The sequence below is a fragment of the Rhinopithecus roxellana genome, chromosome 4 (assembly GCF_007565055.1).
Source record: "Rhinopithecus roxellana isolate Shanxi Qingling chromosome 4, ASM756505v1, whole genome shotgun sequence".
NCBI classification, from domain to species: Eukaryota; Metazoa; Chordata; class Mammalia; order Primates; family Cercopithecidae; genus Rhinopithecus; species Rhinopithecus roxellana.
This window is the reverse complement of record NC_044552.1, coordinates 172,650,558-172,770,948: the sequence shown is the minus strand read 5'-3', so window position 1 is coordinate 172,770,948 and position 120,391 is coordinate 172,650,558. Positions and strand designations below refer to the sequence as shown.

Here is a 120,391-nt window from a genome sequence, read left to right as displayed (position 1 = left end):
GGGCAGTGTGGACAGAACAGTGGCAGGTACATAAGACCACCCCCAGGTCCAACATTTAGTCCAGTTCACTGGTAGGTAAGGCCACCCTGTGTCCCCACAGACCCATGAACTCCCGGGGGCACAAAGTCCATTGGGGCCCAACCTTGGTGGGGCTGCTTGTTCCAGCATACTTTCAATATGGTGACATGTGTTATGTTTACACAGGCCGTGATGGGTACCCATCCCACAGGAGTGTTAGCCCAATGTTGCTTTATGCACTGTGACACCTGGGCTGGGGGTACTACATGTTCCCCCACTAGCCAGCCCCAGCCATCATAAATGCTGTGGGCCAGTCAGGTAATGGGAGCACCATGGATCTTGCAGCATCCTTTGTCTAAAGCTTGCCGTGTTGCATTCCAGTTGTCAACCATGGGTCCCCAAATCTCCAACCAGGTCTAGTTCTCTGCAGTCACTGAATGTATATGCCAAGGCAAGTCATCTGCAGCTGCTGCTGGAAGGGCAGTGCAGACCCAAAAGTTAGAAACATTGGTCACCTCAGCATAGGTGTGGGTGCAGTTTACAATGCAGTTGGAGCATGTTAACCTATGGCCAAAATGGTAGAGCAGGCAGAGCTGCGAACAGGTAAATCATGTCCCTCAGGCAAAATACAGGTTAACTTTTCATCCATGGATAACAATGCAGCTGCCAAGAGCTTCTGCCCTGGGCGATTGTACTACACCTTCTCAGCTCCTCATGGTTCCTATGGGTCCAGTGTCTATGCCAAAGTCAAGCAAAGTCAAGGAGGAGCTCATAGTAGGCCATGCAGACAGTACTTATGTCTCCCAGAGGAGTGTTTCTTCCCTGGCCATTGCCCTAAGAACAGTCAACCAAGGATGACATGCATTGAACGCCCAAGGAGTGACATGCAAGTCATACTGTAGGCCCTCCCCACAGGGAGCTACAATGGTCAACCACCAGCAGGGGAGCCTGGAGGGTCCATGGCCACAGCCAGGTTTTCTGTTCCCCTCCCTTCAGGGACATTGGGGCAGCCAACAAAAGGTTACCACCGTTCGTCCCCATACCTGGTCGGGGGAGGTCATCCTTAGTGTGTATCTGCAACTGAATAGGGGTGGTGGCCCAGTATAACAAAGCCTCCGCAAGGGCTGGGCCATCTTTCCATGGCCATTCATTCAAGGTTTGAACCACCAGGTCCAGCTTGGAACTCCAGCTCTGCAAAGACAGGGGTGTGACATGCAAGCATAACCCATTCTTCAAGAGCCCTTTATATCACTCAATCATACCCACAGCTTGTGGATTGTATGGCACATGGAATCCCCACTTTATGTCCATTTGTTGTGCCCATTGTTGTACCCGTTGTCCAGTGAAGTGGGTTCCCCTATCACTCTCTACAGCCAGAGGGCAACCATACAGGGTACATAAGTGTTGCAAGACCTGGAGGATGTGCTGTTGATTGGCCACCCTGCAAGGGTAGATGTACAACAGGCAGGCCTGTGACCATGTCCACAGCTGTTAGCACATGTGTATATCCTTGCAATTTTGGCAGCAGCCCAACGTAGTCTACCTACCACCCGGTCAAGGTCACTCGCCCTATTGTCACTTGTGTAACAGTGGGCAGATGCCTCCATCTAGGGTATGACTGAGTACATGCTGGGCATTTCTGATGAGCCTCCCAAATATCTTGCATCGGCAGGGACAGACTCCAATGCTTATTGCCCTGTTACATCAGTTTGCCCCCAGCATGTCCCAGTTTCTGGTGTAGACACAAGGCCACATCTTGTGTAGGTGCCGACTAACCATTGGACCTTGGTCAAGACATCTGCCTCAACATTACCAAGAGGGGCCAAAGGCATATGACCTGACACATGATAAATAGTTACATCTTTCTGATGATCCATTTCCCAGTGGTCTTGCCACATCACTTGGCTCCACATAGGTGAGTAGCCGACTAGCCAATTTTGTATTTTCCAAGTAGTTAACCACAAGGTTAAGCCTAGAGAGACTGCCCAACTATTGGTACAGATTACCATAGATGTCTGCTCCTTAGTGATCACCATCTATACTGCTCTAAGTTCAGCCCATTGGCTACTTTGCCCATACCCGGTTTCAAATCATATGGTGTCTGTACTAGGTTGCACTGCAGCAGTGGTCCAGGCAGCATTAGATCCTTGACTAGATCCATCTGTGTACCATGCCCCATGGGGAATGGGGGTTACCCTTCCTTAAACAGTGATGGCTTGGGGTCTAGGGGTGCCTCCGGCCCTGCGGCCTCTTGCATTAGGTCTATGGGTTCCAAGACCTCTTGCAACTCTGCTGCTAAGGGTCTTGTACTCAGCAAACCTACTCCAAGTAGGTGCCCCACTTTGCCAAAGTGGATGTCTGCGCCATCCCAGTCCAGGGGGACATTACCCATGAATACACCCATCCTGCTATTGGGTAAGCCATCCATGTTACGACTGTAGCCCATTCTGTCACACTCTCACAAGACTGAAGTGCAGCATATACAACTGCTAGCTGTTTCTCTATCAAGGACTGTTGGAGCTCAGCTCCTTTCCACAGTTGGGACCAAAAGCCTACTAGTGTTCTCAGGCATTCTGTGTGCTGCCACAGGCCCCAACCAAAACCATCTGTGGTCACATGCGCATCCAACTCAAACAGGTGCCCCTGGTCAACTACCCATAGGGCTTGTGCCTGCTGAATAGCCTGCTTGGCTGCCAGGAAAGCAGTCTCAGCCATATCATCCCAATTCCAGGTAGCTCCCTTCTTTGTTAACCATGCAACGGTTTTATTATTTGAGCTAAATGGGGTAGAAATGCTCACCAATACCCCAGGAGGCCCATAAAAGTTTGCAACTGCTTCACTGTGGTGGGCCAGAGCTATGCCTGAGTTTTGTCAGTAATACCTTCTGGTATGGCCATCATCTAACCCAACCAGGTAACTCCCAAGAATTTGGCAGATAATCCAGACCCTAGGACCTTGGATTCATTGATGGCCCAACTGCATGCTGCCAAATGTTGTCACGAGAGGAGCACCGCCACATCTAAATCTACAAGAGAATCAGAGGTTAACATAATATCATCCATATAATGGAATAGGCGGACCCCTTTTGGACATTGCCAAGTGACTAAATCCGTGACAACAAGACCATGACACATGGTGAGGCTATGCACATAGCACTGTGGCAACATTGTAAAAGTCCATTGTTGCCCTTCCCACGTGCAGGCAAACTGTTCCTGGCTCTTGCAGCAATGTCGATGGAGAAAAATGCACTGACCAAGTCCACTGCATAGTGATACTGTCCCAGTTCCATTGTCAAGCATTCCATCAAATCCATGATTGATGGTACAGCTGCACGCAAAGGGGGTGTTACTTTATTCAGTTCCTGATAGTTTACCATCATCTGCCAAGTTCCATCAAGCTTTCTAACTGACCACACTGGAGAATTGTAGGAGCTGTCGATGCCACACACTATCTGCACCTCCTCCAGCTTTTTAATTGTCTCAGTTATCTTCGTATGCCTGCCCAGCAAATGGCATTGGTGGGTGGAAGTAACCAGTTAGGGTTGTGGCAGGACCTGAGGCTGGTGATGCTTATGTCTGTGCAGCACCAGCTTCACCAGATGCACTCGAAGTCTGAATTCCCTGGCCGGGGTTTGTAACGTCAGGCCATGTAAAATGTCCACCCCCAGGATGTATTCAGGTCTGAGGGAGACATACACAGTATATAAATAGAGAGCCAAGCGACCAGTGCCGAGGTACAGAGACACAGGTTTCACTTTCAGTGACCAGCCTCCACAACCATCAATGTAACAGCATTGCCCGGAAACTTACCTGATTCCCATACACAAGGCTACAATCTGTGCCAATATTTACCAGCACTGGCACCTGCTCTAAGTTAGTGGGGGACCGGTGAATTGCTAATTCTACATGTGGCCACCGGTCATCTGGTGTCCCCCCAAGCTGGGCACTTTGGCCAGTTCCCTGATCAAACAGGAAAGGCGCTACATTTCAACCTGGCTGCAGCAAGTAGTCCTTGAGTTGGAGCACTTGAGAGGGAATGGGTCATGCAGCAATGTCCTTCTTCCCCTTGGTGTTTTCCAGAATTGCTTCTCTGGAGACAACTGTCTCCACAAAGTTAAGACTACTTCATTGGGCAGCTTATTGATTTTTTTCTTAGTCAACCCTGGCCAAAATCAAATCCATCCACATCTGTGAGCGTGTCACTCACTGGGGCCCCCTCTTTGCCCATGGAGGAGCCCTCTGTGGACAGGGCACCTTCCTCTTCCTTATGATGTGGATCCCTCAGTACCACCGACAGCCTTCTGCTTCCCAGAGAGCAGCCATAGCAGTGGTCACTTCATTTATGTGGTGCCCTCCCTACAGGGTGAGGACAGCAGCTAGGAAGCCAAAGGCACTCTGAAGTGCAGAGGTAAACATTCATCATCTGGCCCCGGATATTCAGATCACACATAGCCTACCACATAACCACTGCCCAGATGACTTGCACCAAATCAGCACATGACTGCCATTTACTCACAGTTTCAGATATTTCACCAATGTCATTTCACACAGTCCATATGGCTGCCCAAAGCCACTCAATCAGGGTGTGGTCACTTTGCCCTGCCACTAACCACCTGCTCACTTGCAACCACTGAAGGAGGGAGAGGAGTTATGATGGAGGCGAGTCATGATGGAGGCCAGCTTTTCCATCCCAGAGGCAGAACAGGAGATACTATCTGCTCCCTCATCCCACAAGTGAAGCATCCAGGTAGGCAGGGGTTCCCCTGGAAGCTGGCAGCCCTACTTGCCTAATTCCTGCAACTCATTGGGGTATAGGCAATATATGAATTTTGTTGTGTTACCACTCTGGGAGGGGGTCCCTGAGCCCACCCTCGGGGCCCCAATGGCTGTTCATGATCTACCTTCTGATGGCCCACTGAGCAAGTCCACAACAGAGGTCCCTCTTCCACGGTATCAGACTGAGTGAGGATCTTCAGCCAAGACAACAGACCCAGGCCTCGAAGCCTCACTCCTTGTTGGTGCTCTGTGCTTCCAGCTGTTTCAGTGCCTTCTCTATGCGCTGAAGCATGACCCATCTAACACTGCCCAGGTTTCCAACAGAGCCCATCCGAGCAGTACAGCTGCCACTGGGTACCACAGCCCATGTTCTGGCCACATGGCCGACCCAGAATCAGCAGGGACCAAAGGCTCACTCACCTCATGATCCTGCTCACCGCATCAATTGTCAGGTTCTAGCCCAAGCTGAGGTCCGGAGGGAGCCAGTGGACAGGTGGTCGGTAGCTGGAAAAACACTCAAGGAATCATAGGCAGTTTCGACATGGCTTTATTCTTTCTCTGGGTGCGAGCTATATGTACAGCATCAGCAGGATTGTTGTACCTTTTACAGACAATAGTGGCTCCAAGCCAAGCACAAGCTCATGTGAGTGGTCACCTGATGTGCCTCATGTGGCAGGGTTACATAATGTCTGGAGTTGTGTGCCTGTGCTCCAAACCTGCTGGGTCATGGTGCACCAGAAGGCTACCTTGGCCTACTCCTGACTAAAGCACAACCATTTCCCTTACACTCTACACCCTAGGCCAAGGGGAATCTTTCAGGTAGGGATACATGCCCATAGGGCAGAGCCCTGGATCCATAACACACAACAATACAGAGAGCAACAGCTCACTACTAGGATCCCAGCTATACTACTTATGACTTTTAGGGCCCAGCATAGGCCAGAGCCCAGGAATGTCCACCATCTCTGCAAGGGGCCATCAACCACCTTAATTTCCCATGAGACTGCTTGCAGAGCTGCTGTTATGTTGTGCCAATTGTCAGGGATAAAGGTACAACATTGTGTTCCTAAAAGGATACAGGTGCCTCCTTGGGTAGCAGTTAGTATGTCTAAGGCCATTCAGTTTTGCAGCACCACCTCAGCTTACTCCTGATTAAAGTGCAGCCATTTTCCTTACACTGTTTTTCCCTTATGGATTGGTATTTTACCAGCTATTACATAATTCTCAATGCCCTTGTATTTGAAAATGTTGATTCACCTCAAAGCCTTGTGGTGGTGATACATGCTCTGGGGAAAATGACTGATGAAGCACTTTGTAAAAAAGCATCTCTGTACTCAGCATTTTCATTTAAGCAATTTGTCAGTATTCCCATTCAAAGGTGAAATGGGATGATTTCTGTGAAAGACATGATTTTGTTATTTTTGGTTTGCTTTAATTTATATATATATATATATTATATATATATGATGGATGGATATACGTATTATATATATTTTATATATAATGTGTGTGTACATAGTATACCCTCTGGTGTGAACTGAAAGTCAAGTAGAAATGTAGCATAAAGAATTTTACCATGCTTAGAGGTTATCAAAAGTAGCCATAAATAGCAAATATAACAATATTTGCCAAATATTATTATAGTTGGAAGTTACATTTGAATGCCAGGTTTGAAGAAGTTGTTTCATATTTCATGTTAAGTCACTTTTTAACCTTATCACCATCTTCCTTTATCACGCTACTTCTACTCAAATTGAATACTAAGTGAGAGGAGAGCGATGGGGTTGATGTTCAACAACTTTCAAGCTTACATGTAATTTTGGAACAGTTAACAGTGACAGAAGAGCCATGTAGATCCCTGGGTTCCCTCCACACACACTGGCCACTGTGAATGGCATGACATATCATGACATTACATCCTAAAGCATGCAGTTTGTTCTGTTTGCTATGATTCAAGAACAGATTTCTAACAAACATTGTAATTTAGAGTAAGATATGCAGATTGCATTGCTACAATGACCTGCCAATAGTTGTAATCTATTTTTTTTTTTTTTTTTTTTTTTTTGAGACAGCATCTCATCTCTCTGTCACCTGGGTTGGAATGCAGTGGCATGATCTCGGCTCACTGCAGCCTCTGCCTCCTTGGTTCAAGAGATTCTCTCATCTCAGCCTCCCAAGTAGTTGGGATTACAGGGATGTGCCACCATGCACAGCTAATTTTTGCATTTTTAGTAGAGACAGGGTTTCACTATGTTGGCCAGGCTGGTCTCGAACTCCTGATCTCAGTTGGTCCATCCACCTTGGACTCCAAAAGTTCTGGGAATACAGGCGTGAGCCACCATGCCCAGCCAATAGTCATAATCTTTATGTGATATGAGTTGTGAGATAAAGTTAGCATTATAAATTTACAAATATGTTCATCATACAACAGTATTTAAAATGTGGTAAATGGTTAAATTTCAGAATGGCTTACTTTTTTTTAAAAGCTAGTTTGTTTTGTAATCACAAAACATCAGAATTTTTGATAATTGAAAGAACTGACCCTTGTGCCATGTTGGTGTGCTGCACCCATCAACTCGTCAGCACCCATCAATTCATCATTTATATCATGTATAACTCCCCAATGCAATCCCTCCCTCCTCCCCCCTCCCCATGATAGGCCCCAGTGTGTGATGTTCCCCTTCCCGAGTCCAAGTGATCTCATTGTTCAGTTCCCACCTATGAGTGAGAACATGCGGTGTTTGGTTTTCTCTTCTTGTGATAGTTTGCTAAGAATGATGGTTTCCAGCTGCATCCATGTCCCTACAAAGGACGCAAACTCATCCTTTTTTATGGCTGCATAGTATTCCATGGTGTATATGTGCCACATTTTCTTAATCCAGTCTGTCACAGATGGACATTTGGGTTGATTCCAAGTCTTTGCTATTGTGAATAGTGCCGCAATAAACATACGTGTGCATGTGTCTTTGTAGTAGAATAATTTATAATCCTTTGGGTATATACCCAGTAGTGGGATGGCTGGGTCATATGGTACAAGAAAAAAAAAAACAAAACAAAACTGGGAAATATTTTGTTTATCGAATGTAGCCAGTCAGGGTATTCTACTATTCATCTATCTATCTGTCGATCTATCTATCTATCTATCTATCTATCTATCTATCTATCTATCTATCTATCTATCATCTATCCATCCATCTATCATCTATCTATCTTTCAATTCTTACACTTCAATAATAAATGTGCATAGTTTTCTGTATTCAAAGATTTCCCTTCTATGGTAGAAAGCCAAACTTCTGGCTTTTCCAACCTCCAGTCCTTTTCTAGGAATAATATAATCTGCAATGTCACCTTCAATTTTGATAAACCAAGATATAAATGGTAAAAGATGTGGCAATCAAAAAAAAAAAAAAAAAAAAAAGAACTGGCCCTTGAACAACGCGGGGGTTAGGCCTGCACTTCAAAAATCCGATTCTAGGCTGGGTGCAGTGGCTCACGCCAGTAATCCCAGCACTTTGGGAGGCCAAGGCAGGTGGATCACAAGGTCAGGAGTTCAAGACCAGCCTGGCCAAGATGGTGAAACTCTGTCTCTACTAAAAATACAAAAATTAGCTGGGCATGGTTGTAGGCACCTGTAATCCCAGGTACTTGGGAGGCTGAGGCAGAGAATTGCTTGAACCCAGGAGGCAGAGGTTGCAGTGAGCCAAGATTACGCCACTGTACTCCAGCCTGGGCGACAGGGCAAGACTCAGTCTCAAAAATAAATACATAAATAAAACAAAAATCCTATTCTAACTTTGGACTCCCCCCAAACTTAACTACCAACAGCTACTGTTGACCATAAGCCTTACTGATAACATAAATGGTCAATTAACACATATTTTTATGCTATATGCATTACATATGGTATTCTTACAATAAAGTAAGCTCTGGAAAGAAAATGTTAAAAAAAAAAAAAAAAAAAACAAAGAGATAATATATGTACTATTCATTAAGTGGAAGCAGATGATCATAAAGGTCTTTATCCTCATTGTCTTCGTGTTGAGTAGGCTGCAGAAGGGGAGAGGTTGGTATCACTGTCTCAGATGTGGCAGAGTCAGAAGAAGATCTGCACATAAGTGGACCCTCACAGTTCAAACTCCTGTTGTTCAAGGGTCAACTGTACATTTTCTGTGGAGGTATCCTTTCATACACACATGGTGTTGACCTGAAGTCATTTTGGTTTGTTAGTAAAAGGTTATGTTCATTGTGTGCAATTGCTTTTTAGGACTTGTGAAACATTTTAAACTACTGCTTGTGAATTGAGCCCCACTAGATGTCATTGAGAAGCTCAGCAATCAATTGCATCAGGATGAGCTTGCACACCCACGGTGAGGGAGAACCAGGCAGCTCTTAGTGATGCTCCTGAGGCTAAGAGTAGGCTCACTGCCTAAACTAGGCAAGACTGCCCACCTACCAACAAGTGTTTGATTCATCTAATCTGAGTTATTCACACACATTTTATGACAAAAAGAAAAAATGTTACTTATGCCATGACCATTATGAATATCACTTCTAGGTCAGAGTGAATAATGAAAAGCTTTTAGATGAATAGAGATGATGTGAGTAAGATTCTTTCCAAACTAATGAAATCAGAATTTTGATGAACGGAATAAAATAAATAGCTAAAATATGTTGGAGGCCTTAAGATATTACCACTAAGTTTTCTTGATTGTTTTTCTATCCAATTCTAATATTGTGTTTTCAGATTGTAGGGCTGAGACTAATGTGTGCAGAAACTGGTTGGTGAATGGAGATATTTGTTTAAAGTACCATAACTTTATCTAATACAATGTGGTATGCCGAGTATGGTAAAAAAAAAAAGAAGGTGGCAGGGAGTTTTCACAAGTTGGCCACTTCACATTCAACAGGCAACTACAGATTGGGCACAGAGATTGAGTACCTGCGTGCTGTGGTGGGCGGGCCAGCACGGCCTGTGAGTCAGCTGGGCAGGGTTGGCTTCCTGCCTCTACTTCAACCAACAGACTAGAAGCACAAGTAAGGGAGAATTCCAGCATTCCTGCTAGTGAGCCTTTTTTGTCTACATTCATCCACTGCGGTTCAAGTTTACAGCCCCATTCCCTGTGCTAAGATTCCAGGCCTCAGAGATGATGCTGATAGATGATGAGGCTATCAGAGATGATGATACAAACCACCTTGGTTTCCGGTTAGGTATACAGATTGTACAGATTGTCATGCTCCATTAATTTGAGTAGAATTTTTCAGATGTGCTTTACTTCAAAATGTCATATATATCTACTTCTATTTAATAAACACAAAAAATGAACAATTAGCACACTAACAAATATGTATATATAATATGGGCTTTCTAAAATAGTGATTTTTTTTTTAGGTTGGATGTCTGTTCAGTGTCCATTTTACAAATATATCTTAAGTCTATATCCCTGTTACCTAATAACAAATATATGTTCCTATTTAGAAATAGAAAAGAGATACATATGATATGGAAGATAAAAGTTAGTGCAGAAATCTGAGTGGATTGATAAATACCATTTTCATACATGTGAACAATTTACAAACTGAAAGGTGTTGCAGAACTCTGCTTCTCCCATTTTCTAGCTATCTCTTTTTTGGATATCCTTTAACTACTACTCTATGTAGATTGGAGAGATTTTTAAAATTGGAGATTGTTTTAACATCCTAGGATAGCTGAGGTAATATTTATTTTCATATCCTCTCTCACGTTCACCAAACCAGCGTAAAAGTTGACTACTTATTATTATTTTTGGAGACAATGTCTCACTCTGTCACCCAGGCTGGAGTAGTGCAATCATAGCTCAGTGCAGTTTCAAACTCCTAGGCTCAAGCAATCCTCCTGCCTCAGCCTCTATTGTAGCTGGGACTACAGGCAAGCAACACTATGTCTGGCTAATTTTTTTTCTTTTTTTTTGTAGAGACAGGGTCTGTGTTGCCCAAGCTGATCTTTAACTCCTGGCCTCAAGCAATCCTCTTACCTTGGCATCCAAAAGAGTTGGGATTACAGGTGTGAGCCACTGCACCTGGGTAAAAGTTGATTTAAAATTGTATCTGTAAAATCAAAACTAGCAACTTTAAAGACAAAGAAATTAAGAATTCAAAGTCATTAAAATCAATTATTTTAATTGCTGAAATTAACATACATAATTGATGTAGGTGAGAGAGATCACAAGTAGTTGGATGAAATTTATAGTAAATCATCCTATTGCTGGAGACAGTCATGAAGAGCTCCATCCTGTTGATCTGCTGAACCGAAAGGGACTGTTCATTCAGCCTTCAAGGACATGCACATCATAAAGGAGGCCAAGCAAAAATCAAAGCAAACAATAGCTACATGTTTGGAAAAATATACATCGAATTAAACAGACAAGAGTTATGACCAGTTGTGTACCTGCTCAAGTGGAAACATTTTAAAATGTGACAGTCATCTACGAATACTGAAATGTGATGGTCAAGTGGTCCATCATCAACACAAATACAAATGGAAATCATTAAACTTTCTTCAGGGGCCATTTGAATAACAATGTCAAAGCCTGGGTTTTTCCCAGCGGGATTTTGGTCTTCTTATCTGGATAAGCACGGGCAGAGATGGGCTGGGTAGTGGCGGGTTTCTGGATGCAGCCACACGCTGGCTGGACTTAGCACTGCAGCTCCTCCTCCTTGGTCCGCCGGGAGCCTCCTGCCAAGCTCTGGGCGCTGGCATGGGCCGTGGAGCTGAGGACCTCCTCAAAACTGCCTCCATTAGGGTTCGTCCCGCCTACTTTCGTCTGAAATGAGCAGATCCACAAAAATGCAGTGAGTTGTTACTATCATTTTTGTAATGTCTTTATAAGAATGCCAAAGGCTGGATTACTTTCAAATTCAGAAATACTTTCTATCTTTAGAGACAAAAGAATGTACAGAAGTTTGTTTCCTTTTGCAGAGTGCTAGAATGCTATTCATACTTGGGTTCTGGGATTGGATTCCAAACTTTAATTTTGTACAATTTTAGCAACCCTCTTTTTATCTCTTCTACATCTAAGATTTTAATTCCTTCAGGAGCATAATCGGATCCATGGACTTGGAACATCTATCCCCACTCACCCAGATAACTGATCTAATCAAAATGGAATTCGATTTTTTATTAATTCCTCCAATTTTACAATGTATAAACATCCTTACATGACATAAACCTAGATTTTTCTACTTGGGAGTTAGCAGGGCAAACTGGATTTCTGACAAATGTCTTTTGAAAAATCAGAGTGGCTCAATGGAAAATGATTTCTGGTTTCTGCTTTGAAAGTTGAAGATGGATCACGTTTTAATCACTGGTGATTTCACATCATCTTAGACAATTGCCTTTTGATACGGTTTGGCTGTGTCCTCACCCAAATCTCATCTTGAATTGTAGTTCCCATAGTCCTCATAATCCTACCAGGGAGGAACCTGGTAGGAGGTAATTGAATCATGGGGGCGGTGACCTCCATGCTGTTCTCATGATAGTGAGTGACTTCTCACAAGATCTGATGATTTTACAAGGGGCTTTCCACCATTTGTTCTGCACTTCTTCTTCTTGCCACCGTGTGAAGAAGGACATGTTTACTTCCCCTTCTGCCATGATTGTAAGTTTCCTGAGGTCCCCTCAGCCTTGTGGAACTATGAGTCAATTAAGTCTCTTTCCTTTATAAATTACCCAGTCTCAGGTATTTCTTCACAGCAGCGTGAAATGGAATTAATACAGCCTTGTAGTAGGAATATTCTTTACAATGCAGTTATGATGTTTTACAAGGCCTTTTGCTCATGTATTTGTTATTGACTAAGAATAGAAACCTAAAGGAATTAACTTACGATTTACAAATATGGCTAAGTATTTTGAAACATTCCTTATTAAAACTGCTGTATATTTGATGATGCAAAATGCTTAGTGCAAGTCTATTAATAGTCACATTTGCCTTCCCTCCCATTGTTTTTCATAATGTAGAAAAACACTTTGAAGGAAAAAAAAGATATAGAATAGATAATGTTGTTATTGCCAAACTGATGTTGATGCCTCACTGTCACCAAAGTGATCACTCACAGACATCAACAACACTGGGGAGTGTGTCCGTGCTGCCTGGCCCGCCCTTTTAAAAACATAACCAGGGTTCAAAAGCAGTTCCATCATTACAAAACACACTTTTCTCCAATTGTCACTAAAATCTCTCTCTGCATCTTAAATTTATTTATTATATTGAATTTTTGTACTCTGTTTGCTGTCAGAAAACTCTACCTGTAAAGGGCCAGACAGTAAATACTTTAGACTTGGGAACCACATTGTCACTCTCACAGATACTCAAATCAGTTCTTGTAGGAAGTAGCCACAGTCAATACCTAAGTGAATGAGCATGCCTTTTCTTTTCTTTCTCTTTCTTTCTCTTTCTTTCTTTCTTTCTTTCTTTCTTTTTCTTTGCTGTCTTCTTAGGCTGTCGGATCTTCTTCTTTTTGACTTTTTCTTTTTCTGCTTTATTCTTTTTTTCGTTATTTTGTGTCTTCTTTCGCTCTTCTCCATTTCTCTTTTCTTCTGCTATGGTCTTCTTCTTTCTTTCTTTCTTTCTGTGTCTTTCTCTCTTTTTTCTACTTTCTGCTCTGTTTTCGGCTTGTCTTTTTCTCTTTCTCCTCTCTCTATCTTCTTCCTTCCTTCCTTCCTCCTTCATCCCCTTCCTTCCTTCCTTCCTTCCTTCTTTCTCTTTCTCCTCCCTCCCTCCCTCTTTCTTTGGTTCATTCGTTCATTCGTTCTTCTTTCGTTCGTTCTTTCTTTCCTTATCTTTCTTTGAGACGGAGTCTTGCTCCATGGCCCAGGCTGGAGTACAGTGGTGCAATCTTGGCTTACTGCAACCTCTGCCTCTTGGGTTCAAGCAATTCTCTCTGTCTCATCCTCCTGAGTAGCTGATGTTATAGGCACCCACCACTATACCCAGCTAATTTTTGTATTTTTAGTAGAGATGGGGTTTCACCATGTTGGCCAGGCTGGTCTCAAACTCCTGACCTCTGGAGACCTGCCCACCTTGGCCTCCCAAAGTGCTGGGATTACAGGCATGAGCCACCAGGCTTGGCCAAGGCTGTGTTTCAGTAAGACTTAATGTATGGACACTGAAATGTGAATTTATGTAATTTAATTTTCAAATGTCACAAAAATTATTTTTGTTTTGATTTTTTTCAACCATTAAAAAATGTAAAGCCATTCTCAGCTTATGTACCATTCAAAAGAAAGGGGTCAGCTTAGTTTATGGACCTCTGGCAGAGCACTGATTCTTCCTTCCCTCTGTTATCTTAACACTGGGAACTGGTGGGGGAAAGGGATGGTTTCCACTGTGTGATTTTTCACTATGCTTATTTCTTCCCTGAGAGAAAAAAACAAGATTAATTCCATGTAATCTACTCTATTAATAGTTCCCTCTCTCTTTTTACTTCCATTCACATTCTCTTTTGCAATAGAAGTAACACACAATATTGAACTCAGTGAACAACAATTACTGATGTTTTCTTCTGTGCTTTGTTTCGTTATTCTTTCCTGTTTCTTGATTTCCTCAAAACAGAGTAGTAAAATGAAGAAGGAAGGAATGGCTTTGTAAGAAATCAATTCGGCAAAGAATGGATGGAATCAAAGATATTCCCAACCACGTAGGTTTAATGACTGCCTACCGCAATACCTTAGGTAAGGACCTCCTCAAGCAAAGATGTGAATGATAAAATTCTCCTGGACCCTTCTCTTCATAATTGTTTTTCATACAAGTATTTGTCACTTTTCCACCAAATTATAATCGTTCTTTGCATAGAATTTCATTTGAATCGCTGAGTTGGGCTTCCTAATCTCTCATAATACAAAAAGAAACAGAACATGTAATATAACTTGGCCCCCCCTCCTTTTTTTTTTAAGGTTTTGGTCCAGGCCGTGTGATGTATTTATCAAAAAATAGGTGCACTAAAAATATGGTCTGCTTGACATGGATGCAAAATGGTTGGAAGAGATGTAGTTACTCATGACTCATTGGGAGATGGTAGAAGATACCAAAAGTGGTTTCACAGAAGTTGGTTCTGCATTTGCTTGTTTGTTTTGGATGAAATAGGAAGCATGCTCAGTGACTATACAGGTGACACCAGCTGAGGTGTCAAGGAATACATTGTAAGGGCATAGGCAGAACTAAATTTTATAGGATTGGAAAAGTGTTTCACGGAAAAACAAACTACAGAATTGGGTAAAAAGAACCATGGATTTGGTACAAGTGCCACATGGTACATGACAGATTGTGTGAGAAGATGGCAGGAGTGGACCTTTACAGTGGAACCTATTTTCTCACAGAACATAAATATGACTATGATTCCTTATCAGCAGTGTCTTCAAAAATCAAATTGAAAACAGGGTATGTGAATAGAAATGCAGCTCACAGACCTGCAAGAAATTCCACTCATCTTTACCAATTCGTGAGTCATTCCCTCGGCAGAAAACTATCTAAGGATCCTTAATTAAAGAACAATATAGACATTTTGGAGAAGATTTAGAACACGAAAGTAAATTGCAAAAAATAAGCTATATAAAAAAAGGGTTATACATATCTATTATTTAGTCTAGTGGGAAAAAAAGGACTGAGAAATTTGTAATTATTGAGGAAGTGGGAGGTTTGACACAAAGCATAATTATCAGCTATTCTCCATTGCCTGGGTGGACAGAAAAAGAGGAATTAGGCTTTGGCCACGAGATAGGAGGTGTGTGGGATGTGCGTCTTGTTAAACCACAAACAATCATACAAGCATAGAATCACTTTCAGGAGGTCTTCACAAAGGCTAGTATCTGGTGGGCTGGGTTAGTTATGTGCATATCTGAAGGAGGTGGCAGGCTATACCTTCTATCCCAATGAGGTGAGAAAAGTGAGAAGCTGAGCATGTGGATCAAACACTTAAATCCTGTGGGAGCCATGAGCTTACCAGAGTTTCCTAAAAGCAAATGAAAATAGGTTTTTCTTTATTCTTCTTTTGCTTCTTCATAGCTCCTTCTTCTAAAGAAAACCTAAAAAGTACAACTTCTCCTCTGTCAGAACTTGTGTAAAAAGCAATGGAACCTGTCCTCACTGGGTCGTCTAAGGCTGAAAACCAAACGTTTAGAAACTGACTCCTGGGATTTTTGAGCCTTTCGTTTTGATCTTCTAGCAAGAGAAATGTTCATAACATTGGATGCTCCTCTCTTTAAAAAAAATTTTCCTACCCACGGGGCAGTTTAACAGCTCCCACTGGTTCCTGTACGCTCAATAAGGGATGATGTTGGCATGCAGAGCGGTGAAACTGCACAACTGGAAACTTCTGGTGAATGAAGCTGATGAAGGCATGGTAATGCTGAGTAATAATTTCATTCCTGGCCCTTAAACACCTAATTATGCGTCTAATAAAGTAGAAGTAGACGATGTGAAAGACGCTGTCCTAAGAAAAAGACTCTCCAGGTCAAAATCCACAAGAGCACCTGGAACCGCGAGTAAGGAATAACTTACAACCTCACATACACTTATCAGGCAGCACACGTGACAGCAGCGTGGAGACACAGGATTCAGAGGCAGCTAAATAATCAGCATGGGATACGAAGGTTTTTGATCTGGTTAAAGATCACATATATTCTTAATTTTCCCAGTTATGGTAAAATACAGAAATGGATTGTATATGAAATAGAGATAATGATAGCAAGATGTAATTAAGTCATTAAGTGATACCTTTAAAAAATAATCTTAGTAGTTTTAACGATTCTTCTTGTTTTAAAAGTTCAATTGTGAGACTAGACTCATTTCATTTTACACTTTTTATTCAAACTTACCTATGCTCAAACAATAATTCCAGTGAATTTTAAAAACACTTACCCTGTAATAGGCACATTTTCAATTTACACCCAGGGATGAAATGCATTATTGTGTTATTATAAAATGCATTTTGTGACTCAGTTGAATTTTCCCTCTATGATAGCCATACTGTGCTGTGCTCAGTACCTGAATTTATAAACAAGTCTAGGTAGCTGATGGGTAGTGGATACATAGTCCTGAGTTTGTTTTTGCTGGTCCATGTCCAAACCAGAGCAGCTATGTGCTGTTATTGAACTTTCACTCACACTCTAAATTCAGAATTCATATAGCCTTTATTCTATCCACAGTCATCTCACAAATCTACTTTTGGAGGGATAGCATTAAGAGATTAAGTGGTAAACACATACCCCAATTCACTTTAATGAACAATTCACCCCTGAATGGTTTATACAAACAACTCTAAGGATACAGTAACACTATTCAATAGTGGTTTTATTCATAGATTTATATGTGAAGGAAAAGGTCTGACTTGATGCAAGCCTGCCTTCTTGGCCCTGCCTCAACTTTAACCACAGCAATGGCTAAGCTGTCCTGAGTCAATGGACCCACTCACACAGAATTCACTTCATCTGTACCTTGAGGCTTGTGACAGTTGTCTCAACCCTCTCCTCAAATGATTTGAAAGTAGGAGAATTCCTAAAATAACAAAAAGAGAGAGGTCAGCTCCAAAGGCCTAGCTGTCTTAGCAACCATGCTGTTTGGTTTTCTGCTCATATTTGTAAACATGGCCTCTGCAACAGAGCTACCTGTCAGCTTGCCATCTACACCAACAACGTTTTAAAATGTATGTCACTCTTCCGTTAGGTTAGGTTCAGAAACCATAACCTGACATGGAGTTTTTCTAGGTAAAATGATCAGATACTCAACTATACAGTAAATAATATGATATTTGGCAATGACACAACTGTAATAATTCCATGGTACACTGTAAATCATTTCCAATGAGCCAGTGGAGCAATAGGTACCTTAAGTTTTCATTTAGCATTTATTGTTTCTATCACAACACTCCTCTTCCTGACTCAGGATTTTTAGTAAGCAATGGAAAATCCATATGAAGAATGTCATGTTTGAGTTTTGCCACTTGGCAGTATTTAAAGTTATTTATTTCAGCAAATGTGAGACAATTTCAGAAATAGTGCAAGGAAAAAAAAGTTCATATATTTTTTCTTTTCCACGCCTTAGAAAAATAATCATTTTGACAACTCACATGAAGTGGTGTTTTGGAAAGTTAATGCTTTCATTATTTTAAGATGAAACATACCCATTACCTACCTAACGCCCAATCAAAATGGTGTTATTAGCACGCGTTATTTTTCCTACCAAATAGGATATATCTATTTGTTCTCTTACCAAACAGAACCTTTGCAGCCTAATGGCTTTTTCTTTTTTCTTTTCTTTCTTTCTTTCTTTCTTTTTTTTTTTTTTTTTTTTTTTTTTTGATACAGAGTCTTGCTCGGTCGCCCAGACTGGAGTGCAGTGGTGTGATCTTGACTCATTGCAACCTCTGCCTCCAGGGTTCAAGCAATTCTCCTGCCTCAGCCTCCTGGGTAGCTGGGACTACAGGTGCCCACTACCACATCCAGCTATGTTTTTTGAATTTTTAGTAGAGACGGGGTTTCACCACGTTGGCCAGGCTGGTCTCGAAGTCTGACCTCAGGTAGTCCACCTGCCTCGGCCTCCAAATGTGCTGGGATTACAGGCGTGAGCCACCATGCCTGGCCGCTAATGGCATTTTATTTGTGAATCATTCATTGTGTTAAATAATCTATACATCATTTTGTTGCTTTAAGCTTAAAAACTTCATTTGGTGCTTCCTGGTGTTCTATATTGGATTTGGCTCCATAATATAATTTAATGATATCACTACCATTAAAAATATCATCAACTCCTACTAAAGAAACAGGAACTGAACTAACTGTATTTTAAATCTTGTATCCATGTCAGCTTTCAGCAGCAACAACTGCCATCATTTTCAGATCAAATAATTCAACTAAATGTTGAATTAATAAGGCACTCATTATTCTCTCTTGAGTGCAAAAAAAAAAAAGTAAAATAAGAGGAATGGCCTAGAAAAACTTTATAAAGGAGAATGACTATAGAATATAGGTTTCATTGTATAGTGCAGAATGAAGTATCACACTTATACTACTAAAAGGCAATGAGCATAGATGTTCATGAGTGAATTTGGGAATTGTCTCCTGGGTCTTTGGTGCTCCACAGGGTCAGAAATGTACTTGCATTCAGGCTGCACAGATTAACAATGGTGAGTTCAGAGGGTCCTGACATGGCATCACATTTTGTGTACGACTCAAACACGAGTCAAATTCCTATGGGTGATCCTCCATAATCCTGTTTCATGATGAAATATTAGTAAAATTATATTTGCACGACTCAAAAAGTATATAGTTATTGGCACTTCATTTCCATTGCAGATTTTACTTGACCAAGCCTGCACACATGACTGCCTGTCATCCATCAGTTACACAAACCCACAGTGAGGAAATGGTTCATGGGTATATGTTAGACAAGCAAAATAATTTTTTTTCAAGTTAGTTTCAGGCAAGCTCATGCATTTGACCCATAAGCCACTACCAGATGAATTCCTGGTCCACAGGGGAAAACCATGTTAATTTTTGCAAGTCTTCTTCTGACACCCAGATTCAAAACTTGACAGGTAAAGGGGAACAGAGCTTTAGGTTCCACTACCCGCCTTGGGTATTCTTATGCTAGGGAGAGCAAGCCATTCAAAGATGAACTAAGCAATCTTGAATCTGTACTCTCTGTTTACCACCAAATACAGAGAACTAAATACTGTGGTTAAATTTCCAAATCAACCAATTAACCACATAACCCCAGTGCAGAAGAGCCTTCCTTCATAAAATACAATAGAACAGATATTCATCTAATTAAATTATACTAGGATACATGCTGGAGAACAGGGAGAAACTCTTTAATCAGATTTAATCAGATGTACAACTTCAATCAGATTTGATCAGATGCACAAACTTTTAGCGCTGCAAATGACCCTAGGAAGAATTTGGCTTCATGTCAGTTAAAAAACAGAGGAAAAGATTATATATATAAAGAATCTGGCTTCAGCGGTCTCAAACTATTGAAAGTAACTGAACTCCTTCTATAATGCACTCAAACCACAATATTAATATAAAGCAGGTAGAAGAGGCATAGCTCTGACTGAAGTGGGGGAAGATCCCAAAGGCTTCATCTCTAGGCAGCCTTAGGGCTCAGTGGGTGGAGGGGAACCTTTGGCAAGCAGCTGATCCCGTTATAGCCTCTTATTCTAAACATGATGAAGCTGATACCATTGAGGTGATTTTCCAATGAGTGCAAAGTTAATCCTTGGCAGAACTGGGCTAGAGCCTGCATTTTCTGATTTTCAATTTAACACTCATTCCTGTCTTGCTATTAGTTTAATTTTATCTGACTGCATCACTATGCCATGCAAACTTGAAGTGAGGAATGTCTTTCTCACCAGTTTTTATCTGGTCAGTAATTATACTGGCATTTTATTATTTAAAAAACATCTCACCTTAATATCTACCTTAAAAAATCCTAATGATATCCTTTCTAGAACTTTAGCTTTCTTAGTCTTCAATCCTTTCATTTAAACTTTCCCCCAGGCTGGCATTTAATTCTGCTGAAATGAGAAACCCAAGTTTACCTTTGCAAGATTGCTTGGCATGTTCAGACACTGTGCTAAGTGCTTTATGTAGGTTCCTTTGTTTATGCCTCACAAACACCACATGAAGTAGGTCTTATTTCTTGTAATATATGGATAAAAGAATTGAGGTTAGGTCACTTGCCTTGAGTCACACAGGAAAGGCTAGATTTAAGCCAGGATGTCTGGTCAAAAGCCCAAGCTACACAATTCTTCTACAGAATTGTCAACCTTTTCTTCTGAAGACCATCAGCAATTTCCTTTCGCATAAAGCAGGGGAACCCCATAAGTAAATATAAATAAAGTAACACTTTAAACACATTCCATATTAATATTACATAAAATATTTTACACACATTACCTCATAGCAGGCATACTTATGGAATGGCGAATGGAGTAGCTTCAGAGCAAAAGCAGATTAAAGGGGAAAAAAGAAAAAAGAAGAGAGCACACATAAGTACATGAAAAACTCCCTATTTGTAGTTCTAAAACAGCAATTCCAAATATCTGAAATATTCCCTGCCCATCCAACCAAGATGATATTTGTTTTTGTTGGGTATAATAGGCATAGTCAGCTTTCAAGGGTATAAATGAAAAGTAGATGGTGGATCCACAGTTGCATATTATTTTACTTTCTGCAGCCTCCTTTTGCCAGGAAATCTGAGAATGTCTGGTTTCTCCCAGGTGAGCCCAGTAGCCCATGGACATCTTCTCCAGGCCCAGCTTAGGTCTCTACTCCCTTCTGCTCAGGAAGACAGTAAGGAGCAAAAGGCAGTACCCAGGAAATAGAGCCAGGCAGGTAGAAGCTAATCATTCCATGGTAGAGAAACTGGCCAGAGGAAAGCAAGAACTTAACATAAGACTTTCAAAGAAGCACATGGCAGGCAAACACAGTTCTCACAGGCCAATGTGAGGGCAGGGACTTCTGCATCCATTCTGGTTTGATTGTCAGGATGATTGATTTGTACCAGATGATAGTCAAGAACATCTGGTGCAAATACAAACATTCCTGAGAATTTTAAGAGATTTAGACTTCTCATCCTATTAATCCTAGTAGCTGATTCATCTTCCCTCTGGTTGACTGCCTGTTACTTTCTATTGAGTTCCACTCAGAAATCAGGCTGGGTAGGGTGAGGAGTACAATGGGTCCATTTTCCTGGCCTAGTGCTGGATCCCACCTCACACTTTTCAACAGCATCCCTGCTTTCTCTTCTCTCAAGAAGCTAATAGTTCAGGGACCAAATCTGTCACCCTTCCCTGATAATATCCATTAGTATGGTTAGCACTTTGCTAGAACACAGAAAGAAAAGGACAAAGAAATTCATGGGATACTTACGGTCTTACCCTAGACACTCGATTTAGAAACTATTAGGCAGATATTTCCTCAGAAATTACACTTAAAACGCATCACTAAAAGAGCCTAATCTGCATTACCAATTGGTGTATCTCTGTAAACATAGACCACTTTCTTAGGAAAAAATTTTTTTTAAAAAGTATATAATAAGATTCTAGCTAAAAGAAGGCTTAGTTCAGGGACTTGGGACTAACAATCGCAAACTTCTTAACATATGCGCTTTTCCAGTAACCTTTCTTCCCTTCAACTTCAGAAGGCACAGAAAGTTGAAGGTGAAACATCAACACAAATTACGGGTACAAGAAATTCACAGAAACATGACAATCTACAGAAAATCTGTTTTTGTTTCTCCACTTTACTTTCTAGAAGCTTTAGAAAACACATATAACTTTCAATCTCCACTTTGTTTTTTCTTCTTCTTCTTCTAATTCTATGAACCTCTGTCAACACCGGAAGAAATGGTGCAGAGAAAGAGACTCCTGAGAGATTGTTCAGCTAGTGAAATGGTGTAAATGATTCAGAAATGAGATACAGACGTACCCCAATAAGTTCAAATGTATTAAGTGCCCTATAAACTATCTTCCTGGTCACGGACACTCTCTGGAAAACAGAGTGTAGTTTTGTTGGTTCAGACATAGTGTGAAAGAAACAGGGAGCCCTGGGAAGCAAGGAGGCAGCAAGGCAGTGGGCAGAGCCCCACAAGCAGCCCCGTGGCGCTTACCCGATGGAGTGAGACCTGCAGCCAGGAAGCACAGGAGAGAAGAGCAGGAGCAGAGTTAGCAAACAGTAGGCGGGGAAACAGCGCACTGCCCTTGGTGGTCCCCTTTCAAGGGCCCCAGGGCAGAGACGGGGTAGCTTCATTTCCCGCTCTTGATTACACTTTTTAATGTCTCTGACAAATCATTTTACCAACTCAGGTTTTGCTTCTAACTGTTATTCCTATACGTATATAACATTGATTGGACTGTAATAAAATGACATGCCCTTCTCCAACCATTTTGTCTCCACTGGATCACAGTTTGAACAAATTAATTGAGAAGTTCCCAGAAGATGCCAGTGTTATTAGAAAAATGATTCCAACCACTTGGATTTCTTCAGAGTACATTCCTAAGTGTGACCTCATTTTAACTTTACAGGAAACATTTTGGTTAAGTGGGTATTAACAATGTTACTTTATGGATGGAGAAAGGGAGTGGAAAATTCCATGACAATCAGGTTAAAATGAGAATCTTACTTAGCCCAGAAAAATACAACTAATTTTTACAAAACATACGAATTAAATCCTAACATAATGCTTTTTTTTTTTTCCAGCGCTTAAAAGGCCCAAATTCTAGGTTTTACAAAATCTGTAAATATTAATTTGGAGTGATTTTAAAGAAAAACTGAGAGGTGCTGTTTTTCTTCCAAGGTATCTGAATTTTGCTGGTGATGTTTTTGAATAAATCCAGAAATTTGTTTTCAGAATGCACAAAAATGTTATAACATAACTAATAAAAATGTCGACTAATATGACACTTTTAACCAAAAAGAAGTTTAAAATAAAAGGTCTATGACCAAATTTTTTTTTTTTTTTTTGAGACGGAGTCTTGCTCTGCCGCCCAGGCTGGAGTGCAGTGGCCAGCTCTCAGCTCACTGCAAGCTCTGCCTCCCGGGTTCACGCCATTCTCCTGTCTCAGCCTCCCCAGTAGCTGGGACTACAGGCTCCCGCCTCGTCGCCCGGCTAGTTTTTTGTATTTTTTAGTAGAGACGGGGTTTCACCGTATTAGCCAGGATGGTCTCGATCTCCTGACCTCGTGATCCGCCCGTCTCGGCCTCCCAAAGTGCTGGGATTACAGGCTTGAGCCACCGCGCCCGGCCCCAAATTTTAACATATCCCCCATATTTACAAATTGGCACATCAGTTTTTGAACAAAAAATCAAAGCTTACTAATTTTTCTCATTTAAGGGTTTTTATCAAATTAAGCTTAAACACTTTTAAAATGACTTTTATGTATATTGCTTGTTTTGGCATAATTTTAAAAGTAAAAATCTTTGTAAAACTTGTTGCTTTCACAGAGAGTTATTCTCATTTATATACAAGTGTTAGATATAGTTTGAGAGAAATATACACATAAAATATTATGAAAATAAAGCTCGGAAATTTTCAAACTCTTCAAAATATTTCAGGATTGTATTTGATTAGCAACATAGACTATATTTTCCAATATTTTTAGCCACAGTGTATAATGAAAATTTTGTATCCTTTACATGGGGTATTAACAAATGGAAAGTTTGGAAGTCCTGGAAAACAGGCCATCCACTATACTAAACAAAGCCACATTGAAACAGGAGGAAAGGCAGTCAATACAGTCTTGACATTATACTCAATTAGTGTTTGAATATGAATGTCAACATATTGCATATGCTTCGTTCTTCACTGTTGGGAAAAACAATTTATGAAATACAGTGGGCTCCTGTTAATGTCCTCTCTCTAATTTTTACCATCTTGTAACCAAGCTGGTCACTTAAAGATAAAAAACTGCTATTTTTTGAGTGCATAATACATGTCAGGGTTTCTTCTGCTACTTTTGTAATAGTCCGATGACATTGTTATTCTTATCTCCATTTTATTAGTGAGAACCCACGTACAGGTGAACTAAGTTATGTCTGCCTTCCTCATAAATTGACCCTCTGAAGTCAGATTATTCGGAAGCTTGTTATAAATGCAGATTCCTAGACTCCACCCCAGACTTACTGAGCACAACCTCTGAGAGGTGCAACCTAAGAATACCTATTTTAAACAAGCTTCAGAGGTGTTTGTAAGGTCTCCTAAAGATGCAGAGGCACTATTCTAGTTAGCAGTATCATGCTGGAGTTCCCAGGGTTCAAGTGAAAGATTTCAACACAGTATGAAGAGAACCAGTTTTATAAACATGGGATAATATGTTTTCTTGGATATAACAGGTTATAGAGTGTTTCCTGTTTTAAAGGATTATTTAATCAGTTTAGATAAATGTTATAATGCCATTAAAATTATTACAAATTTTATCTGTAATAAAATTAGGGGTAATGAATAATCCAGAAGGTTTACCTGTTTATCACACCTGCTTCTGAAGAATTTCAATTACTTTTTATTATTGTGGCATTAGTAAAAATGAAGATAAAACAATGTACTCAGATTCATGCACGTGTCTTGTGAATGCCTAATTGTTAAAATAGTGAATGAATATTGTGGACAGTCCAGCAATTTTTGAAGTAAATAAAATTTAATAATATAATTTATAAAGATATATCTATAAATGTAAAGATAGATATTTGCTTCTCAGTGTCAAAGCTTTTCCTTTTTTGTATTTTTTGAGACAGAGTCTCAACATTTTTATCCATTATAATAAAAAAATACATATGTTGAGATGACCAGCTAATAGCTAGTGCTCCCTTCAAATGGAAAGCCAAGGGCTTAGCACTGTTCCCATGGTATTTTCCCACAGTACCTCATGTCTCCAAACTTCTTGCTGATGGCCGTTCCAACATTGCTGAAAGCTGCAGTTGCCTTCTGCCCTGCGTGACTCAGGGTTTCATGTGTTTTCTTGTAGCTAGAAGTAAAACAGAACAACATGGTTTTTATATCATGATCTCCCATAAACAATTCATCTTCCTTCTCACTCCTTACTTTGAAAACGTTCTTTCCTCAATAGATTTGGGAAGAAGATCCACAGAACCAACTGTTTCCATTCATTGTCTGGGGATGAAAGTCAGAAGGAAAGTCAGACCATTAAATCTGAATTTAGGAAGTATATACAGATACAAATACAAATACAGATCTGAATGTGCAGATCTTTCATGACAAATCACGGAACTGCCCAGAGAACAGAATGTTGTTCTTGAAATGTATTAGTTCTAAAACAGACACTTGTCAATGAAAGCTCTAGGCACCAAAGGTGGCACAGAAATTAGAGAATGCAGGTTTAGGTTTTGAAGGGACATCTAAGCTTATACTGTTAATTTGGGTAAAAGAAAACTCAGAAAAAGGCAAACTACAGCTAGTTATTTAGTTTACTTTTCTAGAATTTATACCTGGGAATAATAAAAGCACGTCATCTGAAGATGATATAGTGACTTTTTTTCCAAACAGTTTTAGGAATATAGTGCCGTGAATATTTGTTGATAAGCCGCAAGGAAGCCATTCATCTTTGTGTCCCTAGTCTCTGACAAAGGGATAAAGGAGAAGCTCAATAAATAGTAGATGAATGAGTGGGTGATATCAAAAGGGACAACCTTCTGTGACTCTGAACTGGGAGTAGTGGCACTAGGAAAAGAAAGACTTATGATGGATTACAGGGATAGAATGGATAGATTCAACAGGAGATGGTAAGTGACAAATCAGAGCAAGACAAAAGATCGTCCTGAGGATGTCAGCATCATGACAAGAAGAACAATGGTGCTACTTATAGGGCTGAGAAATTTGAAATTTCTGAGTTGGTTATTAAAGTGGGAAATAAAAGGTACATAACTTGAGGAATAATAGTACATCAGCAAAATTTTTATACACATTAAAAAAAAAACTCAAATCTTAAAATGCATATGCTGTCTTCTTCTGATTTATGCTGCTCCCAGGTAAGTTCTTCCAAAACCCTGTTATACTTGCATGCATATGGTACCTGTAAGAAAACATTATACCCTATGAAATCAGCTGTGTAGGAACTGCCCTTTTCCCTCTACCCCTTCCATCTCCCACAAGTCATCCAGTCCTAAGTATGATCTCAGGCTCCAGTGAATATTTTAAAATATGTGCCTTGGTCTTCCCTAGGACAGAAATAACTTTATTAATGTGGTATTCTTTTTTGTCAGCAGGATGGAATCTGTCTATAATATTGTTAGCATTATATGTTATTTATTAACACAATGCCTGTTTTCTTAGGAAGTATGAAAGACATACATTAACTAGATCATAAAACCAAATGTTCATTTACTAAACAGACATTTCCTATCAAAAACAAAAAGGCCGAGGGGAATAAGGTCAAAGAAGAATCTGGTGACTAGGGAGTAATTTGTGTCTCTGGAGAGGACTGTGTGAGGAGAACAAGGAATGTGGATGCCAGATGGCACTGGGTCAAACAGCAAATGAGACAAGATGAAAGAAATGAACAGCTTTGAGGAAGTTTGCTTAATTTATTTTTTTCTGTGAAGGTCCAAAAAATATCAGCTGATTCAAATTAAATTTCATTTTTACATTTTGCTACATGATTTTGGGTTTTAATTTTGGAAAAACATTTTTTAACTACATGAAACCATAGAATTTCAGGCAGTTTATACATGAAATCAAATAATATCATCAAGGAGACAAGAGGAAGATGGCAGATAGGAGGCAGACAGGCTAACATGCATCTTGCACTTGCTCAGACAGAACAGTGTGTGGAGACTCACATCATGAACTTTTGCTCCAAGAAGCACCACAGGAACTTAACAGGGACACCAAAAGAATTCACAGATCCTTTGAAAGGAGTGGCACACTGCTGCAAATTCTGAGAGACAGGTGAAAAACTGAGTTCCTAGAGTGTGAGAGGAGAAAACCTGCCTCTGAACCCACATCTCCACTAGGGAATCTGAAAATCCAGATCACAGGAGAAGGATTTAACCTAACTTAGAGCTGGCATGGATTTAGGTATCTGGGCGAAATATAGCAGTAGCAGCAATGGAAAAAGCCTTATAGGCACTCCAGTCTCTCTAACTTGAGCCCAGGGAATGTATATAACTGTATCTCACAGAGCGCCTCAAGGAAGGCAGCCAGTGGAATTAGGGAGGGGTCATGGCGGGAAAGGAGTTTCCAACTGAATTTTATAATAATTTCCACTGAGCATGAACTTTCTTAAGCAGAATCTGGGGGGTGAGTGGAAACTGCTGCAGATAAGAGCACAGGAGCTACCAACACTGTGGGCAGACAGGGAGGGGTGCAGCCTGAAAGCTGTGCTTGCTTTCTCAGCAGGGAAGCCTGTGGCCTGGGGCAGGTCTGAGTTCAGTGTGCGCAGGCTGCCTGGATGGAAACTCAGCTCTGTTAGCAGAGCGCTGCAGGAGTGAGACTGGCCTCGCCAACCGTGTGGGAGCTGGGTGAGGCCTTTTGCTACCAGGTATCCGCCACTTCCCTGATGAACTATATGAGGCAGCAGAGGCCGCCATAATCCCCTTTGGAACGTAACCTCATTGGCCTGAGAACCACACCTCCCACCCCACAACAGTGGCTGCAGCAAGCCCCACCCAAGGAGAGTCTGACCCGCCCAAGGAGAGTCTATCCCTGCCTCCACTTGGTGGTATTTCTCTACCTGCCCTGGTAGCAGAACACAGAAGACGTAAACTCTTGAGAGCTTTATGGACTCACCTATCTCCTGAGAAACCAGAATACTTCTCTTGGACAATTTAGGGCAAGCTTAAATCCCACTGTTACTACTGCAGCTGGTGCCTTCTTGAAAACACCACCTCCTGGCTGTAGGCGGACGGACTCAGGCCATTACTGCAACTCATGACAGAATAACCCTGATCCCAGGAAGAAGAAAAGAACAGCTAACACTGCTGACTGTAACATCCTGGCTAAGCAGAGGTCCTGAGTCTGTCCACATGACAACTTCACTGCTAGCATAACCAGCATCTAAGAAAGCCGGCACATTAAACCTATCTACAACCAAGGATTCTCGCAGAGTCTACTTCACTCCCTTGCCACCTCCACCAGAGCAAGTACTGGTATCCACAGCTGGGAGACCTGAAGACTGGTCATATCACAGGACTCTTTGCAGACATTTGCCAGCACCAGCCTGGAGCTTGGTAGTCCTGCTGGGTGGTTAGACTAAGAAGAGAAATAACAATCACTGCAGCCCAGCTCTCAGGATGTCCCATTTCTAAGGGAAGGGGGCGAGCACTACATCGAAGGATCACCCTATGGAACAAAAGAATGTGAACAATAGGCCTTGAGTTCCAGATCTTTCCACTGGTGGGAAGTTTCTCATAGCAGAGACACAATTGCAGTGCTGGGCGCAGGAGGGAAAGTCTGCACCTCTACCCCAAATATCAGGCAGCTTCTGTGATTGTAGGGAGTTGAAGAAGGCGTCCTTGTTCCCCCCAGCACTCTACTGTAGACACAGCTGGACTTCCCCCAGAGGAATGGAGGCACCTATAGACAGCCTTTCTGGAACAATCCAGGGTGAGTGCAACCCCACAGGAGGAACACACCCCAGATTCAGGCCTGCATGAGAGGCAAAGTCACAATTCCTCTCTACTTTGAACATCAACATTTCCATAGATGAAAAGAGGCGCCTGTCTGATCTGAAGAGCCAGAACACTGGGACAGGAATGAGGCTATGAGGTGAGTAGCTTTCCTGCTGACCTGGTAGGAGAGCTGAGGTAGCTCCCACTCTTCACCCTGATAAAACCTCAGCACATCTAATTGAGAGCTCCTCCAGCCACCTTCATCAAGGCTGGGACCTCAGTCCACCATCAGGTATTACATCTACCCACCTGCCTTAGCCACAACCGGTGCCTAACCAGGGATACCTCTCCTAGTGGCCTAAAGCCTGAATCATCAACTCAGTAAATAAAACAGTGGGAAAAAAGTTAAATAAATAAATAAAGGGTACACCATGAGAGAGCGAGATAAGCTTCAAGAGATACCTGCCATTCCAACTCCATAAGAGGCAGTGAACTCGCCCACACACCAAGAATGTAACGACTACAAACAGCATAAGGGAAAGCCAGCTCACAAAAAAACTTTTCTGTAACTAAGGATCTCAAACAGAGTCTTCACCCCTATAAGCACCAAGAATTAAATTAGGCTAAAATAAACATTAAAGTCTAATCCTTAAGAGGGAAAAAATTAATTTAAGTTTAAAAAAAAATTCAAGCAAAAATAAATTCAAGAACAGTTTTAAGAAATAGCCTATCCAAAATGAGAAGAAACTAGAAAAGTAATTCTAGTAATATAACAAACCAGGGTTCTACAACACCCATGAAAGGTCACACTATCTCCCAAGGAATGGATCCAAACCAAGAAGAAACCTCTGAATTGCCACATAAAGAATTCAGAAGGCTGATTACTGTGCTACTCAAGGACATACCAGAGAAAGGTAAGTTGGCTGAAAACTAATTTAAAGAAACATACAAAAAAAATACAGGACATCAACAAAAAATTTTTCATAAGGAAAAAACAATCATAACTTCCGGAAATGAAAGATTTGCTTAGGGAAATAAAAAATGCCGTGGAAAGTTTCAACAATAGACTAGAATAAGTAGAAAAAAGAACTTCAGAGGTCAAAGACAAGGCTTTCAAATTAACACAATCCAACAAAGACAAAGAAAAAAAAATGAACAAAGCCTCCAAGAAATTTGGGATTATGTTAAATGGCCAAACCTAAGAATAATTGCTGTTTCTGAGGAAGAAGAAAAATTTTAGTTTGGAAAACATATTTGAAGAAATAATTGGGGAAAACTTCCCTGGCCTTGCTAGAGATCTAGACAACCAAATACAAGAAGCTCAAAGAACTCCTGTGAAATTATTCACAAAAAGACCATCACCTAGGCACAGAGTCATCAGGTTATCTAAAATCAAGACCTCCTAGCTTAGGGCCTCTGCTCTAGCTGTTCAGCTTTGTGATGCCATAAAATATGGCATGAAAAGGGTTGTGCTATATTTTAAATGTCCCATTTTGAAGAATTAAAAAGATTTAAGCCTGCACCCTTGGGAAGACTCTAAAAGCAACCTCTTTCTGTCCAATCAAGGCCAGAGGTCCCTGAGGCCTTGGCCACTTGGTGCCTACAAAACGGACTGAGCCCTAGGGAGAAGGGAGTGATAAGGGTAAAAAGGAAACCGGGGAAGGGTGGAGGAAAGGAAGAAAGTCTATTGAGCAACCACCTGCCACTGACTCTGTGTGGCCTGAAAGGTGACTCAAGGGAAAAGTAAATAGTCTGCAATATCTGTGGCTTTTGCATGAAGTTGGGACTGGCTACTAGTTGGAGAATTCATTCTTGTGTTGGTTCCACATTTCTTCAATAATTCTTACAATTAGACCCAACATTTAATTTTCTTTTAAGCTTTTCCATGTAGTTTAATTTTATATATTTGAGAATGTTTTTAATTAAGATATGATTTTTAAAACACTTTTTTCTGTGTGTGTGACAATCTGAATTTAATGCATAATTTAAATATAGCTAGCTAGAGAGAAGTATATATTGAAAATAGGTGATAGCTACGTTGTGTTTTAAACACATTTCTATAGCAAAATGGGAGGTGAGCCTGTGCAGTGATCTGATTACTTTAGTGTGGATTAATATTATTTATGTCCCTACCATGAAAAATGCAATTCTATTTCTATGTGAAATTTTATAGTTAAAATTCAGCTATACAGGTAGTTTAATGCAGTGTTAAAGATTTTAGGACTCCTTATTTCCAATAATTATTTAATGTTAAATCTGAAGGGCATTGGAGCCGAATTCCTTCAGACTGCAGATGATGAAACTGAGGTCCAAAAGAGTTATGTGACTCTTAGTGACATAGGTAAGTCTAAGGCCTAGTCCAGGGTGCCTGCTTTCCATTAAAATATCTTGTTGCCTTGAAGATGATAGACATTTAAAGGTGAGTTAGGTCAGCTTTCTATAGCACCAGTGTTCAGAGAGAGAAACAATATTGCATTTCAAGAAAGCTAAAATGCACATTTTTCCTCACATTTTTACACCTCTTCCCTAAGCTAAACATCATATTCCTTTTATATATATGTATAGACTTGGAATCTCACTATGTTATCCAAGCTGACCTCAAATTCCTAGACTCTGGAAATCCTTCTTCCTCAGCCTCCCCAGCAGCTGGGATTATAGGCAAGCACCATTGAGCCCAGCTAACCATCACATTTCTTGAAAACAGTTAGTTGCTATTTTGTACACATTACTTGGAAATCAACAATTGAAAGAAATTTCAAAAGGGTAAACAGTGAGAAAGGGTTATATGTAGGGAAATGATTTCCAAGAACACGGTAACCAGAGACCCCAAGAGAAATAGCCCATTGGGCTCCAAGACTTAAAAGCACCGAGGAGCACCACTCACACTATAGCCTAAGCCAAGCTTGTCCAACCTGTGGCCTGTAGGTCACATGTGGCCCAGGACAGCTTTGAATGCAGCCCAACACAAATTCATAAACTTTCTTAAATCATTATGAGATTTTTTTTTGCAACTTTTTTTTCTTTTTAGTTCATCAGCTATCCTTAGTGTATTTTATGTGTGGCCCAAGGAAGCCCAGATATTGGACATGCCTGGTCTATGCAAATAGTGCCTCAGGAGTTATGTATTGCATAGACCCTGTAACATTATGCTGCATCCTGATTGAACTTGATCTTAAAATTGCCTGACTAATGTAGATCCCCATCCAGAAGCTAGGAGTCTGAGTCTTGGGAAAAAAAACAAAAAAACAAAAAAACAAAAAAACCCTCCTATCAGCCCAAAGAAGTTGGTGATTTATTCTTATTCTTATTATTTTATTTTTTTTTTTGTAGACAGGGTATCACTTGGTTACTCAGGCTGTAGTGCAGTGGTGTGAACCTGGCTCACTGCAGCCTCCATCTCCTGGGCTTAAGCAATCCTCCCACTTCAGCCCCCTAAGTAGCTGGGACTACAGGCACATGCCACCATACCTGGCTAATTTTTTGCATTTTTTATAATGACAGGGTTTCACCATGCTGCCCAGGCTGATCTTGAACTCGTGAGCTCAAGCAATTCTCTCACCTTGGCCTCCTGCAGGGCTAGGATTATAGGTGTGAGCCACAGCACTCGATGATGTATTGCATTTTATTATGCCATGGAATGTGGCACATTTTTAACACTTAAGATTGTTTTTCAACCCTATCATATAGAAGTATGTGCCATAATATTCAAATAATGAAAAACAACTTAAATACTAATACCCTGATTGACTTGACAATCTTGTAATTTAAATACAAATAGTATTTAGCATTTCAGATTGCTAGCTCTCTTACTTTAAGCTAAATATAGGTTCACCATTGTTGACTTACACAATTGATAAAGCAGAACAACAATACGTTTTCCTTAAGTAAAAGCATGAACGTGTAAGGTATCTTTGAGTTGCTGTCAGTTGTGCATTAGGTGGCAGAAACGTTGAAAGTATATGCTTCAAGTCTGTGTTGTGTGCCTGTCCTCACTTCAGCTACAAGAGCAGAATCAGGAGTTTCCAATGTGAAGCTTCTAACTCAAGAGAACAACTGAAACTTTCAGATGAGTGAAGAGAAATTTGCCCTTGTGTGTTCTAAAGCCATTCCAGCAAACAACACCGCTGTAGGGACCTGCACTTCTGAAAGGGTCAAATCTGGTCTAGGGCTGAACATTAGTTGCCATTACTTTCACAGTTAAACATTTGCCTTTCTTTGGCAGCAGTGGCAATAGCAGCTCATGTTTTTGAAAGCAATGGCAGCTAATGTTTATAGAGCACCTCATATGCATTAAGTCATTTAAGACTGTTTACTGAGAGATGTTTGGTTTTGAGTACACATAAACTTCCTGTTTTTCAAAGAAAGTCAACAGGAAAGTGGGCTTTACTTTTCAGAGACTCAATTTAGCTGAAATGGATAGCATTTATTGGTAAAGACAGGTTAGCTGTTTGGCCAGCACGCCAACCGGGGATCTTCAGTAGTGTGAGGTAAGGGTCTCTGCAAGCCAAATAAAAAGCATTCTGTTGACTTTTCATGCAAAATCCACTTGACATGTTTTACTAATTTGAACATCGGTGTTAATAATAAAAAGGAGAAAGTATGTTGTTTTCTAAACTGTTTTGACTTAAAGCATTTTTCTACATACAACTAGAAGAAATAAAAAGTTCATCTTTTTAGAAGAAAGTATTTTATACCACAAATATATTTCCTCTTATGAGATTTAAAAGAGAGTATTCCTTTAATGGTTGAATATGCACATTTCACCAAAGATACAAAAGAATTCATTTAGGATTATTTTATTCCAAAGGCTCCCTAAATATGTTATCAGAACATAAATTTACTACTTGAATCTAGAAAAAAAGAATCTACTTCCTGCCTTGTGTAATAAGATGAAAGCCTGAAGGTACAAAGAATGAACAACCGTGTGAGAGATTGGGTATGTACATCTTTTAAAATTAGGTCTTTAATCTTCACTGGCACTCCTGAACTCAATAGTGCTACAACCAGGCTCCCTCATAAAAAGAGATAATAAGAATTCTTGACCATAATGGCCTGGAAGTCTTAGAAGCACAAAATCAAAGAGTAAATAAATCATAAACTAACCTTCAATTTTTGAGCACTGTGCATTTTTAAAATGCTGAATGTGAGGTTTTTAGTCCTCTTTATATAAGATAAAGTTATTAAGCTTTCAAAAAGATAGAATAGTTTAAATTCCTTTCCAAAACCTCTGCCCTCTGTCGACTTACCATTTAGATTGTGGCACAATTCAGAGGGGTTTATTAGTGGGGGGATTTCATGGGTTAGAAAGCAGAACACTTGTTGAATAAATGAAGCCCACTGCTTTGAATAGCCCACCATAAAGTTGCATTTCCTGATTCTACTTCTGCCTACAGAAGAGATTGCATTTCTCCTCCTTTACCCCAAAGTCACCCACCTCTTCCATGTCTCCTTGAAGTCTAATGACAACATAAAAAGGCAGCAGAAAACCAAAAAATGGGGAGGACTTTTTTGTGTGTTCTTAGATACAAATCTAGGCAAGTAAAATCTATGACAAGAATGACAGCAACAAGAAACCCTGGATACCGATGAGCCCTTGACCTGTTCCTGTATTCCTGGAATCTTTCTGTAAAGGAGATAATTTCAGTCTGCTCTGTAATTATTCCTGCTTATCAAGGCCTATTTCAGTTTGAATCTTACTGCAGACTGAAATATGCCAAGATCTTTCATTAACATACCATAGATTTTCTTTTCATTATAAATCAAACTAAATAGGTCATGATTGCTTAATCAGTATGCAAAGTATTGCTTCTGGGAATCACACACATCCTCTGACAGCTAAATTTTTTTTTAGTGCTTTGAAATCTAATTCTACCCAACCTAACCTGATCATAGCTCATCATTTCTTCATGTCAAACTTTTCATCATATGAGGTGTAGATTTTGTCCTGGAATGGGTATCATGAACAGCACTAAGAGCAGGGGTTTAATTAATTCAGAAGGATACAGATTTTATCGCTCCTCCAAATATGTGATTAAGATCCACTGCCTTCCCCCAGCAACCAAGAAGAAAAGGTTGGAGACAAACCCTTTCTCCAAATTATAAGGTTGATAGACTTATGCCTCCTCCTAAAGACGGAGATTGGTTTTTCCCTATAAAGGGAAGTCACTTCACTCCTAAAGGTTAGTGAGTTCATGACCATTTGTATTTATTAAGTAATCCCCAAGGAAATCTCATCTAGTCATCTAGTTTTCGATATTATCTATATGCAGATGAGTCCCAAATGTCCATCTCTGCGTTAAACTTTTCCACTGAGTTGTCCTCTCAGTCTATAAATCTGTTTATCTATCGGGCATTTCAGACTTTATGGAGCCAAAACGAATTATTGGGCCTCTCCTCCAGACTTGTTTCTCAATCTTTCTCACAGCAGCAAATAATCACTGCATGCCTGCAAAAAGTCAGATGCTCTCCTGCAGGCTTCACAAACATTAACTTACTGAATCTTCACTACCTATGGGATCGGTATTAAGATGATCTCACTTCATGAATGCAGCAAGGCCTAGATTTCAACCCAAGCAACAATGAGCCTAACCACAATGCTCGTAAACAGTTCCGACACTCAGTAGCCCAAGTCAAAGGCCTAGACATCACACTTGGTCCTATTTCCTTCATCATCCACCTGCAAACCACTGTTGATCTGTTCTCCAAATCCTTTCTATCTCCCGTGCCAATGATTTTGTCGAATAAACAAAAAACAACAACAACAACAAAACTCAAACTCTGTCTTCCTAACTAGACTCTAAACTCCATAACCCCAGGGAATAAATCTGGGCTATTCATCCAACAAAATGCTTTACATTAAGTAGACTACCTGGCTATAAAACCTATTAGTTTTTCAAACATGGAAAACCACAAAGTAGACATTATCCCCTGTGGGAAGAGGCTAGAAGCCTTCCTTGAACTTGCCAGCTGTATTTCCAGTTCCAGGAGGGAATATGAGTCTCTCTCCTGCCTTCCCCTAGCAGACTTTGCACAAACTTGACACTCCCTCTGCTCAGACATTCCCACCTCCCTGCCAGGCACCTCTTTCCAGCAACAGAACTGCCAGCATTGCCCCGCCTTCCATTTGGGTAGTTTACCTGTGCAATGTGATTAGGAAGGCCATGCAGGAAGGTCTTCCTGGTACTTATACCCCACAGGGAAGTTCAGACCAATGTAATATGAAGCCCTTAGGCCAGAGTGCGAAACTACTGACAGATAAACTTATTTAATTTAATGTCTAAAATCCTGTTATCCTTTCAGGAGCTTGTTCATACGGTGTTGCAATTTATCTTTTAAATTGCTGCACATCAATGCGTGATTTCTTATTTTTTCCCGTAATTGTCATCATTAGGTTGGGGAAGGTTGGTTAACTTCTGGAGATAAACTGACAAGCTCCCTGGCTCCATCCTGCCTGACTCTGGGCTGTGCCCTGAACCTATCTGGTTGAGTCCTTAGGGTGCACAAGCATAGAGCCCAGTAGGACTGCTAGGCCATATTTAGAGGGAGAGAAACATTCTCATTCTTATGGAAACTAAGGAAGTTGGGAAGATGTCATGCTCGTTTTAGACCCAATTCCTCATACAAAGGACATCTTCACATAGGAACAAAAAGTCTTACACTTTAGTTCTTAGGAACCAGCAGGCAAAGTTGGCTGCTGGCAAAACTGAAATAATTGCTGTCAATCATTGGTACCTCTTCCTACCATCAGGTCTCTCTATGCCTAGGAGAAAGAGAGAAAAATTAACTCCAACTTAGTTATTAGGAATGCAATATCTTTAAAGTGTGATAGTAGAGAAGAAAATGCATAACCCGAAGACAATTTCTTTTTTTTTTTTTTTTATTATACTTTAAGTTCTAGGGTACATGTGCATAACGTGCAGGTTTGTTACATATGTATACTTATGCCATGTTGGTGTGCTGCACCCATCAACTCGTCAGCACCCATCAATTCATCATTTATATCATGTATAACTCCCCAATGCAATCCCTCCCTCCTCCCCCCTCCCCATGATAGGCCCCAGTGTGTGATGTTCCCCTTCCCGAGTCCAAGTGATCTCATTGTTCAGTTCCCACCTATGAGTGAGAACATGCGGTGTTTGGTTTTCTCTTCTTGTGATAGTTTGCTAAGAATGATGGTTTCCAGCTGCATCCATGTCCCTACAAAGGACGCAAACTCATCCTTTTTTATGGCTGCATAGTATTCCATGGTGTATATGTGCCACATTTTCTTAATCCAGTCTGTCACAGATGGACATTTGGGTTGATTCCAAGTCTTTGCTATTGTGAATAGTGCCGCAATAAACATACGTGTGCATGTGTCTTTGTAGTAGACTAATTTATAATCCTTTGGGTATATACCCAGTAGTGGGATGGCTGGGTCATATGGTACATCTAGTTCTAGATCCTTGAGGAATTGCCATACTGTTTTCCATAATGGTTGAACTAGTTTACAATCCCACCAACAGTGTAAAAGTGTTCCTATTTCTCCACATCCTCTCCAACAACTGTTGTTTCCTGACTTCTTAATGATTGCCATTCTAACTGGTGTGAGATGGTATCTCATTGTGGTTTTGATTTGCATTTCTCTGATGGCGAGTGATGATGAGCATTTTTTCATGTGTCTGTTGGCTGTATGAATGTCTTCTTTTGAGAAATGTCTGTTCATATCCTTTGCCCACTTTTTGATGGGGTTGTTTGTTTTTTTCTTGTATATTTGTTTGAGTTCTTTGTAGATTCTGGATATTAGCCCTTTGTCAGATGAGTAGGTTGCAAAAATTTTCTCCCATTCTGTAGGTTGCCTGTTCACTCTGATGGTAGTTTCTTTTGCTGTGCAAAAGCTCTTTAGTTTAATTAGATCCCATTTGTCAATTGTGGCTTTTGCTGCTGTTGCTTTTGGTGTTTTAGACATGAAGTCCTTGCCCATGCCTATGTCCTGAATGGTACTACCTAGATTTTCTTCTAGGGTTTTTATGGTATTAGGTCTAACATTTAAGTCTCTAATCCATCTTGAATTAATCTTCGTATAAGGGGTAAGGAAAGGATCCAGTTTCAGCTTTCTACTTATGGCTAGCCAATTTTCCCAGAACCATTTATTAAATAGGGAATCCTTTCCCCATTTCTTGTTTCTCTCAGGTTTGTCAAAGATCAGATGGCTGTAGATGTGTGGTATTATTTCTCAGGACTCTGTTCTGTTCCATTGGTCTATATCTCTGTTTTGGTACCAGTACCATGCTGTTTTGGTTACTGTAGCCTTGTAGTATAGTTTGAAGTCAGGTAGCGTGACGCCTCCAGCTTTGTCCTTTTGACTTAGGATTGTCTTGGCAATGCGGGCTCTTTTTTGGTTCCATATGAACTTTAAAGCAGTTTTTTCCAATTCTTTGAAGAAACTCATTGGTAGCTTGATGGGGATGGCATTGAATTTATAAATAACCTTGGGCAGTATGGCCATTTTCACGATATTGATTCTTCCTATCCATGAGCATGGTATGTTCTTCCATTTGTTTGTGTCCTCTTTTATTTCACTGAGCAGTGGTTTGTAGTTCTCCTTGAAGAGGTCCTTTACATCCCTTGTAAGCTGGATTCCTAGGTATTTTATTCTCTTTGAAGCAATTGTGAATGGAAGTTCATTCCTGATTTGGCTCTCTGCTTGTCTGTTACTGGTGTATAAGAATGCTTGTGATTTTTGAACATTAATTTTGTATCCTGAGACTTTGCTGAAGTTGCTTATCAGCTTAAGGAGATTTTGGGCTGAGACAATGGGGTTTTCTAAATATACAATCATGTCATCTGCAAACAGGGACAATTTGACTTCTTCTTTTCCTAACTGGATAACCTTGATTTCTTTCTCTTGCCTGATTGCCCTAGCCAGAACTTCTAAGACTATGTTGAATAGGAGTGGTGAGAGAGGGCATCCCTGTCTTGTGCCAGTTTTCAAAGGGAATTTTTCCAGTTTTTGCCCATTCAGAATGATATTAGCTGTGGGTTTGTCATAAATAGCTCTTATCATTTTGAGGTACGTTCCATCAATACCGAATTTATTGAGCGTTTTTAGCATGAAGGGCTGTTGAATTTTGTCAAAAGCCTTTTCTGCATCTATTGAGATAATCATGTGGTTCTTGTCTTTGTTTCTGTTTATATGCTGGATTACGTTTATTGATTTGCGAATGTTGAACCAGCCTTGCATCCCAGGGATGAAGCCCACTTGATCATGGTGGATAAGCTTTTTGATGTGCTGCTGAATCCGGTTTGCCAGTATTTTATTGAGAATTTTTGCATCGATGTTCATCAGGGATATTGGTCTAAAATTCTCTTTTTTTGTTGTGTGTTTTAACCTTAAATGTAAATGGACTAAATGCTCCAATTAAAAGACACAGACTGGCAAACTGGATAAAGAGTCAAGACCCATCAGTCTGCTGTATTCAGGAGACCCACCTCACATGCAGAGACATACATAGGCTCAAAATAAAGGGATGGAGGAAGATCTACCAAGCAAATGGAGAACAAAAAAAAGCAGGGGTTGCAATCCTAGTCTCTGATAAAACAGACTTTAAACCATCAAAGATCAAAAGAGACAAAGAAGGCCATTACATAATGGTAAACGGATCAATTCAACAGGAAGAGCTAACCCTCCTAAATATATATGCACCCAATACAGGAGCACCCAGATTCATAAAGCAAGTCCTTAGAGACTTACAAAGAGACTTAGACTCCCATACAATAATAATGGGAGACTTCAACACTCCACTGTCAACATTAGACAGATCAACGAGACAGAAAGTTAACAAGGATATCCAAGAATTGAACTCATCTCTGCACCAAGCGGACCTAATAGACATCTATAGAACTCTCCACCCCAAATCAACAGAACATACATTCTTCTCAGCACCACATCGCACTTATTCCAAAATTGACCACATAATTGGAAGTGAAGCACTCCTCAGCAAATGTAAAAGAACAGAAATTATAACAAACTGTCTCTCAGACCACAGTGCAATCAAACTAGAACTCAGGACTAAGAAACTCAATCAAAACCGCTCAACTACATGGAAACTGAACAACCTGCTCCTGAATGACTACTGGGTACATAACGAAATGAAAGCGGAAATAAAGATGTTCTTTGAAACCAATGAGAACAAAGATACAACATACCAGAATCTCTGGGACACATTTAAAGCAGTGTGTAGAGGGAAATTTATAGCACTAAATGCCCACAAGAGAAAGCAGGAAAGATCTAAAATTGACACTCTAACATCACAATTAAAAGAACTAGAGAGGCAAGAGCAAACACATTCAAAAGCTAGCAGAAGGCAAGAAATAACTAAGATCAGAGCAGAAATGAAGGAGATAGAGACACAAAAAACCCTCCAAAAAATCAATGAATCCAGGAGTTGGTTTTTTGAAAAGATCAACAAAATTGACAGACCGCTAGCAAGACTAATAAAGAAGAAAAGAGAGAGGAATCAAATAGACGCAATAAAAAATGATAAAGGTTATATCACCACCGACCCCACAGAAATACAAACAACCATCAGAGAATACTATAAACGCCTTTACGCAAATCAACTAGAAAATCTAGAAGAAATGGATAATTTCCTGGACACTTACACTTTCCCAAGACTAAACCAGGAAGAAGTTGAATCCCTGAATAGACCAATAGCAGGCTATGAAATTGAGGCAACAATTAATAGCCTACCCACCAAAAAAAGTCCAGGACCAGATGGATTCACAGCTGAATTCTACCAGAGGTACAAGGAGGAGCTGGTACCATTCCTTCTGAAACTATTCCAATCAATAGAAAAAGAGGGAATCCTCCCTAACTCATTTTATGAGGCCAACATCATCCTGATACCAAAGCCTGACAATTTCTTAATGGTGAAATTTGGGACTAAAGTTAGGGCTAGGGATAAAGCCTCTGTGATTTCCTCACCAGCCCCTAACCCCCAATACACAAAAAGAAGAAAAATTACATCACATATGTGGAGTATTCCTCTTTGGTACAAGACCCCCTGGCAAGTAAAATACTTTGCAACATTAGAAAAGTACCATCATCATTAAATGTTTCATGCAACTTAAGAATAATAAAAAAAAGTGTGATTGTAGAATAATCGAGATTATTCTGTACCTTGCCTAACACAAGACAGGATGATAATGGCAAAGCAAAATTCATTTCTTCTTCTTTTTTTTTTCTTTTGAGACAGAGTCTTCCTCTGTCACCAGGGTGGAGTGCAGTGGTGCCATCTCGGCTCACTGCAACCTCTGCCTCCTAGGTTCAAGCGATTCGCCTGCCTCAGCCTCCCGAGTAGCTGGGATTACAGGGGCATTCCACCACATCCAGCTATTTTTTTGTATTTTTTAGTAGAGGCAGGGTTTCACCATGTGGGCCAGGATGGTCTTGATCTCCTGATCTCGTGATCCACTCGCCTCAGCTTCCCAAAGTGCTGGGATTACAGGGCCAAAACCATGTCTACTGGTCTAAACCCAACTCTAAATACTCCCTAGAATAGTGAGAATGAAAAGTGCAAAACAAAAGACGAGAAGTACAAGGTTTTCTTTGTAAATCAATTGCCAACAAGTCAGTATTGAAACTGCCAACTAGTTTTGGAAGACATACGTAATGAGTGTCAAGTGTGCTGAGGAGAAAACACCTTCTCATTTATAGTTTTTACGAGAAAAAGTTTAAAAAAAGTATATTTGACAAATGTTTAAAAATACAAAGAGAAAAACATTCAAACAATAAAACCTAATGAAAGTAGTCTGAGTGAAAATAGAGTTTCAGTGAATAAAGTTTTATTTCATGAAGCTACTTCATAGAATCTGCTTCACATGCAACATACTTAATGATTATTCACATTTCTTTGCTTTGCTTTTAGAGAGAGTATTGTTTCATCCCTAGCTTCATGCACCAAATCAGCCTTGTAGGAAAAATGAAACAAAACACAACAGAGTGAGGAGCCAGCAGGCTGAGTTCATAAAACACTGTTCATATGATACTTACGCAGTGGTAGTCTGCATGTCATGCCAGCTTTTGCTGAAGTTCTGTTTTAATTCATTCATCAGGTTCATGCCGAGTTTTTGTTTTATCTCAACTAGATGCCTTTCTTTCGCTGACAAAACTTGTCGTAGTGTTGTAATTTCGTCTTCTAGCTATAAGGTGGAGGGGAAATGGTGGGGAAAAATGTCAGACCAGCAAAAAAGGATACTTACAGAAGCTCTGGGTGTTCCAAAGCAGCCTCTGACCCTCCTGTTTACACAACCCCACGTGTGGGTTTGCCAAACACACTCCCTACAGATGATAGTCTAATATCTCAAAGTAGAAACAGAATTTTTCATTTTAATGATGATAGAAGTAATCAATGCTGCTTGTTAAAAAACAAGTCAGATTGTACAGAAAAACATAAACAAGAAAATAAAAATCACCTGTATCCTACTAGGAAATAGTCACTGCTTATGTTTTGGTTTCTAAACTTCCAAATGTTCTTTCTGTAAGTTGTATATAGACATAATTTTTGAACAAAAATTGGTTCTCTACTGCACCCTTATTTTATATAACTTCTTCTCAAGCGTCACTTTATTTATTCATTTTAAAGAGACAGGGTCTCACTATGTTGACCAGGCTGGTCTCAAACTCTTGGCCTCAAGGGATTCTCCTCTCTTTGCCTCCGAAAGTTTTGGGATTACAGACGTGAGCCACCATGCCTGGCCTCAGTGTAGTTTATTTTTTGTCAACTACACACAGTTGCATTGGTGCAGGAATGGAATTGGCAGACAATGGGGTTTTGCCAAGCTAATGCCTTAAGAAAGGGAGGAACAAGGGAACAGAGGATGTAGGTAAAGGAGTGATTTGTGTTGATTTTTCTTTTTAACAGTTTTATTGACCTGTAACTGTCATACAATAAGCTGCAGACATTTAAAGCGTATATGTATAATTCGTAAGTTCTAACATATGTATCTACCCATGAAGCCATTATCACAATCAAAGTAGTGAATATATTCATCACCTTTTACTTGCTTTTTGTCATTCCTCCCTCCCTCTTCTTTCCTCTCCCCCAATTCACTCTCACCAGACAGCCACTGACTTACTTTCTTTCCCTAGGGTTTAGTTTGCAGATATTTCCTAGAATTTTACATAAATTGAATCATAGCATATGTACTCATTTTTGCTTGACTTTGCAGATAGTTATTTTACATTCATCTATGTTGCTGTATTATCAATGGTTCTTCCCCTTTTTTTGCAGAGTAGTATTCCATTGTATGGATATACCACAGTGTGTTGTTTATTTGCCTGTTGAAAGGGCATTTAGGTTTGGCTAATGCAAATAAAGCTGCTATGAACATTCATGTACAAGGCTTCGTATGGACATATTTCCTCTTTCCCCTGTGCTACAGAAAAGCAGATCTCTTCAGCACTATAAAATTGCTCTTGCAAATGCAATTTCTAACACAAGAGCTCTGTAAAGTACTTAGATTTTGGCAAGTGCTGTTCTACCCTGTGAAAATAAATCTGAATAAATCACAAAGTCTTTGATTTTAATTAGTTATCATACTCTATAATATATTGCTTTGGTAACAGTGCTTACATTTACATCTTTGTTTTCTGAAAAACAGAAAACAAATTTTATGACTATTCCTTGTTAAGCCAGAAAAGAATCATTAGAACTCCCTTAGTATCCCACATGCATGGAGGTAATAAAAGTCTGTCACTTTAGTAGATTTCTCACTGAATTTTTTAAAAAAGGAGCAACTGCGGCTCATTTACATGTAAAGTGTCACTCTACTTTGGACCACAAGATGCATCACACCAACCCTGTCAGCCTGTCAGTCATCTTGCAAATGCGTCCTTGGATCTCCAGAGTCAGAGCTCCTAGGAAAGGACCTCAAGAAGGGCATCTGCCTTTGCAAAAACAAAACATACAATAAAACCCCCAGTCTTTTACTAGCCCCAATAGTGAACAGACAGAAATCGTTCTGTGAACCTTTATATATACAAACAATCATGTAAGCAAAACAAGCAGAAATACTGAGGCACAAGCATCGTAAGCATCCACAGTAAGAAGTAGAAATATCTTGGGGTTTTTAATATCAGCAAAATGTCCTGGCAATTTAACATTATCCATTTCTTTATGTTCATGGAACATTTTTCATATGTACATGGACACCTTTCTAAAATCTAAAGTGAATTACATATTCTATAAACATAGTGTAATCAATAGAACCCTGTCTTTCCTTGATGAGCAAGAGTCTTCAGTGTGCACACATCCACTGATGACTGTAAAAGGAGTATATTTAGGAACCACCAAAGAGAATGATGCTTTTAGTCTCTCCGTTAAATGAGAATACACTGTTGTTTTAAAATTAAGCCCTTCTATTCTTTTGTTATCATGTCATATTTCTCTTTTTCATCTCTGTCAATGTGTCCTCCTGCATTTAATCTACTGCCCAATATTTCTCATGGTTGTATCTCTTGCTCTTTTACCACAGAAAATGTTTGGGGTTCATGTCAGCCTTTTATGCTCTATTAAAAAGGCCGTTTCTGCTTTCTTTCCTTTAGAGTGACTGAAGTTACTGAGAGTCTGTTTTTTGTTTGTTTGTTTTGTTTTTTGTTTGTTTGTTTTGGTATATTGAGTGTTACAGTATTTTCCACTGTGTAAAAAAAAAATGGGAAAACTTTTAACTTGCTGAAATAAATTACAGATGTACACAAGGAGAAAGAGACTTGAACACCTTAATATTCTCAACCTCATAGCCGTGGAGCCCTGTAAGTGTATTGAAAATCACGGGGGGCTGTGGATTGTTCATTTGTTATCTGGAGGTGGGGAGAGAGTAAAGGATTCAGAGCTACCATTAAATTTTTAATAAAATCTTGATCCCCAAAAAGTGATAGAAACATTAAAGCGAACAATTTAACAAAAATCATTCTAAAAAAGAAAAAAGAAATATAAAGTCCCACATTTAATAATTTAAAAATTCAGGCACACTTTGAAAGGCACACATGGGAAAGAGACCTCTAATAAGAAGACATGAAGTCAGCTATTAAAGTTGGGTGTATTCTCAGGTTCTATAATAAAATTCTAACCATTTCAGTGCAATATAAAGACTCACACTTCGCAAAACGTTCAGAATATTTATCAGAGATCTAAATATATGCCAAAAACTCTATTAAGCAAATCCCTAAAGTTGGAAAAACAGACACTCTTTAATTACATTAACTTGTAAGTTTCCAAAGGGCCAACCACCTCTCTTTGTACAGAGCCAAGAGTCCTGCCACAATGAGGTCTTTAATTACAAATACCTTAAAGGCTGCTGCTGATGAACTTCAATCCTTTATTTGACTGAGATCGTTCGGTCTAGTTATCTCAGTGGTTCTCAACTTCAGTTTAAATAAGAGAGCATAGTTAAAATGCAGATTCCCAGGCATCTGCTGCCTTTTAATGCCCTGAGAGTTCAAGACCTTAGATTTGGTGGAGCCAGACTACTTACGTTATTTAGCAAAAGCATCCTCAGATATTCTGAAACAAGTAGTATGGAAACTCTATATTGTAAGTGCTTCTGTAAGCCACATCCAATTTGGAATGAGATGAAGTGTAAGTAAATCATGTTAATGAATGGAAGTATTTAATATATCTTTTCCTTTTAATTTTGAATGATTATTTCTTCATTCCAAATTAATGGTCTAGTTCTTTGGTTTCTTGACTCCCTAGAAGATCTCCTTGTAGGATGAATATTTATGCCCAATATTAGATATTTAAGCTTGATTATTTAAATATGAATTAACAGGAAAATAACAAGTGTTGATGAAGATATGGAGGCATTGGAACCTCTGTACATTACTGGTAGGAATGTAAAATAGTTCCACCACTGTAGAAAACAGTCACGCAGTTTCTCAGAAAGTTAAACAGAGAACTAATATCCACTCTTAGGTATATACCCCAAAGAATTGACAACAGGCACTCAAACAAATACGTGAACACACATGTTCATAGCAGCACTATTCACAATAGACCAAAGGTGACTACAGCCCAAATGTCCATCAAGAGGTGAACGGATAAACAAATTGTAGTAGATAAATAAAATGGAATATTATTCAGCCATATAAAAACAATGAAGTACTAAAACATGCTACAATGGATGAACCTCAAAAACATCAGGCTAAGTGAAAGAAGTCAGACACAAAAGGTCACATATTGTATGATTTCATTTATATGAAATATCAAGAATAGATAAGCCCATAGAGACAGAATGAAGACTAGTGGCTGCCAGAGACTGGGGAGTGGGAAATGGAAGTAACTGCTTAATGAGTACCAGTTTCCTTTCAGATGTGGTGGTTACACAACACAACATTGTGAGTGTACTAAATGCCACTGAATTGGTTGCTTTAAAATGGGTAAGTTTACGTTATACAAATTTATCTAAAGAAAAATGCAAAAAAGTGAACTAACTAGTCTGAATTAGCTAATGAATTAGCTTCAGTATGAAATTTATAAAATTTGTTTTTCTGTTTTATCTGCTAGATTACATAACATTTCTAACTGCAACCCAGAAGGAAAAATACTTTCATAAACTAGGCATCATCAGTATGTTGCTTAGGAGTCACCACATTTGGTCTCATGTGCACGTAGCTTCAAGGCCTGCCTCTCTGGGCTACTCCTCCTGCCTTTGGCTAAGAGACCCAAGATTAAAATGTAGATACTGTCTGAGAGGGGCATAACAATAAGATATTATGGTTATGAACACATTAGTTGTCCACTAGCTCAGTCCAGAAAGAGTTAAGGTCTGTTAAGGTCTTCAGGAAGGAGCAGAGAGAGAGAGAGAGAGAGAGAGGCCCAGAGCCTAAGGCACTTCTTTGCAAGCGTAAGACACAGTCAGCTTGAGGGCACTGCGTGTTCTTGGGGACCGCACAGACAAAAGGAAGAGGAAAGAGCCAAAGGAGAGATTGAGAGAGCATGAAAATAGGCTTTACTTACTTGATAATGCTGTCTGGTATTTTTCCTATTTCTATTAATGCCTATTTCTCTTAAGTCATCTTATCTCAGGGACATTGGCAGTACTTGATTGTTATATAATCACAAATTTACAGTACTAATGCCAAAACTTTATCCTTTTCAAAAGGCAAGAAACATTATGAAATACTAAACATAAAATGCAGCTTAGTGAAATTAAAGTGGGAGTGGGATGATAGTGGCACAGAATTTGGGGCAACTGTGTTTCAAGAGAGAGAGAGAAAAAAAAAACCCAGATGTGTAAAGACCTCAGAAAAGATGTCTGATAATAAGACTAATGAGAATAAACATCTGAAACAGAAGATTACTTCTTTATTTATTGACAAGGTTAGTAAAAAAAAAAAAAAAAAAAAAAAGCATATTCTACTTTTGGCATTTACAAATATAAATGTATAAACGTTTGCTTAAAATATAAAATAACTCAAGCTAATTATAAATATTAATTACCTTCCTTTTATGCATGAACCAGTGCACCAGTTCAGAGGTGATATTGGCCTCACATTTGACGAACTTTAAAAACGATACATAATGCATGACCACAACAATAAATTAAAGATCAAGTTATGTTAAAAGAGATTCCTCTTTCTTTTTTTTGAAATGGAGTCTTACTCTGTTGCCTAGCTGGAGTGCAGTGGTACAATCTTGACTCACTACAACCTCTGCCTCCTGGGTTCAAGCAATTCTCAGCCTCCCGAGTAGCTGGGATTATAGGTGTGTGCCACCATGCCTGACTAATTTTTGTATTTTTAGTAGAGACAGGGTTTCTCCATGCTGGCCAGGCTGGTCTCAAACTCCTGACCTCTGGTGACCCCCCACCTCGGCCTCCCAAAGTGCTTGGATTACAGGCGTCAGCCACTACAGCTGGCCAAGAGATTCCTCTTTTAAAATGCTGAATTTGTCCAAGATGTAAGCCTTTTGGACACTACTGGCTTATTTTACATCTCCTACCAAAAGAGGAAGTCTTCCTCTTGCCAGCTCTTGGTAAGCAGACAAAAATATGTTGGCTGTGTGGGAGAATGGAGTTATGAGATTGGTTGAAGTCTACGGGCAATCTCATGGGAATATTATCGACAAGATCATGCAGGATAAGACAGAGGGGAGGGAAGAGAAAGAGAACTGGGAGGAAGGAATCCAGCATAGCCAGAAAGCTGTAGGAGGTGTCAACCTGAAATAATAAAGTGGATCAGAATCCAGTTTAAGAGTTAATTCAAGGGAAAAGCTAAGGATAGACATCTGGGAAACACAGACTCTGAAGGAATGTGGTTAGTGCTATGAAGCTGAAAAGTTAAGGTCTTATTTACATAGGCAAAAACCAAAGAAATTTAATAGGATTACAGCATCTTCCATATATTGCTGGTTTATGAGTTACAGCAATTTGATTAGTTACAGTTTTTTTATTTTTTCTTTTCCAATTTAAAAGTATATTTTTAACATTCCATCTTAGACAATCTAAGGTGTTTGTGTAAGAGAATAAAGAAGGAAGTTAATCTATAATAAAAGAGGTCTTCTCTGGTGCCCTTTAGTCTTTTATAGCATTTTACAAAACAATGTAGGTAACGAAAAGGCTAGTCTATAATCAGAGAAACTGGTTACAGCTGCCTGTTATGTGACTCAGGTCCCATAATCACATTCCTTTAACACTCAAAATAATTTAAAGTTCCAACAGCTTTTATTTGGAATTATTTATTTATTTCACAGAGGAGATGAGGAAAGTAGGAAGAGGAAGGAAACAAAGAGGAGGCTGGACACCTGGCACACTCAAGACCTCTTTTCAGCAAAGCAGTCAGGGGTCAGAAGTCCCTGTACACACAGGTCTTGCTTTGGGTCATGACCACAACTGAGTGCCTGACTCCAAGGCCGTCATCTAATAGGCTGGTCTCAGAGGTATCTTCAGTACCCAAGGAGCTAACAGACCCAGTAGGATCTTTCCTCAGACAGAAAGAGGAGTTGTTTGTGACCAGGGGGCCCATAAAGAATCTCTGTGGAGATTTGGGTCAGAGGATGCCTCAGTTCTCCATAAGGCCAGCAGTGAGACTGCAGAGATGGCTTTCTGTGTGTCCTTGTTAAAATTAAATCCTAGCATTGAAGGTAAAATTCGAATGTATATGTGATATCAAAGAACTCGAGTTCCTGTGTCCACACATCTGCATGCAGACTTGTAAAAGGGTAAGGAAAGCTGTTTTAAAAACAGAATGAGCATAAAGCAGAGGTGGCCTGACGTGGAGGAGGAGAAAGAGAAATGTGAAGAAGAAAAATTACAAAGATACACTTCCTCTGCTTTTCACCAGGCCTGGGGCAGACAGCTGTGTTCATGTGCCGCTGGAAGTCAGGATGCTACCTTTGGCAGCATGTGATACTTCTTCAACTCTGAGGAACCCAGAAATAAGAGCCAGGTAGCAGGGAGGCTAGTGCAAAACATGAATCCTAGTAACTTGAACACAGTAACAAAGAGTCTGGTGTTATTTCCAGAAGTCAGGCTCAAAAACTCTCAGGAATGAAATGTGCTGGAAGTGTATTACTGTGGCCAAATGAGACAGGAATTTCTGAAAACACTTCTAGTTCTTTATATTCATGCGGCATCCATTTAAAACCAATACTTTTTTTCTTGATTATAAAAGTAATATCATGCTCACTGTTGACATTTAGAAAATAGAGAATGTACAAAAATCAACATATATTAGTATATGTATGTATGTATACCCCAGTAATCCTAGAGCCCAGAAAAATAAAAATCAAGGCATTTTATAGAAACTGGTCTGTTATAGATATTGTGCCTGAACTAAAACTAGCATTATCACCATGATGGAGTGAAGCTTTAGCTTAGACTCAGTTGGCTTACTCCACTCTGCAGAACATGACATTTGGACCCTGCAGTTAGCATGAACTAGTCATGAGCCAGAATTTCAAGCTACAAGAATATGTGGAGTCAGTCCATTATCTGTTAATGCTAACTTTGGTCCATGTACTCTGGTATGTGCAGCCACTCAGTGGCCACAGACAGACCCAGCTAAAGATTTGAGGCACTGTGCTTACTGAAATCATTTCTGGTTGTACCAGAGGAATGTGCTGCTCTTTTATTTTGAAAGAAATTAACTTGGGGGTGTGTCTTGTAAAAGCACCTGAAAGTCTTTAATATTATTCTGAGCTGTTATAGACAAACACTATCAGGAGGTTAGAACTCAGAGTTCAGAGTGGACAAAGTGGGGAGAGGGTAAGCTGAAGCTCAGAGCTGTGTCCTCAGCCTGTGGAGAGGCCAAAGCAGGAAGGCCAAGCCTTGCTTCTGTGGGAACAGGATCTTCCTGGCCTATGAGCCAGGACAGAGAATGGGGAGGGAATGTTGGCCTCGGCTCCTCTGGCTCTGATGCTTCCTCCTACTCAAGGAACCCTTTCTACAACACTCTCCTCCTAGAAAGTAAAGGCTTCTCAACAAAGTATCTAAAGTGGGTATTGCAAGCAAAAGACTTGAACAAAGACTTGTATTCATAATGAGCCTGACATCCTCCTCCTCCCTAGGTCCAGATCTCCATAGCAGCTCCACAAGATCTAACTATGCCTCGATGAAGCATAGCTTTCCTCTCTACCCCCAGAGTTTATTTTTCTGCCAAAAAGTACACAACTTATAAATTCAGTTGCTTCTATGATTGACTTTTTCATTTAAAAAATCATTTCAAAGTAATTGTTGAGCTAAGTTGCTGATCTAAAACCAGAACCGGTCTTCAAAAGGATCTTGCACCTATAACATGGTCTGGAATGAATTCTATCAGGTTTGTAAGTAATTTATTATTCCCATAGTATTCTGATAGTAAAAAGAATAAGAAGTGTATATTTAAAACCAGTTATGATTGTTGCTTAGGCACCACAACGATTCATTCTACAACTGTAACCAACAAGTAACAGATAACATTAGAAAAATACCCTGGAAAAATGAATCATCTTGTAATGTATTCATTTAGAAATTTTATTAAATGAAAGACAACATAATTACAATATGGGACTTATATCAAACAAATAATAACTCTCAAGATCCAGAGATAGAAATAGCAACAATAAGATTACTAAACATACCTGAACTAACTCTGCTTTTAACTCTTCCTTTTCCTCCTCAGAGAGCATGCTAGAGAAGTCAGCACTGGCTACTGCATCTTCATCTCTTCCTTGCAATGGTTCAGTCTCCAGCAAACCTTTAGGCAAAATTGATAAAACAGAGTGCAATTTTTAAAGTGAATTTAAACCAACTTCTGCTTCCATAGTGTGGAGGACTAGATGCACTGACAGACCGTCCCACTGAAAAACAACTAAAAATTCCAGAAAAGACAAAATCCTCCTAAATGTTTGATGAGCTCCAAGAAAGCAAAGAATACCAAGAAGCCAAAACATTTAAGAAAAAATGAGAAGGCAGAGATATAAACAAGACAAGCTTTCAGGGAGGTCTACATTTACCACCTTGGTGAATTCCAGCTTAGCTCTTCACTGTCTGGTGGGGTGTAAGGGCAGAGGACAAAGCCCAAGGCCCACCCATGGAGAGGGGTTTAATGTGAGATTCCTGTGTAAATTGGAGGCCCCAAGGGCTGCACCCTAAGAGTCAGGTGAACTAGAAATAAATAACTTCATTCTTCACACATCTTGCAACTCAGCACTGAATGGACAGAGAAAAAAGGTCCTCCCCTGAGAACTCGTGACCCTGAGTGAGATTGCATGGGAAAGCAGCTTGCAACTTGAATGCACACCACCTGGGTGGTCCAGAATTTAAAATATGAAGGCCTTTTTTTCCACTGCAGATGTGGCTCAAAGCAGCTGGAGCTGAGAGGAACCATCACTGACAAACTGACTCTGGCAGAGGAAAATATGAGAAGAGCCGGGTTCTTGATGCCATCATTGTGCCTCGGGATAATCCAGAATAGCTTCTAACTTGGTATGTGAGATAAATGACTTATTGACTTATTATTTAAAATATAAAGAAGTTCCCTGGTAGGGCCCCTCAACATCTGGCTGACTCAAATGCCTGTGTTCTCCGGGGAACCCAGGAAACAGTCCCACACTCAGAGGGAAACTTCATCTATGACATGATTCAAGTCAGAGCTGGCATTTACACCTCTGTAGGGAAAGGAAATGAGACATTCAAGTACAAAGTGGTCCCTGGACAAACTCCCACCGGCCTGAGCACTGGGACAACAGGTTGAGCCATGGAAGTTTGTGCCGTTTTTAGGGGGTAGGAGTCTGACCTTTCTTGTTCCGGGGTGGTAAACTGGGAATTCTATCTGTGAGATGGGGGCTTGTTAACAGGAAGCTCTCTTGCTTTGCTGAGTTTTTTTCCTTTTCACCCAATAAATTCCATTTTTCTCACCCTTCAAATTGTCTGCAAGGGTAATCTTTCACGGTCGTGTGACAAGGACCCCGTTTTCAGTTGAACTAAGGAGAAAGTCCTACAACAGAAGGGTTTTTAATAAATTGTCCTGGAACAGTTATCTCTATAGAAAAAAAAAACACACACTGGACACCTTTAAACCATTCACAGGGACAAAACTGTAAACATTTTAGAAGACAATCTAGGAGTTTGTGTTTATGAACCTCCGGTTAGGAAGGGACTTATTAAGACACAAAAAGGCAAACCATGAAAAAAGGACGAATAAGATTAAGAATGTCTCTCTATCAAAGACGCTATATGGGAAATGAAAAGAGAAGCCACTAATTGGAAGCTGATGTCTCTCACATATATAAGTAAAAAGATTTGTTCCCAATATATACAGAATTCCTACAGACCCACTTTAAAACCAGAAATAATCCAGTAGAAATGTGGGTCAAAAGACCTGAACAGATGATTTATAGGCAGAAATCACAAATGTTAATAAACCCAAGAAAACATCCTTGACTTCACTGATGCTTGGGGAAATACAAATTAAATTAGTTCATGCTCAGTAGAGGAGCAAAAATTTACAAGTCTGACATTACTAAACGTTGGTGACTATGCAAAGGATAGAAACGCTCATATACTGCTGGCAAGAATATAAATAGATAAAAGTAATTGGAAAATGATTAAGCATGATCTACATTATCTATTAAAATTGAACATTCACATATCCTATAACCCAGTAATTCCACTATGTATAGACCTGAGACAATCTACATGAGCATTAGATGTTATACATGCACATCAGACACCATTAATAAAAGCGTTCACAGTACCAATAAACTGTAAGTCACACAAAAGTTCATAAACAGGACAATACATAAGTATACTGTGGTGCATTTCCATGATAAAGACTTGACGATAGAAAAATGAGTGAACTATCACTATACATACTAAATGGCTAAAACTTGGAAATAAGATATTGAGTGAAAAACTCAAGTTGCAGAATAAGAAGTATAATTCCACTTAATGAAGTACAAAAGCATACAAAACTAAAATATTACTTAGGAATTAAATTATAAAGAAAAGCAAGGCAATAATAAAAAATTCAGGACTGTGGTTTTCTCAAGGCAGAGAGGAAAGGAGAAAGGAATGGAGGATCCCACAGGTCAGGGGTCCCGGACTCCCGCGCCAGGGACCAGTAGTACCGGTCTGGTACCTGTTAGGAACCAGACCACACCGCGGGAGGTGAGAGGTGTGCGAGCTGGCCAAGCTTCGTCTGTATTTATGGCCACTCCCCATAGCTTGCATTACCACCTGAGCTCTGCCTCCCGTCAGATCAGTAACAGCATTAGATTCTCATAGAAGCACAAACCCTATTGTGAACTGCACATGCGCAGGATCTAGTTTGCGTGCTCCTTATGAGAATCTAGTGCCTGATGATCTGTCACTGTCTTCTGTTTCCCTGAGATGGGACCGTCTAGTTGTAGGAAAACAAGCTCAGAGCTCCCACTGATTCTACATTATGGTGAGTTGTATAATTGTTTCATTATATACTACAACGTAATAATAATAGAAATAAAATGCACAATAAAAGTAATGTGCTTGAATCATCCCAAAAACATCACCGTCACCCTGTGTCTGAGGAAAAATTACCTTCCACGAAACCAGTTCCTGGTACCAAAAAGGTTGGGGACTGCTGCCTTAGGGAACTCTTACAGGATCAATGGTCATACTCCATTTCTGGACACTGACTTTCTGTTCATGAGTATTTTCTCCACTTTACCTTTATATTGTAAATATTCTTTTGTGTACTTATAATTATTTAATAAACAAATGAAAGTGCATTTTGTCTAAAGTCAAAAGAGAAAGGTAAATCATTATCCTACAAAATCAGAACATTTTAGATAAAAAGAAGAAAAATAGGCCGGGCGCGGTGGCTCAAGCCTGTAATCCCAGCACTTTGGGAGGCTGAGACGGGCGGATCACGAGGTCAGGAGATCGAGACCATCCTGGTGAACCCGGTGAAACCCCGTCTCTACTAAAAAAATACAAAAAACTAGCTGGGCGAGGTGGCGGGCGCCTGTAATCCCAGCTACTGGGGAGGCTGAGGCAGGAGAATGGCATGAACCCGGGAGACGGAGCTTGCAGTGAGCTGAGATCCGGCCACTGCACTCCAGCCTGGGCCACAGAGCGAGACTCCCTCTCAATAAAAAAAAAAGAAGAAGAAAAATATGACTCAAGTGTGTGTAGTTCTGAAGCTGTCCCTTCTCTTGAGTCCCTGGTATTCTCATCCTTATGCCTGAATCAATAGGGTGTCATTGGCACCCTGATGTCACTGCCAACATGGTAACAAACATTAGTAAACATGGCATATTGCTGATCCATGTTCATCAGATCCTCATCCCTTCTCTCTATGCCAGAAGACAGTTTCAACGCTAAGTAATTTCCTTTTTCATAAGTAATATCTGGTCATCATAGAAGACAGTAAGATAAAATTATCCATTATTAATTAAAATCAACATTAATCTTATTACCCAGAAATTGGTATTTTGATCCTTCCTTTCTGGTACTTCTTCTGAGCATAGGTGTATTAATATTTTCATATATATATATACTGGATTTACTGTTGCAAACTTGGTTTATTTATTCAATAGGATATTAATATCTTTTCATGTCTAAAGACACACATATACATTTATGTATTTTCAATGGTTGTGCACTATTTTGTCTTATGGATGATTAATAATTTACCCTGTTTGCTGGGAAGCTGCAGTGAACACCTCCTAGCTAAGTCATTAGGTACTTCATGATGACTTCCTATCCATTGGATTACTCAGTCAAATGGCATAGACGTTTTGTAATCTACTGCCAAACTATCACCCAGAAAGGCTGTACCAGTTTTATGCAACATCAGCAACCTATGAGACTACAGACTCAAGAGAAAGTAGAGAACAGACTCTTAGTAAAACAATGTAACTTACAGGTCAGTTAAAGTTTTAATCAATGTTCTAGGATAACTATCTAAACTAGGAATCAGCAGCAATTCCAAGCACAGCTATGAGAGATAGAACCAGAAGGTAAGCTCTGCCCCCCGGCACTGGGGGTCAGGAGACAGTCCTGGGGGTACTGCAACACACTGTGGACTTCTCCCCACTCAGCCTGGCCCAAGAACTTACAGATATTGCTCAAACTTAGCTGGAACCCAAATTCTCAATCTTCCCTATCTTCATAGCGTGAGAAGACATGGTGCAGGGAATAAACAATAGTTCCAGGTCCTTAGACTTTTCAAGACATCAAACATCTTTAGTACCTTCTATATTCTAGGATGAAAAGAAAGTTCAAAATCCTATTTAACTGGTATGAATTGGGAAGCTTCGAGTGAATCTAGGGAAAGGCAGACACAGCACCCAGCCGGTAGCTTCCACTTTTCAGAGGGGGAGGTGCATAAACCTTATAAAGTGAGAAACTCTGAACTGGCCTTCAGCTCTGACGGGCCAAACATCCCACTCCTCAGAGACATCATGAATCTTTCAAAGTCTCACTGCCACAAGCCACCCATTCAAGAAATCTGCCCAGAGACCAGTTACTAGTTAGTCTAGGTCTAAGTTCCCCTCATCCTTTCTCCACTTAGGCACATATTTTTCTCCGTTGCATCTTGTCCCAGTGGCACTCTCTGAGTTATACACAGGGTGCCACATAAACACAGACAAAATGAAAACAAGACCTGCTGTTTTCAGCAGAATATGTTCAACTCACTGAGTTAGGAAAGCAGCAATCAAATGATGAGGTCAAAGGATAATTCAAGAATCAAGAAGTAGTTAAAAAGAGGAGGTGGATTAAAAAGGTAACTAACCAGTGAAATGAAGTCAAAACCAGGAATGAAAAAAGCAAATGGTAAAAGATACCAAGTGACAGATGATAACGCAAGAAGGGCAATAAAATAAGTATAAAATTATCTAGTTACCATGGAAGTAGATATTAGAAAAAATTAAAAACATATTATTCAATGAAAGCAATTATCACTGGGCAAATGCTTGAGTCACCATTTTTAGCAAGTACAGTATATTATGAACCAATTTCATGAACTTGGTTCTATTTTCCAAATGTGCAAACTGTGGCCCCCTGTCTGGCATAGAAGAAAGAGCACTCTAATGGGAGTCAGGAGATCTGGAATTCTAGCTGTGGGTTTGCTATTAACTAGCAGAGTACGTTTGACCTCAATTATCTCATTTGTAAAATGGATACCTTGTAGGATTGTTGCTAAGGTTAAATGATGTTAAATCAGATAATATACTTGAAAATGCTATAAAATTTTAAAATTTCCATACAAATTACAGCAGTATGAAATTGGGGAGTAATAGCTTTTAAAAGTATTAACGTGCTGTATTCTCTTTGCCTCTCCCAAAATGTAATATTTTCCTAGCTGGTCTAAGGCATCCATCTGCCAGCGGCAGGACAGAGAAGTTAAAGAAACACAAAGAAAAGGTTAATATTTAAGATTTTGGCATTTGAAATTGGATCTACCAGCAAGAAAACAGATTTACAAAAATAAATTTTTTTTAAGGCAATGCTCTACATATCATTATTTCTCTCTTGGCATAGCAAAAGCCAAGCCCAGGATATCCAGCCCAAGCAGTTCCCCTTAGATACCCCCTTAGATATCTAGGACTTACCAAGGAGGTGTGTGCCTGTGGCTCTATACCTGGTAGATGGTGGGAAGAGGAAAGGGGGAGAGAATGAGGAGAGCTAAGCCCTGAGATGTGTATGTCCCACCTTTCTCTTTGGGCATGGCCCAGAGAGTATGAAATGTGTTACATTTATAGAGGAATCTGCTGGAGATTCTGTTTGCTCCTTTAGACCCACCCTCTACCCTCCTAAACCCTTCTCTGTGCCCAGGAGATGACCTAAGGATTATATCAACGTGATTCCGTTGCCCTTGGCCAATGGGAAGACCCTGCAGGACACTGGAGGGCAGAAGCGAGTGGTTAGCAAATGTCTAGTCCTGCCTCACTCCCTCCCTGCCAGGCTGCATCTTGTAGTTTCAGCTTTCAGCTTTCAACTACCATAGGCCAAAGCTCCCATTAGATAGCTCCCTTCTACAGCTCAGCCACTGTCTTGTTCCAAGAACTCTCCTCTGGCCTAAGGACTGTATTGACTTCCTACTGTGGCTGTTCCAAGGTGCTTCAACATCCCTGTTCGATGCCCTTAAATCTTGCCATTTTTCTGATAGCCCATTCATTAAGCTTTCTGGAATCAGGCATCCCTTTTGGGCATGCCACTCATTTACATCTTTCCTGGTCCCTGACCGGTACAGGAAGGCTGCCCCAATTTCCTTTTTGAACTCTAGGAAGGAATATCTTTCAGGCTATCCTACATCAATCTGGTACACAGCCACATCACTGTAACCTTGGCAGGTCCAGGGCTGTTGGGCAGAGAGGCCCCTGGTGTTTAATTCTCCAGCTCACTCTTCTGCAGTCAGTTAACCATGGATAGGATTCAGAACATCTCACAGTACTTAGGGAGAAACTCACCGCCTTGGCAAGAGGTTGGCGCCCCTGCATCAGGGGCCGGGGTTACCAGCGCTGGCCAGAGGACAAATGGAGGAAGTGGAAAGAATCTCCCTCCAATGAGAGCCAAGGCAAAGCTGAATGACCTCGGAGGGGCTACTGAACCGAAACTCAGCTGAAAGGGACAAGATCATGAGTAGTATCTGCAAAAAACTTCAGTACCAGGGCACATCATGTTCCCAGCTGCCTGAAGAGCCATACAAGCAGAATACAAGGCACTGCATAGTCCTTCAGGCTTCCATACACCAGACACACCAGATGCCTCCTTAGCTAGGACAAAGGAAAGGTGGATATGAAAAAGGAGAAATCTGAATTAGAAGATAACTTTACTGAGGAAATGAGTACTATTTAAAGAGGTTTTTAAAATAATTGCATTGGAATGGACTAGGCCTAATATTTTTTTCCCACTACTCAAAGCCTAGGTGCTCATACTCATACAAGCATAGGTTAAAAAAAAATTGAGCATATAGACATATACCAAGTTGTAGTGTAAATAAATGTTGCTACCCTGCTATTGGAGTATTTGGCACTTAAAGACAGCCATTTTACTCTTTTACATGCAATAAAATATATGGAATTGTTTTAATAAAGGTAACAAATAATCAAATATCTGATTATAATCGAGTAATTGCACTTCTCCCTTGGCCAGGTGAGGTCTGTGGAAAACAGGTAGGCCTTAAAATATTTGTCAAATGTTACTATGTGCCTGTTTTCACTATACCTACAGTTAGCCAGTGATGACTCCATTTAAGTCTCCCAGGCAGAGCTGAACAACAACACAAATTAAACCGGCTCCAACTGAGAAGTCACAGTGGTCACTGTGGTCTGCTCCCAGCCTTGCTAATGAAGACCTGCATTCATGGGACCTGGGGCTCAGTCCCAAGTTGCTGGGCTTTAACTAAAGCTAGTCTGGCTCCAAAGCCTATGCCCTTCCTTGTCTTAAGCTATCTGAAGAATGCAGGCAAAATCTTGGCAAGTAGGAATTCAGGGATCAGCTTTAAAGTGTCTCCTTCAACCTTGCAATGAAATCACTCATTGGCATCCACACACTTACAGTGCATGCTGGCAAGCTCTCCTGTGGAGTAGGTGATGGCTTCATGGCCATGATTGAAACAATACAGAGGGCTGGGAGTTAAAATGATTACAAACTATGATTTTGAATCAGTGGTCATACCCTGCATTGTTGGCAAATATGTAAAAGTTGCAGAATTGCATAAAATAATCTTGCACTGTATTAGATAATTAAATAAATCCAACTGTGTAATCAAGCAAAGGGAGAAAAGCACACACTCTCTTTCTTTTTTTTTTGAGACGGAGTCTCGCTCTGTCACCCAGGCTGGGGTGCAGTGGCCAGATCTCAGCTCACTGCAAGCTCCGCCTCCCAGGTTCAGGCCATTCTCCTGCCTCAGCCTCCCGAGTAGCTGGGACTACAGGCGCCCGCCACCTTGCCCGGCTAGTTTTTTTGTATTTTTTTTAGTAGAGACGGGGTTTCACCGTGTTAGCCAGGATGATCTCTGATCTCCTGACCTCGTGATCTGCCCGTCTCGGCCTCCCAAAGTGCTGGGATTACAAGCTTGAGCCACCGCGCCCGGCTACACTTTCAAAAACAATACAAAATTATCCTAAGACTTAATAAAAGAAGGAATGCAATAAAGTAGCTTACATGAAAATTTTCCATGTTTTAAATAATAGATTTAAGACTGTAATATTTATTACTTAATTATATTTTCTTCATGATGCTTGGTGAAAATAACCTCAGGCATTCCTAAACATAAAACTTCAAAATATCTACACGTATTCCCCAAGGGAAAAATTATTGAGTTAATCATATTGCTGTTGGATTTATGATTATCTTTAAGACCATAAAGAATCTAACATGAGTCAATTCTAGATGGAAATTAAAAATATAAAACAAGTTTATTTATTAGAATTGTACTTTCTGTGCATTTACTAGACATACTACATTAACCTAGATATTATTTCTGAAGAACTTCCATCATTGAACAGCATACTTTTCCTTCATTTGCTAACAACTTGTATCTTGCCTATTATTGAATCAGGCGTGTAGTAGAAAGGTCTTTAAAGTGTGTTTTATTCCTGTTGCTCTGAAGTTTTGGCAGAGGCTCCAAATGCCAAGATCAATACCACAGGAGATGTATATCCCCAAATTCTAAAGCCATGCATAAAATCTCATGCGTGAATGCTAATGTGTGACATGCTGAAAGAGTTTAAAAGTGGTTCTCCTGGGGCTGGGGATCACCTACTTGAACCTTTGAGAGTGGGATGAGAGTGGAGCAGGGAAATCTGCATACACAGATGAGTAACCATAAAACACAAGTCCTACTCTCACCTCCTGGAGATCACCACTGCAACACTTGGGCATATTTCTCTGGATCTTTCCCTACATATTGCAGCACAGACTTTTTTTTTTCACACATTTAACATCTTTGAAATCAGGATGACTTTCATAATCAATTATGTGTTGCAATTAATTGACAGCACTTTTTCTTTCTTAGTGATATATAAAACAATGGGTATTTTACATCTTTAACATATATGTTACACGATAGATGATAGATAGATAGATCCATATATCTAAAAATGAAATCGCAGGATTTTGTAACTTGAGTTTTTTCAAACAAATTTCTCCTGTTACCCTTCTCATCTCATCTAAAACCTGACCATATCAAAGGTTCTCCACTGGTCCCATAATTTATTTAGAGCTAGTTTGCTCAAACCAATATTCAATAAAAAACTACATGCTTGCCTAATTATGTGCCTTAAGTGTCTTTACCTGACTAATGACTCAAGGAAGAGACCTGGCTCTGTCCTGCAGAATTCATCCCAACATTTTACTTTCTGATCCGTCAGGTGATTGCAAGATAGTATAGTGATATTGGAAAGGGTAGAATTTTGGGGAACAAACCAATCTCAGGAAGAATTCCAGCTCCACCCCTTTTCAACTTTGTAACTGTGATAGTTGAAATCTCATTCTTTTCATCGGTAAAATGGGGATAATAATGCCTACCCACAAGAACAAGTTGTGAGAGATTACAGTTTTGTAAAATGCCTAGCACAGTGTCTGGCGTATAATAGTACGTTAGCTCCCAATCTGGTCATACTTGAGTGACATTCTTCCTTGGTCAGAATTATTTATAAAATTGAAGCCCTATAGAAGAAAAAGCAGAAGCTATTATTCTGTCCTCAAGAAGCAAAAATATTTCACTGTGGTGCCACCCACAGATACACCTAAAGTAACACCCGTACATGGTAGTCTGCAATTACATACAAAATGAATGACTTAGAGAAATACAAACCCACAGGCCATGTTCAGCTTCTTATTCTGGCTTAATCTGTCCGACCCTTAGAAGCGAGCCCTACATTCATTTGGCATTACTTTCTCTGGCTATTGCTTAATGGACTGAGATGGGCATCTGACCCAGGGGTATTCTCTGGATTCCTCTCTTGAGATTTTGGGCCAAGAGACACAGGAGAGTTAAGTGCAGTAAGATTAAGTCAGGTATTGGTAGGACAGTAGTGGAGGCCTCAGTGTTTCTCTGAGCTCCCTTAGGTCATTTGTGAGTTCATTCGTTCATTCATTCATTCATTCATTCAGAGAACATTTATTAAGAATCTATTAAGTGCTATGCAGTCTCTGAGCTCACTGGAATTTATAACTCAGCCTGGCCTGAGGCCTGATTATTTGACTTCTCTGAACGTCCATGAGCTTTCTCTTTATCCTTAAAATAAGCCTCATTTTTCATTGGCACTAGTCTGAATGTCACGTTCTTTTTTCAAAGAAGAGCTCTGAGTTAAACAGAGACTAATAATATCACAGAATTCACACAGAATTCAGGTGAAAGAGAGATCATTATGAACTCTCTATCAAGTTTCATCTCTATGACTTCAATGACTTGCCATGATCTCAAATTAAATTAATTAAAAATTCAATAAATTATTTGTTGCCCCAATCTGGCTTCCTCTAAGCCTGAAGAGGTCACTTTGTCCTCTGTACAGTTTTTAAGATCTTGTCTGCAATAAATGGTCTAGGAGTCTAAACCATACCTGAACAATATGACAATTTCCTTCTTTGCTTTTCCTGAGCCCAGCCCCCTTTACTCTGAAGAGGGCCAGGTGTGGGGCCCTAGTGAACAGGCCACACAGTGACCCCAGCATACCTCAACACAGCGGCATTCTTAAGGCATTTGGATTCTCTGAGACAGATGGGACTGTACCTACCAGTTGTTGGTCTGTGGTCTCTATTTGGATTCTGAAGATAGGTCTGGTAGTTAAGATGTGGCCTTTCAATAGTTTACGTGGAAACATTCTCTACATGCATACAGAGAAGTTCAGGGATGCTGGCTCAACCACAAGAGCCAGGGACCCTTCTGGGACTATAGTGAATATCCCTGGAGAGACCAACCAGGAATTTCCTGGAGGTGAGGGTACAGGACTGGTTTCCTGGAGTCTCCTGAAGCTTGGCATAGACCTCATGACTGTGGGCTTGTCTTTAAGCTACGTTAGTCTTCATCTGCCCTGAGAAATGCCAGATGGGCGTTCTCTACTCCAATGTTTGAGGCTGAGTTCAATGTGCCTGGCCCTTCAGGTCTAGGGCATCCTGAGAGCATAGGCCAAGCTGGAACCCGTGGTTTCATTTGGGTCATGTGGCCATAGATGGCAGCCAAGAGTTATATATCTCCAAGTTGATGATAGCAGTCACTAGGGATTAAGCCTGAAGTCAAGGATCTAAAACAAGTTGGGCTGCCAGTATCAGAGTTCAAGGCTGTGTATGGGAAATAAATAAAGCTGTGTCAGAGGCACATGGTGGAGATAAGATTTTGAGACTCTGAAGACAGTGCTCAGCATTGCTTGCCTCAACAGCTCAGCATAGGCTTCTACAGCTTTGAGCTACACCTTGGGCCTGCTGGCTCATTCCTGCCCTTGGGATTGAAAGGCTCTCTTCACTGATGTGAGGGCTCAGGACCCAGACTCTCCCTGGGAGTGCTGTCAACACACAGCACTCTCTCAGCACCTGGCCCACTCTCAGGCATTTGCAACTTTTTCTCCCAGGTTATGTCTATTTGCTTATGTGTCTTGCCTCCCTTACTACAATGTAAGTAACTGAATGATAGAAAATCAGTTTTGTTCACCTTGAAATCTCCACATGTCATAGCATGAGGGCGTAAGGGCAGACCACAGCTAAGGGCAAATGTACTCACTGTGCCTGGAGCCACCAACAAGAAAATGTCTCTAAAAACTGAAACCCAGCATCAGCCATCTGAGTGTCATACTAAAGTGTTAAAAAAAAAAAAAAAAGGCATTAGGTGATAACACATGTCAAGAGACTACAAGGATGATGCTCCTTCCTCCACCAATCCCTTCTGGGAACTATCCATCCTTCTTACAAGAACAGTTGCTTGCATCTTCTCCTTCAGATTGATGTCCTCTGAGAGATAGCAGTTTTCCTCCTCTTCCCCAGGCCCTAATCCTTTTTCCTCTGTCCTAGGAAACTATCTTAGATGACTATGTTTATTCCTCCTTATCCCCAGCTGAATCCTAGTAACATGGATAAAGAATTGCTATCAGGCTACTCTTTGTTGCTCTCTAATGATATTTCTTGGTCTTGGGAGAAGTTAATGAGGGACTCAAGACCTTCAATTGCAAGCAAGCAGCATAATAATCTACTGTTCTTAAACTTTGTTGAGTTCTTCTCTATGAGTCATGCCCAAATGTATCCTGAAACTCAGACAAAGGATCTGCCCTGACTCTGAAACTATATTGAAAAAGGGATAACTGCTGCTAGCACTGCAGGAACTTTCTTGAAGCAGCTGCTCAGTTACTCTATTAAGGGAAGAAGTGGAATAAATGTGTGTGTTTCTTTTTAACCACATGCTGTGCTCCAGGTGTGTTACATATCTTATCTTGCCTTGTCCTCCCCAGAAACACATTAGGCAGGTGGCATCAAGCACTATTAAGGGTCTGAGATTTTACTCAACTTGCAAGCTAACAAGTTAATACGCAACAGTGTCATGGATGCTGGCAGAAGATTCCAGACTCCTAGATCAGTGACTCATGGCACAGCATATAGCATGAACATCATGTTCCAGTGAGTTCCCCTTGCTACCAAGTCCCATGGAAGGTGCAATGGAAGGATCTAGGTGGATACTGCACAAGCAATGGGTTTGCATCTCAGCTGAAGAAACTTGGGCTCAGGGAATCTGAATCTTTTCTAATAGGCAGTAAGTAAACCTGTTGGCCCTTTGCTCTGGAGGAAGAAGCAAAACTGACTTCTCTAGAAAGAGACACTGCCTCTGTCTTCCAACGTTGTTCACTCTAAATGAATTTGAAGAATAGTCCAGAAAAAAGACCATCAGTGTCTCTGCTTACAAAATGTGTAGAAACACAAGAGATCTATGGAGAATCATCTTCCATAGGTGGCATCTCCTCATTTTCCAAAAAGGAAATGATGGTTCAGAAAGTTAAATAAATTGCCCAAACTCACATAGCTGATGAGTGGTGAACTTGAGATCTTAATGCAAATCTATTAGGTTGCAGAATTCATGCTATTTTGACTTTACCACAACACCTCATGCAGAAATTTGACAGGAACTGAAATGTCTCCCAATCCCACTCAAGACTCCAATCAAACAATCTGGGCTTACTGAAGGCCTAAGCCTGGAGCTTTAATAGCTGCCGTTTCTCCACATTGACCACTGAGAAGTGTCCAGGGTGGCTTATGTCTCCCAAACTGTTTCTGATAGGACTTGCTCAACCAATATTTGTTGAATGAATCCCCTAAGATAAAAACAACCAAGTCTTCTTGATGCTCTTTTCATAATATCTGTCATGTCTGTTTGTCAATAGCAAAAAATAGTTAATGTTCTTGATGCATCGACTCCAGGAACTTCCTTCTCTGAACAAACTCCCAGACTGCATGAGGAAAAATAAAGAATCCTTTAAATTTCATTTCTATATGACAGCAACATAGGGGTTTCATCACTACATACTCAGACCACTGAAGTCTTAGCCAAATTTCATCTTCCTGCTTGTATTCTCTTCCCCCTCCACCCAATCTACACAACACTCAGTATTTTGAACACATTGTTTTCATCATGCCAAAACCCTATTCAAAAAATATTCAATGGATGGATTCTCCATTGCTTCCAGCATAGATTTGAAAATTCTCATATAAGGGCCGGGCGCGGTGGCTCAAGCCCGTAATCCCAGCACTTTGGGAGGCTGAGATGGGCAGATCACGAGGTCAGGAGATCGAGACCATCCTGGCTAACACGGTGAAACCCCGTCTGTACTAAAAAATACAAAAAACTAGCCGGGCGAGGTGGCGGGCGCCTGTAGTCCCAGCTATTCGGGAGGCTAAGGCAGGAGAATGGCGTGAACCCGGAAGGCGGAGCTTGCAGTGAGCTGAGATCTGGCCACTGCACTCCAGCCTGGGCAACAAAGCGAGACTCTGTCTCAAAAAAAGAAAAGAAAAGAAAAGAAAAGAAAATTCTCATATAATCATTCAAAGCCCTCCATAGCTGGCTGTAAGTGGTGATTCCACCTAGACTGCCTATGATGTCCCTGCCAAAACCTCTATGCCAGGTAGGCTGTCATACTTACAGCATTCTTCAGTCATGTTCTATTCAGCCCTAGCTTTTAGTGCCATCTGTCACTCTAGAAAACTTCTTTTTCCTCTGTTTCTCTTCTAAGAATCCTACCAAATTGCCAACAGCACTAGAATAATGAGTATCATGTTCTGTGCCTTAATTTGATCTAAAATATTTTTCATCTCATATATATATAATATTATATACATTACTAGATACCTTACCACTATATACTATATATGGTATAAACGACATTACAAATTGCATTATAAATTGCACTAAGACACATAATATTACATATTATTGTAATTATGGTTAAATACTTCATGAAGAAAATATTTCAGACACTGTCCTGTAAACATTTATTGTCCTTCTGAAAATATAAAGAACATATGAGTCACCACTATTAAGAGTACTGTTTTCTAAAGCTTTGGTTTCATTTAATAATGTGGCTAAAAAAAGAAATCATGTCCGTAATGCTTAGCCTGAGAATGTACTAATCAGTTGACTATAGAAAGAGCTTAGAAGATGCTTCTGAAGTTGTAGCCGACTAAATTAAACATCTTTTCCTTTAAAAAAAAAAAAAAAATGCTGCTTAGGTGACAATCCAAATACTTAGATGTTGATTAAAATGGACTCTAGTCTCGAAAGAAAGATTTGTGGCTGTCCAAAACCTAATTTGGGTTAAAAATGGAAGTGATATGCTATTACATATAGAGGTCCACAAATATATGGAACTCTTTCCTTCCCTTTCTCATTCATCCATATGTACAAGGTGGCCATCTTCTGACAGCCAGGAAAAATATACCATTGATACAACAATCTCAGGTTAACTGTGTATTATTGAAGTAACCAAAATTCAATGTAATACTAAAGATAGCAGAAAGTATATGGTACCCAACAGTTAACCAAGTACCACATGGTCCTAAAGAGTGGGGAGTCTTCCAGGAGCTCAAACCAATTAAAGGTTTCAGGAATATACACAAGCCTAAATTATTATCTCTGTGGCCAAGACCTAACCAAGGACTCCTATTCACCTCCAGAGAGAAGAACCTGAGAGCCTGAACTGGCTGCTTTTACCCAAGGCCTCCCTGGTCCCATCCCTAGCTTGTGCCTATACAGTATGCTCTTGAAGGCACTGGAAGCTGTGGAAATTTGGAGTGATGGGAAGGACCATCTGAGGTGACACTGCTCAGAAGCATGGGAGTGGTTGGCTTGGGATGTCATTTCACTGGGCTAACTACAGAAAATGTCCCTGCATTAAGACCCAACTTTCATTACTATATAAGATCAGCTGGCCTTTCAGGTTGGGGTCACCAAGTTGGCTGCATATTTGAGAGATATCATATTCCAAGCCTTCACCTGTGTTTTCTCAGGTCCAGAAATTATATTCCACCAGTTTACACAATGGTGATTAGCCTCTTGGATGACAATTTCTAAGAAAAAATCTGCTGGGAGATTGGTTTGACTAGTAGACCAAATACCTTAAGGTAAATTCTGTGCTCTCTTTCCTTCCTCAGAACAAAATCCACTTGAAAAACCAAATGAACAGCAAAAGACGATGTGCTAAACATTGCGAAGAATAAAGAGAGTTAGGTGACTTAATATTGAAGCACTTACTATGCTGTATTTTAATTCCACAATTCATTATCTTTTTCTTCCTCTAGATTGTGAGATGCTCCATTCTTTGTGTCACTGCTGCCTTGTTCATACTAGGTGCCCAATAAATATTTGTGGAATAATTTAATTAGCTATCATGCCCTTACATTTGCACTATTCAAATGCCTATAAATTAAATCTGATAACTAGCCAAGGAAGCACATTTCTTCTTAAAGTGTTGAAGATAAAATAACCAAGACTTACAACCAATGCAATGACCATTAACAAGGGTAGCCAATAACATGTGATAGAGAAGTAATAATCAGCACACATCAGTATACCAGCTCTACTGGGACCATCACTCCATTTTTGTTAATGCATCTTGTTCCTTCAAGGACTACATTAAGCCAGAGTCTAGCTTTCATTCCATTAATATTCTGTTTGAGTTTATACCTTTATACGCTCAGGTAAAACGAATGCTAAATCCACAGTTTCTCAGGAAAGTAATAAGTAAGTAAAGTGAAAAAGATCAAGATGAATCAGGCTCTTCATTACATTGCAGGTAACACTAGAATGTTAGTTCCACTTGGTAATTAAAGACACCTACAGCAGAATCTTATCCACTATACTGACAAGTTGAAAACTGATGTCTATCTGGGACCATCTGCAGGAGAAAGGTGTCTCTTCATGTCATTAGGACATAGTTGTGTTATATTTTCCAAGCTCCATCTTAATTTATGTTGTTTAGAATATATCAGTAAAAGACAGCTCTACTTGACTGTGAATATTGTTGAAATTGTTTAAAAACTGTTTTAGAAGTAGGTCAAGGGAACAAGTATAGAAGACATCAGGTTTTCTGCAATGAAAGTCAGAAATACAGAAACTTAGGTTCCTTACAGATGGGGTGGTTCCTCCACGGTCTGTGTAGAACTTCACTCCAGGGGAGCCAACTCGATTCCCAACCAAAGGGTGAGCTGCTCAGCCCTGAGCTTTTATTCCTGACCTGAGGTCACATGGCCTTACACACACACCAAGGGCTTCTGTTGTGTCATTAGCATGTCAGTGACCACACTCAAAACCATGCAATCAACAGCTCTATTTTCAATGAAAAGATATAAAATATGTGTCGCAAATCTCCTCAGCTCCTCCGATCGTCTACATTTCAAATATAAGATTAAAGCATTTGGGATACTCTTCCTATTTCAAACCATTACTTGCTGCTCTTGAAAGGGACTGTTTAATACACACAAAATAGATGCATTGTGGGTAATACTGCAAGCCAGATCAAAACAACTCCCCAAAAAAGTCACAAGAATACCGCAGCCACAAATTTGTGAAGAAAAAAACTAAACAAATAGTTATGCAAAAAAACAAACAAAAAATAGTTAATGTTCCTGATGGATAGACTCCAGGAACTTCCTTCTGTGAATAAATAAACTCCCATAGTGTGTGAGAAAAAATAAAAACTACTGCAGAAATGGGAATAGACAAAGTAAAAACAACCAGACCATCTAAACCTTTAAATCATCCTTCTCTCTGTATCCACCCTCATTTCTCAACACTCTCCCTGACCACACAAACACATATTCAAATTCACATTTCACGGACCGGGAAAAGGAAGCCAAACCTGACAAGATAAACTTCCACTGGGAAGCTGAAGTGGGTGGATCACCTGAGGTCACGAGTTTGAGACCAGCTTGGCCAACGTGGTGAAACCCCATCTCTACTAAAAGTACAAAAATTAGCCAGGCATGGTGGCGGGCGCCTGTAGTCCCAGCTACTCAGGAGGCTGATGCAGCAGAATTGCTTGAACCAGGGAGGCAGAGTTTTCAGTGAGCAGAGATCAGGTCACTGCACTCCAGCCTGGGTGACAAGAGCGAGGCTCTGTCTCAAAAAAAAAAAAAAAAAGATAAACCTCCAAATTTAACACTCAGCCTCCTTACATTTTTGCCCTAAGCAAAAAGGAAAACGGTCTCACTTATTATATTATAAGAAAACTCCAGGTAATAAATTATTCTGAATTCTAACTCATTAATAAAAAGTCACTCATTTCAATTAAAATGAGAAGTAATCTCTTCTTCTCCTTCTCCTCCTCAGCCTCCTTCTTCTCACACCATCAAGAATAGACCAGAGAACTGATTTTCCACTCATTTCTTTGGTTAGCTGAGTAGTCGTGAGACACCCTAGCTAGAGTTGAGGGCTCTGGGACCAGTTTCTCATCTCCTTCAACTCCTGAGGGAGTGAGATGAACACAACTTGTGCATGCCTTGAGCTTCACTGGACAGGATACATTCCACCTTATGTCACTCCTTAAAGGTTTACTGATCTTATACAGTGCTGGGTCATCCTTTAGAGCTAGTTCAGGAAAAAGTTTTCTTGGCAATGAAAGATATTCACTATGAACACAAAGCAGGACAAAATGAAGCTTTTTTTTTTTTTTTTTTTTTTTTTGCAAGTCATGTTTAAAGAAAGCGATAGATAGTAAGAAATACTTTCTCAGACAGGCCTGAGATGTTTACAGTTCTCTAATCTTTGCACAACTTCAAAGCTATGGCGAGGGTTAGAGAGTGATGCCATGATGCAACCACCAACACATCAAGCCTGGACTCGTGCCTACTGGGACTGCAGCCAGATTCAGGGGCCTGAACATTCAAAAAGCATTGGTCAGAGGTATAGACAGTCTCACCTTTACTTTAAGCAAATCGGTTCAGTAACATTTACATTTCTTCAATGTCTCTTGTTAAATCTTTAGCATTCCAAATAGCTACTACTGACAATGCCCAGAAAAAATGTCCTTTTTCCTCCTGAAATCTGAGCAGCAAAATAAATGCTAAAGGAAATGGAAATATGTATTTCTGAGTCGTGACATGTTTAGCAAGAATAAGATATGCAAGAATTAGAAAAGTTTCACCCAAGTCACAGAGAAGAAAATGCAATGGTGAGATGAAATATGAAGACACTTATCCTCACTAGCAATAGGGAAAGCACAAATTAGAATCACAGAGATACTGTTTTTCATCTAAGATATTTGAAAAGAAGCCAAAATGGGATAAGAGCCTGTGTTGGTAAGGTTGTGAAAAAACGGATCCTCTAACCACACATTGTTGGCTTTTGCACTGTGACACCTGACTGGGAGAGCCTTTGACACTGCCATCCCACTTTTGAGAATCGATCTTACAGAAAAAAAAGGTGCAAACCCAAGGAGAGAGTATACATCATTGTTGGTAGTGGTAGAAAGCTACAAAAACCTAAACGTCCATCAGTAGGGCACCAGTATTCAAGTATAATATACCCACACTGTATACTATTTTTCAGTTATTAAAATTTGTGAAAATAAATATAATGCAAAAGCTATTGGAACCCCTAAAGCACTTAAAGCCTTGAGAAAGATGTGACTGTGATCTGAATCACATATGGTTATAATTTCTGTTTCTCAGATTATACATTAACTCACTTTCTTATTTTTCTTGTTCTCTACAATGGCTAGAGATAATTAAATGTCCAAGACAAAAATCTCCTGTCTTCTTAATGACCCTTGCTATAGATTGACCTCCTCTTTGATACCTTGCTTTGCTAAGACCACATGACAGAAAACCCATGACTACTATGCCCTCTGTAATGAATGTTAAATGTACCCTTTCCAAAAAGAAACGCTGCCTATAAACCAATCAAATTGCTGTAACTATGTGCCAACCCTGTATGAAAAATGAAGTACTGCTAAAAACTTCCCTGTCTCTGACTATATAAATGAAACCTTAATTTCCCTACTTTAGAACGCTGACTCCATTCCTTTGGAGTTGGCATGTTTGAGTTGGCCATCCTCACAATATGCACTTAAATAACCTCTCCTTAAATTGGATTCTGACACTTCTGACTACGTTAGGTTGACAAAATAATGAATTAGATTGACATGTATTGACTAGAAGGAATTTTCATTGTATATTGTTGAATGCAAAAATCAAGTTGCTGAGTCATATTTGCATCTGCACCATTTGGGGGAGGAATAAAACACCATTTTTATGTGAATACGAACGTCCATGCATTTGTATGAGCATTGAGAAAGGTGAGAAAGGATATGCACCAAATTGTTAATGTTGGCTGCTGCAAAAGGGTGAGGTTGGACAGGGAGAAGATGATTCACTCTGTTTTATATTCCTCTGTATTACTTGACTGTCTACAATAAGCACGTATATAACTGTTAATTTTTTTTAATTTGTATTTACTCGCTCTGGAGATAAATGACTACTGAGGAACATTTAAAAATTAGGACATGCTAAATTATTCAAAAAACCAGGTATATCTTTTGTATCTAGTTCCTGAAAACATTTCCAATATTTCAAATAGATTTTTTTTTACAAAGAAAATACCTTTGTAAATCTGTTTGTGGCTAGTGCAATTATAGACAATCTTGAACACATTTTTTTAACAACTGACTGAATCTAGAGTTTTTTTTAAATAGATCAAACGATCTTAAGAATTCATTAATGGAATTTATGGCATGCTGAACATAAAAGCGGGAAGAGGCCTATGTTCTCTTTCAAAATCCTTCCCAGATGGCAAACAAAGCTCAAAAATGAAAGTCTGCAGATAAGATGACTGAAAGAGGGGCTTAATAATCAGTGGCTTTGAAAATGCATGTTCCCTTTTAAAAGGTGGCTCTTCAGAAGTTTAGCACAGTAAAGCAACTATGAAAGGTAGCAATGACCCTGTGTCCGTGCTTACCTAGTCTAGGCAATGACCCTGTGTCCCCGCTTACCCAGTCTAGGCAATGAGGGAAGCCACTAAGGAGGCTTTCCCTAATGTAATGGAACAACATGGAAATACAATGAAAGTCGAGCTTTAAAAGATGCTCTATGACTCCAAAGCATTTTTATGTATTTTCTGCATTTTTATGACCTAAGTAATTTTTAATTTTTCACCATCTTAGTTCCTATAATTTGTGCTGTAAGTGCTCAATTCTAGCACATTTAATTTGTATATTGCAGGCAAGCTAAACTTAATATCTCCTTTACTTTTATTTTATTTATTTTTTTTTTTTGAGACGGAGTTTCGCTCTTGTTGCCCAGGCTGGAGTGCAATGGTGCAATCTTGGCTCACTGCAACCTCCACCTCCCAGGTTCAAGCAATCCTCTGGCCTCAGTCTCCCAAGTAGCTGGGATTACAGGCATGCACCACCACGCCTGGCTTATTTTGTATTTTTAGTAGAGATGGGGTTTCACCATGTTGGTCAGGCTGGTCTTGAACTCCTGACCTCAGGTGATTCTTCCTGCCACGGCCTTCCAAAGTGTTGGGATTACAGGCATGAGCCACTGTGCCTGGAATCTTTTACTTTCATTTGACTGAAAATAATTATCTCTGTACACAGAATTTAACATGTGACTTTTTCTTGATCCTACATGATATGCAAATATCAATAATTATTTAGTAAATCATACAAGTCTAGCAAAACATTTTTTATACTACATTATTGATAAAAATTAAAATCAACAAAATCCAGCCTTAGGTCCTTCAATCTATTGTTCAATAAACAAATTGAGTCATTAGAATTATTTAAGTCAAAACCACAAAAACCTTTTACTTTCTCTTGAGAATCAAGGAAGAGTTTTCTTTCACCAGAATCAGATTTTGTTTCATAGCAGGGTTTAGATTCTATAGGCTCCTTCTCTCTTTAAGTGCTGGTAGAGGTCAATAATGTTAGTATGTTAACATGTTTTTATTCCTAAGGATGAAGGAAAATCAGCTAAACTCATCTCATCTTGCTATGACCATTTCGCCGGGTTTCTCGGCCTCAGCACTATGGAATTTCAGGTAGGGGAACTCTTTGTTGTGATTGTGGGGAACTGTCCTGTTCACTGTACAATGCTCAGCAGTATATCTGGCCTCTGCCAACTAGATACGAATAGTGCTCATCCCCCCATTTGTGGCAATCAGCACTGTCTCTAGACATTGACCATTTCCAAAATTGAGCCACTGACAACGCATTGAGGAAGCTCTGTTCATCAGACACAGAGACAGCTGCATGCCCATAATTTTGGTTGACACTTGTGTTCACAATGCGTTAGGCACTGTGCCGAAGATTTTATGCACATTATTTCATATGCATCCCTAATTTATAAAGAGGAAAATTGATGTTCACAGAGAGAAAGTGGTTGAGCTGGGTTTCCCTGCTTTTTCTATACTCAGGTGACCAATAACCCCCGTGCGTCCCTGGCACTCTCAGCTTTGGAAGCTGGTCATGTGTTTGTGGTCACGTGTTTGTAAATAGATCTCCCTTACCCAATGCATGCAAGCATGTATGCAGGGATAGAACTGGGTATTACTCTACCCAAATGAGTAGAGATGGACAATGAAGGAAAGAACTTTGGAATTCTCCCATCTCTAGTAAGTAGCTGAAAATCACTTATCACTATAGGTTTCCAATGCTATACAAGATGACTGTGAAGACAATAGACACAGAAGACTCAAATTGCCTGAAAGGGTTTAGAGCACTGTAAGAGCCTCCCAATATCTGATGGTCTCTTGGGTTGTTCCTGTTGTAATCAGGAAACTAATTGCAGACCTCTGCCCCTGAAGGTAGATAGAGCTCCGGCTCCTCTCAGAGGGCAAAGCAGAGTTCAAGATCCCACTCAGATCAGCCAGAGTGCCCTGGTCTTGGCTTGAAGTCCAGGGTACAATCCTAGTTCCTGGTAGGGTTTTGAATGTGTTGACCTTCCCAGATCCTGGCTGCTTCTTCTTTAACTGGAGGCAAGGACTCACTCAGAAGTTCCAGGGCTAACCGATCCCTTGGCCTGCCTCACACTGACCTTGAGCTGCAGCATTTACCCAGCCTCTTGTGAGTGAACTCCAGCAGTGAGCTGCTATTCATCACATCCTGTGGTAACATCCCCTGCATCCCTAATCCATTTCCTTTTCCCTGGAGACACTAGTGCCTGTGCTGTTTCAGGTAATGGACACTCAAATGCCTCTTTTAGACTCTGAAAATTTGATGGGGCAACCCTTCATCTCTGAGGCTTAGTGGGCTGTTATTTTATAAATAACATGTTTGTGTAACTGATTAGTGCTTTATATTATATTCTACCTTGGGTGAAAAATAGACTTTGCTTTAATAAAAAAATCCTTCTGACTATACTTCCTCTTAGAGTTCTAAACTCTGCACTTTTCAAAAGAGTCTGTACTTTGGGGCCTAGCAAGCAGAAAGAGGGGCGTGTCTCTTGATCTGGGGACAAACATTTCCCTAAAATTCCCCTGGAAGAAAAAGAACTCGAAATAGAAGTGAAAGTGAGTTGCCGAAAAATAAGAAAAGTTGTATTTCTTGCCTTTCTGAGTTTGTGAACTCACTGGATACTTGCTTGGTATTGAACTAGATATATGGTGGATATGTGCAGATTAGAGCTATTAAACTAGAGTGTAGAGAGAACAGACTCACCAAGATGAAAAAGTAAAATCATTCAAGGGGTTGGAAGGTCAACATGATAACACATAAAACAGATTTTCATGTGGAAAAGGGACATCTCTAGAGACTGTTCATACAAGGGGGCTTATTCAAAGGGAAAGGACAGCCAGCTCTTTTCTCAGCAAGCAAGAAGGCTGGGCTAAAATTTCAGCAAGCATGATTATGAGTCTGTTTTAGGGGATACTTTCAGGTTATAAATTAAATGTAGCTCTCCGTGGTGTAGAAAAGCTTGGAAAAAATCTTTTCTGACAACCCCAGTGGGAGATTCAGGACATGATTATTCTGATGAAAGGCACAGATCCGGCCAGATGTCTCTGAGTAGTTTTTCTTTTCTTTTCTCTTTTTCCTGCCTAATGATCTAGGAATATGACTACACTTCTGATACTATGGGAGAGGAATTCCAATGCTGGGTCTGCAACTAATTGGCTCTGAGCAAGATTTTTATTCACTCTCACCTCCATGCCTCATGTATAAGTAAGGGTGACAGCATGTCATACATATAAATCCGTAGACACCATGGTGATGAGTGAGGTGGAGAGTCTAAGAATAGTCTGATATCAAATACAAGAATGTGAGGAAAAAAGAAAGTTCTATTTTCAAGGAAATTTGCTACACAATTTGAATAGAATCTGATAAACACCAAAGTATATATTATAGATAAAATAAGCATTTCTTTTTAAGTTATTAAATGTCATGTGCTTTATATAAGCTAACAGAAAACAATTCAATAACCATTTAAATGTAGTTCGTGTCTTAAAAATAATTTGGCCATCATTGGTCTCACGTTGAGACAGGAGCCAGGATAATAATTACTTAGACTTTTTTGTATTTGTAGGGCACATGCCAAAAGTTGTTTATACATTAAAACTATAATTAAGCTTTTACATTAATGAAGCAGTAATTAAAACTTTGGAACTGCCCCAGGTGATTCTGTGACTAATGTAAGCTCATGTTTGATCTTATTTTTCTCTCCGCGGCAGTCACAAGGCTTAAGGATATGGGACGAGGGTTTAAAAGAAAATATAAACAATTTTAAAAACAGCTACAACTTCGGAAGCTACGGAAAGCTTATCTTCCCTTGTTTTCCTGAGTCTTTGATGATTAATACATTTAGAGCCAAATTTAAGGGCATCGCTCTAGTCCTACTGAATGAGAATCTTTGAGGTTAACTTCGCACATCGGTGTTTTGTTAATCTCCACCAGTGACAATGATGGGCAGCCAACGTCAAAACCCACAGATTTTAAATAATATAGTGTGATGTAAGGGGCATTACTGTGAGCTCCGCACTATTCTAGGTCCTGGAGATTCTAGGTCCTGGAGAGACAATGATTATCAGAGCAGACAGGGCTCTGCTCTCCTGAAGCTTAAGAGACACATGATAAGCACGTGAGCAACAACTGACCTGGCTGTGATAGCGCCAGGGCAATGTGATGGAGTGACTGGAGACAGGCTTTGTCACCATGCAAGACCAACAATGGTCCGAGAAGTTGCAAAAAGCCTCTCTAAGATGGGTCAGTACGCTCGGCCTTAAGAAGGAGTTGCTATGTGACATTCCAGAATAAAAGAGATTTCCAGGAAGTGGTAATAGCTCAGTCAGATGCCCTAAGGGTAAAACCTGCTTGGTACATCAAAGGACTGGAGCAAGACAACAATGCGATTTGTTCAGTATCATCAGAGAATTTCACCTAAGTGCCTTTTCCATAGACCTAAAATTTACTTAATCTTATACCACTCCAAAATTTACTCATTTTATATAAAACCTTCCTCTCATGGATGGGTGACACAAAATGCATAAGACATGCTTCTTACTCTCAAAGGACTTAGAGGTCCATGATGTACCTAATGTGAAAATAAATATGATTTAAAAGCTGTTGGAACCCTGAAGACACTTTAAGCCTTGAGAAGGATGTGACAGTGATCTGAGCCACACAGGGTTGTGACTTTTGTTTCTCAGATCATACAACTTGTTTCTTATTGTTCTTGTTCTGTACAATGACTAGAGAGGCTTAAACAACAACAGGGACAAAAACTTGCTGCCATCTTAATGACACTCGTTATGGATTAACTTCCCCTTTCTTGTCCTGCTTTGCTTAGGCCAGTTGACAGAAAACCCATAACTACTATACCCTCTGTAACAAATGTTAAATGTATCCTTCTCAAAAGGAAACACAGCCTATACAACCAATCAAATTGCTGCAACTGTGTGCCAACTTTGTCTGAAAAATGTTGTAATCCTGCTAAAAACTCCCTGGTCTCTGACCATACATAAATGAAACTTCAACTTCCCTACTTTGGAATGCTGACTCCATTCCTTTGGAGCTGGTATTTCCAGGTGGGCTATCCCCAAACTTTGCCCTGAATAAACTCTCTTTAAGTCAGATTCTGACCCTTTTGATTATTTTAGGTTGACACCCACTAATGATAAATAAGAAAAGAAGACATTAAATGCTTTAACCAAGGTTTAAACTATGTGCTATTAACACAAATAAGGAATGTTTAATTCCAATAGCTGATACCAAAGATCTTCATAGAGATAATATTGTCTGAGTTTGGTCTTACAAAGTAGGAAGATTTCATTCTCATTTCGGCAGCACATATATTAAAACAAGATTTTGACAGATAGAGGTAGGGAGGGCATCTTATATGGAAGGTCATTGGCAAAGTATCAGATACGTTAAAAGAACCAAGAGTTGCTTAACTGTGTAGGGTCAGGGTTCTAGGGCATCCTAAAGATAGTAGGAAATACGCCAAAAAGGACATTTGGTCCAGATCATAGAGGACATTGAATCGCATGATAAGGAGTCTGGAAGTAGTAGAGAAGCACAGATTTTTGAGCAGGGGAATGATAGGATAAGAGATGTGTTTAAGGAAGAAAACACTACTTTCTTGGTGCTACGATGCATTTCATGCATGACCTGAGGGGTTGTTGAGTTAAACGTCCTTAACCTTTAAACAAAAAGCTCAGTAATGCTGAGACTGTAGAGTTAATGGTTCTTCTGGATCTTAGCCTGCTGTCAGCTGGCATTTCTAATTTACTGTAAACTAGAAGCTTCCAAAGGAAATGGAAAAATCAACCTAATACTAACCCTATAATTAAGCAAAACAAAAACTCAAAATCCATAAGTAGTTCCAGTCCACTACTATTAGAAACTAAAAAGCATGGGGCCTTGCCCTTTCATAGGGCCCCATGAAAAAAAAAGGTTTTTTTTTAGAAAAAAAAAAAAAACTTTTCAGAAGACTTTTCCACAAAATTCTCTATCTATCTGAATCATTATGGTTTAAGAGACTTGATCTATAAATTGAACCATCAGTGTTAGCCTCAAGAAAAGCAAAAAACCATTGGGTTGTGAGCTCCTTGAAGACTTGGGCCAGGGCTTCATGACCACCAAGGCCCCAGCTCACTCTGCAAGGCTCCTAGCAGTTGCTCAGTGAAAACTGGTTGCATAATGAATGCATAACAGCTTGCATTCTCACTAACACTGACGCTGGAATTGGGAGAGGAGGACATATATACACACATGAATTCATATATGTGTTTTTCATATATTTTTCATCATATGTGTTTTGAACATGTATGTTTTTCATGTATATGTTTTCATATTTGTAACAGTCATATGTTTTCCATATATATGGCTATTTTCTGTCCTTCCTCAGCATCCGCAGCAGTGTGGTGGCCTGTGAAGTTCTGCCATCACAGAGAGAGCACCAAAGGCAATAATGCACAGAAAAACTGCTTGGGACTTTTGCAACCATTCTTCAGTCCACTGGTTCTCAGCTATTTTTCCACCCCGATATTCCTGAGGACTATGGCACACCTATGAGGAACAGTGACTCCGTGTGACAGCAACAGACACACCCACACCCCATCTTACCCAGAAAGCATATCAGAAGAGGGAAAAGGAAAGGATGAGGGAAAGGAAAGGGGAATATAAATATAAGCAGTTTGAACAAAAAAGTTCCTAAGTCCTTCTGCTATACCCTACCAGGACAGGTCTTAGCCATAGCCTCCATTCCCCCAACTTGAAAATCAAGTATCATTTAAGTGGATGGCTTTCAGAGTTAGAGGGGCCTGAACCTAGTCCTAGCAACACAATTATCAGTGGAGTGATCTCGGTCATCACATTTAGCTTCTCTAAGCTTCACTTTCTTCATCTGCAAAACAGAGAAGATAATAGTAACTATCTCAAATAGCTACTTGGAGGATTAAATGAGACTAAATTATATAAACCGTTGGGCACAATGTTTAACACATGAGGATAATAAATAGATGTGAACAAAGATTATTAACAGCCAGCCCTTATAATTAAATGTTTGCCAAGGAGTTCACGGATGCTAATCAAAGCTTCCAAGAAATCAGGTGGGACACTTGTGATAGATCCAACTGTCACTGGGCTTCATCAACAAAGTATATGTGCAAGTCAGGTGCAGATGTGAGAGAGGTGAGTCCATGCGGGTCAGTGCAGACTCAGGCCCGCCACCAAAGCCGACCGTATGCAGCAAAGTGCTTGGTTGGTATTTGGAACCACGACTAATGTTCCCTTTTCTTTCTGGGTTCTTATAAATTCAGAAAAGGGGGCTCAGCCCTAGTTGGAAAGTCAACACAGGGAACAAAAAACTGATGCTGATTTTCTTAGGAGTTAAGATCGGGCTCTCTGTTAAGGGGCTACTTCCTGCCCCAGGACTTGCTGGCAGATAAAATCAAGGGCTCTCTGGCAACAGCACATCCCCTGGTGGCCAGATGATGTCACTGCAAGTTTTTCTCCATTAAAAGAACAAAGTATGAATGAGTCACATCACAGCTGCAATTTTATTTCTCCTACCCGGGAGAGACTATGCTTTAAGCTACCAGCAAGTACATTCTGGGATCCTGCTGAGGCAACACCAGATTATAAAAAAGGTTTTTATGTTGTTCTCAAAATTCTGATTGCTGCAGATTGAACCCAAAGAACTTTATTCTGCTCAGGTCAGCAGGGTTCTGAAACTCTTGGCATTAAAAGCAGGTGTCACTATGACTGGGTGACAATCATAAACCTACAGTTAAATGTCTAGTGTCCTGAGTGCCAGGCTCATCAGGAAAACAAAAATTTCCACTTGTAGTCAAAGCCAACCTCAGTCCCTCCCACTATTCTCCTACAACAAAGGCCCTAAGGGAACAGTGAGGAGAGAACATGGCTTTCCCCTGGCATGCTACAGAAGCTATCACGAAAGCTGATATGTCAGGGTCCTTCATTCATAATTTTGTTCAAATCTTTTGATTCTACTTAGATTCTGCTTTAGAATAGCAAGGTCCATATGCTATCATACGGTATGAATACTGGCTCTTTTTAATTTCTTCTTGAACTTACCTTGTTAAAAATAATAATAGCTCGTAATGACAAGGTATGTCAGTGCCCATTGAACAGAAGGGAGGGGGAGAAAAAACAGAGGTATCTTGAGGCCACTGAGGACAGGGAGACATTTCACAGTTGTTCACTTCTTCCTTCGCTCCCAGCTTTCTCTCCTCAGATGATAGGGAGGTAAACATGCTTAGAGTTCATTTGGTCTTACACTCAGAATGTCTGCACCCTTTTTCTCTATTTTGATGAACTATATGGCAGGATAGCCAGCCAAGTAGAAAACACTGCTGTTCTTGCACATCTACAATGCTGCACAAGTAACATTACACAATGGGTAGGTTTCTCTGCACTGTTTCAGTTAGAAGAAAGAACACAATTTACCCAATTTTAAACACATCATTATCCCTTCACCATTTCTTTTCAAAATCAAAGAAAAGGAATTAAGTCCATATTTTGATGGGAGCTGGAAAAAAAAAAAATTGGCCTCTCTCTTCTTCATTTAGAAAAGGAAAAGTTTCTCCCTTTCACAGAAACACATCAAGCAAGTGGACAATGAGCGACACACAGGTGCAAAAGCCAAAGGACAATTTGTTCTGCAAAATCATCCACCAGGAAATAAGGCTAAGAGTATTACTGAGAATAAAGAAAACATGGCTGGAACAAAATAAACAACAACACAACTCCACAGCAAGAAAAGAAAACCCAAGATCAGCAAGGAATGATTCAGTGTAAGAGAGAAATGTTAACTGTAGTTGTGAGGACAAGTGAATTTAAAATCATATTAGGATTCCACATAATGTTATATGATATACAAATCACTATAGTCAATATGTAGAGTGAAGACAATAAGACAACATTATTGTTATTGCAATAATGGTGCCATTGTTTCCTTGATGTAGCAACAGAGAATGATATATTCAGTACAACATACTCTAAAGCAGGGGTCGACAGTCAGGAACTAGGCCGCGCAGCAGGAGGTGAGTGGCAGGCAAGCCAGCAAGGCTTCATCTGTATTTACAGTGGCTCCCCATTGCTTGCATTATAGCCTGACCTCTGCCTCCTATGGGATCACTGGCAGCATTTGATTCTCAAAGGAGCACGAATCCTATTGTAAACTGCACATCGAGGGATCTAGGTTGTTCACTCCCTATGAAAATCTAATGCCTGATGATGTCACTGGCTTCCATCACCCTCAGATGAGACCATTTAGATGCAGAAAAACAAGCTCAGGACTCCCACTGACTCTACATTTTGATGAGTGGCATAATTATTTCATTATACATTACACTATAATAATAATAGAAATAAAGTGCACAATAAATACAATGTGCTTGAATCATCCCAAAACCATCCCCCGACCTTGGTCTGTGGAAAAACTGTCTTCCACAAAACCAGTCCCTGGTGTCCAAAAGGTTGGGGACTGTTGCTGTAAAGCCTGCTGGGACAGTCTTCGTGGCTCTGAGTCTCATGGGTTCCTGTCATCAGTTTGGTTGTTGCAGTGACTCCCGCAGGCCACCAACTTCAGTAGTGTTTTCAGAAAAAATAACCTAGAACCTATGCAGAAAATGGAGCACCAGGGACAACAGTCAGCTTCATTTGAGGCTGGTCACAAAATTGGGGTCATATTTTGAGAGTTCTACAAACTAAGAAAGGCATTCCTGCCATTCACAATGTCACAGCTGGTAGAAATTCTTCAAATTATGATCAATATAGTTCACAGGAACTATTTCCAGTGGCACTTTTCGTTACTTGGAAGTTGTCTTCGGCCATAGAAAGACACGGCAAATGTCTTAGAAGCAGATAGCTATATCTATACTTCCTTCTATCCTAACCACCAACACTCCAATGTTGGCAGAGAATTCTAGTAAAGAAAGGAAAGTGGAAGGATGAGTTTTAGGAGTACCTATAATTTGACTTTCTGTGTCTCAAAATACCCTTTTTGGTTTTGTGTTTTGTCAAACCTAAGTTATTATTGCTATTGCTTTTACTTTATATTCTTCCCTGTGTGGTGCATACTAAACAAACCTAAAAGCAAAAATGGCTCAACTTACTTCAAATACTCATGTAAAATAAAATCGAGTTCCTTCAATATCAGATTTGGAACTACTTCAGAGTGAAAGGAAATAACAATGAGAATAGTGAAAGGAGGCTCAGGGAAAAGTACCAGGCAGAGAGAGGTTGCCAACCTTTCCCCTTGTGATGAACTATCTTTTGACAACACCCACACAATCAAAGGCATCAGTGTTAATCATTCAGAAAAATAAGTTAGGTTAAAAAATAAAGTAAATGGCAGAATAGAAAAGGCTTTGTTTCCCTAGTGAATATCTAAAAATGTTTCTTATACACATCTTAAATTAGGTATATTGTAAAAGAGGCCATAGGCAGAGTCCAATTTCCACTGGTTTTTTGAAATTCTTTGCTCCCAAATCTGGTTAGATATAACACACATCATTTTACTTTGCAATCAAAGTATGAGTCAGATTTTCAAACACTTCCACTTTAAATACCTGTATATAAGTCACCTGTGTTCTTATGACCCTCACAAATTCTGTATTTGGAACAGTGCACAACTGATGTCTACTGACTCTATGAAGAATTAATTAGGCACTATGCCCAACCGGGGTTATTATTATAAAAGAATATACTTAAGTGTTGCTTATTTTCATGTGGAAATTCTTTTTCCAACTTCAGCATATTATTTTAAAGCCTAAATGCGATTGGAATCCAAGAAAGCTTAGGGCAGAGTTGCAATCAACTGAGATGCCTTCTATTTACAACAAGATAACCAGTCTTCTCATGACAGTCCCAACTGTAGGAGAAACATCGTTAGCTAAGGCATCTACCACAGCAGGTAAAATTTATTTGCCTCTAGCTTAAGCTAATTCTCTAAAAGTATTGCAATGCTTTTGCCCAAGGCAAACTTAAAACTACCTTAAGGAACCTGCTATCAGAAAGTCTTTCACATAAGCTGACCTTATTGGCATATGTGAAATGAAGTAAAACATGCCTAGGTCTGTATTTGACCTCACTGACCAACTGTCTCTCCAGTCCAGTGAAAATCTTCTGACCATGGAATGCCATAGCATGCCGCTTTGATAGGAGTCCTTTGATGCAGTATGTTTTCAAACTGCAGGTCACTACCCCATTTAGTGGGTCACTAAGTCAACTCAGTGTGCTGTGATCGGTATTTTTTAAATGAAATAAAATAAAGTAGACTAGAAGAGAGTAGAAATTGGAGTGCATATGATAAGAACACGTAATGTTTCATAAAATTTTGTTCATTATTTTATATGCACACACACAAGCATCCACACACCAACACAACTCAATGTGATATAAAACGTATTTGTTACCCTGTGTCAATTTTTGAGAAGTCTGAAAACCACTTCTAAGAAGGATATTTAATTTTATTGTTTCACATAATATCTAAATGTTCACATACTACCAATCTATTCTCTCTTTTCAAGAAGGTAAGGGTGGGAGTAAACAGGATGGGTGCACCCACTTTTAGCTACACTAAGAACACAGCTGTGGGAGGAAGAATCAACTCTTACTAGGTGAAGAAGACAGATCCACTGAAGGATAAAAATGTGCCTTTCCACTTGGATAACAAGCTGATGACGTGGATATCTTAACAGAAGAGAGAAGCGCTGTAAAGTTTCCATTTGAGTAATTGGTTTTTTCCAAATATGGTAACTGGTTCCAAAACCTAAGAAGCTGAAGGCTTTGGTAGAATGTACTAATTAATATATGCTTGGCTAACTATGAGATACTCTCATTCAATAGGTGATGCCATAAAACTGGGGCCTCTTCTCAATAGAAACTTCTAAAACAAGATCTCTATTAATTATTCTTAAATGTAAATGCTCCCCCACTCTCCACCACACCCCAGCTAATGCTGTGTTCCTTGACATCATGAAAAAAAAAAAAAATCCGAGCTTAATTTCCCAGTGTTTGAGAGGGTAGTTTAATATCTTCTCTTTAAGGGGGGGTTACAAATAAAAGTGCATCTGACACTTTCTGGATTTAAAATAAAACAAGATTTCATTTATTCTTTGGCAATGTGTGCGTGTATGTGTGTACATATACATTTGCAATATAATTATACATACACACTACAGTATATATAATTATACATACACATACTAAAGTCTTTGCCACTGTTTGACAAAAATGATTTCATATTCTATAAACTCCTCTCCATCTTGTTAATCTTCACAATTCATACTCAGTGTATATGCCAAATGTTGGAGTTATAACTCATTCTTTTAAAAGACTGCTGAATATTTCATGGTAAGCAAATACTGCATGTATTCAAACATTGCTCTTTTCATGGATATTTATTTTATTTTGTTTTTTTCTGAGGAGGGGGTCTGCCTACTATAATCAGTGCTGCAATGCATAATTTTTGTACATGCATCATTACTTAAGCTAATTTTAGTTCCAGGAGAAGAATTTACATTTTAATAGCTGTTGCCTGATTATTTCCCCAAAAGAGTGTAGTAATTCACATTTCTACCAGCAACACATGAAACTACTCTTTCTCTATCCTTGTCAGCAATTGGAATTATCATACTTTTACTATTTTGCCTGTCCAAGGGATATAGCATAATATCATATTGTTACTTAAATCTGCATTTCCTTAGCATAGTTAAGACTCTTTTCATACATGGTTGGTCAGTTATCTTTGCTCTTCTATAAATTGCTCATTCAAATTATCTGCCTATTTTTCTATTGCTCTATCAAATTAATAGATTTTTTCATGTTTTATTGATATTAATCTATTAACTGCTATATGTGATGAAATTCTTTCTCCCATCTATTGTTTGTCTATTAAATTTGATGAAATATTTTTCCATGAAAATATTTAACATTTTCATAAAGGATAAAATGCCTACTTTTTTCTTTTGCACCTTTGCCTTTCCAATCCCTTGGCTGAAACAGTCGCCCCAATTACTACATTGTACTTGATCATCTCATTTTTCTGTGAATATTTGCATTGTTTTATAATTTTTGGTTGAGATTTTAATTTATATAAAATTAACTTTATAAGGCATGCAATAAAAGTCACATTTTATTTTTTTTAATAGATGGGTCAGTTATTACTAAATAAAGCCTATTTGCCACAGAATCACAAATATTAAATTCCAGAAAATTCTATGATCTGTCTGTACTCTATTCTGTGGTGCTTAGCTATGGTGTCAACATCACGCTGTTTTGATGAAGGTGGCTTTATGGTACGTATTAACAGCACATAAGGCAATTTCTTCTGCTTATAGTTATCATAATGCTTTGTCATGTCTCACAGTTTATTCTTCAACAGACGCTCCAGGAGCACTTAATCTAATTTCAAAATATCTTTGTTGGGACTGTAAATGAAATTACACTAAATATAATATTAATTCATCTATTCAAGTTTTCAGTTCTCCTTGGCTCAATTTTGGTAGTTTTTATTTTGCTATACTGGGTTCCTCTGGTTCAGGGTTTGACAAACTATAACCTGCAGGCCAAATCCACTCATGGCCTATTTTCGTAAATAAAGTTTGTTGGATCACAGTCATACCCATTTGATCCATTTGATATAATAATGTCTAAGGCTCCTTTTGTGCTACAATGATTGAGTTGGGTGGTTGTGACAGAGGCAGTATGGTCCACAAAGCCTAAATTGTTTACTCTCTGATCTTTACAGAGAAAGTTTGCAGATCCCTGCTCTAGGTTTAAAAATCTAGTTTCCAGGCCAGGCACGGTGGCTCACACTTGTAATCCCAGCACTTTAGGAGGCCGGGGCAGGTGGATCAGGAGTTCGAAACCAACCTGAACAATATGGTGAAACACCGTCTCTACTAAAAATGCAAAAATTAGCTGGGTGTGGTGGCATGCATCTATAATCTCAGCTACTCTGGAGGCTGAGGCAGGAGAATTGCTTCAACCTGGGAGGTGGAGGTTGCAGTGAGCTGAGATCGCGCCACTGCACTCCAGCCTGGGCGACAGAGTGAGACTCTGTCTCAAAAAAAAAAAAAAAAAAAGTAGAGTTTCCAAAAAGTTATACATGGTATCTCCACCTTCTAGAATTTCTTCAATATTTTGGTTATGTTTGTTTTCTCATTTCTAACTTTTCTCCAGAGAAAGGTTTCAAAGGGGATTTGTATGTTACCACAAATTAACTTTTGAATTTATTTATCCATTCTGCTATTTTAGTTTTTGCTATTTTCCATTTTATTAACCTCTGCTTCCATCTTTTTACATTCTCTTTTCTTTTGGTGTATTTTTTTTCTAGTTTCTTATGTATTAACTTTTATTATTGGCAGTCTCTCTTTGTCTCATAGATTTTGAAGTGTTCTCCTTTTCATTGTTTTCTAGGTAGTTCAGAATTTCATTCTGATTTTATCTTTGTCTCAAGTGTGTTTCTTAATTTCCAAGTTGTTAAAAATTTTTGGTTATATTTTAATACTTATTTCTAGTTTATTGGGCAATACTTAAAGAATGTAGCCTATAAAAGCTCTTTTGAATTTTTCTAGCCAAGAAAATTGGCTAGAATAGTCAAGTATTCTAGGCCAAGTACTTGACTAATTTTTCTAAATGCTTCATGGCACTAGGAGGCTAGAGAAAGGACATGAAATTCTATATAAAATTCTGTGATATATACCTAGTAAGTCAGTTTCTAAATTGGATCATTAAGCCTCTCTGTCCTATCCTGTGATCTACTATCTACTCATTAAAATATACCACCATAAAACCGAATTATCAATCAATTCTTCCTGCATTGTGACAGTTTTTAAAAATGCATTTATACTTGCTATGTTATTTGGACATGCAAGTTTATGACTTTACATATTGCTCCTCTTTCTACTATTTTATGCTTCCTTTCCAACACAAATTGCTTTTAGTGTTTTTATTTTGTTTGCTCTTTGTCTTATATATTTCTGTTCATCTTTTCACTTCCTTAACTTTTAAGAAATATTGCTTAAAGTTTTTGCAAGAAACTCATGTGTGTTTTTATTTTTATCCAACATATTCCTAATCTTTCTTTATATAGGGGTATTTAGTCCTTTTACATTTTAATGTAACAATGGTGCACTTGATTTTTTCCTTTTTTTTTTTTCTTATTTTATATTTACAATTTAGTTTACTTTTTTTGGTTTCTCCTCTTTTCCTCTACTATTTGCTGACTTGGTAGAGTTTCAGCTTTTTACCTTTTTTTCTCTTGTTAATGTAAATGTTCTATCATTGTTTTCAATTCTGTAAATTGTTACCCTCCCTTCACAAATAATTGTATTAAAATGTTCTGAAAACAAAATGCCTAATACTAGGAATCAAATGAAACCAAATGTTTGTTATCATATGCAAACAAAATACCAACTATTTCTTCCTTCCAGATACTTGCTGCTACATTGCTTCTCCCTCTCTGTGTGGATAAACCTGCCTTTGCTGCAAAGTGCTGGAAGTTGGCCTCTTTGGAGCCAGAGACTGAAAGGTAACTTTGGCCTGGTCAGTGAAAGGCCTTCTAAGAGATTTGTGAGAGAGCAGCCACTTCTGCTGTTCCTATAATCAAGCACAGTCTTGGAGGCATCAGTTTTCTGTGGCTGAGGTCCCAGTTTTCTGCCCCTAACTACATGGTGTCAAAAATATCCCATCCATTTTGCTGGTGCAGACAGGAGCAGTTATGGAGCCAATGAAAGGAGCCACTGCTTGGTGCTGAGGCAGGTCCTGATGGCAGTGCCTTCCTGATCCTAATAGCTTCTTCATAAGCTGCCATGGCAGCAGCAATGTGGGGACCCAGTTCTGGGAGCAGCTTTGAGTTTGAGAGTTGTTCCTGAAAGTTGAGTTTAGAATCTACTACTTCAGCTGTGCAATGATTCTGAGGCCCACTTACCATGGCTCTGTAACAAATTCCTTCTTGTTTAAAATAGATGGGTGGATTCCATCCTCTGCAACTGGAACCTGATTGATAGATGTTCTCCCTATCTCCCCATAGAATCTCCAGATTTTACTGAGATAATAATAATTTAATATTTTTAATTTTAGAAAAAGTTTTTCTTTCAATGTGTCTCTTCTGTATCAAGAACCTATATTTAGCTCATATCTTATACATTCCCAGTCACTATCATAATCCATTTATTCCATTTATGTTTATCCAACATTTCAGTGTCAACCACATTGCGGGGAATTGGACTTTGCAGAAAAAAAGGCTGCTAAAAGTTTATCTCTTTCTTATTGTTCTATATTAGTTACCTTCACAGATTTTATGTTTTCCAGTTCTAATCTCATGTAATCCAGTGATGCTTTTTGTACATCATTTTCATTAAAAATACTTCCCTTAAGATCTTGGGGAGTCATAAAGAGAAATATCAACTACATCATGTGCTTCTACTCAAGGCCCTTCACTGACTGGGCACTCTTCATATATCTATGCTTCTTCTGAATACATATAGCCTATCATTTCTTTTCTTTTCTTTTCTTTTCTCTTTTTTTTTTTTTTTTTGAGATGGAGTCTTGCTCTGTCACCCAGGCTGGACTGAAGTGGCGTGATCTCAGCTCACTGAAACCCCCACCTCCTGGGTTCAGGCCATTCTCCTGCCTCAGTCTTCCATGTAGCTATGATTACAGGCACACACCACTATGTCCAGCTGATGTTTTATATTTTTAGTAGAGACAGGGTTTTGCCATGTTGGCTAGGCTAGTCTTTTACTCCTGACCTCAAGTGATCCACCCACCCCAGCTACCCAAAGTGCTGGGATTACAGGTTGAGCCAGCATGCCTGGCCTTCATTTCTAACTACAAAACCCGGCTCCAATCTCACCACTCAAAAGTTATCCTGCATAGCCCTGTCCCAGGCTGGCCACCCTGAAATCTTCTGGGTGCTTCAGTGTTCTTCATGCATTTTATTTTTATTTTTTTTATTTTTTATTTTTTGAGACAGTCTCGCTCTGTCACTCAGGCTGGAGTGCAGTGGCGCAATCTCGGCTCACTGCAAGCTCTGCCTCCAGGGTTCACGCCATTCTCCTGCCTCAGCCTCCTGAGTAACTGGGACCACAGGTGCCTGCCACCACGTCTTGTGAATTTTTTGTATTTTTAGTAGAGATGGGGTTTCACTGTGTTAGCCAGGATGGTCTCAATCTCCTGATCTTGTGATCCACCCGCTTTGGCCTCCCAAAGTGCTGGGAGTACAGGGGAGCCACTGTGCCTGGCCTCTTCATGCATTTTTAATGTTGCTTTTATGCTTTTCATCCCTACTTATTGTATAAAGACTGGTTATATTGGAAATTCCTCAAAAAAGGGGAATTTGTCTTTTGGCTCTACTCACAGTTTATAATATCGTGACTGGCCTAAAGGACTCAAAAAATAACATTCCTTGCATTCGTAATCCTCACCATCTACGTGTGTGCGAATTCATATGTGATATGTAAACACACAGTAATTTTTAAATACTTGGCACACAAGCTGCTTAAGTTCTCTGGGCCTCTGTTTGCTCGTCTGTGAAATGATGATGCCATCATCTACTGCACAGTTGTGTTTTGGAAAAGATTAAATGGAATCGATCCTGTATGGCAATATTTGCTGACAATTCTTCAGGGCTGGGAGGCCAGAAAGCTGTAAGGAGAGTGGTATCTGACAGCTAATCAAGTGCTCTCAACTGCCCGGCTCTCTCAGCTTTTCTCAGTCAAGTAACTAAATGTCCCCTTTTTTCATTTACTCCAGAAGCAAAGGCTACTTTAAGAAGCTGTACCTAATGTCTGGAACATCATCACACTTCCAGATGGCAGGTTCCCTCCCTTTCTACCTTAAACCAACTCTCAAAAACCACCCCCTCAATGATCCTCTCCTGACTATCAGAGAGGGTAACACTCATCAGCACCTCACTCTCCTGAAAAAATGCAACTCCTACAACACTTTGCTCACGACTCCAGCTCACGACTCCTGAAAAAGGCAGCTGTGCTTATATATCATGAAAAGTGACAAAAGTCCACAGCGCTGTGCACTTGATCCGTGTTTACATGCTTTTTCTGAGCTCTACATGCTTATAATGTTTGCACATCTGCCCTAGATAAAGCACAGATTAGTTTAAATTGATTTGTATGATGCCCAGCCAAGTAACACACGTTTATAAATATTACTTTTGAAAGGCCCCAGGCAGTTACTCATCATCTATACCTACCTGCCTTTCAAGTGGCTGTTGGTCATTATCTTTACCTGGTTTCTAGAAAGTACAGCTGCAGAGAAGTACACTTGTGCCTCCCTAATGCCAGAGGTATCTGAGGGGAAGCCTTGTCCATAAGCACTGACATGAAGGGGTGATTAGACAAGGGCCACCTGGGGAGTGGCTGTGCAAAGCCAACTTTCCAAATCAAACTCCATTGCCCTAAAATTATCATAATATCCCTGAGACACCTTAGTTCCTGGAGTCAGTGCAGAATCTACTACTGACTTGCTCCCAGTTATCCTGGAAAATCTTGGCCTTTGAAGATCTGGGAGAAGACAGAATATGTCTAAAGATCTATGGCTTGCACCATGCCAATGTAAACTGGCAAGTCCTAGTAATTCAGAGTTGTCTGTGCTGATACAAGTTAGCACCCATTCTAGTTCATCAGACAAACACTCTGTATCCCCAGAATCTATGCATGGCCTAGCACAAGGAAGATGTTTACCAAATGTTTGTGAGTAAATAAATATAACACATGCTTCAATTTAGGTCTTTCCGCAGTACTCGTGTAAAACACATACATTCTTTATCTGTTCATAGTTTGATATTTAAATCCCATGATACTGATTAAGTCTCAGTTTTGCTTCCTCTCTCTCTATGCTCTCTAGAAAATGGACAGCATACATATAATAATGTAAAACAGCGAGCACCTCTTCACACCATCGCTGAACCCCCCAAATGCCTTAGTTCTTTGTGTATCCTGACGCAAATGTTTCTTGGTGCTCTTAGAGAGGTCATTCAGTTCTCTTGGTTATTCCTACAACCTTCTGAATGAGTATCTTGTGTTCTGACCTCTTAGTCATCCTGAATTTCGATCTTGACATAGTTTTTTTTTTTTTTTTTTTTTTATTATTATTATACTTTAAGTTCTAGGGTACATGTGCATAACGTGCAGGTTTGTTACATATGTATACTTATGCCATGTTGGTGTGCTGCACCCATCAACTCGTCAGCACCCATCAATTCATCATTTATATCATGTATAACTCCCCAATGCAATCCCTCCCTCCTCCCCCCTCCCCCCTCCCCATGATAGGCCCCAGTGCGTGATGTTCCCCTTCCCGCGTCCAAGTGATCTCATTGTTCAGTTCCCACCTATGAGTGAGAACATGCGGCGTTTGGTTTTCTGTTCTTGTGATAGTTTGCTAAGAATGATGGTTTCCAGCTGCATCCATGTCCCTACAAAGGACGCAAACTCATCCTTTTTTATGGCTGCATAGTATTCCATGGTGTATATGTGCCACATTTTCTTAATCCAGTCTGTCACAGATGGACATTTGGGTTGATTCCAAGTCTTTGCTATTGTGAATAGTGCTGCAATAAACATACGTGTACATGTGTCTTTGTAGTAGAATAATTTATAATCCTTTGGGTATATACCCAGTAGTGGGATGGCTGGGTCGACATAGTTTTTTATGCTAATCATTTAGATCAGATATTATCAGGTTTACTACTTAATTACTATAAATTAATTACTATAGCATATAAGTAAATAAAATAAATAACATTATAATATTAACATCATATTCATTACTGGGTTCACTGCCATCAGATTCTTCATCTTTCCAGATCTTAAAGAGAAAAGCAAACTGTAGGCTTGAACCCAACTTCTAAGAATGCCTTAAGCCATCATTTTTTCCCCTTTTCCTGGTTCTAGCTTTGTAATCTGCATGAGAGCAACACCAGCCTCCTTCACATCACCAGAAAGGGCTATGAATACTCACAATCAAATGTACTGAAAAGCATTCAGCAAATATAAAGACCTATGGTAATAGCAAGTCATTTGGCTGCAACTCTGTGGGCCTCCAAAGCAGGAAGCTGCTGTGGTTCTCTTCCTTTATTAAAATAATTCTGAACAAGTAAATAGAAAACATTTTTCATACCTGAATGCATCATTAGAAGGACCAGGAAACAAGTGTTTTATGCAGATGTTAAACAGCTCTCCTTCATGTTTTCCATTGTAAGTTGAATTATCCAGAATGGGGTAATTAACACTCTCCTTTACGTCCTCATCAAGAAAAGACTAAATAACTCTCTCTCTCTCTCTCTCTCTCTCTCTCTCTCTCTGTGTGTGTGTGTGTGTGTGTGTATATAAAAATATATATTATGTGTGTGTGTATCTTAAATATATATTTAAAAACTATGTACCACATTTAATTTGCAAATTCTTATATGTGTCAGTAATTTCAGGACCTTAAAAGTTAGGGTAAATTTTTGATCAATTTAAAAAAGTTATAAACTGTGTTTGGCATTAACTGTGTCCAACTGACCTTAAGAAGTGGTAGATAATTCTGGGAAAGACTCGCTTTTCAAATAAATCTGTGAAAATGTAATAGTACAAACCTGCCTTTCTTTTCCTATCTCCCCTCCCTTCTACCTTCTCCCCATAAAAGAATCAAATTGACTTAAAGCATCATATATGATGAAGTAATAATTACATAGAAATAAACAAGGGCTGTGCAGCAGTTATTCAAAATGACAGAAGGAAAGAAAGACATTTGGGTACTCCCAATGCCTCTGAGTACAACAGTTACCCATGTGATAGAGTGAGAACTGAGGAACAGCGATGACCAGAGCCACAGGTTAGGGTCATGAAAAGGCACTGTCAGGACAGCATCAGAGTTCTGTCCAGTGATGGATACAGGTGCACTCAGACTCTAGGTAGAAAGTAACTTTTCTAGTTGAAGTGGCTTTCAAACACCCTCCTTTAACAAGATTGTCAAGATGATGCTCCCCAGAGCAACATGGCCCTCTTAAAAACCACTCCTGAATTTTCCATAGAATGCTCAAATAATGGTATAGTGCATGAGAGCAGAAAAAAACTCCTTTTAAGTAAGAGCTGCCTTCTTCACATTTCTATCTATAAAGAGAACACTGGTATTTAGAGTGGGATAACTGAATGAACAGAAAAAAGTAGTTCTATTGAGTGAAAATAAATAAATGAAAGTTCATCTTGATATATTGAAGCTATCCTGTGAAAAAGAACTTACGCCTGAGTATACACCAGGCACGATAAAATGATCAGCATTGTGAAAATAAAACAGTGGTACCACTCATAGTATCCTAAAGCCTAAATACAAAGGGAAAGGGACTATCTGCTTGTGAAATGCTTTGAGGGATTTTTAAAATAAGCATTCAACCATTAATAGTAAGGAAAACTAGCATTCATATAGTGGTTCTTAGTTTAGACAGTGCTTTGGGACACATAGGGATTCTTATAATTCCTTTTCACACTTGAGGAAGTCCAGTCTTTGAGCCACTGCCTGCAACCAAGAGGCTGAGTGGGACATGACCCTATGTCATTGAGCTGCACCATTCTGCTTTAAACAACATGTATTGAGGGACTGCTTGGGTAACCCATTGTGTTCTGCAGGACACAGTAATAAATGAGAAACAAAACAGAGCTAAGACATAATAGTATTTATCCTCCTGAAGTTCTCTACCCTCTTGGAGAGCTAAAATTGATCAAGAAAGTGGGAAAATTGTGTCCACATTTCAGGACAAAACCACGAGTGATGCCCAGAATTCAGCCAGATGGGTCTGTTTAGACTGAATGGTCTGAAGAATCTGAAGGACTTCAGGGCTGTGTCAAAGGTTGTTCTACTTGGGTGGGAAGTCTGTTTACATATTATTTTAAGAGCCAAAGACATACAAAATCCAATCAAGTGATGTGGGGCTACAGGTTTCCCTTTGGAAGTCCAGGAGTTGTGGACTAACAATAATAAATTCAGAGTATTCACCAGAGTCACCAGTGAGAATCCAGTCAATGTAACAAGCCAAATCTCTGATCCTGGTACAACCTCAAGTGTACTCAGAAGGTAACACCTCTCTGTTGGAAAGTAGCCTTAATTAATTAATAAGGTATTTGTGCAGAGTACTAATCCTAGAAAAAGGCAGCATCATCTGCAACCACCATTCCACCCATCCCTCACATTTCACATCCTGTCTTCATTGATTTTTTTCTTTAACATTTACCAAAATCTAGCATATATATATTTAGATGGAGTCTCACTCTGTCGCCCAGGCTGGAATGCATGGCACAATCTTGGCTCACCACAACCTCCACTTCCCGGGTTGAAGTGATTCTCCTGCCTCAGCCTCCCGAGTAGCTGGGACCACAGGCATGCGCCACCACAGCTGGCTAATTTTTGTATTTTTAGTAGAGACAAGGTTTCACCATATTGGCCAGGTTGGTCTTGAACTCCTGACCTTGTGATCCTCCTACTTCAGCCTCCCAAAGGGCTGGGATTACAGGCATAAGCCACTGCGCCTGGCCTGTAATTTTTACTAATTTATGTTGCTTACTATTTGCCGCTTCCCTAGAATTTGAACCTCACAAGAACAGAAATTTTTATTTTGTTTGCTAACGTTTTTCTAGAGCCTAGAGTATTGCCTGGCACACAGGTATATTTTAGATAATTACTGAATGAAGAAATAAATAAAGCAAAATCATAGAACTAATGTTTTTGTGAGAAGGCACCCGAATATTTGGTGTTTTATATTATGATTGAAAGAATATGGTCTATTGAGAGACTATCAGGCTTATAATTACAATTTTAAATGTTTAATTAGGTTAGTGACTTAAACTTGGGATTTTTAAGTGGAAATCTTACTAAATTTGTAAGTAATATTGAAACAGCTAAAGAGAATTTTTAGATTCACTTATATATTTAGCTTTTAAATTTATAAGATTTAAGTACTTAGGAAGGCTACTCAAATGGAAAATTGAAGTGCTTAAATATGAAATTGAGTATATTAGTTGAATTTGTATATCAGTTAATATCATACTATTTACATATCATATTTATCAAAGTTGCTTTAAAAGTAATGGTTTGTTAATTTTATAAATAGTATAAGACTTGCAAGCTTCACTTAAAAGTGGAAGTTTTCTAAACCTAAACTTTAATTAATAAAATGTTAACTTTTAAATTAAAAATAAGCCTCTAAACAGTCTGTTCAATAAGACATATGGATGAATAACTGCAAAGTGCTGGAGAAGGTGAAGGGCTGATAATACAGAGAAAGGATCACTGGGCTGTAGTTAGAAAACCTCAGTTCTTTTTCTGGTTTTCCCGTATATAACATACTAGCTCAGGCCAATCCCCTGATCCCTCAAGTGCTTTCAGCTACAAAATGTGGAGACTGTATTAGAACATTTATTAAGTCCTCTCCAACTTTGAATTATGATGCTGTTTTTTAAGGACACTAAAAAGATTCATAATGCTGTGAGAGTTGAGAAAAAAAAAGGAGGATGACTTCCAGGGGGAAAATCAGGAGTTCAATGTCAACAATATGGGTGAGATCTGACAAGCTGGAATGAGGGTAACAGCAGTGCAGGTGGACAAAACCAGCTGAGCAAATGCTCTAAATTAGGGAACATAGAAAACGGGTTTGGAAAATTGGAAACCTGAGAAAATGGTCAATGGTGAGTTAGCCATCAAGTCTGATCAAGAGTGGACTTCACCAATGTACTGGTGAATGTATCTCAAAACTCAAAAAGCTAAGGTACCAGTACCAGCTGTTACTGTATCCATTAAGATGACAGAGATTTTTTTTTTTTATTTTTACATTTATTTATTTATTTATTTATTTATTTATTTATTTATTTATGAGACAGGGTCTGGCTCTGTCTCCCAGGCTGGAGTGCAGTGGCATTATCACAGCTCACTGCAGCCTCGTTCTCTTAGGCTCAAGTGATCCTCCCACCTCAGGCAGCTGGGACTTCAGGCACACACCATCACACCTAACTAATTTTTAATTTTTTTGTAGAGATGGGGTTTCACCACATTGCCCAGGTTGGTCTCGAACTCTGGGCTCAAGTGATCCACCTACCTCGGCTTCCCACAGTTGCTGGGATTACAGGCGTGAGTCACCACACCAGGCTGCCAGAGATAGTTTAATAATATATGATAGTATTCACACAGGACCTAAACAGTTGATTATCATGATTTTAACATCTATTTGTATTAAGATTAGATTTTGCAGAAAGGATATGCTCTTAAATTACTCTCACAGTTACTTACACAAAAATGATCTGATACTACTGTATTAGTATAAAGCCAACAAGGATTCAAAGATTTATTTAACAGATTCCATCTCAAGTTCTATAAAAGTAAAAGAATAATCTGCTATTTCTGAAAGTGATTTCCTCTGCCCCAAATTCTCAACAAAGCTAAAAATACTCTCCATTGAAAGGCCACTGAAATTTGGAGATGAATGGATTTGTACTCATCAATATTTCAAACCCTAGCAGGCTATAAGTGAGGACTTGGGGAGATGGCACATACAGGGAAGGAAATCAGCATTTTACGGGTTTAGTTCAGTAACTACTTGCAACATGAAGAATAATGTTTTTAAGCGACAAGAATACAGATTTATGTTTTCTCATAAATCTCTATGAACTAGCTAAGCAGAGCAGGCCACATGTGCATTATAAAAGAAAATGCCACCAAATTATTGTCATTTTTATTTCTGTAAATGAGACTTTGATTTGCCAGGTTAAAATAACTTGAACAGGTGTTGCCAATCCAAGGTCTGCGATCACCCTGAAAATCACCCTGAAGACAATTTTAAGCTTAAGAGTCCATGGCAATCGAAGAGACCATTCCCATGGGATTCGGCTACATTCTCCCTTTCCATCTCTTCTACTATGTTGGAACCTCCAAATCAGGACAGCAGAAGAACAGGGACACGCAAAACACATGGCTCAGCTGCATATCTCATGCTGATAGTCTGTAAGAATTTCCTCAATATTTGTTTAGTGGAGACAGGGAGAAAATGAATACCTATTTCTTTGTAAAATATACATCAGCTGTCCAGTGACCTCTTTCCTTTTAACCTCTCCCATAACAAAACTCTAATCCCACAAAAGTTTGAATGAGCAATGCAAAATTTACTAATTATTTCATAGGGGAAGCTAGGAGTTGGTTTATAGTATTTCCTGGGAAAACATTAGAAGCATCTCTTGTCCTACGTTTCTCTCCCTAGCCTCCAGGCATATTGTCCTCTCTCCCTATTTATTTTTCTCCTTCTGGAGCTCACTTTTTATGAATAATTTCCTCTCCAATTCCCATATTTTCCCCTTCTTCTCACTCTTTCTTAAGAAGGGTAATTTATTCTACCCTAGATTCTATCTTCATGTTGACACACTTGGACTCTTAAGCTTAAAGTTGTTTTCAGGATTTCAGTGTTGGGAACAACATTTAATACCAGTGGTCGAGTACGGAAAATTCTATCGTCCTAGCATTTCTTTAATTTTAGGAGCTTTTATAATAATTTATAAAATTTTTAAACTATTCATTTCTTATAGAAGTTGAAATGTCCATGCTGCTACCACCTGCCTGGTTGGATATAATGCTATATGCACTCAATACTATTCGTTCATTTATTAATTCATTCATTGTTTTTTCCCCACATGTATTTATAGAGTGCTCTCCATGAACAGTCATTGTTTTAGACATGGGGATATGGCAATAAAGAAAATGATCAAAGCCCCTGCCCTCAAGGAGCTTAAATGCTAGCTAAGAGAAAAAGTAAATGATTATGTATAATATAAAATATTTATGAAGAAAAATAAGGCAGAGTAAAGGTGATAGATAATGATAGGATACACACACGTATATATGTAAATATACACAAACATATTAAAAGCTTTCATTTTGTGCCGGCAAGAGCTGAAATCAGAACAGTTGGAGGTCTCAAGCATGGTGTTAAGTAACAGACACTAGGATTGTCAAAGTCCTGCCATGGAGGACATGCACCCTTCTCCATGCACTTTGCACTCCTTTCAGCAAGCCTGTCTTGTTATCAGCAACATCCAAGCCACAAGAGACTAAGGAAAGATGACAAGAGACTGGAAATAGGATCTGCTAACTGAAGAGGTAAGCACTGTTGGCATTTTCCCTGGTGCTCTACTAAGTTATTTCAAAAGAAGCAATGGAAATGCAAGCAAAACATTTAACCTGTTCTTCCTCAAAATGTAACCAAACAATGAACGTTGCTTTGTATATCTGCTATGCAAGTCTTTAAGCTTTCATCCTAGTAAATAAAGAAGGACCAAAAGCAGCAACCATTTAAAACATTTATTGTCTCATTAGCAAAATTTCGGTCTTTTTTAGTAGGTACAATTTATGCTTCAGATTTGCATGCAGGCCAGATAGCCAAATTCCATCAACTTACATATTTATTTCTATCTTCAATCTACTCATCTTTCCTTAGCTCCAGAAAGCTATTTTTAACTTTGTGGTAGGTAGCATACCAAAATCCAATGAATTTTGGGGTAAAAGAATGCATTACAAATAGTTACTTGACAACTAACTGCTATAACAAAAATAGGGTGGTAAACTCACAAAGGAAAGGACTTTGGTTTTTTCATGTCTGTTTCACTAGCGCCTAATTTAGGGCCCAGCACAGGGGATGTTAAATGCATATTTCACGAGAAATTAATAAATGAATCTCGCTTTTCTCTTTCATTGCCATAATAGTACCCAAGCACAGTCGTAAGCAATTCATCTGCATCACGCCATTCAATCATCACAAGATCCATTGGGGGCCCCACATTTCCACCATTTTGTAGATGAGCAAACTGAGACTTGGGGAAGTTAAAGTCACATCGCTGATAAGGGACTGCACTGGGAAATGGATCCAAATCTTTGTGACGACATGTAGGCTCTTTGTCACTACACTAGGATCCCTTTATGTGACAGGCCCTTTACTTTGCTCTATTCTGTGTTCTTCCTCCTGACTCCCTTCCCTATGACCACAGTCATCTCAGACTGGAGGAATTACTTATATGAGTATGCAGAGTCATTCCTTAAATGAGAAGTATCAGCATCTAGAGTAGCATTCTAGGACTTACTTAAAAAAATGCAAATATCTAACTTGACTGCAGACTTTCCTCATAGGAAATAAAAAAGCAAACATAGTTTAAGGAACACCTTAATACATGTATTTGTATATATGTATGTACGCATGTATATATATTTAAAAAGCATCACCTATTGAAGGAGTTTAAACAGGTGTTTTAAGAATAAGCTGGGCAGGATCTCAAAGGACAACTAATCCAACCCTCTTGGGTAAGAAAGAGGTGAGCAAACAGAGGACCTGAGAAGGGAGTGGCAGAGTGGTGGTGAAACCAAGATCAGAAGCTGCACCTCTTGGCTCTTGGGCCAGGACACTCTGCATCAGGCTGCCTCTCCAAAGGGTTTGATCAAGAGAAAAATGGCAGAGAACAACAGAAAAGAACTACCAGAGAAAAATTTAGATTTACAATGGGGAGGACAACCAAGCTTCTCTATAAACCATTCCTTGGACCATGTGCCTGACTCAAAGTGGAAAGTTCTTTAGCTTAAATGACTGAGCCAGGAACAGCCTTGTAATTAAGAAAAGAGAGAAAGGAAAACGGGGCCCAGGTTAACAGGACGTTGGACTTTTCTTCCTCTTGGATTCCTTCTGTGAGCACGTGCTCACACATGCACAAACACACAGCAGACAGGCCGCCAGGGAGTGAGAAGAGACAGGCTGATAGAAATTAAGGGTTACATTCAATTGCAATATTGGTCGATAAACCAATTGGTCTTGTAAAAACAGCAAACCCAGAGTCAATTGATTATTTTTAACGGGGCAAGGGCAGGGAATGAAGTAAATTTTTTCATTTGCTTACTCCTTTGTTGAAATTATTTCCTTCTCATTTATTTTTATCATTCATGCAATTGCCTAATAATGAGGAAAGACAGTAGATAAAACCTGTTAATTTCAGTGGAGCATTTGCCAGGATCCAGTGGACTTTCAAAAACATTATAGCTTACTTTATTTATTCAATAAAGTCTGATTGAACCTCTACTGTGTGTCAAGCCCTGTTCTAGGTGCTGGAGAGTAAGCAGTGACCAACAGCAAAATATCTTGGGCCTGCAGGACTTATATTTAGAAGGGGTGGGAAGAGACAATGAAGAAAATAAATTAGGTAAATACATACATAGCATGATAGAGGGGAATAGCTGCTAAAAACAAAAAACAAAAAACAAAACACACACACACACACACACACACACACACACACACAAATCCAGGCCAGATGTGGTGGCTAATGCCTATAATCCCAATACTTCAGGAGGCTGCCGTGGGAGGATCATTTAAGGCCAGAAGTTTAACACTAGCAGGACTGCACCACTGCACTCTAGTCTGGGTGACTAGAAAGACTCTGTCTAAGGAAGAAAGAAAAATGAAAGAAAGAAAGAAGGAAGGATGGATGGAAGGAAGGAAAAGAAAGGAAGAAAGAAAGAAAGGGAGGAAGGAAGGGAGGAAGGAAGGAAGCGAAGGAAGGAAGAAGGAAGTAAGGAAGGAAGGAGGAAGGAAGGAAGGAAGGAAGGAGGGAAGGAAGGAAGGAAGGAAAAGAAAGGAAGAAAGAAAGGGAGGAAGGAAGGAAGGAAGGAAGGAAGGAAGGAAGGAAGGAAGGAAGGAAGGAAGGAAGGAAGGAAGGAAGGAAAGGGAAGGGAAGGAAGGAAGGAAGGAAAGAAAGGCAAGAAAGAAAGAGAGGGAAGGCGGGAGCCAGGGAGGGAGGGAAGGAGGCAGCGGGGGAAGGGTACCATTTTAAATAGAGGGGCCATGACAGACCATCACCAACATTTGCAGATCCGAAGGCAAAGCAAGAGCACAAAGAAAAATATACATCCCATCCTCTCCTCCCACACAGAGCCCTGCCCTGTGTTAGCTCTCAAATGCTGCTGCATAACAAATGACCACAGAGTTAGCTACTTAAAACAACACACATTTATTATCTCAGAGTTTCTGTGGATCAGAAATCCTGGCATAGCTTAGCTGGGTCCTCTGCCCAGGGTCTCATGAAGCTGCAATCAAAGTGCCAGCCATACTGCACTCTCATCTAGAGGCTGGACAGGAGGAGAACTGTTTCAAGGCTCATGCAGACTGTTGGCAGAACTCACTTTCTGGCAGCACAAAACTAAAGAACCGGGTTTTTGTTGCCTTCCTTATGTCCTAAAAGAACCCAGTTTCTAGAAGCTGCCCACAGTTCCTGGTCATGTGGATTTCTCCAACTCAACTGTTTACTTCATCAACCCACAAGGACAGCCTCAGCTCCAGTCTGCTAAAACGAAGTCATGTAATCATGGGAGTTACATCCCATCAGTTTGTCATATTCTATTGGTTGGAAGCAAGTTACTGTCTTGCCCACAGTCTAACTAGGGAGATTATACAAGAATATCAATAACAGAAGCCGGAAATCACTGGGTGTCACCTTAGAGTCTGTCTGCCACAAGCATTGATAGGCACCTTATGCACATGTATGTGGATAACCTAGTCTGTTAAGTGGGCATCATATCATCAAACATAAGTGGGCATCAGAATCTCCTAGAGTGCATGTTAAAACACAAATGGTTCATTCTCAAAGTTTCCGATTTGGTAGAAACAGAAATGGGTGGAGCCTAAGAATCTGCATTTCTAACAAGTTCCTCCAGGTGAAGCTAATGATGCTGGTCAAGGAATCACAACTGAGAACTAGTTTCCTAGACTGTATGTTCAAGCTACTTTCATTGCCACCCCCAAAATCAGTCAGCCCTTGGTCATCTCTTGGGGTGAGGAATACACATTCTGGCAGCATAGTCTGCCCATGAAAGGCTCATGGACACCTGGTAACACACTCAGGGTTGTTTGGATAGGAGATTCTGAAGTCTCAGATACCCAGAGCATGATCTAGAAGAGGCGGCACAGGTTCTACGTGAGCCTACAAGCTGCTCACTCTAAACAAAGTCTCAGCCAGAAGAGGGATAAAGTGGGGCTCTCTAAATCCAAAGGCTCTGAACAGGTGTCAGAAATGTGAAGGGTCACAATTTTACCCTATTTGCAAGCCAAGACATTAGCCTGCCAGTTTCATAGATGTTGGCAGAAGACACAAGATTTCCGGGTCATAGACAAAAGACAACTTATTACTCACAGCAATAGCAGTAGCCAGAGAAACATCCTTGTTCTAGTTCTCTGAGCCTCAATTCCAAAAGGATGATGTGACAAGGGCCAGGTATTACCTGTTCATGCAGTCTGGTGTGTTACTGGAGAGTAACACTGAGATTAGGAAACCCCGATTTATATGAGAGCTACTAGCAAATCTGCCCAACATCTGGTCTTTATCACCTTTATTATCCTGGACAGTAAATAAATCTGCCCCTAAGAGAGAAAGTTTCTATTTTTCAAGGCTACACAATAGCCCCTATACAACCTAATCTCAGTGTTTCCTAACCCCGGTGTTACTCTCCTGTAACACACCTGACCGCATTAATAGGCAACACCTGCCCCTTGTCACATCATCCTTTTGGAATTGAGCCTCAGAGAACTGGTAGAATGATGTTACTGTCGCTACTGCTATTGCTGTGAGTAACATGCAAACATCTGGAAAAGAGAATCCAGGGAAAATTATCTGTTCATACCTTTGATGGGAAGACGTGTTGTGCAGAAACTTGACAAAACCCAGGGATAGCTATCTGTCCCAACAGATCTGGGTCCAGTTGCCGGATCTAAGGGTGGTAGTGACCAGCAACATTTGGGTAAGAAACCAAAGAAGGTGAGGAAACAGGCCCAGAAGACATCTGAGGAAGCGTTTTGAAGAAGAGGGATTAATAAACTCAAAGGCTCCTAAGAGGAAGCGAAGGGAATTAAGGGAGAGAACATTAGGAAATGAGGTCCAGGAAATAAAAGGGGAAGAAGCAAAGGCCATTGTAAGGTCTTTGCCCTTTATTCTGAGTGAACTGAGGAACTACTGGAGAACTTCAAAGGAAGGAGTGTCATGATACACCATGATTGAGAGAATCACTCTGATTACTATGTTGAGAATGGAGTGAAGCCAGTCCAGGGCCAAGGCAGGGAGAGCTGCTAGGAGACTCCTGCAGTAATGCACATTGGAGATAAGGAAGGCTGGGACCAAGGCGATACCAGCAGAGGTGGTAGGAAGCTGTGCTATCCTGGATACATTTTGAAAGTAGAGCTGGCATGACAGACTGGAAATGGGGTACAATGGGGGGAAAACAAAGCTAAACCATGGAGGATAGGTTTTGGGCTTCTGCATTTGAAATGGAGTTGTCATAAACTGAAATCAAGATGAATTTAGGAGGACTAGGGACATTTTGGAGGAGGTCAATGTTAGACATGGTGAGTTCAAGATGTTTATTAGACACTTATGCAGACGCATCATGTAGGCAGTCTGAAGTTGAGAAGCGAGGTGCAGGCAGGAAAAATAAATTTTGGAGTTGTAAGCACATGGATCCAATTCAAAACCATGAGTCATGAGATGGTGAACAGAGCTAGCGTAGATAGAAAGAAGAAGCAGGCCAAGGATGGATCCCTGGGGCAAGCCAGCAGCTAGCAAAGGAGCCTGAGAAGAAGGAGAACTGTTCAGTATCCTGAAAACCAAGTGAACAAAGTGCTCTGAGGAGCAGATAGTGGGCAACCCGCCAAGATATGCTAATAGGTCAGTGAAGATGAGCACTGAGAATACAGCACTGGACTTGGTACTTTGAGAGAAAGAGAGAAAGAGAGGTGGAAAGGAGTAGAGAAAGGAAGGGGAGGGCACAAAGAAAGAGGGAGTAAGAAAGCGACCACGTGCAAGTGAGTGCTGACTTTCTCTTTTTCCAAATCTAATGGCATCCAAATTCAAGCTATTATATGGGGCCATTATGTTTGAAACATACATAACAGGTCCTATTACATTAAACCAAAACATTTATTTTTCTTCAGTTTGGGAGAAGGAATAAAAAGAAAAAAATAAAAATCTGAGACGGTCTTAATCCCAGCACTTTGGGAGGCCGAGGCGGGTGGATCAAGAGGTCAAGAGATCGAGACCATCCTGGCCAACATGGTGAAACCCCATCTCTACTAAAAATACAAAAATTAGCTGGGCGTGGTGGCGGGCGCCTGTAGTCCCAGCTACTCCGGAGACTGGGGTGGGAGAATGGTGTGCACCCAGGAGGAGGAGCTTGCAGTGAGCCAAGATTGTGCCACTGCACTCCAGCCTGGTGACAGAGCAAGACTCCGTCTCAAAAAAAAAAAAAAAAAAAAAAAAAAAAAAAAAAAAAAAACCCTGAGAAGGACAGGACAGAAGCCAGTTCTACAGAGGCAGGTGTAGGACACCATCTGAGAGGAGAGGGGACTGAGAGGAGAGGATACCCCTTGAGGTGGGTCTCAGGATATCATTTGAGGGGAGAGAGTACTGAGAGAAAAGGATACTAAGAAGAGAAGATACCCCTGCGATGGGTCTCGGAATCATCTCAGGGGAGAGGTTACTGAGTCCCTTATGATGGGTCAAGAGTCGAAGAACACTGGCACCAAGTTCTTGCTCTTCCTGAGGCCAGATGTCACAATAAGGTAGGTTTTGTATTTTCATGTTGTGAATTCCTGGGTCATTGAAAACAAGTATATTTAATAGTAAGTACCCCAAACGTGGGATGAATAATTTTCTACTGTTGCTCTCCATTAGCAAAGGTCGTACAAAGTTCTATTTGTGTCTAATTGAAAGATCTGAGATAGTAAGTGATAAACTGGCAGTGCTTGATAATACCAATCTATTTTCCCATCACTTAATGAAAGAAGTCACCAACCCCATAACCAAATGAATTTAATTCAAGGTGGCAAATATATTGTGACTTTAATTCTTTTCAAAAGTATGTCTGAATCTCTTTTCAGATGTATGTTTTATGATAGTTTACTGTTACTCAATCCACCCTATTTTTTTTGTCTTTTGTTCTGTGTTTTCAGTACAAGATTTGCTTTGCAAATGTATAAAGCTGCTCACTGCTGAGTATGGGGCTTTCCTACCCTGTGGATGCCACAGTGACTTCTGTAAAGGAGGGGTCAGCATCTTGGTGTCTTCTCCTACATGTAGGAGGAACTGTAAAGTGCACGTGTTATGCACTGCACGATGTAATCACGTCTTCTGACCGATGAATAGCACTCTCATATTTTCTACATGCAGGTTTTTTTGAAAATTGTAAAAATTCAAAAATATTTGTAACAATATTTCAAACACTTTCCGAATGTGTATTCTTATTTCTACATGTTCTCTAAATTGTCACGTGAAAATTACAAGTCCTAATCTCAGAATATATTTCCTGCTTTGAAGGCTACTGTTGTTGAGAATGGGCTACAAGAGCCTGGTGGAACATCTTAGAAATGAATGAAGCCACACCAGATACACAGTAGGCCAACAGTAAACAGGTATTTTCCTTTCCAGTAATGCCCATCATATAGTGGGTAAAATATGAGCAAATGATGAGTGCTGAAAGGGATTAGCATTTTCCATGCCAAAGTATGCCACTTTGCCATAAGAGGTGTTTTTTTGTTGTTTTGTTTTGTTTTGTTTTGTTTTTTTCGAGACAGGGTCTTGCTCTGTCACCCAGGCTGGAGTGCAGTGGGATGAACGCCTCCTAAGCTCAAGTCACCCTCCCACCTTGTCTCTTAAGTAGTGGGACTACAGGCGTGCACTACCATGTCTGGCTAATTTTTAAAAATTATTATTTTTAGTAGAAGTGAGGTCTTGCTATGTTGCCTGGGCTGGTCTTGAGCTCCTGGGTTCAAGCAGTCCTCCTGCCTCAGCCTCCAAAAGTGCTGGAATTACAGGCATAAGCCACCCTACCCAGCACATAAGAGTTATTTTGAGCTGAAGGCATTTGAGTTCCTGAAATCCTTTATCTGACTAAAAGCAGAGGTTCCCAAAAGAACTCAGCTGTCAGAAATTCCTCCCACTGGGAGCAACTCTTTCTTCTCTTCTAGACATTGTCACAAACTGTCATATCTCCCATCTATTCTCCTAAGGGCCCATTTATATTGAAAAAAAAAAAAAAAAAAAAAAAGAAGTCATTTGCTCTCTCAATATTGCCTTTTCTCCACCTCCCTTTCCTATAGTAAAATGATACAGAAAATCAAATCTCATCACTCCTTGGGGTATTCATTTCTTTCCATGACACCCTTGTGCAAGTAAAATTTAAAATAAGTAACTTTGTAAGCTTTTTCTCCTGTTAATCTGTCTGCTATAAGTTTAATTCACAGGCTCTTAGGCACTTCACCTAAAAGGGTAGAAAAAAAGTTTTTCCTCCCATCCAATGCTTATGAGAGCCTTCCTATCATTTAAAATAAACTTTACAGGTAGTGCAGGTATCTTGTAACTTCCTCTTGGAACCCTGGGATATCTAAAGAGGAATAACAGGAGCCAAGGTCTATACTTCTTTCCAGGGCTGACTTAACCCTTCAGTAAGAAAAAACATCTTTCCATGATGTCTTTATGTAGAAATGAGTCCATTTTGGAAAACAAAATGTTGGAAAATATTTATAGACAATGAACTATTAGCTCTTTGCTCATTCATGTGAAGGGGAGAAAAATCAGTGAAAAACTACAAATTTCCAACCATCAGAGACTTTAAAACTGAGAGATCTGAAGAGATCTCCTCCCACTACCCCCATCCCAAATTGGCTTTTTCTTTTGAATGAATCAGTTCTGCTTCCGTGAATATGCTTGGGAGATGGTTAAATGAATAAAACATATCCATGTAAACAAGTAATTATAATACTCATGAGGCAATAAAAAGCTTTCTTTTTTTGGGTACTCATTGAAATTAGTCCTTTCAGCCAACATCTAAAGGATACAAATCCTACTTTCTGGAAACAAGCACGCAGATCCTATGACTTATTTATTTTAAAATCCTGAGATTACTGGGTATGGATGAACACCAAGTAGAATAACATATTTGAACTATTCCATATTTGAACTGACTTTTCCTAGCAGCTGGTGATAAAATTCTATACTGGTTCTAAGAATTACATGTCATATGACTTTTACAGATCTCTTTAATCTTGAATCAGTTCTCCTTCCATGATCCTTGACAAGACGCTCTTGCTATTAATGGACAAAAGAAATGTCTAATTATAAGAAAAATGTATTTCCAAGGAGTTGAAGAGTTTTCTATATTTTAGATTTATGTCAGGGAAACTGTAATTTGTATAAGATACAAATAACCGTAGGTAAGTTTGGAGATGAGGTGTAACATATACATGCATTTTTCGTGTGTGGTACATGGTCTGGCTAGAGCAAAGTGCTAGATTTTTGCCTTTTGAGAAAGAAGCAATATGTTGGTGACTAAGGGTATTCTTGGAGATTTGTGGTTTTATTCTGGGAACTTCACTTCCTCTGCATCAAAATGCATCACTTATAAACGATTCACACTGTGAGAAACTGCTTAAAATTCATCTTTCCTTGAGGACCCAAAGCTTCCTTTTAGCCATTTCAAATTCATTAAAATATTCTCCTGCCTTCCCTGGTACATTAACAATGCTTCTCAATTTAATGCATATATTTTAAATCGTTACACTTTATTGCTTAAATATTCAATGAAAAGTGGGATGACAGATGCGAATATCCACATTTTGAGGTCATCTTTTACATGTTCTTAACTGCATAGTAACTCAGTAAATTTTTTCTTGTTTTACTTTTTTCTTTTAGTTATATATATATATTTATATATAAATACATACAATTTATATACATATATATATATATATATATATATATATATATATATATATATATTTTAAAGAGACAGGAATTTTGCTTAGCCTGGGTTTGAGCTCTGGAGCTCAAGTGATCCCACTGCCTCAGCACCTTGATTAGTTGGGACTATAAGCACTCACCACCACGATCAGCTTAACTCAGTAAATTGAAGAAGTAACTGGGTTTACAGTGTTGTTGGGGACATTTCGCAACAGCAGTAATGGTGAACCTCTGCCTGCATGGAGAGTATGCCAGCTGATCAATGGCTGAGGCAGATGCCCTCTTTTCTGCACTTGCCTCTTCAAACCATGAAAATTCAACACAGAGATGGCTAGAGTAGCTTAAGGACAAATCCATTGATGGCTCATTTTTCTCAACAGTTTTATTAGATATTTTCTTAAAGTAGATACTGTGCTAATATGATTGGGAGATGGTGAGATGAATAAAACATATTCATGTAAGCAAGTAATTACAATGTTCATGAGGCAATAAAATGCTTTCTTTTTTGGGGTACTCATTGAAATTAGCCCTTTCAGCTAGCATTGAAGAATACAGATTGTGCTTTCTGCAAAGAAGCATGCAGATCCTGTGACTTTTATTTATTTTAAAGTCCTGAGATGACTGAATATGGATGAACACCAAGAGGAATAACATATTTGAACTGACTTTTGTTTGAGCGGGTGATAAAACTCTGTATTGGTTTAAGAATCACATGTCATGTGATGTTTATAGAATTCTTCTTCTTGAAAACAGAACAAAAATAGCAAGCTGTTGATAAATGAGCATCCTCTACCCGCAACTTGACATGTCACAAGGATTATTCTTAAAGATCTCCAGTCCCATTCATATTCCCAGACTTAGACCCTGCCCACATATGAAATGAACTGTACAATTAAATTCTGCCCCTTTAAAGCGTCTTTGATAGTATAGAAAATAAAGCAAAACCATGATTTAAAACCTTGCACACTGCTTGTGCATATGAAGTACCTATAGAATGGTAATTGAAATATCGAGGTATGAAGTCAAACTTTCTGATTTCAAATTCCAACTCCAACACTTCCAAGTTGTATGAGTTGGAGAATGTTGTGTAACTAGTCTGTCAATCAGTTTCATCATCTGTAAAATCAAAATGTTACCTTCCTTGTGAGTTTGTTATTATTATTGTAGGTTTTATTTATTTATTTTTTTGAGACAGAGTGTCACTCTGTCACCCAGGCTGGAGTGTAAAGGCATGATCTCGGCTCACTGCAACTTCCGCCTCCTAGATTCAAGTGATTCTCCTGCCTTAGCCTCCCAAGTAGCTGGAATTACCAGTGCCCACCAGCTAATTTTTGTATTTTCAGTAGGGATGGGGTTTCACCATGTTGATCGGGCTGGTCTTCAACTCCTGACCTCAGGTGATCCGCCCACCTCAGGCTCCCAAAATGCTGGGATTACAAGTGTAAGGCACCATGCCCGGCCTGTTGTACTTATTAAATAACACGTTTGGAATTTTTTTTTTTTTTTTTTAAGACAGGGTCTTACTTTGTCCAGCCCAGACTAGAGTGCAATGATGCAATCATAGCTCACTGCAGCCTCAAACTCCTGGGCTCAACCAATCCTCCTACCTCAGCCTCCCAAGTAGCTAGGAATACAGGCATGCACCACGATGCCCAATTTATTTATTTCTATTTTTTGTAGAAGCAGGGTTTTGCTATGTTGTCTGGGCTGGTCTTGAACTCCTGGGCTCAAGTGATCCTCCCGCCTTGGCCTCCCGAAGTGCCAGGAACCACTGCACCTGGCTAAATAACATGCTTTTTAAAAAAGCGCATGCCATGGTATTTGACATTTGTAAATACACTAAAATATTATTATCACCCTCACTGTGAATTAGCTCTAATTAGCACTTTAGTACTCAAAAAATCCCACTAGGATGGAAATACGTCCTCTTATTAGTTCTAGGTGTTAACCCACAGGCACAACTCTCAACTCTTTTTTGCCTATCCTCCTGAAAAGATGACACCATGTCAAGTTCATCTTAGCTTCCCCTTTGCACATGTGGCACAGCACACATTAAGGCACAGTGCAGTATAGCAGTTAAGCTCATTCTCTGGACCCAATTAAACTTGGAGTTGAATCCTGTCTTCTTCATTTAATTTTTCTGACTCTTAGTTTCCCTGTTTATAAAACGAGTTAAAAGTAAAGGTATCTACCTCATGATGTTATTATAAGGTTTCGATAAAATAATGGATGCAAAGTTTTCCGCATATGCTAATAAAAGCAACAGCAAACATTTATATACTACTTACCATGTGCTGGGCCTGGCTTTAAGCACTCTGTATGTATTAACATGTTAAATCCCCATGACAATCCTATGATATTGGGGCTATTACTATCTTCACTTTGCATATGTAGAAACCAAGATAGAGAGAAATCAATAACTTGTTCATGGTCATATTAATGGTAGGTAACTTGGCAGAATTAAAATCCAGGCAGTTGACCTTCATCCTGGGATCTTAATCACTATGTCCTTTTCCCTCCCAATAGTATGTGCTTGTCAAATATTTGCTATTACTACAGTAATCAATAAGTATTTGTTAAAATATTTAATCAATCGATACCTGCTGAAGTATTTGTTTATTATTTACTATACATTATTAAGTAGCACATTGTATTATAGACCACAAAAATGGACTCCTTTGCTTACAAGTTTTTGAAGAAATTCTTAGATTCTGCCTACCCAGATAATTAATAAAGTGTATACTAGGGAAGGAAATTCAAAATATGTTCCCATGTACTATAATAGTGCCATTTGTATAATTAGATTTTAAAATAATTTAAAATAAAACAATGGTATATGATTTGTTGCAAATGACTGACTTCATCTAAAATATACATCATCACCTATTTCAAAACCTTTACTTAACTAGGAAATAAAACTACAGGAGGCAATTTTGAAAATAGTATGAATAGTCTTAATAATACTCTTAAAAATCATAAATCAAAATATATAACAGCTTGCTTTCATAGTTTGAGGTTTATTATTATGTTGCCTAAATTGCAATGTAACATTTTAAATATGAAACATAAAATGCAAAATAATTTTTTCCTTGGATAATTTAAGAGTTAGACATACCTCACTGCACTTCCCTTTATTGTACTTCACAGATACTGTTATTTTTACAAATTGAAGGTTTGTGGCAACCCCAGGTTGTGAAAGTCTATTGGTGCCATTTTTCCAACATGTGCTCATGTCTTGTCTCTGTGTCACATTTTAGTAACTCTCACAACATTTCAAACTTTTTCATTATTATTATATCTGTTATGGTGATCTGTGATTGGTGATCTTCGATGTTACCATCATAATTGTTTTGGGGAACCATGAACTATGCCCACATAAGATGGTGACCTTAATCAGTAAACCTTGTGTGTGTTCTGACTGCTCTGCCAGCCACCCATTTCCCCATCTCTCTCCCTGTCCCTGGCCCTCTCCACTCTCTGAGACACAACAACATTGTTAGTATGACAATTTACACTATAATAGTCTCTAAGTATTCAAGTGAAACGTAGAGACACATATCTCTCACCTTAAGTCAAAAGCTAGAAACGATTAAACTTAGCGAGGAAGGCACATTGAAAGCCAAGATAGATCAAAAGCAGGCCTCTTGATTCAAGTTGTGAATGTGAAGGAAAAGTTCTTGAGAGAAACGTAACATGCTATTCCACTGAACACACAAATGAGAAGAAAGTGAAATAGACTTATTGCTGATAGGGAGAAAGTCTGAGTGGTCTGGATAGATCAAACCAGCCACAACATTCCTTTAAGTGAAAGCTTAATTCAGAGAAGGTCCTAAGTCTCCTCAATTTATGAAGGCTGAAAGAAATGAGAAAGCGGTGCAAGAAAAGTTGGAAGCCAGCAGAGATTTGTTCATGAGGTTTAACGAAAGAAGTCATCTCAGGTCGGGCATGGTGGCTCATGCCTGTAATCTCAGCACTTTGGGAGGCTGAGGCAGGTGGATCACCTTAGGTCAGGAGTTCAAGACCAGTCTGGACAACATGGTGAAACCCCATCTCTACTAAAAATACAAAAATAGCTGGGTGTGGTGGCAGTCACCTGTAATCCCTGCTACTCAGGAAGCGGAGGCAGGAGAATTTGCTTGAACCCTGGAGGTGGAGGTTGCAGTGAGCCAAGATCGTGCCACTGCACTCCAGCCTGGGTGACGGAGCAAGACTCCATCTCAAAAAAAAAAAAAAAAGTCATCTCTGTAACATAAAAGTACAAGATGAAGCACCAAGGGCTGATGCCAAAGCTGCAGCAAGCTCTCCAGAAGATCTGGCTAAGATCATTGATGAAAGTGGCTACACTAAACAACACATTTTCAATATAGATGAAAGAGCTTTACGTTGGAAGAAGATGTCAGCTAGGACTTTTATAGGAAGAGAGGAGGAGTCAATGCTTGGCTTCAAAGCTTCAAAGGACAGGTTGACGCTCTCGTTAGGGGCTAATGCAGCTGGTGACTTTAAGTTACATGTTCACTTACTATTTGAAAAATTCTAAGGTCCTTATGAATTATTCTAACTGTAACCAGACACAATGGTTCATGACTATAATCCCAACACTTTGTGAGGCTAAGGCAGGAGGATTGCTTGAGCCTAGGAGTTCAAGGCTTCAGTGAGCTATGATGATCTCACTGTACTTCAGCCTAGGCAACAGAGCAAGACCATTCATCTATGAAAATGCAAATACAAATAAATAAATAAGTGTACTAAATCTATAGATTTAGAAAATGTGCTCTATAAATGGAATAACAAAGTCTGGGTAACTGTTTACAGCATGGTTTATTGAATAATTTAAGTCCACTATTAACACTTACTGCTCAGAAAAAAATATTTCTTTTTGAATACTATTTCTAGTTGATAACACAACTGTATAAGTCCATTCTCTGCCGGGCACGGTGGCTCAAGCCTGTAATCCCAGCTCTTTGGGAGGCTGAGACAGGCGGATCACGAGGTCAGGAGATCGAGACCATCCTGGCTAACACAATGAAACCCCGTCTCTACTAAAAAATACAAAAAAACTAGCCGGGCGACGTGGCGGCCGCCTGTAGTCCCAGCTACTCGGGAGGCTGAGGCAGGAGAATGGCCTAAACCCAGGAGGTGGAGCTTGCAGTGAGCTGAGATCCGGCCACTGCACTCCAGCCTGGGTGGCAGAGCGAGACTCTGTCTCAAAAAAAAAAAAAAAAAAAAGTCCATTCTCATGCTGTTAATAAAGACATACTCGAGAATAGGAAATTTATTTTTTAAAAAAAGAGGTTTAATGGACTCACAGTTCCACATGGCTGGGGAGGCCTCACGATCATGATGGAAGGCACGTCTCACATGGTGGCAGGCAAGAGGACATGTTCAGGGTAACTCCCCTTTATAAAACCATCACCTCTCCTGAGACTTACCATCACGAGAACAGCATGGGAAAAACCTGCACCCATGATTCAATTACCTCCCAGTGGCTCCCTCCCATGACATGTGGGAATTATGGGAGCTACAATTCAAGATGAGATTTGGGTGGGGACACAGCCAAACGATATAATACATGGTCACCCAAAAGTTCTGATGGAGATGTACAAAGGGATTAACATTGCTAACACACGTCTACTAACATGATATCCACTCTTCAGCTTGTGGATCCAAGAGAAATTCTGACTTTCAAGTCCTATTATTTAAGAAATACATCTCATAAGAATACAGCTGCCATAGATAGTGATTTTTCTGTTGGAACTAGGCAAAGTAAATTGAAAACATTCTGGAAAGGATTCACCATTCTAGATGTCATTAAGAACATTCGTAATTCATGGGAGGTGGTCAAAATATCAACATTAACAGAAGTTTGGAAGATGTGGACTCCAACCCTCCTAAATAAGTTTGAGGAGTTCAAGATGTCAGTGGAGGAAATGAAGTGTAGGTGTGTTAGAAAAAGCAAGAGACCTAGAAGTGGAGCCCGAAGATGTAACTAAATTTATGACATTTTAATTTCACGCTAAAACTTGAATGAATGAGATGTTGCTTCTTATGGATGAGCAAAGGGTGGTTTCTTGAGATGGAATCTACTCGCGATGAAGATGTTCACAGCACTGTGGAAATGACAACAAAGGATTTAGAATTATATAAACTTAGTCGATAAAGCAGTGGCAGGGCTTGAGAGGATTGATTCCAATATTGAAAGAAGTTCTACCGCAGATAAAATGCTACCAAACATTACATGCAATATATAAATCTTCTTGAAAGGAATAGTCAATCTATGTGACAAACGTCCTTGTTGTCTTACTTTAATAAATTGCCACAGCCACCTCAGCCTTCAGCAACCACCATCTGGATCAGTCAGCAGCCATCGATATCCAGGCAAGACCCTCCACCAGTAAGACAGTTATCACTCAGTGAAGGCACAAATGATCGTTAGCAATTTTTAGCAAAAAGGATCTTTTACATAAAGGTATGTACCTTTTCTTAGATATCATGCTATTGCACATTTAGTAAACTACAGTATAGTATAAACATAACTTTTATACGCACTAGAAAACCAAAAAACTTGTGTGACTCGCTGTATTCCAATATTCACTTCTTTGGGGGGGTAATCTGGAACTGAACCCACACTATCTCCAAGGTATGCCTGTATAAGAGACTGAATCTGCTGCTGTTTGACAGAGGGAAGAACGGTTCTTTTATTGTTTTATATCAAAATGTCATACTTCCTTTACAAAGCAATAATTTGTTTTCCATGCAATATCAATAAAAGTAATGTGATTATATTCATTTTTCTAGAGCTTCATCTCTTGCTTCCTTTTCTCGTCTTATCTTCATTTATTTTCTTTCATCTATTTTTAATTTACATTATCTTGTTGCATTTCAAGTATCCATATAAACTGCCTTATGTACTTCCTGAAACAAGATACAATTATATAAATGTTCTGTGAGCAAAGTACAATGAAAGGTATATATGACATTTTCATTTAAAGGACTTTGCAAACAATACGATGAATCTGATGTTTATTGCTTTATTTCATTCATGGACATCTGAGAATCTTCTTGAGTGGATGTCTGAATATAAAAAATAATTATTATACTAAAGTGAATAATGGCTCCTAAATATATCCTAACTCCTGGAACCTGGAAATGTTACCTTGTGTGGAAGAGTCTTTTGCAGATGTGATTAAGTTAAAGGTCTGAGAGAGAGAGAGAGATTATCCTGGATTATCCAGGTAGGTGCTAAATGAAATCATAAGTGTCCTTATAAGAGAGAGGCAGAGGGAGGTTTGACACTAATAGAAGAGAAAGCAGTGTAACCGTGGAGGCAGAGAGATTGGAGCGATGCAGCCCGAGCAGGTCGGCAGCCACCAGAAGCTGAAAGAGGCAAAGACCTCCAGGGAAGGGCAGCCCTGCCGATACCTTGATTTCAGCCTAGTGATAGTGATTTTGGAATTCTAACCTTCAAACTATGAGACAGTACATTTTTATTGTTTTAAGCCACAAAGTTTGTGGTAATTTTTACATTGGCAATGAGAAACTAACACAGTTATTAATTTGAATATATGCAAATGTTAAAAAGAGACAGTTTTCCTTCTAACGTTAAAGACATTGGGAAAGGCAAAAACAACAAAGTTATTTCCATTTAGAATAATAAAATATTGAAGGGTAGTTTAAAAGGATCAGGAAGTTTTTATTTTAAAGGACTACCATATGTTTCAGGAAAATGCTGTATTTCTAACCCAATTCGCTCTCTAACACATCAATTATCTTAAAGCAAAATTATCTGGTACCAGTGGAAAGCAAATAGGAATGCCATTCTCCTGTGGACTTCTCCCTCCACATTGTTTTCCAGCCCTCCTCAGTGAACCGCTCCACTCATAATCCCACTTCCTGTTTTCTGTCCTACCACCTCCCCTGAAAGTCCTCTTGTTTTGCTGGAAGTAGTCTATTACTTTACAAAGCCAAAGAACACATTTGCATAATTTCACTTATGGGAAAGTTTCTAGCACACTAAGTTGCTGCACTTACTGAGCTATATGGGCGAATCATGTCCATAACACCTTGGTGGCTTCCTGGACAATATGAGGTACAACTCATCAGCACCTGCCTGCTTAACCTCACTTATCCTTACCTGTCTCTAGATTAGCAGGCAGAAAGGTAAGCCATCTCCGCTCTAGATAGTTCTAAAATAAACTGTGCCAAAGGTGGAAACTTACACTTTGAAAGTCACAGAACTGTCTTATCTGGAATCTAAGAGGGAAATCATTCATTTAGCCAGAAAAATGTGCAAGTGGAAAAAAAGATTTATCTTTAATATATGCTATAAACAGTTTGTGAGAAGGTTTTTCTTAAAGAACTCAATATGTGTGCTTTCTAAATAACAAAAACTCTGAAAATGAAAATCTTAAAATGCTAGGCAAATGAAGATTTAAGAGGTAAGTGTCTTCCATTTGATTGTACAAGTAGGAAGCTGGGGTCATCCTTGACACTGCCCTCCTTCACATTCAATCCAATTTTGACTTTTCTTAAGTTTTTATTGTTGTTGTTGCTGTTCTCTTTCTGTTTATCTTTTTTTGAGACAGAGTCTTGCCCTCTCACCCAAGTTGGAGTGCAGTGGTATAATCACAGCTCACGGCTGCCTCGACCTGCTGGGCTCGGGTGATCCTCCCACCTCAACCTCCCAAGTAGCTGGGATACAACACGCACCACCACACCGGGCTAATTTTTGTATTTTTTTGTGACAGGGTTTCACCATGTTGGCCAGGCCGGTCTCAAACTCCTGGGCTCAAAAGAATCTGTCTCCTCCAGCCTCCCAAAGTGCTGGAATTACAGGTGTGGCTGGCCTTTTTTGTCTTTTTTTTTTTTTTTTTTTTTTTGAGACAAGGTCTCACTCTTGTCTAGACTAGAGTACAGTGATGGGATTTTGGCTCACTGTAGCCTCAAACTTCTGATCTCAAGCAATCCTCCCACTCCAGCCTTCCAAGTAGCTAGGCCAACAGGCACATGCTACCACACTTGGCTAATTTTGTTTATTTTTTGTAGAGATGAGGTCTCTCTATGTTGTCCAGGCTGGTCTTGAACTCCTGGGCTCTAAGTGATCCTCCTACCTTGGCCTCCCAAAGTGCTGGGATTACAGGTGTAAGCCACTGCACCTGGCCTCTTATTTCTTAAATCTGTTCACTTTTCTCATATCCATTTGCCTTTTTACTAGTCCTCTTTACACCCAAAGGTTCCATCCAGTCATGAGGGGAAAGGAAGGGCACCACAGGGCAGCTGGAGATTCAGGTGGGGATTGAAGTTTACCTTTCCTCCAAAAGTCATAAGCTTTGAGTGAGAATGAGTCCCTCACAGCATCAACTTTGCTACTTTTTACCTATCTGGCTGTAAACAAGGAATTTATTAAAAAGTCATGGCAAAAATTGCAATTACTTTTGCCACAATCTAATACCTTCCATGCTTGTTTCCTCTCTGTAGAATGGGAATGAGAACATGAACTACCTCATCGGACTGCTGTGCACAGGAAATGAGTCCATCAATACATGCAAAGCACAAAGAACAGAGACAGGCACACAATAAACAATCTGCTCTTCTGATTATTGCATACTAGGGTTATAGTTTTTCAGGCTCTCACTGCACTACAAGGCCCTTTCTTAGCATTAGCATGCAGTGATTTTACACGTTATTTGTCAAATAGCTATCAAATTAATACTTGTCTCTTCCTCTACTGCAAATTTTATGAAGCAGATACCAAGTCTGTCTTTGCTCTTCTTAGCACAGTGCTTGGCAAAGGAAAGCACTGAAATATTTGTTAAGTAAATCTTGGAACTAAAGCAAAGCAATAAAGCAAACCAGTGACACCAGTGGTTACCAGTCTGTAGTTTTGGATGTCTTCAGAAGTTGTATGAATGTTTCCCATCTGCTATAGTTCTTCTCCAACCTCACTAATAGAATTATCCCGGAAGCTTCCAAATATACCCATGTTCAGGTTCCAAAGATTCCAGTTTGATTGGGATGGATGGGGTTGGCCAAGGCCAGTATTGAAGACTCTGTAAATTCTAATCTGCAAGTTAGGTTGGAAAGCTCCGGTGCTGCTCCCACCAGCTTCAGTTCTGGTGTGAAGGCCTCCAACCTGACCTCTGCTTTTGAATTTGACCAACAGCCCGCACCCTCGGTTGAATTATCCTTTCCTGTCTACATAATAGAGGAAAGAATATGGGTAGCGGCAGCTTTATGGGCAGGACCTAGGCGGATGGAACAAATGAGTAAGGTTCGTGCTGTTCAGACAATTGTAATCCTGGCAGCAAACCTGTTGGGCGACTCCAGGCCCAGGCACTCGCCAACCCACACTCATTCAGGGCATTCTGCCCCTAGAGGGCGAGCGCATCAGGTCATGAACCTCTTTTTTTTTTTTTTTTTTTTTTTAAATGGGATTTTATTTATATTAAGAGCCAACACAAAGTTTCCTACAGTGTAAAAGAGTGGTGGCGACGACTGCCTTAAAGGCTGAACTCCGCAAGCCATACCTTCTGGGCGTTGCTCCCCAAGGTAGATCACTGAGTCCGTTTCCTTCCCAACTGTCTCTCGCTCCACATCCACCCACCTCTACCCCTTTCCACGGTCCGTTTACCCCCATTATTGAACGGTGCCATCGGAATTCCCCAACACTGTTCAAGTGTGACCCCAAGATATGAGGCCGACCTTCGTGAAGCCACCGCAGTTTCCTCCAGCGGGCAGCCCCGGGAGCAGGGAGCTGGGTTGTCAGGGGCCCCGCGCGCCACGGGAGGCAGAGGTCGCGCCCCGATCGCGGGAAACTGGGACTCATGTGTGGATCTGCTGGAGGTCAGGGGGCCAGTAACGTTCACCTGGCCTCCGAAGGCGGGTCCCCGCACTGGAAGCCTCTGGCGTAGCCGGGGTGCGGAGCCACCCCCTCGGCTGACGATCCCCTCACTCCCTAACTTGGGACCCACAAGCCGCGAGTCCACGGCCCTGGGCGAAAAGAGTCACATTCCCTCCCCACTCCCTCAAGGGAAAGGGAGCGAAACACGCTTTCCGGACCCGGCACAACAGGTCCTTTGGACACCCGCGAGGTTGGGAAGGCCGGGGGCGACTGGCTGCGGAAGAGGGTAGGGCATTCCACCGGCGCATTTCCTGAGGAGGGGCCTCTCCACTTACGGATCCCCTGCCACTTTACTGAGCCCCAGACCCACAGCAAATCCTGAGTTTGGTGAGCAGGCATTATACCGAAGGCGCGGGTGGGAGTGGAGTTCTAGACGCGTAGCATGGCACCAGTCTGTTCTGTCCGAGAGCTAAGTTAGGAGGTGCAGGAAAAGAGCAGTTATGCGCGCCCCAGGACCTGACTCTCTGGGCGATCGGCGTCCACTCACCTTGTGCCTGCGCCTCCATGGTGGCTGACTTCGAGCTGAGGGCGGCGGGGACACCCCGGTGCTTCCCAGAGCAGATGGCAGCTGTGCTCAGCCTCAGAACGCAGCTGGCCCCGCCGCTCTCTCCCACTCCTGGCAACGCGTGTCTCGAGCGCTGCGCGGAGGGGGTTGGGGACGCAGGCAGCAGCCACTGGCCGCTTCTGGTTACCTCCGCCCCTTCCAGTCCACCTGGCCCAAACCAAGCTGGAAAGAGCTCGCCGCTGGGCGCCACCTGCCGGCGCTCTGCACAGCCGGCGGAAGGCACCCACTCCCGGCGCTATACGGACATACCGCAGAGATATTGCAGATTAGGTTCCAGACCCCCGCAATAAAGCAGGTATTGCAACAAAACGAGTCGCACTAATTTTTCAGCTTCCTAATGCATATAAAAGTTACGTTTACACTATGTGTAGTCTATTAAGTATGCAATAGCATGATGTCTAAAATGAGCAATATACATACCTTAATTTAAAAAGATATTTTATTTCTAAAAAATGTTAAAGATCATCTTTACCTAATGGGAATCTTTTTGTTGGTGGAGGGCATTGCTTGGATGTTGATGGCTGCTGACTGATCCTGGTGGTGATTGCTGAAGGCTGGAATAGCTGTGTCAATTTCTTAAAATAGGACAACAATGAAGTTTGCTGCATCAATTGACTCTTCCTTTTATGAAAGATTTTTCTGTACCATGCAATGCTGGTTGATAGCATTTTATCCACAATATAACTTTTTGCAAAATTGGAGTCAGTCATCTCAAACTCTGCCATTGCTTTATCAACTAAGTGTATATAATTATAAATCCTTTGCTGTCATTTCAACAATGCTGTGAACAACTTCACCAGGAGTAGATTCTATCTCAAGTGACCACTTTCTTGGCTTGTCTATAAGGAGCAACTCCTCAACCATTCAAGTCTTATGAAATTGAGCAATTTAGTCATATATTCAGGCTCCACTTGTAATTCTAATTCTCTTGCTCTTTCTACCACACCTGCAATTACTTCCTGCTTTGAAGTTTGAACCCCCAAAGTCATTCAGGAGGGTTGGAACCAACTTCTTCCAAACTCCTGTTAATGTTGACTTTTTGATCTCCTCCCATGAATTATGAATGTTCTTAATGGCATCTAGAATGGTGAATCTTTTCCAGAAGGTTATCAATTTACTTTGTCCAGATCCAACAGAAGAATCACTATTTATGGCAGCTATATCCTTACAAAATTTATTTCTCAAATAATAAGGCTTGAAAGTTAAAATTACTCCTTTATTCATCGGCCGCAAGATGGATGTTGTTTTGCCAGGCATGAAAACAACATTAATCTCTTCTTACATCTCCATCAACTCCTGAGTGACAAAGTATGACATTAACCAGCAATAATAATTAGAAAGAAACTTTTTTTTT

The 120,391-nt window shown here is 39.8% G+C and overlaps 1 protein-coding gene across 6 annotated transcripts; it reads right to left on the bottom strand.

The window, feature by feature from the left end:
- Positions 1-10,928: 10,928 nt before the first annotated feature.
- TPD52L1 (TPD52 like 1) lies at positions 10,929-119,269 on the bottom strand. 6 transcript variants are annotated; one of them, XM_030929338.1, is made up of 8 exons: positions 118,960-119,269; positions 50,988-51,103; positions 41,921-42,069; positions 25,185-25,286; positions 22,436-22,450; positions 20,722-20,760; positions 17,260-17,320; positions 10,929-11,593 (listed from the first exon to the last, which is right to left on the bottom strand). In XM_030929338.1, exons 1-8 carry the CDS (start codon positions 118,976-118,978, stop codon positions 11,465-11,467), a joined length of 630 nt encoding a protein of 209 aa, XP_030785198.1. In that variant the 5' UTR covers positions 118,979-119,269; the 3' UTR covers positions 10,929-11,464. The 6 variants fall into 6 exon arrangements, with proteins under 6 accessions (XP_030785198.1, XP_010357323.1, XP_010357325.1 ...); XM_010359021.2 differs by lacking the exon at positions 22,436-22,450; XM_010359023.2 differs by lacking the exons at positions 17,260-17,320; positions 22,436-22,450.
- Between the last annotated feature and the right edge of the window lie 1,122 nt (positions 119,270-120,391).

What these genes read in the sequence shown, in the direction of transcription:
- TPD52L1 (XM_030929338.1), bottom strand. An exon ending in TAAAAGCAGAGTTAGTTCAG is followed by an intron (nt 42,070 to 50,987) that starts GTATGTTTAGTA and finishes TCCACCTTATAG; the next exon opens with CTAGAAGACGAAATTACAAC. An exon ending in GACATGCAGACTACCACTGC is followed by an intron (nt 25,287 to 41,920) that starts GTAAGTATCATA and finishes TTTTACTTCTAG; the next exon opens with CTACAAGAAAACACATGAAA.